The 105,302-nt window shown below is 46.3% G+C and overlaps 4 protein-coding genes and 2 long non-coding RNA genes across 20 annotated transcripts; 4 read left to right on the top strand and 2 right to left on the bottom strand.

The window, feature by feature from the left end:
- Nucleotides 1–31,335: 31,335 nt before the first annotated feature.
- Nucleotides 31,336–61,729, top strand: MSANTD2 (Myb/SANT DNA binding domain containing 2). Of its 8 annotated transcripts, none has more exons than XR_011251655.1 (5): nucleotides 31,351–32,260; nucleotides 50,294–50,383; nucleotides 54,274–54,373; nucleotides 56,100–56,160; nucleotides 60,190–61,729. XR_011251655.1 is itself a non-coding variant. In XM_069565087.1 (4 exons), exons 1-4 carry the CDS (start codon nucleotides 31,496–31,498, stop codon nucleotides 61,040–61,042), a joined length of 1,779 nt encoding a protein of 592 aa, XP_069421188.1. In that variant the 5' UTR covers nucleotides 31,336–31,495; the 3' UTR covers nucleotides 61,043–61,729. The 8 variants fall into 8 exon arrangements, 5 of the variants coding, with proteins under 5 accessions (XP_069421188.1, XP_069421187.1, XP_069421191.1 ...); XR_011251653.1 differs by having other exon boundaries at nucleotides 31,471–32,260; nucleotides 54,118–54,373; XR_011251654.1 differs by having other exon boundaries at nucleotides 31,471–32,260; nucleotides 50,294–50,429; nucleotides 54,118–54,373.
- LOC138426505 (uncharacterized) lies at nucleotides 50,593–68,802 on the bottom strand. 4 transcript variants are annotated; one of them, XR_011251660.1, is made up of 6 exons: nucleotides 68,529–68,799; nucleotides 66,418–66,647; nucleotides 63,323–63,406; nucleotides 62,010–62,074; nucleotides 51,965–52,223; nucleotides 50,593–50,939 (listed from the first exon to the last, which is right to left on the bottom strand). It is a non-coding gene; the product is annotated as an uncharacterized lncRNA (long non-coding RNA). The 4 variants fall into 4 exon arrangements; XR_011251658.1 differs by lacking the exon at nucleotides 63,323–63,406 and having other exon boundaries at nucleotides 68,529–68,802; XR_011251659.1 differs by lacking the exons at nucleotides 63,323–63,406; nucleotides 68,529–68,799 and adding an exon at nucleotides 67,450–67,660.
- On the top strand, nucleotides 65,808–75,025 carry ESAM (endothelial cell adhesion molecule). 3 transcript variants are annotated; one of them, XM_069565094.1, is made up of 8 exons: nucleotides 66,377–66,629; nucleotides 70,083–70,279; nucleotides 71,550–71,751; nucleotides 71,912–72,067; nucleotides 73,443–73,565; nucleotides 73,855–73,981; nucleotides 74,186–74,313; nucleotides 74,553–75,025. In XM_069565094.1, the coding sequence occupies exons 1-8, from the start codon at nucleotides 66,560–66,562 to the stop codon at nucleotides 74,579–74,581; spliced, it is 1,032 nt and encodes a 343-aa protein (XP_069421195.1). In that variant the 5' UTR covers nucleotides 66,377–66,559; the 3' UTR covers nucleotides 74,582–75,025. The 3 variants fall into 3 exon arrangements, with proteins under 3 accessions (XP_069421192.1, XP_069421195.1, XP_069421194.1); XM_069565091.1 differs by lacking the exon at nucleotides 74,186–74,313 and having other exon boundaries at nucleotides 65,808–66,629; XM_069565093.1 differs by having other exon boundaries at nucleotides 66,398–66,629; nucleotides 74,186–74,595.
- Nucleotides 75,026–75,898: 873 nt separating this feature from the next.
- On the top strand, nucleotides 75,899–81,269 carry VSIG2 (V-set and immunoglobulin domain containing 2). Its single transcript, XM_069565095.1, has 7 exons — nucleotides 75,899–76,177; nucleotides 76,523–76,686; nucleotides 77,473–77,680; nucleotides 78,450–78,608; nucleotides 79,536–79,655; nucleotides 79,999–80,143; nucleotides 81,084–81,269. Exons 1-7 carry the CDS (start codon nucleotides 76,117–76,119, stop codon nucleotides 81,211–81,213), a joined length of 987 nt encoding a protein of 328 aa, XP_069421196.1. The 5' UTR covers nucleotides 75,899–76,116; the 3' UTR covers nucleotides 81,214–81,269.
- A 223-nt stretch (nucleotides 81,270–81,492) lies between these two features.
- On the bottom strand, nucleotides 81,493–89,950 carry NRGN (neurogranin). Of its 3 annotated transcripts, XR_011251656.1 has the most exons (5): nucleotides 89,857–89,950; nucleotides 88,751–88,936; nucleotides 82,936–83,162; nucleotides 82,704–82,750; nucleotides 81,493–82,318 (listed from the first exon to the last, which is right to left on the bottom strand). XR_011251656.1 is itself a non-coding variant. In XM_069565100.1 (4 exons), exons 2-3 carry the CDS (start codon nucleotides 88,763–88,765, stop codon nucleotides 82,941–82,943), a joined length of 237 nt encoding a protein of 78 aa, XP_069421201.1. In that variant the 5' UTR covers nucleotides 88,766–88,936; nucleotides 89,857–89,943; the 3' UTR covers nucleotides 81,493–82,343; nucleotides 82,936–82,940. The 3 variants fall into 3 exon arrangements, 2 of the variants coding, with proteins under 2 accessions (XP_069421201.1, XP_069421200.1); XM_069565100.1 differs by lacking the exon at nucleotides 82,704–82,750 and having other exon boundaries at nucleotides 81,493–82,343; nucleotides 89,857–89,943; XM_069565099.1 differs by lacking the exon at nucleotides 89,857–89,950 and having other exon boundaries at nucleotides 82,704–82,721.
- A 49-nt stretch (nucleotides 89,951–89,999) lies between these two features.
- On the top strand, nucleotides 90,000–92,749 carry LOC138426506 (uncharacterized). The gene is made up of 2 exons (XR_011251661.1): nucleotides 90,000–90,175; nucleotides 92,608–92,749. It is a non-coding gene; the product is annotated as an uncharacterized lncRNA (long non-coding RNA).
- The last annotated feature ends 12,553 nt before the right edge of the window (nucleotides 92,750–105,302 follow it).

Below are 105,302 nucleotides of genomic sequence, written 5' to 3'. Positions count from 1 at the left end.
TTATGGTGTCTCCTAATTTAAAAATACTCATGTAATAAAAAAACATACTTGCTGTAAAATCCATCAAATATATTTAAAGTTTTGAATTTATAGTGATTTTTAAAATCTTGCTTACCTTAGAGGATGCTAAGGAATTGGCTCATTATTTTGAGAAATAATAGGCAAAGAAAAAGAATCGAGAATTTTTCCTACGTTTTCTATTTGGATGTACCCCAACATAAAGAAATAGTTGATGACACGTTTTCTTTAGAGAAGTATTCCAGCTAATAAATGAAGATGGAATTACAGAATTAGAATGTCACAATTTGGCAACCCCTAATCAAATAGTGGATCCAGGCAATTATCCTTACTGGATGGTGATATATCACAACAACAAACAAAACAAGACAAGCAGACATGACTGCTGTCACAATTACACAATGTTGCCTATGAAGTATTCTAATGAAAAAAATATCAAGCATTAATTGATCAAGCCTCTATATCTAACAACCAATTTACAGGAAATATAGGGGCATAAGAACATGTTAAATGACACCATGGGGATACATTCAACAAAATTCAGAGTGTGGAAAGATTTTCAGGAGAAATGACCCAGTTTTGTCAACAGATAAATTTCAAAGAAAAAAAGATAAAGAGGTGAAACATCCAGTTAAAAGAGACATGGCACTGTAGAGTCTCATCTGGATCCTAATTTGAACAACAACAATGAACAAACATAAACGGCTGGGGAAGTCTCAATATTGATTACACATTGGATGATATATTACAGGTGTGCCAGTGTTATTATGATGGTATTTAATGAGACCTTGCCTTTTAAGACTACACTGAAATATTTACAGAAGAAATATGATTTCTCACATTTGCTTCAAAATTATGAAGGGAGAGAGATGGGGCCAGATAAAGGAAGACTGTCTTCAAATGGACAAGCGCTGAAGCTGGGTAGTGGGTTCATGGAGTCTCATTCTACTTTTCTCTCTAATTTTGTGTGTGTTTACTATACAGAATATGCAATTTATCCATAATAGGATGCTGAAGAATACTTAAAGGGTCAACATGTGTCTGTCCTCTCGATTTGGCCCAGCATCTGCCAGACTGTGGCCTCTATATCAAATGAGCTTCAGTCTCCACTCAACCCTGCCTTCACCCCCGAAGCCTAAGTGGTAAGGCCCTTTATCAGCAAACCTGGCTGTCCCAACCTTTCTCTGGTCCCTTTCTTTTCAGGTCCTTTCCCAGAGATGCCCATCTCCCAGCGACGGTGACATCGTGGCAAAGAGGAGCATGACACAAAGCCACAAAGACCAGGGTGGGTTCCCTGAGACGGAAAACACCCAGGATTAGGGAGCTGGGTGTCAGGGGCCGTCACCACCTAGCGCCCTTCGTTTAGTTCCCAACTCCTCTGTCCAATTCCTTAACCTCTAGGTCAAAGATACACACACACCTGTCCAGATCGCCCACCTTTTCTTTCCTTCAGCATTCCAGAGCCCAGACAAAGGTATCGACCGAGCAGGAAAATAAAAAGAGGGCATCTCTTCCCGAACAGTTCGGATTAGAGAAGAGAGTCATAATCTGGGGAGATGGAGCTTTGAAGCGCGGGAGGGGAGCGGGTCCCCTGACCCGCAGGCCCGAGTGAGAGACCGCGTTGGAGACAGGCCGGTATATTTTTGTGCAGCCTCAGCTAGGTGCATCCCCTCGCCACCCCCTCCCAGGCCGCCTCCTTGAAAGACCCTTCCCCCGGCGCGCCCCACGGCTCTAGCTGCTCATTTCGAATCCACGAGGCCGGCAGGGAGAAGGCTGTTACTCCGACAGAGCGCGGGGGGCGCGGAGCGGACGCGGACAATGGGCAATCTGCGAACCCGCTGGGCGCGCTCTACCCGGGAACGCCCGTCTCTGCCCAGCCCCGGAGGGCCTGGGGGTTCCCTGGCTCCTCCTTCCGCCAGGCCTTGGGGGCCAAGATTGGCGCAGGCGTCGGGGGTTTGGCTGGGGTCGGAGATCTGCTGTAACTGGACGGGGGTCCACCGTGCAGGCCTCTTCCCTCCACCCTCGCGCGCTCCGTCCGGCCCGGGGCTCTGGCGGCCGGCCCTCCCCCGAACCCCCCTCTTCCCCCCCCCCCCCCCGCTCCCCGGCCGATCAGGGTAATGAGCCGCCCTCGGCCTGGCCCCCGCCCCATTGTGTACACTGTGGGGGTGAAGCCGGGTCTCCGCGTGCGATGGAGGGTGACCGCGCGCGCGGCTGCGACCCCCGCTTCACACCTGCTCCCCGCCCCCAGCCCGGGGCCGGCGGGGGTGTGTCTTCTCCCTCCCCGCGGGAGGGGCCTCAGCTGGGGCTGCCCTCGGTAAAGAGGCCGTGGAGAGGCCGGCGGCGCCCGAGGAGGGGCTATAAATTTGAAACAGATGCGACCTGACAGGCCCCCAGCCTGGGGAGGGAGAGAGGGTTGTCCCCCTCCCAGGTCCCATCTTGTCGTCTGCTGCTGAGTTAGACTGCAGATGAGGTAACCCGGGAATTTGGACGAAGGGAGGCCTTCTCCCCCTCCCTCCCTAATCCCCCACCTCGTCAGTGTCACCCCTCTTCCGCTCTTTGTGCCCACGTGTGGGGAGGAGGAATGGAAAGCAGGGAGGTGCCTGAATCACCATTGCTTTCCCCTTTAAAAGAGTGATTTCTTCTTAAGAGACTGACAAAGTCTGGCTCTGGCCTGGCACGTTTTGGCAGCAGCTGGAGAAGGCAATGGCACCCCACTCCAGTACTCTTGCCTGGAAAATCCCATGGGCGGAGGAGCCTGGTAGGCTGCAGTCCATGGGGTCGCTAAGAGTCAGCACGACTGAGCAGCTTCACATTCAGTTTTCACTTTCATGCATTGGAGAAGGAAATGGCAACCCACTCCAGTGTTCTTGCCTGGAGAATCCCAGGGACAGGGAAGCCTGGTAGGCTGCCGTCTACGGGGTCACACAGAGGTGCACACGACTGAAGCAACTTAGCAGCAGAGAAAAATATGGCAGACAGCAGAACATGCTTCGCCTGTTCATTCCACACCATTTGAATGCCCGTTTTGGCTTCCCTGATGGCTCAGCTGGTAAAGAATCCCGCTGCAATGCGGGTGACCTGGGTTCCACCCCTCCGTTGGGAAGATCGCCTGGAGAAGGGAGCCGCTATCCACTCCAGTATTCTGGCCTGGAGAATCCCATGGACACGACTGAGCGACTTTCACTTTTACTTTGTACTAAAAGCAACGTAGGGAGGCACAGGCAGCTGGGGTGCAGGGAGAGTAGGAACCAAGGGCAGGAAAATGCTAAGGAATAATGCCTGCCCTGAGGGCTTCCCAGGTGGCTCAGTGGTAAGGAATCCTCTGGCATTGTCAGGAGATGTGGATTCCATCCCTGAGTGGGGAAGATCCCCTGGGGAAGGAAATGGCAACCGACTCCAGCATTCTTTCTTGGGAAATCCCAAGGACAGAGGGGCCTGGCAGGCTTCAGCCCATGGGGTCACAAAAGAGTCAGACAGGACTGAACAGCTAAAGAGCAACAATGCCTGCCCTGCTCTAGGGACTTCAGGTGCTTCGATTGTGTACATTTAAATAGCATTTCCCTTTGGTGAGTACGGTCCTCCCTGGATATCCTCTGGGGATTGGCTCCAGTACCCCCATATCAAAAATCTGACACTCAAGTCCCTTATATAAAATGTCCTAGTATTTGCATATCACCTATGCACACCCTCTTATATACTTTAAATCATCACTAGACTACAACTAATACAACTCCTGTATGCGTGCCTGCTAAGTCACTTCAGTCGTGTCAGAGTCTTTGGACTGTAGCCACTCCCCTCCCCCAGGCTCCTCTGTCCATGGGATTCTCCAGGCAAGAATACTGGAGTGGGTTGCCATGCCCTCCTCCAGGGGATCTTCCTGACCCAGGGATCCAACCTACATCTCTTCTGTCTCCTGCACTGGCAGGCAGGTTCTTTACCAATAGTATCACTTGGGAAGCCCACAACAACCCCTACTACAGGGTAGATGCTATGTAAGTATACAGTTGCTTTCCTGAAGCAAGTCAAGGTTTGGTTTCTAGAAATTTCTTTTTCTGAATATTTTCGATCCAGGATTGATGGAATCTGCGACTGCAGAACCAGGCAATCCAGAGGACCCGCTGTAGTATTCTCCCCACGCAAGGAGGGAGCAAGCTGCTGATGCTGCCTGGGGTTTCATGGAGTTAGTTTTCAATCCAGGTATCCCGGCCCCAAGTGAGGGAGGTGAGGGGGGTGCTGCCGGGGGCCTGCTGGTGCACCACACTGCCCAGGAGGTGAGTTGCACCTGTTGCGGATCTGGACGGAAGTGGAGAGAGTTGAAACAGTGTCGGCTGGCACAGCCCTTGCTTATCTTATCAGTCCTGAACACTGCAGCTACTGTTCTGGAGTAGCATGATTCGAAGGCTGAGCCCGCGTCTAAAGATGGTGGTATAGTCACCAATGTATCCTAGGGTAAATTCGGGGGCTAGTGTCTTAGCTTGGTGCCAAGGTGAGCTGGCAAAAGGCCCTGTGGTGCAGTGTCATCTCCCTTTAGAGATGTTCTCTGCTTCCTCTCCTCTTGCAGGAACCATCACTTCTTCTCTTCCACCCCACCAGTCTCCCTGGTCCATACCCGCATAGTTTCATAGACTCATGGTTCTCAAACTTTGGCATGTATCAGAATCACCTGGAGAGCTTGTTAAAAACACGCCAAGGGGGAAAAAAAAAAACCCACTCCCAGAGGGACTTCCCTGGTGGTCCAGTGGTTGAGAGTCTACTTGCCAATGCAGGGAACATAGGTTTGATTTCTGGTCTGGAAAGATCCCACATGCCTGAGAACAACTAAGCCCATGAGCCTCAACTACTGAGCCCCTGCCCTAGAGCCCTGGGGCTGTAACCACTGAGCCTGTGTGCTCTAGAACCCATGCTCAGCAGCAAGAGAAGTCACTGCAAGAAGAAGCCTGCGCACCACATCTAGACAGTAGCCCCGGCTTGCCACAGCCAGAGAAAGCCCCCATAGAGCAATGATACAGGGCAGCTGAAAATAATAAACAGTTTTAAAAACATTGCCAGAGATTATGATGTATTTAGTCTGGGAAGTCACAGGGCCTGGGAATTTGCATTTCTAAAAGTTTCCCAGGTGATGGTGGTGGGGATGCCTGGGGCTACAATCTGAGACCACTGGCCTGGAAGGAAGGAAAAGTAAGGGCTGGTGAAAGAGGAAAGAAGTGATCGTGTGCAGTGCTGGAAGACATTATTGGAAGTTCAAGGTCCCCAGAGTCCTGGGGTATCTACTTTCTGTGAGGGATAGATAGACTGAAATCCCCAAGCAATCCTGGGCATATTCCAGAATTAACCTAGGGCATGTGTTTTTTGTCTGGAGATTTAGCACTCCCCCTAATGGACTCAAACAACTCTGCACCCTCCAGTGAAAACCAGAATTACCTATTTTCCCAACCTAGCTTGGCCATCTGTTCATCTCTTTGGCACTAAAGGTGCAGGGATGTGATCTTACACATTTTTGTTTGCAAACTGATTTGCATGTTTTTTTTTTCATGGGAAGGCATTTTATTTTGATGAGCATGGTTTTTCGTGCTCAGTGGTGCTCAACTCCATGGATGATGGTGAATGAATGAATGAATGCTTTCTTCTTTAGGAGAATCCTAACACCTACCAGTCCCTTCCTTCTTACCTTTGCTTCTTCTCCCAGCTGTTCTAAAATAATATGAAAGTGATTTAAGATCCAGATATTTGCTGAAAAATTCTGTTCAATATGTCAGCATCATTATCAAATTAGGAGAATTTGGCTGGTGGCTAAGGAAGCAAGCCCAAGTTAGAGGCTGAGAATGGGTTCTGTAAAATATGTGTTGAGTCACCTCAGCTGCGTCTGACTCTGTGACCCCATGAACTAAAGAGTCCACAAAATTTTCCAGGCCAGAATACTGGAGTGGGTAGCCTTTCACCTTTTCCAGGAGATCTTCCCAACCCAGGGATTGAACCCAGGTCTTCTGAACTGCAGACGGATTCTTCATCAGCTGAGCCACAAGGGAAGCCCTTGTAAAATATATGATTGTATATGATTTTTTATATATATGATTTTTTTTAAAGCAGTAGAGCAAGAAATTAGATGAGAAAAGCAGGTGACATTTTGTTTCTTGCCACCAGGTGGCAGACCTTGCCCAATCAATGAGAATTAACCCTGGACTTGGAGCCTGGCCTATATACTCTACATTTTTCCACTCAGAACCAGGACAAAGGGCTGTTTCTCTACTTAAATGACTTGGGAACTGAAGCAGGAAGAGCAGTTACTGGAAAATACCTCTGTGACAGCTGCCGAGGTACTTGAGTGATCCCTTGAGTTTCCTCAAGGGCTCTCTGAGACTTCTTAGTTTTTCCTTCTGGGAAAGAGGTCCACCCTGCTCTAGATGTAAGAAAATGGGTTACTTAACTAAGAAAAATGGAAAGAATGTAACTTCAGACCAGAGGTTTCTACATAGGAGGCAGCTCTGACCCACTTCAAGGCCCAGGGCTTGGCTTCTTCCTCCCAGGACCCTCTGGCAGTCAACCTCTATTTCCTACCACCCAAGAGTTCTTTTTCTCTTGCTGGTAGTGAATCTTCCTCAAATTATTAAAATGACCACTTTATTTTAACTCTAAAGTCCACTCTGGAATTTTCTTACTAAATTCCAGTTTTCCGTCTAATGGACACAGGATGGTCTCTCCCAGGTGATCATGACCCTCCCTCAGATGATACTCAACATGTTACAAAACCTAAATCACACAGTAACTTTAGCAAATTACATGCTCATAGCAAGAATATACATTGTTGTTGTTGTTCAGTCACTAAGTTGTATCCGACTCTTTGAGATCTCAAGGACTATAGCCCACCAGGCTCCTCTGTCCATGGGATTTCCCAGGCAAGAATACTGGAGTGGGTTGCCTTATCTCCTCTAAGGGATCGTCTTGACCCAAGGATCGAACCCCACGTCTCCTACATTGACAGGTGGATTCTTTACCACTCAGCCACCAGGGAAGCCCAAGAATATTCATATGTGTGTTAAAATAGATACACAGTGTCTTACAGGAGAGCTCAATGAATGTTTTGGGAGAAGAGCAGGTGAAGATTCTGTTTCATGCACTGTTTTAATCTCAGTTGTATGTACAACAGATACTGAGAATATAATAGTACCCACCTCAGGGCTGGAGTCAGAGCAGATCTGTACCTACACAGGAAACAGGAAGTTGTGAGATTGGGATTGACACATATATAGTATTGATACTATGTATAAAATGAATAACTGATGAGAACCTACTGTCTGACACAGGGAACTCTACTTAATGCTCTGTGGTGACCTGAATGGGAAGGAAATTCAAAAGGGAGGGGATGTATGTACATGTATGATTGATTGATCTTGCTGTACAGTAGAAATAAACACAACATCGTACTCCAATAAAAATTAGTTTAAAAAAGAAAGAAAACAGGAAGTTGCTATACCATTGTCATGTTCTCAAACGCAGGTGGGACATCACCCTCAGCTCATCAGCTTGAGCACTGTTGTTCAATCGCCAAGTCATGTCTGACTCTCTGTGACCTCATGAATTGCAGCACCCCAGGCTTCCCTGTCCTTCACTATCTCCCTGAGCTTGCTCAAGCTCGTGTCCATTGGGTCAGTGATGCCACCTGACCATCTCATCCTTTCGTCCCCTTCTCCATTTGCCCTCAGTCTTTCCCAGCATCAGGGTCTTTTCTAATGAGTCAACTCTCCTCATCTTGTGGCCAAAGTATTGGAGCTTCAGCTTCAGCATCAGTCTTTCCAATGAATATTCAGAGTTGATTTCCTTTAGGATTGACTGGTTTGATCTCCTGGAAGTCCAAGGCCTGGGGATGTGTAAATCCCAGCTAATAATGACCACTTTAACTAAACTCATAGCCCAGAAAGCTTCAGTGGGCAGTTCCCTGACTCTGCAGCAGCTACCCTGGTCATCTTAAATGTTTATAGAAATCTTGCACTAAAGACAGAGACTGTGAGGGAAGAAATTAGATAATTGAAATAGCGCACATTTGGGGGTTTTTCTCTGTGGATTGTTAACAGAGTCAGTCAAACCCATGTTTATGGAATACCCACAGGGCACATAGCAGGATACTTCACCTCTCATTGAAAATCCATTAGAACAATTAATAGACCATGCTTAGAAACTTTTTTTCCACAGAGAAATTTGCTTTAGTTGCGGGGGTAGCAGGAACTAATTTGAGATGTAAAACTAACAACCCCCCTTTGCGCTAGAAGGCTTTATGTAAACTGTCACATATATGTGAATTTATTTGTACCTGTGTCTGTGTTTATGGACTTAAAAGCTACAAACGTAATAGGAGATTGATATAAGGGGAAAATAATGTTAAAAGTTAGTGAGTCATCTACTAATGCTCCAAAGTTAAATATTTACCTGGGAGGTTATGCCCTGGTTATAGGCCATTAATGACCATCAATAAATAAAATTGTGTTCACATCTACACTTATGGAATGTCATATTGTCTTGACTCTCACACAAAAATGAGGCTCAAAGAAAACGCACTTTGGGGCTTCCCTGGTGGTCTGTCTAGTGGTTGAGAATCCACCTCCCAATTCAGAGGGCACAGGTTCGATCCCTGGTCTGGGAAGATCCCACGTGCCTCAGAGCAACTAAGCCTGGGAACCACAACTACTGAGCCCACGTGTTGCGACTACTAAAGCCCACATGCCCTAAAGCCATGGTCCCCAACAGTAGAAGCCACCACAAAGAGAAGCCTGTGCACCGTAACCTAGAGAGTAGCCCCTGCTTGCTACAACTAAGTCCGCGCAACAAGGAAAACCCAGCACAGCCAAAAATAAATAAATAAATATTCTTTCAAAAATCCACTTTTACTGAGATACTGTTAATCAATGTGAATGGCTAGACTCATCCAAACCAACATTTTACCTGCCCCCCGAACAGGCGGCAGTGGGCGCAACTGAGGGACTCTGGAGAGGGTCCTCTTTGGCATGTCCCAAAGGCACTATCTGCTGGGCCTCAGTAGCTGTTACCCAAGCCGGTGGGAGTTCTTCTGTCCTTACTCTTCTCTGTGCCAAGGATCAGGCCAATGAAAACTGTGAGCACAGGTCAGGTGAAGTGAAGTGAAGTAGCTCAGTGGTGTCCAACTCCTTGCGGCCCCGTGGACTGTAGCCTACCAGGCTCCTCCTTAGCAGATTTTCCGGCAGGTTATGAAGAGGATCCCTTGGCACATTTTTCCCACTGCTTTTTTCCTCCTGTCTTTTAGCTCTCTTCTGGGACTCGAGCCCGGCCAAAACCCAGGAGGCCTGGCTTCAAGACCTAATGAAGCTCAGGCTCTGACGTCTCATTGCAAAAATTCAGTGAGAGACAAAGCGATAAGAGGTGGATTTGTTAGGATTCACAGAGAAGCACACTCTTCTGGATGCGGGCCATAGCTGAGGGCAAGGGCTTGGGCCAAGGAATGTGGCCTGGCTAGGTTTTGCTCAGTTCAGTTCAGTTCAGTTCAGTCACTCAGTCATGTCTGACTCTTTGCGATCCCATTAATCGCAGCATGCCAGGCCTCCCTGTCCATCACCATCTCCCGGAGTTCACTCAGACTCAGGTCCATCGAGTCTGTGATGCCATCCAGCCATCTCATCCTGGGTCGCCCCCTTCTCCCCCTGCCCCCAATCCCTCCCAGCATCAGAATCTTTTCCAATGAGTCAACTCTTCACATGAGGTGTCCAAAGTACTGGAGCTTCAGCTTTAGCATCATTCCTTCCAAAGAAATCCCAGGATTGATCTCCTTCAGAATGGACTGTTTGGATCTCCTTGCAGTCCAAGGGACCGTCAAGAGTCTTCTCCAACACCACAGTTCAAACGCATCAATTCTTCGGCACTCAGCCTTCTTCACAGTCCAACTCTCACATCCATACATGACCACAGGAAAAACCATAGCCTTGACTAGGCGGACCTTAGTCGGCAAAATAATGTCTCTGCTTTTGAATATACTGTCTAGGTTGGTCATAACTTTTCTACCAAGGAGTAAGTGTCTTTTAATTTCATGGCTGCAGTCACCATCTGCAGTGATTTTGGAGCCCCCCAAAATAAAGTCTAACACTGTTTCCACTGTTTCTCCATCTATTTCCCATGAAGTGATGGGACCGGATGCCATGATCTTCATTTTCTGAATGTTGAGTTTTAAGCCAACTTTTTCACTCGAGGTGAATTCATATGCTGATGAGGGGAAGATCATCCTAACCATTGGGGAACCAGTCACTCCTCTGTCTTTTGACATTGCCTTAGAGCTGTCCTGCTACCTCTGGGTGTGTCTTTTGGTTTACAAATTGGAGATTAAGGTTCACTTGAATCGGTTTACATTACGCCCCTGTGCTCTGCCCGCTTCCCTCCGGTTTCGTGCTCTTTTCCTGAGCCCCATCCGGCCCACAATGTTGCCTCTACAGTCTTCTGGAGGAACAACCAGAAAACAGCTGGCCCTTGGGAGGGAAATACCGTATAATATCCAACCCCTCTAGATATTCGGCCCTGCGTCTTCCATGATTCCTACGACATGTGCAGTACCAGCATCTCCCAGTAAACTCACTAGGGCGGGCGCCAGGCACACAGTGCCTGCTAGAAGTCCATCTGCTGGCCTCCCTTCAAAGGCAATTGGGCTTCCAGGGATAATGTTTGCCACTTTGGGAGTTAGCCCTGCAGGCCGTTTGGGCCCAAACCCTTACCACCCTTCTCCTAAAGTTAGAAACATACCCCTGGATCAAATCTCCACTCCACTTTTATGGAACATTTAGTCTGTTGCCTCTAAACAAATTTGTTCTTAAGCCAATTACTAACTCCTACAATCAGGACACTGCCCCCTTGTAGGCAACGTTGCTCCACCCAGCCTATTATTAAAATACCTTAATGTCCCTAACAGGGCCAGATAACTCACCCCTTTGTCACTACTTCTGTTATTACCTAAAGTGGGTCTATGACAATGAAGGGCCTCCCTGGTGGTGCAGAGGGTAAAGCGTCTGCCTGCAATGTGGGAGATCTGGGTTCGATCCCTGGGTCGGGAAGATCCCCTGGAGAAGGAAATCGCAACCCACTCCAGTATTCTTGCCTGGAGAATCCCATGGACGGAGGAGCTTGGTGGGCTAGAGTCCACGGGTCGCAAAGAGTCCACGGGTCGCAAAGAGTCCACGGGTCGCAAAGAGTCCACGGGTCGCAAAGACTCCGTCCGCAAAGACTCCGTCCGCAAAGACTCCGTCCGCAAAGACTCCGTCCGCAAAGAGTCGGACAAGACTGAGCAACTTCACTTTCACTTTTCATGACAATGAAATGCTTACCAGGAGAGACACCCTAACCTGCTCTTAAGGAGGACTAGGGGAGGAAATCAGTGATTTACAATCCCTTAGAGTAAGAGGACAAGGCTTATGACTGTTTCACTGTTTCCCAGGCTCAGGGCACAGGCTTGGATTGCTTTACGTCATGATATCTATTCCCCTCTGTGGTAAACAAACTGGCGATAAGTTAAAATTACAACCCCTTAATCCTACCCAGCACTGGTCACGCTGAAGACCTTGGGGATGCCCAACTCCACTCCGGAGGTCCCAGGAGTCAACCTGCCTTGACCTGTCTAAGAATCTGGTCCTCGAAAGGTTGTCACACCTTAACCTGCTTGGGGATCCGCCAGTCCAGGGGTCCCAGGAGGCCATCACGCCTCAACCTGCCAGGGGATTCGATCTCTAGGAGGCTGTCACGCTTCAGCCTGCCTGGGGAGCTGCACCCTGACCCGGGGATGCCTGGCTCTCAGGTTGCAACAGTACTGGGTAGAATAATCTTCAGAAAGACTCGCCCCTAAGGAAGTCCACCCATGAAATTTGAAGGAGGCCAAGGCCCAGGAGAGGGAGAGAAGGAAAGAGACAAGGCATGCCCAGATGCTGGCCGCCCTCCAGGGAAGCCCTTTGGCAAACCCCGAGTCCTTGAAGGACAAGGCATGAGATAAATGCCTAATCTATAGACAGGCGGAGCATTGGGACAAAGAGTGTCCAAACCAAGTCTCCTAAAATGGCTTGCTACAAATGCCATCAACTGGGACATTGGGCGGCACTCTGCCCTCGGGACCCAGGAGCCTCAAGGTCAAGCGCCAAGCCTTCCCTCAGGGGTTCAACAGGACTGAAGCAGCCTGCTCCAGCCAGCCCACCTGTCACAGATAACCATCACGGGGCTGGAGCCAAGGGTGCAAATGGATGTGGCAGGTAGGTCTGAGAATTTCTTGGTTGACGCAAGGACTACCTACTCTGTCTTGATCTCCTACTCTGGAGCCTTCTCCTCCCAAACCTGTACCATTTTTGGGTGCTACAGGAAAAGCAACTACTAAAAGATTCACTGAGGACTTCTTTGTTGCTGGGATGGACAATATTTTCCCAACAGTTTCTGGTGGTCCCTGAGTGTCCTACTCCTTTATTGAGAGGAGATATACTCACTAAACTGGGGACCACCCTTGTGATGGGAAGTTTCTCTGCCCCTAGAGCTCTACAGCTCCTGGTTACTACTGAAGAACCCATTACGCCTTCAATAGAACCCCCAGGTGTGGGACCAGGGAATTCCAAATTGAGCCCACCAAGCTGAATCGGTCATCATTGTCCTCTGAGATCCCACTCGGTTTCCTAACCGGAAACAATATCCTCTCAAAAGAGAGGCTCGGGAGGGACTACAGCCTTTAATAAATAAATTCCTTGCTTGTGGGCTATTGGTCCCCACCACTTCACCATGTAACACCCCAATCCTCTCAGTAAAGAGAAAGGATGGAGACTGGAGAATGGTTCAAGATCTCTGGATCATAAATGAAGCTGTAGTCCCCCTCCATCCCACAGTACCCAATCCCTGTGTAATCTTGGGAGAAATCCCACCCAGGGCCAAGTGGTTTACAGTCTTGGATCTCAAAGGTGCATTTTTTTGCATACCACTGGCTAAAGAATCCCAGTATCTTTTTGCCTTTGAGTGGGAGGCCCCAGGAGAAAAATGCCAACAGATGACTTGGACAGTATTACCTCAGGGGTTCAGAGATAGCCCCCACCTGTTTGGACAGGCCCTTAGCCAGGATCTCCTAGATCTGGACCTGGGACCTAATAGGAAAATATTACAATACGTAGATGACCTACTAATCTGCTCTCCAGACGAGAAAAGTGCCCAACAACATGCAATTCAGGTTGTAAACTTCTTGGCAGAAAGGGAATATAAAGTCTCCCGTGCTAAGGCACAGAGGGTCAGGACAAAAGTCACTTACCTGGGATTTCAAATTACACACGGGTCCAGGAGGCTGTCCTCTGATCGGGTACAAGGAATCCTCCAGTCGCCCTCCCCCATGACTCGAAAACAATTGCGAGCTTTCCTGGGGCTAACTGGGTATTGTAGAATTTGGATACCCAACTATGGTCTAATTGCCCAGCCCTTATATGAAAGCTTAAAGGGACGGGATGATTCAATCCCACTGATGTGAGGAACTCCTCAAAAGAAGGCAGAGGCTACGCTAAAACAAGCCTTAACTCAGGCACCTGCCTTGAGGTTGCCAGACCCAGAAAAAGCATTCTAACTCTATGTCCATGAAAGAGAGGGACTAGCCTTGGGAGTGTTAACTTAAAGGTTGGGATCTGAACACCAGCCTATAAGCTTACTTATCCAAGAGGCTTGATCCAACCGCCCGAGGCTGGCCCGCCTGCCTTGGAAATCTTGCAGCTATTGCAATCATGATAGAAGATGCTTTAAAACTCTCCTTTGGGAGAAGGAAATGGCAACCCACTCCATTATTCTTGCCTGGAGAATCCCATGGACGGAGGAGCTTGGTGGGCTACAGTCCACGGGTCGCAAAGAGTCGGACACGACTGAGCAACTTCACTTCACTCACTATAGTAACTTTAGCATAAACAAGAAAATAAATTGATTAAAAAAAAAAAAAAACTCTCCTTTGGGGGCAAACTAACTATTTTTACCAGCCACCAAGTGAAACAACTCCTAAATGGGCCATTTATGGATGTCTGATCAAAGAATCCTCAGATATCAAGGAGTACTGATGGAAAATCCAGGCCTCATTATATCTCCTGGTGAGGTTCTAAACCAGCCACCCTCCTGCCTACCCCCGAGGGCTCTCTCCCCTTTCACTCTTGCCTAGAAACCTTGGACCACTGGACAAAACCCTGAGAGGGGTTGTCGGAAGATCCTCTGACCAATCCTGAGAAAATCTGGTACTCTGACGGAAGCAGCTTTGTCTTGGATGGAAAAGGAAGAGCCGGGTATGCAGTAGTTTCCAATTTTGAGACCATAGAGGCCAAGCCTCTGCCACCAGGTCGACAAGCTACGACATGCAGTGCCAGTTCAACAAAGATATAAAACTACAGCCGACCATGGAAAATATCACTCACCCTTAGATGGACCCGCTATAAGGACTCTGAGGCCTGAGACTAACAAGACGAGGAGGCCCAGTACCCCTCGCCATCCCAGTTCAGCAGGAAGTAGCCAGAAAGACCTCGGCGCCCCATTCCCAAAGAATTGGGCCTCCCATCTCTTGACGGGGGAATGTTACGTAGTTAGAATAGGAAACAGGAGTCCAAAATGGCAGTGGCTGAAAGACAAGGAAGGGAAAAGCCCGCGAAAATGGAACAAAGGAAGGTCAAAGGAAGGTCGGAGGACTGAGTGAGGACCTCAGGTAGAACAAACAGAACTCCTAGCTAGCCCAATTTACACAGGCAGGCCCAAGGGGAGTAAAAATCATATATAAAGAGGAGCCAAAGGGCCAGGTCTCTCTCTCTCTCTCCTGCGCGCTGGCGTGCTCCCCCACGCTCTTCTCTTTGCGTCTTTGAGTCGACATGCCCTCACGCCTCGAGGATGGATTCTCCTGCTATTTTCTAAATAAAATAGGCTATTACAGGGTCTGTTCAAGATCTGAGAGCTATAACATGGTCTGTCCAAGACCCAGGAGCTGTGACTCGCCGAGGGCTTTAATGTCCGTCATTCCAAATATTTGTTGTGACCAGACCTAACTGAGAATACACTCACCTGACAATTTGATCTCTGAAATTAATTTATAAACATAAGGAGATTTCATAAGTTTGTTTGTTGCTTTTTCCCACTGCTAACTTTACACAGTTTGTTCTGCCTTTTTTCAATTATTAGTTCAACAAGGAATTTTCATCACATACTTAGGGCACTGAAACAGAACTTGTTGCAGGGAGGAAGCCAATTCTGACTCCACTTGGAACTGTTTCCTTGACTTGCTTTTCGTTGCTTTTGTTATTATAATCATACAGAATGGTTTGCCTCAGAGAATCCTGCCCCTTTGCCTAACTGTTAAACTAAAGTGCCTTTGTTCAGAACCTTGTCCACCTGTGGGTGGCAGGAAGGAAGAAATTAACACATCCCCTGTCTGAGGCTTGCCACTCTAGGAGATGTCTGCAAGATTAATGGTCTTTTGCTTTGCTTCCTCACCTCCCCCCATCTCTAATCCATAAAAGAACCTGGCATCCAGACCCCATAAGATGGTCATTTTGAGGTGCTACCCTACCATCTTGGTCTGCCAGCTCTCTTCCTTGCCTCAACACCTGTCTCTTGGATTCACTGGCCTGTCGTGCAGCGAGCAGAGCAAGCTTGGACTCGGTAAAAAACTTACCCCCATATCCTGCAGAGCCCGAGTTATCTAGTAGAGAGCTTTGGTTTGAGGGAGATGTGGGGTCTTGTTGATGCTGCCTGGTCATAGTAGGGCCCCTCCATTGCTACTCCTGTCCCATGTTCTAGTCCCAAATCTTCTCTGCAAACAGCATCTGACCCAAGATTCTCTACAGAATCCCCTAGGTTCTTTAGGGCAGAAGGAGAAAGAAAGCAGACTTGGGCAGAGGGCCTTAGAATTTATTTGAAAAATGTATCCATATGTTAGTGTAAGGATATCTGCTGTCTATATTGAAAACATTGTCACGATATAACCCTTTCCATTAAGAGATGAGTCTCTTTTTTAATATTTTTATTTGTTTATTTTTGGCTGCGCTGGGTCTTCATTGCTGTGTGGGCTTTTCTCTAGCTGTGGTGAGTAGGGGCTACTGTCTAGTTGTGGTGCTTGGAGTTCTCATCGTGGTGGATTCTGTTATTTCGGAGCACAGGCTCTTGGGCATGCGGGCTTCAACAGCTGTGGCATGTAGGCTCAGTACTTGGGGCTCCCAGGCTCTAGAGCACAGGCCCGGTAGTTGTAGCACACTGAATTAGTTGTTCCTCAGTATGTGAGATCCTCTAGGACCAGGGATCAAACCCATCTCTCCTGCATTGGCAGGTGGGATGAGTCTTAAAAGTGAAAAAAATACACTTTCCATCAAGTGGTAGAACTGTGGTGACGGACATACGGAAAAGAATATAGGTTGAGAGCATAAGCTGAGGTCGCACAGCCCCAGAATCAAAGCTGAGATTCATCACTTACGAGTGATCTGGTTTTGGAACAGTAACAACTTCTCTGACTTAAGGCTAAACTTCTCACTTGTAACATAAGGCTTCAATTAGATAAATATGTAAAATGGGTAGTATAGTGTCCACCAGAAGGCATCAGTGAGTGGAAGTTCTTGGCATCCTGCAAAGATCTATGAGAGTTGAAGCCTACTTCACCTCTGACACTTCAAGTGGCTTCTGGTTGACCTTCACCTCTGATCAAGAAACTATTGGGTTGGCCAAAAAGTTTGGCCATAAGATATTATGGAAAACCCAGACGAACTTTTTGGTTCGATTGGATCTCCCAGGGATAGATGCTGAGATAAGGATTAGAGTGCAAGCAGTTTATCTGGGGAAGTCACCAGCAGGGAAATGGAGGTGTGTGAAAGAAAGGAAGAAGGCAATAAAGGGTGAGTGTGGACAACTGGGGTTTAATCCCAGCAGGGAGCCCTGGGAGACAGTGTAGGGCACACTTTGGAGCTGCTCCACCAGGAAGAGCAAGGAAGTTTGTTTATTTACCAACTTCTCATCATCAGTTAAGATCTGCTTTCAGAAGCATTAACTTGCAGCAGAGCCATGCAGCAGAATCCTGGAGGTCTACACTACAGTTTTCCCAGTGGAGCTTGCAAAAGACTCTCCATGGCGTACAACTACAACTAACACCACTAGCACCAGGGAATCTACTGGTCACAGGGCCAGGTAGCAAGACCACTTAAACTGCTCTCAGAACCTGCTGAAGGTCTGCTCTCGCTCGGGCCCCCTCATAATGTGTGGTCTTCAAAGTCACCTAATACCTGGATTGGAGCAGTATTTCCAAATGTGGTACGTGTTGTCTTCAAGATCGGAAGAAGCCTACCATTACTGCACTGCCATGTGGTATAAGGAGCAGGATGCAGGAACTTGTCCTTAAGCTTGGAGCAGACCTCTTAGGGATGCCCAAGACAACTGAACTTTAGAAACTTTACTGACATGGCAGGCCTGCCAATCATTTTAGGGCTTATTTCCTCCCTGCTGGTATTCAAGTGATCCAATTAACGCGCTGCTATCAAAATAGGGGAACTTAGGACTTCCCTGCTGGCCCAGTGGTTAAGAACCCACCTGCCAATGCAAGGGACACAGGTTCAATCCCTTGTCTGGGAGCTAGGATCCCACATGCCATGGGGCAACTAAGCCTGCAAGCCAAAACTGCTGAAGCCTGTGGACCCTAGAGCGCGTGCTCTGCAACAAGAGAAGCCACTGTAATCAGAAGCCCAATCGCCACAGTTCCTGCTCACCACATCTAGAGAAAGCCCTCATGCAGCAGCAAAGATGCAGTGCGGTCAAAAATAAATAACTTAAAAAAACATATAGGGGAATTTGGTAATGTTTCGTGTCATATGTACCAACACAATCAAGGTCTCTGGAGTAATAATTTGGAGGTGCTATGGGAAAACATCCTTAGGATTCTCAGAAGCCCTCTATGAGAGGGCATTTATCTTAAATCATTCAGTAGTCTTCACAGAGGTCCTTCCAGTCATACCCTTGATTTGATATTTGGCCTTGGACTACTTCAATGCTGAGAAATATTTACCAGCTGGGAGAACTGGGAATAAAAGTCAGTTCTATCAGCCAAACCAGCCAGTCCTGGTGCTTCTGTGTCTCCTCCAGATTCTGCTTACAAATTGCACGATGCCTTCTCTCGCTCATCCCTCTCTTACTGCACGTTATCAGACTCCGTTAGAAGAGACTAAATGGCACTTTCAGCATTCTGTCTGGAAATCTCCTTATCATCTATTTTAAAGTTTACTAGGTACATTTTCTATCTTCCAAGTTGCCACATGCAACATTTCTCCAATTATTCCGTCACACTTAACACGTGTTGTCCTTCTCCAGCCTCTAATAACTTTTCTCACTGCTTTCTCAGCCTCCAGCAACTGTTTGTTCACCATCCCTCCAGGCTTTGCTAACAGCCTCTTTGGTATTTTTCCAGCTTCTAACCACCAACTGGTCCAAGGGCAGAATTCCAAGAGCACTAGAGTGGATGATACAAGGCTCTTGAGGTTAGGCTCTGGAACACTTCTGCTACATTTTATTGCAAGCAAGCCATGGGGCCATTCCAGATTCAAGGAGTGGGGGAAACAGACTCATCTAGTAATGGAAAGAGTTATAAAATATTGTGACAATGTTTTTCTATATACAGCAGACATCATTACACTAACATGTGGATACAGCTTTGGGATACATTCCCAAGAGTAAACTTGCTGAGTCAAAGGCAAGTATGCATTTGTGAAATATTGCCTAGCTACCCTTCATAGACGTTATACCAATTTTGAATTTCACCAGCAAACTAGAAGGATGCCAGATAAGGTTTCCTCAGATTTCACAAGACAATGGATTATCCAACTTTTTTTCCCCTGCCATTATAACAGGTAAAAATGACATCTTTGGACTTCCCTGGAGGTAGTACAGTGGATAGTGCCTGCCAATGCAGGGGATACCGGTTCAATCCCTGGCCCAAGAAGATTCCACATGCCGCCGAGCAACTAGGCCCATGGGCGTCAACTACTGAATCCTGGAACCTGTGCTCTGCAACAAGAGAAGTCACTGTAATGAGAAACCTGTGAACCACAACAGAGAGTAGTTCCCTCTTGCTGCAACTAGAGAGAGCCCCCACGCAGCAATGAAAGACCCAGTGCCACCAAAAATAAAAATTAAAAATAAATAATTTTAAATGACCTCTTGTAGTTTCAATTTCTATTTGCATATTAATATTTTATAAATTTGCTTAAGAGCCAATTGCATTTCCTCCTTGAAACTGGCTACGTTTGGATTTTCCATTTGGTTTGTAGGCTTGGCTTATCATCGTTCAATGCACTCAAGAATTCGCATATGTTAGTAGTAAAATACAATGGAACAGGCTCTCTTGAGTCTCTAAACGGTTTTCTTACATGCCTGGTTTTGGTCTTTCTAAGGGTAACACATTCTCTCCTTCCTGGGAAAAGCTAATAGTATGAGACCATGATGAGCTCTCGGAGAAGGCAATGGCACCCCACTCCAGTGCTCTTGCCTGGAAAATCCCATGGACGGAGGAGCCTGGTAGGCTGCAGTCCATGTAGTCGCAAAGAGTCAGACACGACTGAGCAACTTCACTTTCACTTTTCACTTTCATGCATTGGAGAAGGAAATGGCAACCCACTCCAGAGTTCTTGCCTGGAGAATCCCAGGGACGGGGGAGCCTTGTGGGCTGCCATCTATGGGGTCGCACAGAGTCGGACACAACTGAAGCGACTTAGCAGCAGCATAATGAGCTCTAAGGGAATATGTGGTTCTCTAACTGGAGAAGACCTGGGTTTCTAGATATTTTTCCCCAAATTTCACGTTCCCAAAAGAGAAAGTCACATAGGTGGAAGAGAATCCTAAGTTTGGAGGGACCTAATTGCCTTCAATTTCCTAACGGAGGCTTAGGGAGAAGTGATCATAAAGATATGTGTGTATATGTGTTATAACTGACTTCTGTACTTCATGAACACTGCTATAAAGAGTTCTGCACTGGGCTTCCCAGGTAGCCCTAGTGGTAAAGAACCCACCTGCCAGTGCAGGAGACAAAAGAAATGTGTGTTCTGTCCCTGGATCAGGAAGATTCCTTGGAGGAGGGCAGGGCACTCCAGTATTCTTGCCCGGAGAATCCCATGGGCAGAGGAGCGTGGCGGGCTACAAAGAATCAGACACATCTGAAGCAAAGCATGCAGACTAGTGGATGAAAATAGAAATGCCTTAAAGAGTTCTACATTGAAGTAGAACGTGCGTGTTTGAGTCTAGTGACCTTGGACAAGCGTCCCCCCTTCACTTCCGTTTCTTTGCTTGTAAAAGGAGGATGATGTTATCTGTCTAGAAACTCAAAATTGCAATTTGCAAAGGTAAATTTTACAAATATATGGTGTTAAGATGTTCACCTAAAGGTACTGGGGACCACCCAGGATCTAATGCGGGCTATAGAAACTCAGTAGTTCTAAACTATCACTGCCTGAGGGACACCACTATTTCTCATAACCTAAGATACTAGATGTTGTTGCCTGACCTCTTCTAATGCCACCATTACAGCCAACCAAGGTTAAGAGCGCAGACCCCCTGCCTGAGACTTGAGGCACCAACTGCAAGTTCAGAGATCCCTAGGGCCACCCTCACTTCAGACCAGCTGGCTACAAATTAGGAAGTGCCTATGACCACCTTCAGGTTCCATCCTTTGTTAAAATGACTCAGAGAACTCAGGACTCATGGTTATAGTTTTGTTATAATAAAAGGATACAAATTAGAACCAGCCAAGGGAAGAGATACATATGGCAGAATGTAGAATGGAGCGGGTTCCAAATGTGAAGTTGTGTGTCCTCAAGAATGTGTTTCCCTCCTGGCATCAGTGTATGGTAATATGCAGATTATTGCCAACCCAAGAAGCTCATCCGCATGCTTCATATATTCAAGAAACAGCAAGAAGGCCAATGTGACTGTCTAGGGAATGGCAATATGAGATGAGGTCAGAGAGGCAACTGGTTGGGAGCAGAACTTAAGCAGCTCTTCAATCTAGGCAAGAAATAATGGTGACTTGGAACTAATACTACTGAAATATTAATATTCATTGATGTCTGTAGTTTACATTAGCACTGACTTTTTGCGTTGTAGAGTTGTATGGGTTTTGACAAATGTATAACGCCATGTATCCTTGTGTGTATGTCAGTATCACAGAGAATAGGTTCAGAGCCCTAAAAATCTGCCGTGCTCCACCCATTCATCCCTCCCTCCCTTCCTGCCCCACCTGGCTACCACTGATCCTTTTTTAACTGTCTCCATAGTTTTGATTTTTCCAAAACATCATATAGTTGGAGTCACACTGTATGTAGCTTTTTAGATTGGCTTTCCTCACTTAGCAGTATGCATTCCTCCGTGCCTGTTCATGGCTTGATAACTCATTTCCTTTATTTGTTAAATAATATTCCATCGTGTGGATGTACCAGTTTGTTTTTCCATTAACCTATTGAAGGACATTCTGGTTGCTTCCTGTTTTTGGCAATTGTAAGTAAAGCTGTTACAAACATTCATATCTGAGCGACTAAGCACGCACGCACGCACGCAGGTTTCTGTGTGGACGTAAGCACCATTGTTGGACCAGGCAGCAAAAGTATGTTTAGCTTTGTAAGTGGCTGAATCAATTTGCATTCCCACAAAAAATGAATCAGAGTGCATGTTGCTCCATAACCCTGTCAGCATTTGGCACTGTCAGTGTTTTAGAGTTCAACTATTTTAGCAGGTGTCTGGAGGTATGTTGTCATTGTTTCAATTTGCAGTTCCTCAAAATATATGACATTAAGGATATTTTAATGTGCATTTCCATTCATATATATTTTGTAGTGAGGTGTCCATTCAGATCATTTGCCCATTTTTTAATTGGGTTATTTTCTTGTTAAGTTTTAAGTGATCATTGTATATTTTAGATGAATCCTTTATTAAATATTAGATTTATAAATATTTCCTCTCAGCCTTTGGCTTGTCATTTCATTTTCTAAAGCCTATTACTCTTGATTAACAAGATGTACTGTGAACATCTCTCTAAGTTAACTTACTTACTACAGTATTTTTCTTGTCAGGATAGTATTTCATGGAATGATTATAGCAGTGTTCATGTAGCCAGTATCTTACTGCTGGGTTTATACATCCATTCTAACTGTTGGTATTGCGCACCAAGTAGTGGCAGACCATCTTGTAACTAAATCTTCGTGTACAATCTTATTTTCTCACTATACATATCTCGAAGTGGAATAGCTAGCTGGATTAAGGAGTTCTTATTTTTTTCGAGCTTTTGTAATTCATTTATTTATTGGCTGCTCCATGCAGTATGTGGGATCTTGGTTCCCTGATCAGGGACGGAACTCAGGCCCCCCTTGCATTGGAAGCAGGAGTTTTAACCACTGCACCACCAGGAAAGTACATATTTATTACAATTGCCCAACAGAAAATTTCTCCCAGTGTACATGTTATCAGCAGTACAGAGAAAGCATCTATTTCCCCAGGCTCTTAAGGAGGTATTACAAAATGCTTCAGAATTTGAAATAGCTTTCTTTTTCCTTCTGGATACAAAAATAACTCATACTTATGCTACCATTTAAAACTATTTGCAAATTAAAAAGTTAAAACTAGTATTTCATGCCTTTAATTCGTATTTCTTTGATAATTAAACATTTTGTCAAGCAAAACATCTTTAGTCCCACTTAAATGACATTAATATAATGGGTATGTAATAAATGTGCTATGATAATATTTATAAAGCATCATTTGATTACTTGGTATTCAACATGGTACTTTGCTGGTTATTACTAAACATGTATAGAAGAATGAATCCCTAATCACTGTGGTGCTGGGAAAATTAGACAATTATATGTAAAAGAATGAAATTAGAACATAACCTGACACCATACACAAAAATAAAATAAAAACGGATTAAATACCTGAATGTAAGGCCAAACACTCTAAAACTCCTAGAGGAAAATACAGGTAGAACATTCTTTGACATAAATCACAGGAAGATCCTTTTTTGACCTACCTCCTAGAGTAATGAAAATTAACACAAAAAATAAACAAATGGGACCTCAGTTCGGTTCAGTTCAGTTGCTCAGTCATGTCCGACTCTCTGCAACCTCATGAATCGCAGCACACCAGGCCTCCCTGTCCATCACCAACTCCTGGAGTTTACCGAAACTCATGTCCATCGAGTTGGTGATGCCATCCAGCCATCTCATCCTCTGTCGTCCCTTTCTCCTCCTGCCCCCAATCACTCCCAGCATGAGGGTCTTTTCCAGTGAGTCAGCTCTTCCCATGAGGTGGCCAAAGTATTGGAGTTTCAGCTTTAGCATCAGTCCTTCCAATGAACACCCAGGACTGATCTCCTTTAAGATGGACTGGTTGGATCTCCTTGCAGTCCAAGGGACTCTCAAGAGTCTTCTCCAACACCACAGTTCAAAAGCATCAATTCTTCAGTGCCCAGTTTTCTTTACAGTCCAACTCTCACATCCATACATGACCACTGGAAAAGCCATAGCCTTGGGACCTAATTAAGCTTAAAAACTTTTGAACAGTAAAGGAAACCATAAATAAAATGCAGAATGGGAGAAAATAATTGCAAAGAAAGCAACTAACAAAGGATTAATCTCCAAAACATATAAGCAGCTCATGAAGCTCAATATCAAAAAAGTGAAGAACCCAATCAAAAAATGGGCAGAAGACCTAAATAGATATTTCTCCAAAGAAGACATGCAAATGCCCAACAAACACATGAGTAGATGCTCAACATCGCTAATTATTAGAGAAATGCAAATCAAAACTATTATGAGTTATCACCTCACACCAGACAGAATGGCCATCATCAAAAATCTACAAACAATAAGTGCCGGAGAGGGTGTGGAGAAACGGGAACCATTATACACTGTTTCTAGGAATGTTGATACAGCCATTATGGAGAACAGTATGGCGGTTCCTTAAAAACTAAAAATAGAACTGCCATATGACTCAGCAACTCCACTCCTTGGCATAGATACATGCACTCCAAGGTTCATGGCAGCACTGTTTACAACAGCCAGGACATGGAAGCAACCTAGATGTCCATCAACAGAGGAGTGGGTACGGAAGATGTGGTGCATCCACGCAATGGAATATCACTCAGCTGTTAAGAGAAAGGAAATTGAGTTATTCGTAGAGACATGGATGGACCTAGAGTATCATACAGAGTGAAGTAAGTCAGAAAGAGAAAAACAAACATCATATATTAATGCCTGTATGTGGAATCTAGAAAAATGGTACAGATGATCCTATTTGCAGAGCAAAAGAAGAGACATAGACATAGAGAACGAATGTATGGACACTAAGGGGGGAAGGGGGTGGGAAGAACTGGGAGCTTGGGATTGACACCTGTACATTATTGATACTGGGTATAAAATAGATAACCAATGAGAAGATACTGTATAGCACAAGGAACTCCACTTAATTCTCTGTGATGACCTGAATGCTAAGGGAGTCCAAAAGAGAGGGGACATATGTACAAGTATGACTGATTTTTGTTTTGCTGAACAGTAGAAACTAACACAACTCTGTAAAGCAACTCTACTCCAATAAAAATTAATTAAAAAAAAAAATCCCTAACCACTGAGAAATCACAGTCTGAGAAAACCAACAGTCACTCAGTAAATATCTCTCATTTTTCTGGGACTATATTTTCATAACAACTTTACTGAGATATAATCAACATACAATGAACTGTGCACAATTAAGTGAACAATTCGATAATCACTGACATATGCATGCTCCAGTATCCTTGCCTGGAAAATTCCACGGACAGAGGAGCCTGGTGGCTTACAGTCCGTGGGGCTACAAAGAGTCGTATACGACTGAGTGGCTAGGCACACGCACCCAACGAATGCACGCGCCTGTGAAACCATCCCCACAGTCACCTTGTTTGTTTCCCATCTCTTAGGTTCACTGTCATTTGTTTTTTGATGTCTTTTGTCTCGAAAGCCCTTGTTTCATACGTTTTGTCTGATTTTCTAGTGATTCGAGGGAGGAGGGTGTATCTGGTTCCTGCTGCTCATCTTGGTTGACTATGAAAGCTTGCCTGGACTCTTTTAAGTGCTGGACCCAGTAGGAGGGAACAAAATGGACAAAATCCTTGGTTTCAAACAGCCTACATTCCAGACCAGAGTGACAGTAAATATATGAAAGAAGAGTGAATTTGCCTAAATAAATGATTTCAGAAAATGTGTGTTGATAAAATAAGATGGTAATGTGATAGAGATGCAGGAAAGGTTTCTCTGGGGAGGCAACATTTGAGGAGATGACTTATGAGAAACAGGCTGTTACTTGAAGAGCTAAGAGTGTGTTCTAAGATAAGGAGATATGACAAGTCCAAACAGAAATAAGCTTGGCTTATTTTATAGGGCAAACACAAGGCCAGTGTGGCTGGGGTGTATTTGAGATGGGAGACAAAGTTGGAGCCGCAGGTAGACGGTTGTTCAGTCACTCCGTTGTGTCCGACTCTTTGCAATCCCATGGACTGCAGCATGCCAGGCTTTCCTGTTCTTCACCATTTCCTGGAGCTTGCTCAAAGTCTTGTCTATTGAGTCAGTGATACCATCCAACCATCTCGTTCTCTGTCGTCCCCTTCTCCTCCTGCCTTTAATCTTTCCCAGCAACAGGGTCTTGAGCTTAGAGGAAGAGAGTCTTGTAGATCAGTGTTCCAGCTACCAACTGATGCATAACATAGAACAACAATCATGAACTTTACTCATGAATCTAGGGGTGCTTGAGGTCAGCTAAGTGACTTTTGCTACAGGTCTCTTGTGTGGTTGCAATCAGGTGATGGGTGGGACTGGAGTCATCTCAAAGATTCCTCATCCCCCTATTTAAAGCCTGGGCTACTTAGACAAATAACTTAAGGATAGAACATTTCTAGTTCCTTGGCTCTCTCTCTCTTTCCACTTAGGGTAGCCCAATTTTTTACATGGTGGCTAAAGGTTTTCAGAGCAGAAACTGGTAAAAGCTTCAGGGTATTTCCAAACCTAGCCTTGAAGTCACACAATGTCACTCCCACCACATTTGGTTTGTCAAGGTAGTCACAAAGATTCACCCAGGTCCAAGGGGAAGGAACAAAAATTCAGCTTCTTATTGGAAGAACATCAAATAATATCTGGATATGTTTTAAAACTGGGATTCCCAGGTGGTGCTAGTGGCGAAGAACATGCCTGCCAATGCCTGAGACATAAGAGACACAGGTTCAATTCCTGGGTCGGGAAGATCCCCTGGAGGAGGACATGGCAACCCACTCCAGTATTTTTACCTGGAGAATCCCATGGACAGAGGAGCCTGGTGGGCTACGGTTCATAGGGTTGCACAGAGTTGGGACACAACTGAAGCGACTTAGCATGCATGCATGTTTTAAAACCACCATACTCATGGCAAAGATTTTGGGTCAGATTTTTACAACAGGAAGTCATTGGTGGGTTTTTAACAAGGGAATGATACGAAATGATTTGCAATTTTAAAAGGTCAGTCTGTCAGGATTACTAAGGTGCAAAATCAACAGGCAAGCATCAATTGCGTTATTATATAACAGTAAAACCAATTAGCAAATGAAGTGTTTCAAGTGATACCATTTACAAGAGTGTTTTAAAAATACCAACTACCTAGAAATAAATCCAACAAAAATACGTGTAAGACTTTTATGCAGAAAACTACAAACCTCTGTTGAGAGAACCTAGAGACTGAATAAATGGATTTACTATTTTCCAGGATTGTACGACCAATTATTATAAAGATGTCAGTTTTTCCTAAATTGGTCCATAGTTTCTGTGCAATGCCAATCAAAATATCCACAGCTTTTTTCTGTAGAACTTGACAAGCTAATTCTAACAATGTATATGGAAATGTGAAGGATCAATAATAGTAAGCCACTCTTGAAGAAGGAGGAAGAAGAAAAGTGGAAGAGGGATTTTCTATCCTTGATATCAGACTTACCATAAAGCCAGTGTCATCCACTATTAAGGCAGTGTGATATTGACGTGAGGAACACCGATAGAAAAATAAATAGACCAACGTAATAGAACCCAGAAATAGACTCATGCACATATGGACACTTGATTTATGTCAAAGATAGCATTATAAAAGAAGGAAAGGATGGTCTTTCAGTAAATGGAGTTGGAGTAATTATGTATCCACATGGAAAGAAAGAAGGAAAGAAGGGAGGGGGAGGTATATAGGCTGCAGAAATACTTGCGCATATGCACTGGGAGACATGTACAAGAATGTTTGCAGCGGCATTATTCATAATATCCTAATTTAGAGACAACCCAAAGATTCAGCAGTAGGATGGATAAATAAAATGTGATATATTCATAAAACAGAGTATTTTACAGCAACAAAAATGAATAAACTGCAGCCTCATACAGACTAGATGAATCTTAAATTGAAAACATAATATTGAATGAAAGAAACCAGACACAGAATACATGTGATTTCATTTCCAAAAAATTCAAAACTGGGGAAAACTTTTAGAGATGCATAACCATGGACAGAGGAGCCTGGTGGGCTAAGTCCATGGGTTGCAAAGAGTCAGACACAACTGAGCGACTAACACTTTCACTTTTTTCAATCATTCGATAAAACTGTAAAGAAGGGCAAGCCTGCATAATGGTTATTTTTATGAGGAAGATAGAGTTTAACATTGGGAAGGAGTTGTAGGGTAGGGCTTCTAGAGTGCTGGCTATATTTTATTTTTACTGTCTTGGGTGTGGTCATATCAGTTCAGTTCAGTTGCTCAGTTGTGTCCGCCTCTTTGCAACCCCATGAATTCCAGCACGCCAGGCCTCCCTGTCCATCACCAACTCCTGGAGTTCACTCAGACTCACGTCCATTGAGTTGGTGATGCCATCCAGCCATCTCATCCTCTGTCATCCCCTTCTCCTCCTGCCCCCAATCCCTCCCAGCATCAGGCATATCTGTTTTATAAAAATTCATTTAGTAGTTGTGAGCATGCTTTATGTACATTGTATTTCACAAGAAAAAAGTTTTATAATACCAAGTTCACCCTGGCTACTGCATAAGCATGCAAGTATGTAAGCAGGAAGTCCAGTTGTCCAGGAATGACAAGATAGAGGCTTGGATGAGGGTTGAGAAGTAGTCAGATATAGGAAATAGTTTAGAATTAGAGGTAACAGGACTTGATGTGGAATATGAAGGGCAAAAAATACAGCAACAAACACAGTCATAAAACACAGTGAGAGTACGCAACAGAATTAACTAAGCTTCTGAAATAGAAAATGTTAATGTGAAGTGCTAAGCTGTGTGAATGGGTATCAGATGGAGGACTTCTGTCTGACACACCAGGGAAGGCTTCATAGAACTGGGAAGGAATTTCCCTGGTGGTTCAGTGGCTAAGAGATGCTCCAAAGATGTTAGCCCGGGTTTCATCCCTGGTCAGGGAACTAGAAGCCGCATGCCACACCCGAGAGTTCACATGCTGCAACTAAGATCCGGCCCGGACAAATAATTAAAAATAGATGAAACAAGTATTTTTTAAAAGCTGGGAAAACAGTTGGCACAGATTATGGAGGAAATGGATGAGGGGTGATACAGTTAAAGGAGATTGGTGGATTGCTTACAGGCAGAAGCTTTGTATTGTCCTGTACTCTTTGGCACATTATTTTATTTTTGAGACATTTCATGCATTCTCTCTCAAATAAGTTTTATCTACTTATGACTACCATCTAGATCCACAATAAAAGGTGTTAGCAAATTACTTCAAACGCAGCAGCCATTCCGCAAGTCCTGATTGGACCATGAAGTCTTGAACAAGTATATCACACAACTCCTAGAAGCCAACACCACGGTCACATGATCCTGGTGGCCTAGATGGCAGGGCTTCTACACTATAGAATGGAACACGTATTAATAGCTTTTACATTATTGACTTCATTTTACCTTCAAAATGTTACTGGAAGTTTTATCTTTGATACAAGCTTTTCTCATTGGATAGACTGATGGGTGTGGGAATAAAGGGGGGATATATAGAAATAATGTCTAAAACAGAAGTTAGTGGGAAGGGAGACTTCTCAGTCAACCCACTTTATCTAGGAAGGTTTCCTGCATGAGTCAGAGTGATTTGAGGATCATCCAGAATTAACAATAGAAGGAGGCAACTTTTTTTTTCAGGCTTGTGGAAAAATAAGAGTGGGAGAAGCAATGATTTTATCTCTGTGGCGTTTCTGATTTCATGTATGATTTTAGGCACATCTCTCTCTTTCACAGGGCTTCCTTGGTGGCTCAGCTGGTGAAGAATCTGCCTGCAATGAGGGAGACCTGGGTTTGATCCCTAGGTTGGGACGATCCCCTGGAGAAGGAAACAGCTACCCACTCCAGAATTCTGGCCTGGAGAATTCTGTGGACTGTATAGTCCATGCGGTCGCAAAGAGTCGGGCATGACTGAGCAACTTTCACTCACTCTCTTTCATACACACTATACACCTTGTCATTAAAAAAAATTACTGTTGGCCTAAATGAGAGTGAGTTTTGCTTTCATAGGTGTCTAAGATTCCACTAGAGCCCGTGAGAGAGTTGGAAATGAGAACACTGAAAACCAGAAGTATAGAGAAAGTGAAGGGGGAAGATTAGATTAACTAGAGTACAAGCAAAGTGATGTGATTGCTAGTGCTCACACATGCTTGTGAGAACCAGGAACCGTTGGAAGAGTTTTATCTATGTTAATGCATTTACTCTCATGACAATGCTGTGAGGTCATCCTCATTTCACAGCTGACGATACCATGACACGGAAAGGTTGGGTAAATAAATTGGTTGAGCTTACAGAACTGGAATTTGAAGCCAGGCTTTCTGGTGCTAGACTATATACATATATAAAGATGTGAAAGATTTATTGCTTTGAATTTTTGAATTGGAGGATAATTGCTTTACATCGTGTTGGTTTCTGTCCTATAACAACAGGAATCAGCCAGAAGTATACATACCTCCCCTTCCTCTTGAGCCTCCCTCTCACCCACCCCAGTTTTGAATTTTTATTGGAAGATAGTTGAAGACAGTTGAAACTAACACAGTGTTGTTAGTTTCAGGTGTAGAGCAAAGGAAATCGGTTATACATCTACTAGACTATAGCTTTTTCTTAGAAAAAAAGGAAGAGATAGCATAAATGTTGGAATTTGTGCTTCTTCATTCATATTCCTATCTTATAAAGTATGGCGACATTTTAAAATGGCATACAGAGACAACTATCTCCTCTACTTTGTCCCTGGTGCTTATTCCTTTGGCTTTCCAATGACAACCATGTCATTCTCTGGGGTGACTCTGAGTTTATTCTTGGCTGTGCTTGGTCTTCCTTGCTGTACTAGCTTTTCTCTAGTTGCCAGGATCCCAGCAAGTCTACTTGGCCGTGTGTGGCCTTTTCATTCCGGTGGCTTCTCTTGTGGCACACAGGATCTAGAGGCCCTGGCTTCAGTAACAGTGGCATGATGGCCTAGTTGCTCCACAGCATGTGGGATCGTCCCCCATCAGGGATTGAACCCACGTCTCCTGTACTGCCAGGTGGATTCTTTACCATTGAGCCACAAGGGAAGCCCTGATTTTGAGTTTAAAGTGCAGCTGACCTCAGCTTTTTTTTTTTTTTTTTAAACCTAAGATATATTTGCCATTAAAAGAAAAAAAAAATTTCATAGCTTATTTATATTTGAAAAACAACAACAACAAGCAGCTGGGGCCTTCAAGTTTAGCAACCAAGATTAGATGTTTGGCTTTGAAGAATATTGAAATAGTTTACAGCGATGTATCGGACTTGGGGTGTTTAACGTCCATTAAACTGCAGCACTTTATGGAACGATTATCACTAATTACTGGAGGTCACAAGAGCCGTGATAATTGACAGTCTTTTTTTCGTCGCCTTACACTGGAGAGTATGAAAACTGTGGGAAAAACGATGTAACTTCCCAATTAGGGAGGATGCAGAGCGGTATGGGAAAGTAACTTTTCTGCTGAGGCTGGGAGTTCATACTCATTTAAGCTGTAGACAGATCGTGCAAGCGCAATAAAGACGTCTAACTGTTCTACAAACCATCACCCCCGTCCAAACTGGAAAATAGATCAGAACTGGAATAGGAGTTGCTCTTCGAATACTGCGCTTGGGAGTCTCGAAAAGCTACATAGCACAAACCAAGCCTGGTTCCCAGATGCTTTTTAAAGTCTTCCCCAGGAATGCTCTCCCTGCAGCCTCGGCGCCTTCCTGGCTGGGCCCGGCGCGGGGCTCCCCAGCCACCGCCCGGGACGTCAGCCCCTGTACCCCGAGGCCAGTTCCGAAGAGGGGAGCGGCAGAGCCGAGGGAGGAGAGCGAGAGAGCGAAATGGTCAAGTCCTCCTTAACTCCGGGCCCCCTCGCGGGCCTCACCCCTCCTCCCGGGGGCTGAGATTGGAAAGGAAGTGGGAAGGTTTCAATCTGTTCCTCACACCGGCGCCCTCATGCCCCAACCCTTCTCCTCCGCTCGGGGCTCCGGCGAGCCTCATTCCCGCCCCTCGCCCCGGGAGAGGAGCGCGCGCCGCGGCCGGGTGCGCGGAGAAAGACCAGGGGCTGCGGGCGGCCTCCACGCGGCCGCCGGGGCCCGCAGCCGCCCGCCCGCCAGCAAGCCAGGCCCGAGGGCAGCCCCGGAGTCCGGGGCGGCCGGATGTGAGGGCGCGTCACTTCCGGGCGGTGCAGCGGCGGCCGCTTGGAAGATGGCTGCGCCCTGTGGCTCGGAGCTGCCCGCCAACTCGCCGCTAAAAATCCCGAAGATGGAGGTGCTCTCCCCGGCTTCTCCTGGTGGCCTGAGCGACGGAAACCCATCGCTGTCCGACCCTTCTACGCCTCGGGGTGCCTCCCCGCTCGGGCCGGGCAGTGCGGCGGGCTCGGGGGCAGCGGCGTCCGGGGGTCTCGGGCTGGGGCTGGGGGGCCGCAGCGCCGCCTCGTCCTCGGTCTCCTTCTCCCCTGGTGGCGGCGGTGGTGGCGGGGCTGCGGCAGCCGCCGCCGCCGCCTGCCGGGGCATGTCGTGGACGCCGGCAGAGACGAACGCGCTCATCGCAGTGTGGGGCAACGAGCGGCTGGTGGAGGCACGGTACCAGCAGCTGGAGGGAGCCGGCACGGTGTTCGGCAGCAAGGCCCCCGGGCCGGCCATGTACGAGCGCGTGTCCCGGGCCCTGGCCGAGCTGGGCTACGAGCGGACCCCGTCCCAGTGCCGGGAGCGCATCAAGGTAACCGGCCGCCCGGCCTGGGGCAGCAAACCAGAGGCAGAGAGAAGGCGGGGAAGCGGGCCTCGGGGGCGGGGGCCGGTCTGAGCGCAGGGCTCCCCTCCGGGGCCCGGTGGGCCATTCGCATCTCCTCCGCCTTTTTTCTTCTCTCCCTGGGAAGGAGGGGGGGGGAGGCTTTTTTTCCAGATGGCCGCCAGCCCGTAGGTTTTCTGAGTTTGAAGTTGGGCGTGCCTGCCGCCGCCCCTCTTTCTTGCCAATCGAGGATGTTCTTGCGCTCTGAAGTTGGTAGTTTCTCATTGTGCTCCCGGCGACGGTCCCGTGCAGCCGGCGCCTCTCGCCCCCACCGCCGGGGCCCCTCGCTTTGTTCCAGGCCTGGGGGCTCCCAGGCAGAGGCTTACCGGCCGGGGCGGGATGGAGCAGGGATAGACCGGGGGAGGACGGGGAGATGCTGAGCTCCCCCACCTCACCCCCCAGTTTAGGAATTTTCAAGTGAGTGGCAGGGGCAGAGCCGTACGAAAGGCGCCTTCAGACGATGGCCTTTGTGTCAGTTGTCTTGCGTCTGCCTTGAGCTTGCTTCTAACTCGAAGGGCGATCAAGAGTTGAAATGCTTTGGAGAATTGGGAAGGCTCGGTTGTAGCCAGATACTGTATTGCTTTTGCGGAGTTAGGACACAGTTGAAGTTAGCCTGGCTGATAGTTGGTCCGAAATTTGAGTGTGATGTCTCCAGAGTTAGGTTGGCTTGAGGCCCTGCAGTGTTTCTGACGAAGCTCCTTCTTGAAAGCTTGTGTTCCCCTGCTTTAGCTGTTGTGCCGGATGTGGTGACAAGTGAAGCTCTCACTGTGCCTCTGGCCATCCTTGTGTACCTGAAGGTTCAGTACAGAGACTTAATTTGGGCTAGAAATGTTACCTCCAGTTGGGTTACTGTTTTCTGTTCCTGCTGACTTTTAATCTGGGACTTCAGATTTGTAGTATTGGCAGATACGGAGTTGTTTTTTAGGTAAGTTGGTTGGTGTCCTTCTCGCAGGGTCTGCTAAAAGATTCTGGTAGAAGACTTTCCCCCTAGTTCACTTGTTCAGAGTTATAGTATCAGTGTGCTTCGTTTCTGGCAGGGCTAACACTTTTTTGGAACTCCAAGGTGGGGTAAAAATCCAGTAGGAACTGTCATACTCACACTGGAGAAGGATATGGCTCCAAAATTCCAGAGATCTTGTCTCAAGTGTTCATTTGAGGACATTGTGGCTTAGAAAATTTGGTCCAGAAACCAAGATATTTCAAACCTCCTATTTTTAGGAAATCTGACACCCATTTCTCAATTAGAAAATTAGATTGGTTTACCTGATAACATGTTATGTTTGGGTCCCCCTCCCTCTCTGTTTTAAACAAGGATGTCATGAAAGTAAATAGTTTATAGATAGGATAAATAGTAGCGAATAGTAGCCACTGTTCTCTGAATCTCATTCCTTGTTCTATTCAAGGTTGTTAAGGTTAAGTTCTGGGGAGTTTTTGCATTGTGCTGTTTAGCCTCTATCCATAAACTTTTTTGAGTTTAGCAGTACCCTTTAGGCTTTTGTAATTGTTTTAGCTTTATCGATTTTTTCTTTGTCCATAGAAATTTCCCAATCAGAAGGACAAAGGGTGTTATCCAAAGTTGCTTATGAATCTCACTGATTATAAAATTGTTTCTCAAAAAGCCAGGAAATCTCTAGTTGGGTTGCATCTTTGTCCAGTTATGAGAAGCATAACCTAAAGCAAAGAAAGGAAACTGGGCTTCTCTGAAGAATTTTCAAGAGGATCGTTTTCTCTGTCTCCAAGCAGATAAGATCAGATTGACCTCAAGTTCTTAGACTATTTGGAGACTATATGGATGTTGATGTACTCTAATCCACAGTAGCAGTTGATGGGGTGACCAGATCACTGTTTTTTGTTTTCTTTTTTACGTAAACAATTCCTTAAGTGTGATTTCAACCAAGGAACCAGACTTCTTCATTAATAGCATTGGTCTTTCCTATTGGAATTATAAGCTTCATAAAGACGAGTTCTGATCTCTTATTCCCAACAGTATTTCCAGTGCCTAGGACATAAGTAGGCACTGGATACATATTTATTAAATTCACCAAGTAAACAAAGCCTTGAAGGAGAATGTTGGAAAGCATAAAAATCTAGAGCAGTGTCCAGATTTTAACCCCAAAACATAGACTTTGAAACTCAATTTGAGAAATACTTCCTTAAAAACTAAACTCTGTCCCTCTTGGAGACTTAAGATGAATGTAATCTTAAACATAGATGCACACGTGGTCACTGAAATCATAGCCTTACACAATTATGAGGTGGATCTCCAAGTACTCCAGATTATGTTTGTGAAAATCAAAAGGCAACCTTAGGAAATTCCCAGGGAATCATCACAAACCACTGAAACAAATCTTTCAATCCCAGTTTCAGAAATGCCGATTTAGAACAAGTAATTCAGAAATCTCTTTCACTTGATTCTGTTAATGAGAACTACAAAAAGAAATTCGACAGTTCCTTTTGCTTTGGAATTTGCAAAATAGAAACAAAGTAGTGCAGTGAGATCTGGACATGGAGGTATATCTTATCCAGAATAATGCAGCTCATTTAAGTGTGAACTCATGTCAGAGGCTCCCGGGGAAGGAGCACCGTGTGCATCAGTTACATTTCTAGTCCAATGTATTTATTTAAATATCTATCAAGATTCAGCTATGAAGTAAATAATTTCTTCTAAGTTTGAAAGGAAGGATGATATATAGTAACTTCAGTTTTTCCCTGAAACTTTCCCTGAATCATAGTTTCAATATATTGATGTAACAACCTTGTCATATGATGACCCTTAGATTTTGCTACCAAAGGACTATTTTTAAATACTATCCAAGCGAATATGTGTATTTCTAAGTGCACAGGTTTTTAACTTAAAGTCAGATATAAACATTTTTTTTTTTAATTGCTGCAAAGTCTGACATGTCCTGTTACTGGTATTTGTTCTGTTTTTTTAGATAAAATGGGTGTGTTTGAGACTGGCTTGCTACACGTGTTTGGTATCGTTTGGTTCTGAAGTTTTGTTGCTTTCTGTTTGTTTGCCAGAAGAAAATAAATCTGCTAACAATTCCAGCCTACTTTTGGAGTCAGATAAATAAATGGGTGATTTACTATCCTTTCCTATAAGCCTTGTTGTCATATCTCCATTTTCTAAATGCTTGCGTGTTTACTGTCTGCTTGGTGTTAGGTGAAGAGAAGAACTGTAGTACAGAGTCCAAGAGCTAACTTACAGTGTAGTTAATGTTTGTATACCCACACCTAAGAGTTAAAAAGCTGTACCAGACAACGCAGGGGATGGTATGCAGTGCAGTACTTAGTATCGGATGACGAAAGCAGACCCTAAGTGTGATGACTGACTTCAAGGGAGGAGGAGGGCTCAGCACAGCCTGTGCTGTAGTAGTTGAGAGACCTATCTAGACTTGGAATTCAGAGCCAGATGCCGGATTCACACTTAAGTCGGTTAATCCGATGCCCTGCAAAACTCATTCTCAAGTCCCATATTTTCAGGTGTTCTCCAAAAATTTGGCTCTTGAGAGTTGGCTTTTTGTCTCTCAAACAGATGCTTTACTCTGGCTCTGCCTGAAGATGAAATGCAAGGTGATCATATGACCTAAAGAACTTGTTTTTGCTCTGTCAATGCTGATTGTTTATCAGATAAACTTATAAGTGGTGGGGAGTCTTCTGCCTAACAAGCAAGACAATTGACTTTTTAGGGACATTGTCTTGATCTATATTCTTCAGTAATTCATCATAATCTTTGGAACAAATATGGTACTTTAGCAGACAAATCACAGTGTGGTATATTTGATCTTTCATTGTAACTATCAAGACTTGTCATTATCTGTCCTGTGAGAACAAATAGGACAAAGATAACTCGGAGCCCACAAATACTGTTGTCCCTGTATGAACTTTTTAAGACTCTGCCTATCTCTAAGGACTTTTCTGATGTTAGCGCACTAGACTTTATGCATTATCATTGAAAGATTTTTCAGAAATATGGTCTGCCACTCAAAAGTGTTCATACGAAAGATTTAGTCAGATTTATCTCCTTCCATTTCTTTTGTTCCCAAGCCACTGCTGCCAGAAAACTTATGTGTTCCAGTTTTTTTGTCTGCTTTTGAATCTGATGGAGATTTGATATATATACTGAAAGAGTAGACTCCCAGCCATACACACGTATATTTAGGCTTTTGGTTTTGGAGGTAAGGACTCTAGTAAGCACACCTTAAAACTGTGCATGAATAGGCACCTGAGTTTATTTCCTTGCATTTTGGGAAATCTGCTGGAAAGTGGAGTGAAATATTCTGGATCCTTCATTAAGAGGATATGTAAAAAAAAGGAAAAAAAAAGAGAGGAAACCCATAGTATAAAGCAGTGCTGTTCAATAAAACTTTCTGTAATGATGGAAGTGTTCTGTATCTGCTGCAGTTCAGGGCAAGAGCCACCAGCCAAAGGCTGTTAGGCTTTTGAATGTGGTTAGTGTGCTTGAGGAACTGAATTTTTAATTATGTTTCATTTTAATTAATTACATTTTAAATTATAAATAGCAACATGTGGCTAGTGGCTACGGTAGTGAACAATATAGGTGAAAAGTTGTTATTCAGAATATTAAAGAAGGCTTTATTTTATGAAAGGACTGTCTTGGCTACACCCTCAGACCTCTGAGGGGGCAGGAGTTGTGTTGGAAGTTCTTTCTTCGTGCCCTCCCTGTTGCTTTACCCCTGAGTAGGAGGAACCTTGACAAGTCAAGAGAGATGGTTCGCCATTATAGGAAGAGGAGCTTTTCCTGTAAGGAATAAAGTATTATGATCTCAGTTGACTGGGGCAAAACATGTCTACACTGTCTAGCAGACTGTGCAGTAGCTGCTGGCCACAGGCAGTAATTGAACACTTGAAAAGTGGCCAGTATGACTGTGCCACTGGAGTTTTAATCTCGTTTAATTTATTTATATTACTAATACAACATTGTAAAGCAACTATAAAATTAACTTAAAAAATAAGTTAATTTAGTGGCTATTATATTGACCAGAACCGCTTTGGAATTATAGTGTTCAGATTTTTTTTGCTGTGTACTGCCAAAAGAGTTTTGAAATCCATGCCGCTCTCTTGAATGTTTGAAAGCTGACATTAATATTTTTTCATCATATGTTTTAAAATTTATGGGGCATTAACAGGATATTGTGGGCAGGAGGAGAAGGGGACGACAGAGGATGAGATGGCTGCATGGCATCACTGACTTGATGGATGTGAGTCTGAGTGAACTCCGGGAGTTGGTGATGGACAGGGAGGCCTGGCGTGCTGCGATTCATGGGGTCGCAAAGAGTCGGACACGACTAAGCAACTGAACTGAATTGAACAGGATATAGGACATATTAAATCTAATATGAGTAAGATGAGATTGATGTAAAACTTACTGAATAATGTGCTCTGAATCTGAAAGAGTCACCCCAAATTCTTATCTATAGGTTTTATCAAATATATCAATGTTGATGATCCCACAATATTCCACTTACACTTAAAATAAACAATATGATTAACCTATATTCCTTTGACTATTCTAAATTCAGTAGCCAAGCTTCGTGCCTAAAAAATATATACAAGACTGAGAATGACAGGGTCCCTAAGGTTTAAGGTGCCTTGATCAATCATTAAAGAAGCATATAGGCACTACAGTTAAAGACCCCTAATTTAGAACTTTGAGCATCTTTTCTGTTTCTTTCTTGGCTGATATAGAGCTCCCAGGCCCTTGGAATTCCACTGCCTGGAGGAGCCACGAGAGATTGAAACTTAACTCTTGGCTAAAGGCCAGGCATCTGGGGAGGACTTGGAAATCTTACCCATTCCCTTTCATCACACTCATCTGACAGATGCATCACAGGGTTTCTTTAAATACTAAGGTCTGAAATAAGGACTTTTTTTCCCCCATTATTCATCAACAGATACGTGAGGGCTTTCTGTGGGAGGCCCTTGACATACAGCAGTGTATCGTTTACTGTCAAAGAGTCTCCTTTCCAGGGAAGCAGGAGTCAGGATGCTAGAGCACCACCTCCAGTATTCTGAGCGTGGTCTGTGGATTGTGTGGACATTAAGCTCCTGGTGCCATAGCCTGTTTAAAAGCCATGCCTTTCAGTTGGAGAACCGTTTGCTGTAGTGCATGAGGGTATGCCCTAGACACCACACGCGACTGGTGGGGCTGTCATCCAGGGTCAGGTCAAAGGGCGGAGTCACTGGTTTTGGGACAACCGCAGATGTACCAGTTCTAGGACTTTCTGTTTCCGTAAGTAACTTTTTCATAGTTTGAATTGCAGTTACATCCATTACCTATCTCATTCCTTAATTCATACACTAGAAAGAAGACCAAAGCCATGCATCTTCTTGAACATCCAGGAAGAAACGTATTTTACCCTGTGGCCTGGCACTCGCATGACACACTCATGTGCATAAGTAGATGACGGTGTATGTGTAGCCAAAGCAGATCTCACAGAGCAGCAGTGCTTACATTGCATTTGCAGTGTGTCATGCACTGTTCCAGGTGCTTTACAAACCTAACTTAATTAACTCACATAGTGACGCTATACTTACCTGTGCAACACCGTCTGGTTTGTTCTTTTCTACCTGAACCCAGATCCTCCAGCCCCAGTGTCTCTTGAGTGTCATGGTCTTCAGCGCCTGTCTGCACCTGGCAGGCCTCTTTCTTCAGCCCCCTCCCCACATCCTCCTTCCCCTGCCCCCCACCACAGGGCTTTTCAGCATTGCCGCCCCTTGCCCCCCAGTCCGTCTGTCCCTCATCTTTCCTCTACCCCAGCCACATTCTCGTTTGTCTCCAGAAATTCCCTCACCTAAAAGAGATGCAAAAAAACACCTGGGAGGATGGGGGTGACCGCACCCACTGGTACTGGGTAGCATGCTTACTCCTTGGGGACTGGCAGCTCAGGGTCACATTGGCCCCCCCGTGGGCCACACCGCGGAGATGGCAGGATGGAGGAGCTGGGGGAACTAGGGGAGGGGAGACAGGTTAAAAACTCCTATCAGGGGACCAAGAGCTCACAGAACAGAGGAAGGGCCTGGAGTCTTTCCCCTGCAGGTCCCGCAGCCACAGTGATACACTCCAGGAGGGCATGGGGTGGACCAGGGATGTTCTAGGTTTGTTGACATGACCTCAGTGAGGTTCGCCAACACTTGTTGGGGGCAGCAACACCTCCCCATCACCATGTGCCTACTCTGTGCCCAGGGCTCAGCTCGTCCCCCTCCCCCAAACTGGGGGTCCTCAAATACCCCTTACCTGCACCGTCCCCTCTAACCGGTAGCGGCCCTCCATCCACCCTTGTCTCCCTAGCCACCCTCTCACCACCCCAGATCCTCTGCACCAGCACAGATCCTGTTCCCCTGGATGGTTATCCCTTCATCTCCTGTGTGGGGTGTTGAGAAAGCTGCCCACAAATCATTAAAATTGATTACCAACCTGCTGATGGGCCAGAACCTGCAGGTAGATGGAAGAGAATAGAAGAGAATGAGGTGACATTCAGTTTTTTCAGTCATTGTGCTACTTTAGAAACATTCATTTGGGACAGGTCATGTCCCAGATATTCTCATGAAATGTTTTCTCCTGTGTAGTTCTAGAGACCTAGAACCTATGGCTTAAGGGGAACATGAAAGGAGGTGGGAAGTGGTAAGAAATCAGACTGGAGACAAACAAGAGGTCAGAGGATGGGCTAAGGAGTTTGGACTTTGTTCTGACTTATTAGTTTTCAGCTGGAGAGTGGCATGGTTCCTCTTAGGTTCTCGAACTGGCTGTCAGGTGGAAAATGAATTGGCAAGGCTAAGACTGAAAGTACTAAGATCTTTTAGAGGCTCCTTGCAGAAATCTACAGAGGAGATGAAATAGTGGCAGTGAAAAGGGAGAGAACAGAACAGATTTCAGAATAATCAAAAGTAGTGAAGCTGTTTTGGAGAATCTGAAAATTTAGATTTGCTAGATCTTAACCTGGCTACACAACTCACTGTGTACTTCTCTACCAGTGTACACAGAGGATTGTAATTGCAGTCCTTAGAGGTCATCGTAGTACTTCATTGCTTAAGTTTTAAGCTTTAAGTTGGTTCTTTTTTTTTTTTTTTTTTTAAAGCTGTGCTATGTGGCAGGGGGTCTTAGTCCTCCCTACAGGGGGAGCGCAGAGTCCTAATCACTGGATCACCAAGGAATTCCCTAGGTTTGGTTCTCAAACCCAATGGAAGTGTTAGTCATTCAGTCATATCTGACTCTTTGGTGAGTCAATGGTCTGTAGCCTGCCAGGCTCCTGTCTACAGGATTCTCCAGGCAAGACTTTTGGACTGGGTTGTCATTTCCTTCTTCAGGGGATCTTCCTGACCCAGGGACTGAACTCAGGTCTCCTGCACTGCAGGCAGATTCATTATTGTCTGAGACACTAGGGGAGCCCAGAACCCAGTGAGATCCAGCTAAATAAAACAATGCTTTAGGGCAGTCTTGTCTGTTATACAGACTCCCTTGGGTTCTGATCTGCTCCCCAGGCTTCTTAAGTGATGGTCCTGCCTTCTTTTTTCCTAACATTACCAGAGGGCAAGAACTAAAATCAGATCTAAAATTTCAATGTAAATTTTCATGCATTCTCTCAGAAATATGCTCATGTCTCTAGGACGAGGTAGAATAGCAGGGCCGCCCCCCCACCCCGACACACACGTACACTTTGGATGGTTGTGTCTGTGTGGTGTTTGCAAATTTTTTTTTTAAAGGGAGAAAAAACTTCTTGAGTTTCAAAAACGAATACCAGTACCATTTTTTAGATAGTTGATTGTTAGGATTGCCCATTGATTGTTAGGTACTGTGTAATTGTATTCCTGTTGTGGGGTTTATGCAGTGTGTCCTGCCTGGTATTTACCATTGCAGAAAGTTCCTTCAGTGTCGAAAATGCATGCTCAGTGAATCTGCGCCTCCTATGCTGCATATGTTACAGATTATCTGGGGTTTGTAATCTCTGCGGAGTCTTCCCCACTATTGTTCTAAAGAACTGAAAAATGTCTGCATACTGGAATAAGGTGTATATTTAAATCTGTGTAATTCTTAACCTATTTGTAGTTGAGAGAGTCCTTGAGAGCCAATGGAAATACTTTTTTTCTTGGCACTAATCAAATGAGTGTTACTTTGTCACTTAGTGGGTGGGGTGTGATGTTATTTCCCGATAGAATACAGACCTGTGTTTATTCTCAGACATTTTAGGAATAACAGCCATCATCTTATTTTTATATGTGTGTTCTTGGCTGTATTCATAAATTACATTTCTTGAGCTACCAAATAATAACTTCATTCGTTATAAAGTGATGAAATAGAATGGAAGTTATTTACCTAGATTTGTTTTCTAGTAGCATTTTCTCAGCCTGTGTAAGATGACTCTGTTGTAACAGCCTGAATTTTTGAAACTCACAATGTTGTTTCTCTACTATCTACCTGCAGATTAGTACATTTATCCAAATAAGTCAATTATGTTTGTACTTGATATTAATAAAACCAGAATAAAGTTCATATCTAACAAAACCTGCTCTTATCATTATTATTTAAAATTTACAAATACTTTTCTCTAAATGGATAGAGCTGCTTAATGATTTAGAAAAAAAGAGTGTGATAGGCCAGAAAGTACCTTGATCTTATAACTCTCAACTGCCACATACAATCTTAAGGAGTTTTCGTCATTCACTCATCCCTTTAGCAAAAATATATTGAGCTGCTTCTGTGTGCCAAATATTTGATGGAGGTTCTAAGAATACGTCAAAGAATAAAACTGGGGAAAAAACACAAAAACAAATCCGCTTGCCTTCGAAGAGGTTATATTCCAGTAGAAAACAATATGAATATTTTAAATATGTTAATTCAAAACTATTAACACAATCAGAAAACCCCTCAAATAAGAAATTCTTTTATATTAGCCTTATTGACCTTAGAAGGTTTGTGCTCTCAACCTTCCATTATGCATAGGAAATAGAAATCCATTTGCTTTGGCTTTATTAAGAATGATTTACATGATTTTTTATATTATGACTTCTTATTGTGATATGTCCAGTTGTCCCTGAGTTTTGCCCCTCCAAGCAGCAGAGTGCCATGCTGCTGGTATTCATGCTACCATTAGATAATGAGCACATCTGTGCTGGTCCTGGTGGCACAGCCTTCAGCAGAAATATATAATGTTCCTTCTGTCTTGTTGTATAAATCAGGAAATATGGTTAATAGTTGGATTTGAGAAGTCAGAGTTTTGCCAGTTTTAGAGCAGTATAAAATAATTTTTGACATAAGTTATATAAACCACATTACAAAACTAAGAGGAAAAAGCAAGGGAAAGTGTTTAACTTCTTCACGATGGCATATCTACAAGTCCGTGAGATGTTATTTTTCAAGAAGTGGTGGTGAAGCAAATTTCCATTGGAGAAGGAAGTGGCAGCCCACTCCAGTATTCTTGCCTGGAAAATCCCATGGACAGAGGAGCCTGGTGGGTTACAGTCCATGGGGTTGCAAAGAGTCGGACATGACTGAGCACACAGGCAAAATTTCCATGCACCAAAGAAGAAATGAGAAACCTGGATGCTCTTTGCTTTGTTGAACTCTGCGAGAGTGTATGTAGGCCATTCATGCCTCTTACTTGATTCGTGCCTGCCTCCTGCTTCTTGCAAACAGGTTGCCCAGTGAGGCTAAGTCCTCACTCCGGGTGGGTAGCAAGGATTCCTTTTTCCTCCCTTGTTTATATGTCACTGTGTTAGTCACCATATTCTTGCTCAGACTATAAACCTTTGAAAATGGCTAAATGATTAGCTTTTAGCCATAGAAGAATGAATATGAGTGAAAAGTTGAAGTTATGATGACACAGCCAGGTGTTGGTGAAACTTGAATAATGTATGGGCAATAACATACTCATTTAACAATGTTACCTAAATATGTAACAAACCTAAATCTAGGTATAAACTCCTTTTATTAATACTTAAAGATTTCACATGTTGTCAAACAAAACTTGATACAACACTTTAAGTGCTAATAAAGAAGTGAGCATTCTTTTATATTGGGTAATGTTTAGCTGAAAGTTACTTGCTTTTCTAAACAAGGTTCTGACACTGATCGCTATAGTAAGGTTCTTCTGAGTTTGTTGTTATCATGTGCTTAATGATAAAGCTTCACTGCTACTTTTTCTCTGCTTGAACTAACCTTCACATAAGGCACCTTGATTTCCAGGTGGTGTGACTATTCTTGTTGTAATAATAACAAATATTTAACATTTACTGAGTACAAGCTACTAAGCAAACACTGTTTTAAATGCTCTACTTGAATTTTTTTTATTTAATACAAATCTATGATGGAGGTAATGGCAACACACTCCAGTATTCTTGCGTGGGAATTCCCATGGACAGAGAAGCCTGTCGGGATACAGTCCATGGGGTCACAAAGAGTTGGACACGACTGAACAACTATCACTTTCACTTCATGATGGAGAGACTGTTACCAGCTCCACCTTACAGATAGAGAAATTGAGGTACAGAGCGATTAATTTTTCTAATGTCACAGAGCTAGTAGGTGGTGAAGCTAGACTGACTCTCCACTTTTAACCACTTGATTATATTGCCCCATTGTGAATTATCAGTCCACCTTTATTAAAATTTAACAGTTGAAACAGTATTTTGGCAACAATGAAATCATAAATTCAGAAATGCCAAAATCACACAGCAACACACAGATGGACCTCATAGGGCTCATATATGTTTCTTGTCATAGAAATGGAAACACAAATTTTAAAAATCCTTGCAGATAATTCATGGTATCCTAAGATTATAAACATAATGAGAAACATTGATTTGAAAGTCCCAAGAATTTAAAACAGAGTGTTGAAACATAAATAAGACTTCCACTGTAGACAGCTCATTCAGTCATTCATTCAGGCCTTTATATGTGTGATGGTATTTATTGGACTACCAACTCTTCTTAAAGAAATTAAGTTTGAGGTTAAAGAAGGAGAAACATTTACAGGGTAGAATGAGCTTTTTGACAGTAAAAGTGGATGAGGATGTGGCTTACTGAAGGAGACCGCAGAGTGAGCACTGCTTTATGCCTGCCCTTGTTCACCTAACGTGTGAATGGCTGGGTGCTCTCCTCAGAGGTGAGGAGGGTGGGATGGACTGTTCGTAATGTGTGATATAAATATACAAAAAGGAGACTACGCAGATGAAGAAAGCTCAAAATAGACTCAAGAAGTGAGAAATCAAGCGAGTGCAGGGAGTATAGCAGTAACCCAGGTAAATGTGGTCACTTCATCTAAATATGAAAATGAGCTGTGAACTTCCCGACAACTATGGCAAAAAGGTAACTACAGTGATTTTCTGTACTTTTCATTGTCTGCAGAAGGGAAGCACACAAGGTCCTCGCTCTAAAACCTAAGATGAATTTTCATTAAGGACACTCTGATAGCGGCCTTGGATAAGCTCTTACCTTTCTCTTCGTTCTCTTTTCTGTTAAATAGGGCAGCATGACGTGTCTTCTGTGTATAGTAAGTAATACACTGCCCGGATCCCTCCCCCGGGGAGTGAGCCGCTGGCGCGTCCCCACCAGCTGCCTGAGTGGTGATGGCTTCAGGAACCCTCCTGAAGGAACCCTCCTGAAGGAACTCTCCCAGGAATGTCTGATTGCCCATGGCTAGGCTTCCTCTCCACTGGCAGCCTGGACTCAGTGACTGGTCAGTGCTGAAATTCAAAAGCCCAGCCGCCTTGCCTTAAGGGAGCTCTAAAGTATTACTCACATTCCATACTTCACTTTAGGATTAACCAAGACCTCTGCGGCAGCCGTGAGTTACTTCACCTCTCTCTTCCCCGTCCTGTACTCACAAATGCTGTTCTGAAGAGCTCTCCGCTGTAAACGTCCTGCACAGCCTCCTCAGTGTCGCTTTCCTGGGACCCTCTCTTTTAGCATCATTGTAAAAATTAGAAATAATAAATGTAACCTGCTGACTCCCAACTCTCAGCACATGGTAGAAACTGAGAAAATGTTAGTTATGGTTTCCTTTCATTGCGTGGGACATTGAGCCACCTATGGACAATGTCTGATTTTTGTAGAAGGTACAGACATTTTTTTCATATGGTAATTCCTTTTAGCTGTCCTCATAAAGGTAAGAATAAAATATAAAAATGCTACCCACTGAGCTATAAAGTGTTACAGTAGATTTTCTGAGTTTGCAACAAGTTTCTCAGTAAGTTCAGGTTGCTCAAAGGTGCACAAACTTAAAGCAGGCTTATTTTCAGATTTTTCATAGAAAGTTTATGTGTCAAGATATGAAAATATATTATTTTCATGCATTTGGGACCTATAGCTTATACCCTGTAAACGCAGAAAGAAAAAACCCTTTTGAAATAATATTTACCAGGTTTTAATAGTCAACTGAACCTTAACCTAATGCTTGTACCTAGGTATCTCTGGAGGATTTCTAATGTTACTGTTTAGGTAATTTTATCTCGATGTCCAAATTATTATTTTTTTCACAACCAAATACCTAAAATTTACTAATGGGGAAAAAAAAAACACAACTATTGTAAGTTATCTTTGCATCATAGATGGTAGTTTTCAGCAAGAAGATAACTGCAAAACTGAGAATCACATGATCACCCTATGAAACAGATCAAGTGGCCTTTTTCAGAGGGGAGCCTGGTCTGCCTGAACATTGGTCTCATGAATCGAAGAAAGTACCTCTGTGTTTGGGAAGCAGTACACTGTTGTAAGGATGATGCTTTGAGGATGTTCCGAACATGTGTACACATGTGCGTGTGTCATGCTTAACTTTTAGACACTGTTGATTATGGAGCTGTCAGCGTTTAATGCAGGATGTTTGTATGAGAGAGGACTTTAAAGATGAATGGCTCTCACAGCTATCCTAGACAGATTTTAGATAATTCTCTGGAATGTGTTTTTTAGTTATCACATACTAATAAAAGCTACCATTTTAACATCATCCAAATACTACTTTTAGGTGGTGCCCTGGGATGTGAAGTACTGAGAAAAGATTCAACAAAGAGAGATGCTAATGTAGCAACGTCAGCGCTGATATAGGAGGTCAGATGAAAATAACCTCTCCTCCAAGTCAGTGCTTTTTGAAACAACTGATTTTTTTTCCCTTTCAAGTGGGGGGTGGGGTGGGGGAAGTTCTAGATACATAGTGTTATCTGACTGGGTTTGATGACTGCCTGCCTGTTGCCTACGTCTGAAATAATTAAGTAGTTCAGTAAACTCTAGTTTGTTTTTTTTTTTTTTTTTTACTTGTCTTAAATAGAGAAACCCTTGAGGATTCCATATCTAGAAAGACTTTTGTATCCCAAAGACGCCCTTAAAACTGACCATGCAGATAGGTATGGTTTATCTAGTATTGCGGCCAAGATGAGATTTTGTATGAGTATCCGTATGATTTATAGACAGTGTAGAGTTAAAAGCTTTATAGCCATATGAGTTTAGTTTCTTGAGCAATGGAAGATGTTTAATTTTGACAATTAGTATTATCCTCCTCGAGGGATTTTTCTTCTTACTCAGCTGCTAGCATGGAGGAAGCTAGAAAGCTTAGAATACTCACTGAGAAAGTTTCCTGAATGATTTGTTCTATGTAAGAATTTCTCCCTCATAAAGACACACTGATCAGATATAGATACAAAAGTGAGTCACTGATAGCCAAGTTTGGGATGAAGTGCAGCTGATAGAACTCGATCCTGGACAGTTCTCCACAAAGACTGAGGCACTAGAGGTAAGAGCTCTTGCTTTCTGGTGGTCATTCTTGGGTTTGGCCCTGTTAAAATCCAGGAAGCAATCAAGTCTTATTTCCCTTTTGTCTCTTTAACTGAACTACTGTCAAAGAATATTCTTCACTATTTAATTTGTAAGGCATGAGAAATAATAAAATTTGGACAGGGTTTACAGAGCTCTATTTGGCAGGCAATCCATCCTGCCCCACCACCCCACATCCCCCATCAAAGAAAAGTGTAATAGGAATGGTAGATATTTTAAAATAGCCTTGCCCTCTGCAGTTAGTCCTCCTGTATTACAAAGAAATTAATTTGCTCTGCTAATTATAGCAGTATCTGTGTTGTATACTTTTTGCCACTCCTGCTCTTTTCAAAAGGTTTTAGGACTCCTACCTACCTTGGATTTATTGACTTTAATACATTTAATGCATTGTATGTTTATACAGTGAATTTCCCCATTTTCTTTGCTAAGAAGATTTTCACCTTCTCATACTTTAAAATTACCTTAATTTGTTTAATAAACATATATTGAACAATCCTTACGTGGCAGGCACTATTCTGGGCTCCAGGAAACAGGGAACAATTCACACAGCCTTTGCCCCTTTGAATTTACAATCTAGTGAAATAGCTTTTTTAGGATACAGTAACATTTTAGAGTGTCATTTGGTAATTTTTACATGCCAGATCCCTTCTGAAGGAACACTTGTCTTGGGGCCTTGGCTCCTCATTTGTTAAATGAGGAAGTTGGACCAGATGATCTTGAGTTCTTTTCCATTCAAAACTTCTGTAAGGTTTTGGAAGTTGGACCTGGTTTCCTCTCAGAGCCTTGGGCAGCCCTACCCTCTCTCTGTCAATCATTACATTACGGGCAATTTTACAAAAGAGGCACTTGGCAAGCATAGTGACAGGGATAGGTAACAAATAGTATCAAGCACCGCAAGAAAGTTGGATGAGTTAAGGACAAAGTTTGAGGACCATTGTTCTCAGTAATTAGGAAGGCATTGCTGACCTTGATGGTTTCAGTGGAATAACAGATCAACTTTGACCCCATGGAGTTGAGGATTGAGTTCCTGTAGACATTACCTATTCCTTGGAGTCCCTTTAGGCTGTTAAAGTGGAGAGATGTTAAGGCTTAGCCGTTGTCCTCTAAGGAAGGCAGTCAAGACTTAATGTTCCTATACTTGTTTCTAGGTGTGTGAATTTCCCTGGTCTAAGTGGTTACCTTAGGTGATTTACTTAGAATCTCAATTGATAAGTTAATCAGATAATGAATGATCAAGTACTTTGTGATAGGGCTGGAACAGATAACATAACTTATGAATCATTTATTACTGTTTCATTGCCACCACAGAAAAACATTTCTTTCCCAGTAGGTAGAAAAAGAGTCCTATATTTTTGTGAAGAGTAAGTTGATACCTTTGTATGCTTTTACCTATAGAAATTGTTTCTTTCAAGAAATGGGAATTTTGCTAATTTACGTCTTAAAGAAAATAGTAAGGCTGCTTTATCTAAATGAGTAGGATTCTGAGGAAGCTGGAGAAATTGTATTTGAATTGGCCCCAGTCTTCAGCCTCTCTTGTAAAACATAAAACACAGACCAAGTCTGCCTTATTTTAGGATTTCTGACTAATATGTTATATATTCTTTTGTGGAAGAAAAAAACCCATGTGGCATAGAGCAGAGTTTCTTAACCCAGGGTTCTTGTGTGAGCTCTTCAGGGAGTCCATGAGCCCCTTGATATTGTATAGAACAGTTTTGTACAGGTATTCTTCTGAGGAGGGGATCCAGGACCCAAAAAAGCACCTCTGCTGTAGAGAGGAAAAGGGCATCTTGAGAATAAAGATTTCTCACTTGTCAGATCTTCTATAGTGCTAAGAACCGGGCAGTGTGAAACAAGTGCTGTTGTATTTTTTGGTTTTCTTTTGTTGGGGTGTTTGGTTGATTGCTTTGGTTTTAAATGACTTAGTTTGATTTGAAGGATTAGGTGATTGGCAAGTCAATTTGCCAAATTTTAACATACAGAAAATCTAAGAAAATAGGTAGTAAAAATTACACTGACCTTAGATGGGTTTTGCTTTAACTGATTTCCTCGTCATTAGTTACAACACTGTCTATGTATACATACATATATATATATATATAAATTTATGCTATATTCTTAATATTCCTTTTACTGTGTGCAGAAATGTTTTTGCAGTTGTCTGCCATTTCAAACTTCCCCCCGCTGCCTTTGTGCTCACAGTAGGAAAATCAAACTAATTAAAGAAATTCTGAGTCTCTCTTAGAAATATTGAAATAAACTCAGTATTGTTCTGTTGCCTCAATTAACTAAGAGCAACTAATTATAACACAGTAAAGCAGCAGCTTTAGTTTAAAAGATCATAGATCTGTTTCTTTTGCTTTCCAGTACACATCAGCTTAGGCTGAAGTATTGTTTTTAGCACTTTTTATAAACAATCGCTAGAGATTTGCACCTAGTGTCATTTCCTCTATTGCTTGTGGAAATATAGTATGTGATTTTTAAGACTTTGTTTCCAAATAAGTGTATCCTTTATTTAATCATTTGGGTTAAAGAGTCTTAAATTTATCATATTAGTTGGCAGAGGGTTAAGATAAACTGTAAGCCATTTCTAGTATGGCTAATTTGACAACCACATTTGAAAATCTGTTTCACTGCTTGTTTTTTTCTTATAACATTGTTTCCTACTGTTATAACTAAGCTGTCCTCCCTGCAATTTGACTATTTTTTCATCTGACATCTTAGACTGATCATGCCAGTGTTTTCTAAACAAAACATTATATGGCGGTATGCCTTATCTCTATTCCTCCCTGTTATAGACCCTGTTCCAGTTACAGACAGTTGTTAGATCAGTGATTTTGTCATGGTGACGATTTTATGATTGTATGAAATGGGGCACGTTTTGAAAAAATGATGGAGCCAGTAGCAGAATTAGGTGGCGTATGCCCATGTAATTTTTTGAGCTTGCTTCCTGCTCTGCCATACCGGGGAGGAATTCTATTCTGCCCTCTTCCTGAAAGCCAAAGGGGAGTTGGAGGACACTGAAATAAAAAGAAGCCTTATTTTTTGACCCCCAGAGTAGCTTATATAATGTCAGGAAGGGCTTTGATGAAACCACTGGCCCTACTTAAAGATCTTATTTTCCAAGCCTTTCATTATTTTATTTGCCCTTTTCTGAACTCTGCAATTTCCCTCTCTTGTAGCTGGTTCGATGCCCAGAACTGAATGCTGTGTTCCAGCTGTGGCCTCACCGGTGCTGAATAGAGAGGAAGAGCCACCTCCATAGCTTACATGTGATTCCTCTGCTTATACAACCCAATACTGGATTTACTTACTTTGGCAAGATAGCTGCATCGTGCACTGTATTTAATGTTACGTGTACTGTAACCCTGGGTCTCTCTCTGCATTGCTGCCGTTAAACCCCCAATCCTGCCAATCTTAAAGCTCCTGCCTTTGTTTACCTGCCCCGCTCCCCACCCCCCAGACTCCCCTTACATTCATCCACAATGAATGTCATCTTTTATTCTCTCATTTCCTCTCACTGTAATCTTAAACTTTGGCAAAACCTTCCCTCTGTCTATGAATTGTCAGTTGTCAGCCATCTGATTTTTTCTTCATGCTTTGGTAATGGGACATCTCTTACTTCTCTCTGGTTCTTTTTCTTTTGGAGTCGCTGAACACTTGGCACGGTGGATTTATCATGCATTCACTTGGCAGTTCTTCTGAATCAGATACCTTTGGATTTCTCTGATCTGACCACTTGGTCAAGTTGTTTGAGTTCTTCTATCCAGGTTTTCTTGATTTCTATCCATGTGACTTAACTCAGGATATAGTATTATCTCATAACTCCTGGGGGAGACAATAATAGAGATTTACTATGGATGTTTCTAACTGAATAGAATAGTCTTTAATAATTTTAAGCAAATTCTTTTCTCTCTGAGGTCTTAATTTTTTGAAAAATGCTAGAGCCAAGTGACTCTAAATTTGTAAGGTGGGTGAGATAAAGGAAGAAAGGAAGGGAAACAAGGTTTCTGTGTAGAACAGGAAATGGTTCTCAAAGGGAGCTGAATTGAGGTTCTTGTTGGGCTTGGTACAGCTTTCCAAAATGGGAGGCAAGACTTCGTTTTTCCTTGATACCATAGCATTATCTAATCTAAGATGTACAGTAGATGTTCAGTTGGTTTATTGAGGACTGTTGACACAGACATGCAATCGCTTAATTTTGTGCTTTGGTTAATCATTTAGAGTGTGGAAAGTGTAACCTCTTCTGGTTTATTATGGATGATAAGAATTGGAAGGCCTCTGCATGTCCTTTCTGTCCATTTCTAAAGTCCCTCGAGCTTATCTAAATCCCAATGTTGTTAGAGTAGCAGTCAAGCTGATGTTTCTTGCTTTGTTTTCTATCTCAGTTGATACATGGCTATTTAAACAGCCTCTGGTTGGATCTGTGTTCTTCACTGAACCCAGAAGGTACCTCTTTTGTGTATTTATGTCTCCAGAGAGTTGGAAATCTTTTTAACATTGTTTCAATACATCAAATTCTCATCTTATGGATCTAGATGTCACCAAACATTTTTCATTCAGACGCCTAATAGATATTTTACCTTTCAGCATGTTACACTACTAAAGTGTATTTCAAAATTACACTGCAAAGTAAGAGGTGACAGGATCTGTTAGACTTTTTGGGGGGGATAGAATATAAAATATATCATCTGACTGTTCTTCCATATCTGGAACCCTTAAATACTGCTGGTTTGCTTATTCATACACAGAAGAAGTGAAATGTTAAGCTCTATTTGATGGTTTCAAAGAAAGTAAATCCTCTCTGTAGTTTCCCACTGAATGTAGTGTCAAAGATTGGTCGCTTTACTCACGCCTTGGTCGCGTCTAAGTGTGGCACATTCCTTCAGAGGAGTGTTAATTTCACTCCCTGACTTCTGAAATGACCCTCAGTGGCAGATCCATCGGGGTTCTTTGTGTGAGGAGCGCCGTGCTCCAGGCAGCCAGCAAGTAGTGAGCACTGAGTGGTGTGGTTTCCATCTCCATTTATGGCCTTGAAAGGGTGAGAGGGACAAGGCTGGGACTCTCCATTTACGGTCCTTGAAGGAGCTGAAAAGTGCGGTTGGGGTGTTCCTGGAGGCAGAAAGTAGACATTGTGAGATAAAAATAAATTGGCAGGAGATGTTTGCAATTCAAATTCCAGTCCTGGCAAGGAGGGCAGAGGGTGCCGGGTAATGGGGTATAGAAAGTCACGTGAAGTCAGCTGGAGGCATTTGTCCCCTCCCATTTGAAGAGTTGCCTATGACACATTTCCCAGGTTCATTTCCGATTTGTTCCAGAAAGTTATGTGTTATGTACTTGTGAATATCCTTTACAAAGAGGAAGAAGAAACACTTTTAAAGAGTGTATGATCAGAAACCTCACTTCTTTAAGGCATCCTTTTGAGCACCAAAAGAAATCTCCAGAAAGGGAGTGTGAGGCAGGTGCTTTTGCAGGGGGTAGGCTGGCTGGTTTCAGGATGGACGACTCTTAATCGCTGCTCTGTGTCGGAGGAAGATCGTCATGTGTGTTTTGTGTTTATTATTCCCTTTGCCTGTCTGGATTTCTGGCCTCAAGGGAGAGATCTGCAGTGTTTGACAGAGTGTCTTCCAGTAGTTTGTCAACTGAGATTTAACAGTACTGAACTTTCGAGGAGGCTCCATGAAGATTTTTCAGAGTTGTTTGATTTTGGCGAGAGTAGGTGAGGTATTGGCTTATGGAAAGTCATCTCACATTCAATTTACAGAAATTTACAGTCTGGCTGACGTGTGTAAATTAAGTCTAAGGTAAGCTGCTTTGGCACAGTTGAGTTCAAAAGCACTTGGAGAAAAAGAGTCTTGTTTGCCGTGAAAATTCTCAAGAGTAAAACCCAGTAAAGTAGAAAGGAGATTAGAAGGAACAAAAGGAGGCAGAGATGGGACAGAGAATGAATATAATTAAACTAAATTTGGAACTGAGGCGAAAGGCCTGGGACTAAATCCTTGATTTATCTTTTGAAATATCATGTAAGCTAGCATAAGATATACCATTAAGGAAACTGGGTTAATTATCAGAAATATGCATTAGAAGACCATGAAGCAGGTTGAAGGGTTGTGCAAGGTAATAAAATTATACAGGTTTTATCTGTGGACTTGCATAAGGATATGTTATTCGCTGTGTACCATGAAGCAGAAAAAGGAGTGAAATAACACCCTTCTACCTCACTTTCTGTGACCCCACCCCAAAGAAACGATGGGCTTCGTTTGCTGGTGTTGGGCTGGCAGTTTGAGTTGGTAGAATAGGCTAGTATTATCATTGGCTAATTGTTAGATGTTGGTATTAGTGTCTTGTTGTTTCTTGATGATTAATGTTTGAGACTGAGCATCTGTAGGGTTATTGATTTGATCTCTTTTAAATTCGATTCTAGCAACTGCCCCAAAGACAGAGTGAGTTAGTAAGGAGTATGGACTATGTAAGTAATTTGTTTCACTAGCTAATTCGTTTAGGCAATTTACCCTATATTCCTTCTTAATCAAGAATAAGGAAGGGTACATTCTTTGCTTTGGGAAATTCTTCTTTCTGTCCTCCTTCCCCTCACTTTTTCCAAATTCTGGGCACAACAGCAGCTCTTTCTTTTCTGTGGCAGGTGTGCATCCTATTGGCTGGCTGGTATTTCTTGTTTTCTTTTTTTTTTTTTCTTTATTCTTTTAAAATGGGGGTGGGGGTATAAAAATATGTGTATGGGATACATGCAATAATGTTGTAATGTTTCTTGTTGTTTAATGGATAATTAATTGCAAAATAATTGTTTAAATTATAACATGTTTGAGTAAATGCTAAATTAGTCATTTTTTTTCTAATATAATAATGAATTTAAAATCTAGCATTCCTGTAACAATGTGTCTGTGTTTGTCTGTCCGTGTCTGTCTAATAGTAATTAATATCTGTGGTCCGTACCTGGAAGAGGAAGTTCAGCTTTAAAGGAATAACAAAAGACTTTGTGTCTTAGACCCTTCGCAGGTGTTACAGTCGGGTGAAAGAACATGGTGTTGGGAAAAGAAAGAGCAGTTACACATTTGAACAGTTGGAACAGGTGTTTGGTCAGGGAGGATGGGATGCTCAGCCCTGCCAGCCTGTACTTATTAACAGTAGTGGCTTGTACCAGGAGCTGGAGTCAGATGGCAGCACTATGGAGGAGTATTCACAGGAGGACTGGGGAAACCACAGTCAGGATCTCCACGGCTACCCCACAGATCAGGAATTGGGTAAGAAAGCCAGTGTCTGTGATACTTGCAGTGTGTATGTGTGTGTGTCTGTACATATCTTCACTTGTGCTCAGGTGTTTCATATCTGTAACACCTTTTTTTTTTTACAATTCCCATTGGTAGCACAACACATAGAGCCAGTGTCTGTTTGGGGCAATTTGGGTATCCTTCAGTTAGCCTTAAACTGCCGGCTGGGGCTTGGTGCCTTGAGTTCCACAAAGTCCCTAAAGACACACAAGAATTCTTAATTCTGGGCTGCACAGGGAAGCTCAGTGACAGGCTATGCAGTTAAAAATATCCTGCACCTCTTTGTTCTAAGGTGACTGCTAAGAGTATTGACTCCTGGCTCAACTCCCAGTATAGATATAACTGTCATTTCCTTCTTTTATCCCCAAAACTTTCCCCCACCCGTTTGTAATTTGCCAAAGGTCCCTTTCCAGGCTTCAGTCTAAACCATAAATGAAGGAAAGCCTTGGTTTGAAAGGAGCTGATAATTGAACTTCATCAGGGATCATACTCCTTCCGACTTCATAAAGGCTCCCATCCCAACAATAGCTGGAATGATTTATTCAGTATCTTTACATTAAAAATGGAAAATAGAACTCTTGGCCATGAAATGTAAATTTGTATGGACTAATTAAGAGGGTGTGTGTGTGTGTGTGTGTGTGTGTATATATATATGTAGTTGGGTTGTTTTGTTTTTTGCAATAAATGTTCTGGTTTTAGTTTTCATAATTTGCCAGTGCTAATCAAGTGTCTGCTGCAGGCTTTGTACATTCATAGCAAGTTGTGTAATGAGTGCTCACTTGTAAGTGAATGTTCTTACTCTCTAGTGAAGCGCTCGGGCAGCCCCCAGGAAGGATAAGTAGAATTGGCTCTATAAATGTGCCTCCCCAGCTTAAGACAAAAGTCCACGGGCACTGTTTTACAGATCCTCCTATGACAAAGAAATGCTAATTCAAAAGAAAAAGGATTAAATACTAATATTGAGTTGGCCAAAACATGCATTTGGATTATTTCATAAAATGGTGTGGAAAACCTGAAAGAACTTTTTGACCAACCCACTATTTCTTTCAAATGCTGTTCCTAAAAAAAAAAAAAAAAAAATCTTAAATATTAAAAGAGAGAAGGAGTAAAGAAAGTGGTTATAAAACTGTAAGACTGACACTATGTAAGAGAATTGATTACTGGAAGGAAAAAAGGGCAGATGCTAAGTGATCACTGCCTCTTAATTTCAAAACAGTTCTAAGGTCTAAATTACTTTGGCATCCTATAACTCTGGTTTTGCTGGAGAGAGTTAAGCCACCCAAACCTTTGGGACAAAAATAACATGTAGAGCATATTGATCCTGATATTGGGCTGGGGAAGAATAATTGCTCTATAATACCTACATAGAAAATCTAAATAAAACAATTATTTTCATTCTCATTCCTTTAAAAATCATGTTTGCCATGAAATTAAGCTTTAAGCTCCTAGCTAGAAATCCACTAGTGACCTTAAAGAACTTTATACTCATAGAGCTGGTTTCTGATCTTGTATATAAATGTATGCATCTCATTATATATGAGTTAAATCTATAAATCTGGCATTGGACCGTGTTTGACACTAGAATTAAGTTCTCGCATTGGAAAGTATGGTACAAACAGTAAACTTACAGCTACTCATCTACATAAATACATGTCACCACTTAGGAAAATATAATGTTTGCAAAACCTCTGTTTTTCAGATGAAATACCTGTCACAAAGAGAACATTAAAAATAAAACAAGAGTCTTCTGAAGAAGCACAGTAAGTAGATGTTCCCCCTTTCTAAAAAGTGTAAATACCTTAGTTTAATGACAAAAGTCTTGCTGTAATTAGACGTGCTATGGAAGTTAGGGGTTTCTCTGGTGGCTCAGACAGTAAAGAACCTGCCATGCCACTGAGGGAGCATGTCTCGTTGTTCTTCATCTTCTTAGCCTAAGTTTTCCAGTGGTTAATCTAAAAATGCTGAGAATTTTGTATATGACAAGAAGAAATAGATACATGAAAATAAGTGTGTCTGTGGTATTTGTGTGGATATGGCATTTGGATGTTTAAATATGATACAGAGATGAAGTGCAGGGCCCAGAGATTGTCTGGGGTTAAGTGAAATGATAGGAGGGCCAGAGGAACACTTAAATTATAGCTGTCCCCAACCTTTTTGGCACCAGGGACCAGTCTTGTGGAAGATAATTTTTCCACTGGCCAGGATGTATGGGATGGTTTGGGGATGATTCAAGCACATTACATTTACTGTGCACTTTATTTCTACTATTATTACATCAGCTCTACCTTACATCATCAGGCACTAGCTCCCAGAAGTTAGGGACCCCAGGTTATAATATTCCAATTTGGGAATCAAAAAGTAAATTCTTAGGAACTACAGGGTAGGCCAACTAATGTAACTGGAGATGAACTCAAGCTTCACAGAATTGGTGTCACCAGTCTCAGACCCCCCTGAACTTTTCCTAGTTGGAACTTCAGAAATACAGCAGACAGTTCTCAGGAACTGTTTAAATAACTGGGTCTAGTTCTCGCTGTGTTCCACAGCTGTCAAAAGCTGGTCTGAGGCTTAAGCCCAGGGAACTTCCAGGCTGAGATCAGATCAGTGGGGCAGGAAACTGGCAGACTCTGCAGAAATGTCCAGCATGGCTGCTTCTCCAGGATTCAGCCCATAGGGTGAGTGGGTCCTAAGAGGCGACTCATTTCCCGGCCTACCAGTTTCCTAAGAACTCTTCCTTATTGCTGACTTAGGGCTGTGACAGTACCAAATATGACAACTTCATTTGGGCACTGGATTTTTTCACTCTTAAGTTCAGGTGGAACTAACTGATCCATTCTTTTACACCAGTCAATTACACCATCCTTCACCCATGAAGAAGAGTCACCCCTTATTTATCAAATACCTACTGTATGTCAGGCATTGGGATACGGCAGTGAACAGAACAGACAAAAGTCTCTGGCCTCCGTCCCACCTCCTTAGCCCAGTCTTCGTTGAGATCAGGACAATATTTTAAGAGAGGACAAGGAGGAATGGTAGCCTTGAACAGTGATTTCTTTTTTACAGCATCGACTCATGCAGAAACATGGTCCTCTATCTTAGCCTCACAGACACCACATCCTCAACATTAGCAAAGTGACCGAGTGCCTTTGTGCACTCTGAGAAGAGGAACAGTCCCCAGAAATGCAGTGATTTCATCTGCATGGCCACCAAAGTACTTGAGTAGCTTTCTAGACAAACTGAAGTGCAGAGGGTGAGTCCAGGACAGTCACTGGACCAAGAAAACTGATAACAAAACATTCACTCTTTGTCATCTTGGAAAGAAAGTAAAGGAAAGTAAGAGAGAATGGCTATGTGGAAGATCCCCTAGTTTGTTCCAAAAGCTCTTCTAGAAGATTCGAGAGTATAAGAGGAAAGTGTACAGTCTGTCTTCTACCAAGAAGCTGTTCACAAACCACCATTACCCCCTCTTTTCTTGCCTGCGTTTAATTATATGTGAATGTGGTAGTTGAGTATTTTTGCGATTGATGTAGAGTGTGATTATTTGCTGCCAAGTTACCCTTTAACAAACTTCAGTCTTCCGATATCAGAGTTGTGCCCTGAGAAACAAATATCCTCATATTTATATAAGTCATTATGAGTGTCAGTTGGAATTACTTGAATTAAGCAGCATTTGAAACAAGAATTTCCCTGCACTTTGTCTTATTCTGTTAACTGTCCAAATCAAAATTGAAATAATTTTCATGCTTTTGCTTCCCTTTATAAAAATACATTTTAGGACGATCTCAATTCATTATCTGGAATTTTTCTCTCTTAAAACGGAAGCTTAGTAATGGGGCTTTTCCATCTGAATTTTCAGATCTTAATTCTGTGCTAAACTGTTCTTTTAAATTTGGGAGTAGTAATGTATTTTAGACAAATAGAGGAAAATATCCTTTTCTCATGTTTTTGAATCAGATCAGTTCAGTTGCTCAGTCGTGTCCAACTCTTTGCGACCCCCATGGACTGCAGCACACCAGGCTTCCCTGTCCATCACTAGCTCCCGGAGCTTACTCAAACTCATGTCCATTGCGTCGGTGATGCCATCTAACCATCTCATCCTCTGTCATCCCCTTCTCCTCCTCCCTTCAATCTTTCCCAGCATCAGGGTCTTTTCCGATGAGCTGGTTCTTCACGTCAGGTGGCCAAAGTATTGGAGTTTCACCTTCAGCATCAGTCCTTCCAATGAACACTCAGGCCTGATCTCCTTTAGGATGGACTGGTTGGATCTCCTTGCAGTCCAAGGGACTCTCAAGAGTCTTCTCCAACACCACAGTTCAAAAGCATCAATTCTTCAGTGCTTAGCTTTCTTTATAGTCCAACTCTCACATCCATACATGACTGCTGGAAAAACCATAGCTTTGACTAGATGGACCTTTGTTGGTAATGTAATGTCTCTGCTGTTTAATATGCTGTCTAGGTTGGTCATAGCTTTTCTTTCAAGCAGCAAGTGTCTTTTAATTTCATGGCTGCAGTCACCGTCTGCAGTGATTTTGGAGACCAAAAAAATAGAGTCTGTCACTGTTTCCATTGTTTCCCCATCTATTTCCCATGAAGTGATGGGACCAGATGCCATGATCTTAGTTTTCTGAATGTTGAGCTTTAAGCCAACTTTTTCACTCTCCTCTTTCACTTTCATCAAGAGGCTCTTTAGTTCTTCTTCACTTTCTGCCATAAGGGTGGTGTCATCTGCATATCTGAGATTATTGGTATTTCTCCCAGAAATCTTAATTCCAGCTTGTGCTTCATCCAGCCTGGCATTTCTCATGATGTACTCTGCATATAAGTTAAATAAGCAGGGTGATAATATGCAGCGTTGACGTATTCCTTTCCCTATTTGGAACCAGTCTGTAGTTCTGTGTCCAGTTCTAACTGTTGCTTCTTGACCTGCATACAGATTTCTCAGGAGGCAGCTCAGGTGGTCTGGTGTTTCCATCCCTTGAAGAATTTTCTACAGTTTGTTGTGATGCACACGGTCAAAGGCTTTGGCATAGTCAATAATGCAAATGTAGATGTTTTTCTGGAACTCTCTTGCTTTTTTGATGATGCAGTGGATGTTGGCAATTTGATCTGTGGTTCCTCTGGCTTTTCTAAATCCAGCTTGAACATCGGAAGTTCATGGTTCACATACTGCTGAAGCCTGGTTTGGAAAATTCAGATCAATAGTCGTAATCAATTTCATGTTTTCCTATGGCCAGCATGTATGGGTCAGACTTCCTTAACTTCCAGAATTTCTGAGTTAGAAATTAATCTGTTCATTCTTTTAAGTGATTCTGTTTACCTTTCTGAATGCAGCATTCTTCACCTACTTTTGATAGGTCCGAAGGCGATCATATGCACTATTATATACATACACACTATTATATACATACACACATTATTCTTGAGTTTCTGAAATCCTAGGGTCTTATGTGTCAATAGTTACTAAGTGTAATACAACTAGACTATAGAATAATGGAAAGCAGTTTATCACTGGTTCTAGAAACTTCATCGGGGTAAGCATGCCTCAGATTTTAATACTATGATTATCTTGACCTGCACAGTCCAATATGGTAGCCACTAGCTATCTGTGGCGATTTAAATGTAAGTTTTAGCTAATTAAGAACTTAATACCTCACTCACAGTAGCCACATTTCTGTGCAATGGCTAACATACTGGACAGCACAGACATAGAACATTTCCACCATTGCAGAAAGTTCTGTTGGACAGTGCTCATCTAGACACCTGAGGAATCTGACTTTTATCTCTCTTTCTAGGAAAAGAGACATCATGCAGAATATTGTACAAATTTTGGAATCAGTACAGTTGAAATGGGAACTGTTTCAGAGCTGGACAGACTTTTCAAGGCTTCACCTTTCTAATAAACTGGCCATTTTTGGAATCGGTTACAACACCCGTTGGAAAGAGGACATCCGTTACCATTACGCTGAAATCAGCTCCCAGGTGCCCCTTGGCAAGCGACTCCGGGAGTACTTCAATTCTGAGAAGCCCGAGGGCCGGATCATCATGACCCGAGTGCAGAAAATGAACTGGAAGAATGTATACTACAAATTTCTGGAGATCACTATCAGCGAAGCTAGGTGCCTGGAGCTGCACATGGAAATTGACTGGATCCCCATCGCCCACTCCAAACCAACTGGTGGGAATGTGGTTCAGTATTTATTGCCAGGAGGCATTCCCAAAAGCCCCGGTCTCTATGCCATTGGCTACGAGGAGTGTATTGAGAGGCCTCCCTCCCCCCATGTGGAGCGACGTACCCTGGACCCCGGAAAGGAGGGCCGGGTTGACTTGGAAACCCTTTCAGCACAAGCCTCACTGCAGGTGGAGATAGAACCCACTCGAATTATCTATTGCTACCTCGGAATCGCTGAGGTCAGGACTCTGCAGCAATGCTTGTTTTTACATTTCCAAGCAAATACCAAAACCTTCAGCAAGGATTGGGTTGGTATAAATGGGTTTTTGTCTCAGAACTGTATTGTGGATCCCGGTGTGTCCCCCAAATCCATCTACATCAAATTTGTAGAAGTTGAGAGGGATTTTCTTTCTGCTGGCTCATTAGTTGAGTGCCTGGAAAAAGCCATCGGGTACCCCTTAAAATATAACAACTGAATGTCATCCTTCATAAGGATCTGGGCTCTTACCTCTCTCTTCTCTACCCCTGTCCCGTGACCCAGACTGTCCCTCATCCAGATGCTGCCATCGACTCTTCATGGAAACTCTTTCCACGATCGGGCCAGTACAACTAAGAAACCATAGTAGACCTTGGGCAGAGAACACAGACCTCACCTGAAAAATGCTCATTTTGAGCAAACAAGCTACACAGCGGACTTGCGTGGTGGGTCAGCTGTTTCTTTTTTAAAAACAACAAAAAAACAATTTTTAAATGAATTTTAGAGCCCTAATGTAAACAAATGTAGGTACATTCCATATTGGACAAAACTTATACTTTGAGTTTCATATGAAATTGAAAAATTGTATTTTTTTCACGATGTTTCATTTTTACACATCTCTATGTCTCTATATAAGTATTATTTACAATCTTGAATAAATAAGCAATAGATAATGGCAAGTAAAATCTTGAGTCACAGTGAATAAGACTGTTTTTCAATATTACCCTTTAGCTACTATTGTATATAATTTAGAGTTTCACTTTTTTTCACCAACCAAGTGTTTTGCTATTCCCAATCAGTGTTGCCTGCAAAGCCCTCTGTTTCTGTGATGTACCAATTTTTGGTTGTGTTACCATTTAAAACTTAAAAAAAAAAAAAAAATTAAAGGAATTCCTGGCCTCTTGGCGTTGTAGTAGTGGAGCTTTTTGTAGCAGAGTGTGGTCTCACTGGCAGTGGGACTGTTCTCTGACTTTACTGCAAGGGATGAACAAAACAGAGCAGGGTAGTGGCTTCACTTCTTTACTCATCTTCACTCTCTACACCCCACTGGCCAATGTCATTATCTGTTTTCAGAGCCCCAAAGGTCACTGGGACATTTCGTTTTGTGCTACTTTTTAAAAAGCTACAAAAGGATATTCCTTTTGGCCCTCGGTACATAATATTTGCAAGAGACTTTCATTCCTCACCTTTATACTGAGTAATCAGGGGCAGCTGTCTCAAGAGCACGGGTGGAGGACTGACATCGTACTGCCTAGAAAAGGAGAGAAGATCTAAGAGAAATGTCCAAACAAAGATTTTAAGTGGTCCGTAGGATAGGAAATGGTAAAGTGGTGATTCATTAGGAGGGTAGCTGTCATGTTCAGATCTTTCAGAGATGTCTGTGCACTCCACATAGAGGTTAGTACTCAGCTAAGAACTAGCTTACCAGTAGTGTTGTGAAGGGATACTTTAGTCTCTAGGCAGGGATTTGTTAGATTTATTTGCCTTTAATGAGTCCCCCAACATCTCTCAGGTTTTCTACTTTAAGTGGTCTACATGTCCAAGTAGTAGCTATAATTCTCCCCATTTTTCTTGAAGATAAACTTGCATATTGATTTTTTAAAAAAGTTTATTTCTTATAGCCTGAGTGGCCTTATATTTTTCTCATTCTGATTGTGAAACTTGCTCAGTCGTGTCCAAGTCTTTGTGACCCCTGTTGGCTATACAAACCATGGAATTCTCCTGGCCAGAATACTGGAGTAGGTAGCCGTTCCTTTCTCCAGGGGATCTGCCCAACCCAGGGATCAAACCCAGGTCTCCCACACTGCAGATGTATTCTTTACCAACTGAGCCACCTGGGAAGCCCTCATTCTGGTTGGTCAGTGCTTATTTATTTGTCTAATGAGAGCTTATGATCAATGAGATGACTCTTATTAATGTCATTTGAGGCTAGCTTTATGGAGTTGACTGTTTCCTGACATGAGATGCTAAAGTGGGTGCTAGTTCAGGGAGTGTATAAATAGTCTGGAATGTTTGACTGCAGCACATCTTGCCGGGCACAGGCTGTAGGAATGGGCCTTAGGAAATTCTCATGAGTTAGCTCTTCTTTGGAACTTGGAATTATTATCCTGAAGACCAAGGCTACATTGACCATTTTGAAGCAATGATCTCATAATATCAGTGCCAAGTGCTGCAGGAAAAAGCATTATTGCCAGGAGTAGTACATGGCATTCCCCAAACTGCCACTGGTCAACCCTAAAACTAACACATTTTCTCCCCATCCCAATTCTCACTGCTGTTGGTTACTTAGCAGGGGCAGAACATTTGGGAACATTTAGAGAGGATGTTTGAGATCTACCTACTGTTACTGAGAATAGGGCACTGCTAGACAACTATGAGCAGCATGGAGAATATGGCAAAGACTGATCGTGTTTGTGTTTTCACCATGTGGCTTGGGATGGATGAGGAGGTGGGGCAAGAGGACAAAGCTGAGCATTGGGAAATGGAGACTCGAAAGTACCTTGCTGATTCTGAATATCTATTCTTTTTGGCTGGAACAATCCAGAAAAAGGGATAGCCGGGTGTCACATAACTATGAGTTTTCCTAAAAACAAAAAGTGGACTATTTAGACCTTAATGAAGCCTTATAACTGATTCCAGGGGAATGGAGACACTACATTCAAATATAAAAATCAGCATTAAAAATAAAGTACTGTAGAGACTTTCCAGGTGGTCCAGGGTTTAAGATTTTGTCTTCCAATGCAGGGGATGTGGGTTTGATCCTTGGTGGGGGAGCTAAGGTCTCACATGCTTTGGGGCCAAAAAAAATCAAAATAGAAGCAATACTGTAACAAATTCAATAAAGACAAAATGGTCCACATTAAAAAAAAAATCTTAAAATACTGAAGGGGTAAAAGATGATGTATGACTGGGAGAAACACTGCTGCTGCTACTGCTGCTGCTAAGTCGCTTCGGTCGTGTCCGACTCTGTGCGACCTCGTAGATGGCAGCCCACCAGGTTCCCCCGTCCCTGGGATTCTCCAGGCAAGAACGCTAGAGTGGGTTGCCATTTCCTTCTCCAGTGCATCAAAGTGAAAAGTGAAAGTGAAGTTGCTCAGTTGTGTCCAACTCTTCACGACCCCATGGATTGCAGCCTACCAGGCTCCTCCATCCATGGGATTTTCAAGGCAAGAGTACTGGAGTGGAGTGCCATCACCTTCTCTGGGGAGAAACACTAGTGAACTGCAAATCTCTTTAACATACAAACTTAGCTCATGCAGATAACCTGTTGTGCAAGCAGCTCCCAGATCACTCAGATCATCTAATATTCCCATTTTACACAAGGGTAAAGAGAAATATTCACCCCAAATTACTGCATCTCAGCAAAAACTTTCAGGAAGCAATAGAACTGCTCTGCTAACTTCTACACTTGACCCCCTCAGGGTCAGCAGGAAAAAAAAAAAGTGGTTGGAATAGGAGATAGTTTAGAAAATTCTTCTATTGGGTGAGAACAGTGAAAGAGTCCTGAAAGCACTGTTTCTGTGTCACTTGGAGAGAGTTGCTGCCTACGAATCTTTATTTGTATTTTTACCTCTTTTTTTCCCTTAAACTTTTAATTGAAACAATTTGAGATTTATAAAATACTGTAAAAAGAGTACAAAGTATTCCCCTATATATTCACTTGTTCCCATAATATTAATATTCTTGCCTGCAACAGTGATTACTGTGGTGGTTACCAGGCAAGTAATATTTGTGTCTTTACTTCTGGTGTAAATTACTTGGGGTGCAAATTCTGAAAAGTTGGCTACTGAGAGTGAATGTTGAGGTTCTAGGTTATGTAGCACTTGATTACAGCCTATAATCAGATGGTTTAGTGCACCTGAGACAACCAAGAGCTCACTGCTCTTCTTAGAAGGGGTAACCTAGCCTGACCTGGAAGCAAAGGAGGGATGCTTATCAAAGGTGCTTTGCAATGAAGACTAAAGTTAAAAAAATGACTGTGATAGACTAGAAAAACCCAACCAACAGCACCCCACCATACACACACATAAGACGTAGTCGACAGTTTCAAGCCTGTAGCCCTGCATAAAGGTATGAGACCAGCAGTTACCTATTACTGCTCCCTTTGCAGTCACTAAGCTGCCGAGCACTAGATTCCAGGGATTGCATGAGCAGTCTAGTGTTTGCATGGCCGCTTCTCAACGCCACTGCATGGCAGGTATTTAAAGAGCAGTCACGCAGGTCATACGAGGAAGAAGGAGCTGAGAGGGTCAGTGGGGCACCGTGTATTCAAAACAAAACCTTGGAGAGCGCTGGCTCAAAGACCACACTGAGAACCATGTGGAGTAAATGAAATCCAGGAGACCTGGCATCTTTTCTGCCCAGTCGACTATCACCTGTAGCAGGCAGCGCCAGGGATTCGTTGTTATGGTTTCTGTCCTCGGTGACCTTAACTCGGTGGTTGAGCTGTGCCCGGACCTTTGAAGCATCTTTATTTTGGTTGTCCGACAGAAGCCAGAACAGGTGCGCGCCCTTCTCTAAGAGAACTGCGGCCGCCAGAGGGTGCAGAGGAGCTTTTGACCGACCAGCGTGGGGAAGTGGGGGCGGGGTGGGGTGGGGGAGGGACGGTTAAATTAAATTTCACTAGAACATGATCTAGTCCGGGGAATTAAAAGATCAGAACGCGCCGGGGGCGGGATGGGAGGCAGCGAAGACATAGGCAGAAATAAACCGAGGGACTCAGTCCAGTCTACCTTCCCGCAGCTGCCTCCTCCTCCCCGGTCTGCCTAAGGCTTTTCAGAGTTGAGAGGGAGAACCTGGCTCCTTTCTCCTGTTTCCCGCTCAGAACCTGGGGTTCCTTGTGCCAATCGTTTCCCTGCTTGGGTTTGCGGCACAAGCTCCGAGTGACCCTCGGGTCTGCCTTTTAGGGAGGCTCGGGGAACCTGCGGAGAGGTCCGATCTCCGCCCGCAGGTCCTCGCATCCTGCCCCGCAGCCTAGGGATCCCGCGGCACCTGCAGGGATGGGCAGGGGCGGCCGCGGCCGCATCCTTTCGCCGTTCTCCCGGCCGGCTCCCGCGGCCAGCCCGCCGCTGGCCTTGGAAAACTGGTCGTTTCAGGCAGCAGAACCGGGCCCGCGTGGCCGGCGCTCTGGCCCCTTCCTGCCGCCCCGACCCCCACACTGCGAGCCCCAGTGGCCCAGGGGACGCGCGGCTGAGGACGCTGTACCCGCAAGCTCCCCCAGTCGGTTGGTGGGCCGGGACCTCCGGACGCTTAGGGTGGCCCCTGGACGTCGGACAGTCCCCAAACCTCCCTTCCTTCCTGGCCCTCCTTCCTAGCCCACGCAGCGGACGAGGAAGGGTATGGCGTGGTCTGAGAGGTCAGGACCCTCTCCTCTGCCCTGGACCTCCGCCGGCTGCGAGCGCCCCACGACTCACCCGACCCCACCCTGCGTCCTGACTGGGTGGAGGCCGCGGGATCCGGCCGTCGGAGCGCGAGGATCGCCCCCCTGCTGCGGGTCACCCTGGAGCCCCGCCCGGGAGGACGGCGACCTCTCCGCCCCCTCGAGTGCCCCGCCCCCCAGTCCCTGGCGGTCCCCACCCCGCCACCAGCACACACTTGCAGAGACTCTGGCCAGAGCCGCCCTTGGTATCAGTGGCCCGATTCCCGCGTCCGTTCCAGCTGCCGGGCAGCCTGAACACCTGTCGGTCGGTGTGTCTCCGAGCCGGCGCCCCTCACTCCGTCGGGGCCAGGGAAGGCCATGATTTCCATGCCCGGGCCTCCTGCGACCAGCTTGCTGCGGGTTTTGCTTCTGGGGCTGACTACTCTGGGTGAGTGAAAGCCTGGACCTGGAGAGGACATGAGATGGGAGATGGGGTGAATCCCACCCTGAGGGGGTGGTTTGGGGCGCTGATGAGGAGCTGGGTGGGACAGGATCCGGACTCTGGCTCTTTCCCTCCCAGCACTTATACTTTCCCCTAGGTTGGGTGTCACTGGTTGGTGCTGATTTCTGTTGCCTGTGTTGGGGAACAGCCACCACTTTGGGCGCAGTATGTTTGTGGCAGGAGAGACCGTTTGTTGGAAACATTCCTCACCCTCACTCCCCACCTCCACCCGGCAGAGCCAGATGAGCTGAGCTGCTAGAGGAGACACTGGCTAAAGAGCTTAAGGACTTAACTCCAGCCCCCCTCCCAGCCCCCTGCCCCACACACAAGCTGATGTGCAAGAGCCCCTGGGGAATTCCCTGGTACCCCAGCTTGACTCATGCACCGACTTCACCTCAATTCCCAAGCCTGGATCCTCCCTCTGGCCCCCTCCTTCTGCTTCCTGCCCTGGGAATCAAGGGAGGTGCCCCCAAAGCTTGACCGTGAGGTCATGTAGGACACAGGAAGTGGAGGAGGGGTTCGAATGCCTAGAGGAGCAGAATTGTGACACCCCCCCCCAAGAGGTCCATCACCCCTCGTTGGTTCCCTGAGCCAAAGGGACAAAGGAAATAGAGAGAAGGGCCTCAGAGAGTCAGAGAGGAAGGCCACCTCCTTGGGGCAAGTGCTTGAGGCCTGTGTGAAGACCTCCAGGAGCACCCAGAAGCTGGGGTGGCCCAGTCCAACATCTGGGAGAAAAGGACCCACAGAAAAGAAGCTCATTATAAACCATTTCACATGCTGCCTCCCAGGCTTTCTTGCCGTCTTTCAAGGATCCCGAATGAGGGTGAAGGGTGGGTTTGTCCGGCTCAGCTTTAACTCCTCATTTCTCTCAGGCTGGAAGTCTCCAGGGCAAATAAGGCTTGGAAAGAACCGTAGTGATGGAGACTGAGATGGGGACCATCAAAATCTCACCCGGGTGCTCTTTAGCCCAATCTGTGCTGCAAGGGTGTCAGGGCAGGAAGTATTAGGGTCCCCAGACAAAGTGGGGCTCAAGACCAGACTGCCAGCCCCTCTAGGCTTGGTGGCCTGCTGTAGGATCCCTCCGCTTCTCAGTCCCCCCTTTCCCAACTTCAGCTGTCTCTTTTCCTGCATTCTATCCTCAATTTCCCCATCCCCCTTCCTGCTGGGGATCTCTGAAGCAAGGCAGAAAAATTCAAGTCAGTGTCCAGGGCGTCATCTGATCATCTGTGTCTTTCCTGCAACCCATCCTTTTTCTGTCCGAGCTCTGATAACTCTGAGCCTCAGTTTTCACACTGAAGGTCCAGGCTTCAGCATCCCTACCTCTCCCCACCCCCCCACCCCACCCCGCTGGGGATTGCCAAACTCTGGCTGGCCACTTGAGGGTTAAATGGTCCTCTGGATGGTCAGCACTTTGGGAGATACCGGCTCCACTGGGCTCTGCCCGACCGGGTTCTACCCGGAGGCCCTTATGCTCCCTCGCGGCTCAGCGATACTGCCCCTGGGGCGTGAGAAGCCCGCGGGGGGAGTTTCTCAGAGAAAGAGGGAGACTAAAAATAGTAGCCCTGGGGAGCCAGCCCAGAGCCCATTTTCGCTCTCCTTCGCTCTTGCCTGCTCCACAAGTTGGTCTGGAGAGGCCCAGAAGGGTCCCTTCCCTGCCCTGGGTTCCTTCACTCAGATCCGCCCGCCCCTCTTTCCTCTCCCTGTGGCACCTGGGAGCAAAAAGGGCTGAAGAATTGAGGGGTTTCTGGTCCGGGGATCAGAGCAGTGAGGCCTGGGGCCCTCTCCAGCTCCTAGCTGACCTGTGTCCAGGCCCCAGTGTATTCAGCTTACTACTTACTGACTTACCCTGCCCCCTTCCCCTTTGTAAAGTGACATTATAAATGCAGGACCTGAGCGAGAGGCGCCTAGGGCGAGGCGGCTCACTCTTCTCCTGGGACCCGGGCAGGTTTCCGGCGGGAACTGTGTCTGGCCGCTGGGAGTGAGCTGCAGGAAGGCCCGGCTAGGGCCTGCGCCCCCCGTAGGCCTCTCTGGTGTCCCGGCCAGCCGGTCGGTCCTCAGCGGGCGGCAGGCTCCTTGAGTCGGAGGTTGTTTTCGCCTGCAGCGCCTCCGGTCCAGCGGCGCCCTCCGCATTGTCTCCTGGCTTATCACCGGGCACAAGTTTCCTGCTCAGCCCTCAGGGACCCTGCCAGGAAATGGGGAGGGGGGTGCTAAGAAGGCCAAGGAATTGGGGTGAGGGTTCTGTAAAGACGCGCAACCAGGAAGCGGAGGGGGTGGCGCGCATCCTGGCCGGATCCGCTCCTGGGCCCTCAGAGGCCTTCAGCCGGCCTCTAGGAGGGTGGACAGCCTGGCCTGTGCGCCGCCTCTGTCTACTCGTCGGCCCCTGACCACCAAGCAGAGATGGCATCTCAGACTCCAGTGCAGACTGTTGAGGCCGAGGACTCAAAAGCTTCAGCAAGAGCCGGTTAAGGTCCAGAGCCACCAGCATCCTCAGGCCTGGCTTCGGACAAGTCCAAGGTTTTTCCCCTAAAGGACTTTTGATTGGGCCTCTCCTCTGCCTCTCCAAAGGGCAGTAAGGAAGTGCCTCTGGACGCCATGAGGCAAGCTCTGATTCGACAGTCCCCTCCCTGAAACCCATACCCCCGGCCACGTCCTGAAGGACAGCCACAGGCAGATGGAAGCTCTGTGCTTGATCAGTTTTGTACCTGATGGTCAGGGGACTTTCCTTCTCCTCCTAGCTCTGCCAAGGTTCCCAGAGACCTCAGAGTATCCCCCCATCTCCCCTGGGCCCCCAAAGGGCCTTTGAGAGGTTTCCTGTGGGGAGCCCACTTGTGGGGACCCAGCAGGAAGTCGTGGAGCCCAGCAGTCACTGGGCCGCACTGGGCCCTGGCCGCTCCAGTCTCTCTGGCTCGGAGTAGTTCTGAAGGAGCCGCGGGGTTAATCGGTAAATGATTAACCTTCCCGCTCCCCTTTGCCCATCTGGTGGAGAACTGCAGGAGATGGGAACGCTCTTGATCCTGACCCTGTCTTTCCTTCTTGGCTCATGCCCTGGGGAAATTGCAGGAGCAAGTGGCTTAAGTAGAGTGTAGATTAAAGGTATTAAATCTGCCCTTCCTCTTGGGTGTCTTCCCCTTCTCGTTGGAAATCTTCCCCCTCCACTTGGTGCTCTGAAATCTGTGCCTCTGAATACAAATAAATGTACAGACACGGTCCTATCCTTGCTACAAGCCAGCGGGGCTGAGGCTGGGGAGAAGATGCAGTGATGGACTCGACCATCGCAGGATCACAGCCCAGCGGGCCCTGGGCAGTCTTGGGAGAGACCCCTGAGAGGTTTGTCCTCTGCTGCCACCGCGCTGGGCAGGGTCCCAGGCTCCGCGCTCACCCTCCTTCTCTCCTCCCCAGCGTCCCCCTCGCGGGCCCAGATGGAGGTGCACGTGTCCACCAGCCTCACGAAGCTACAGGCGGTGGAGGGAGCGGAAGTGGTGCTCCCAGCGTGGTACAGCCTGCATGGGGAACTGTCTCCGACCAAGCCCAAGCCTTGGGAGGTGCCCACCGTGATGTGGTTCTTCCTAGAAGGGAAGGATAAGAATATGACCCAGGTGAGGGAACTTCTGGGCAGGAGGCTAGCTACCTACTAGAGGCGGGTCTGGGGGCTGCGGAGTGGGAGGGGGTTGGGGGAGGGAGGGGAGAGGAGTGGGGGAGTGGATTGGGAAGAGCTGGTGACCATGGGAGGGGTCGCCAGGGATGTCAGGGAAATGCAAGGTCCGTGTCAAGTTTTGTTTTGATCTTGGAGGCTTCCCCCCAACCCACCCATTTCTCCTTTTCCTAGGGTTCCCTAGAAACCCAGTACTTTGCTGGGTGAGGGGGAAAGTGGGGACTGAGGATACAGGAAACAGGAAGTTTCGGGCAGGTGTCACACAACTTTTAAAAGTTGAGTATCTTCCTGCTTTCACATTATCTGTCCTTTGGATGTGGTCATAGGCCACAGGTCACAGTAAGCCCACTCCCCGGATGATTATCTGCCCCCGCCCCCTGCACTCCTTTATAAACTCCTTTCGAGGCAAGGGTGGGTCTCCTCCTACAGTCTCTCACCTGTCCTCCTTTCCTGACATCAGAGGTAGATTTACCCAGAAGCCAGGGAAATGTCATTTTCAGAGCACCTTTTTTACATGGGCTCCCTGCAAGGTCCTAGGAAGAGTGTTGAGGGGGGAGTCATTTGATAAATAGGGGAAGAAAGCATATGAAATATGAAAGCAACTTAGATTGCAGGAGTGGGGCTGGGATTTATACACTGAAGGGGAGGGTCTTCAAGAAAAAGAAAATTTTATAAGATACTTTTTCTTTTTGGCTCTCCCCCTGCAGCCTGTTTCTTTCATATGTTCTCCCCTTGTTTATATGATCCCCTCCTGGTGGCTCAGATGGTAAAGAACCTGCATGCGATGCAGGAGACTCAGGTTCGATCCCTGGGTCAAGAAGATCCCTTGGAGAAGGGAGAATGTTTAACCACTCCAGGATTCTTGTCTGGAGAAGTCCGTGGACAGAGGAGCCTGACAGGCTACAGTCCAGGGGGTCTCAAAGAGTCGGACATGACTGAGCAACTAACACACATCCATTTTTGCATCTTTCTAAACACCCAAGTGGGAGATGAAGAAACAGCATCCAGGAAAGAGGACCTGTTCTGATGCAGAGGATTTGGGGCAGTGAGAGGGTGGCTAGGGAGACAGAGGTGGATGGAGAGCTGATACAGGTTAGAGAGGATGGGGCAAGTAAGGGGTATCTGAGGACCCCCAGTTTGGGGGAGGGGGACGAGCTGAGCCCTGGGCACAGAGCAGGCATGTGGTGATGGGGAGGTGTTGTTGCCCCCACCAGGTGTTGACATACATCGGTCAGGTCACAATGAGTGAGCCTCGAGCATCCCTGGTCTACTCCATGCCCTCCCGGAACGTGTCACTGCGGCTGCGGGACCTGCAGGAGAAAGACTCTGGGTCCTACCTCTGTTTTGTGAACTTGCAAGACAATCAAGGCACTGTTAAAGGTCAAAGCAGCAAACATTTAGAGCTGGATGTGCTGGGTGAGCAAGAGGCTCCCATGGGAGGTCGGGCAGGCCTCTCCCCCAAATGACTGAAGGGGAAGGTTGGGGGAGGGACAAACGGAGTGACAGAGGGTCCATGTGTGGGAAGGGGAGCTCTTGGTCCCCTGATAGGAGTTTTAACCTGTCTCCCCTCTCCCAGTCCCTCCGGCTCCTCCATCCTGCCATCTCCGCGGCGTGGCCCACGTGGGGACCAACGTGACCCTGAGCTGCCAGTCCCCAAGGAGTAAGCCCACTGCCCAGTACCAGTGGGTGCGGTCACCCCCATCCTCCCAGGTTTTCTTTGCACCTGTTTTAGGTGAGGGAATTTCTGAAGACAAATGAGAGTGTGGCTGGGGTAGAGGAATGATGAGGGACAGACGGACTGGGGGGCAAGGGGCGGCAATGCTGAAAAGCACTGTGGTGGGGACGGGGGAAGGAGGGTGTGGGGAGGGGGCTGAAGAAAGAGGCCTGCCAGGAGCAGACAGGTGCTGAAGACCATGCCACTCAAGGGACGCTGGGGCTGGAGGCTCCGCCATTCACTGCATGTGTGACTTGGTGGCTGTTTCCTTGTCTGTAAAATGGGAGTATCAATAGCCCTGACTTGAGCACACCAGCTGGCTCAGTGGTAAAGAATCTGCTGGCCAACACAGGAGACACAGGAGAATGGGGGCTTGCTCCCTGTCTGGAAGATCCTCTGGAGGACCCACTCCAGCAGTCTTGCCCAGAGAATCCCATGGACAGAGGAGCCTGGCAGGCTGCAGTCCATGGGGTTGCAAACAGTCGAGCATGCATGCCTGAATGCCACTATAAAAAACACTTGGACGCCGCTAGAACTTTTTTTTTCAATTTATTAAGATTATTGATGGAACAATTTTAATATTGTATACCAGATGCTTTGGAAGAATTATTCTTAATTTATCAGCTGTGGTAAAGGTATTGCAGTAATGTGGGACAGTATCCTTATGTTTTGGAGTTTCATGCTGAAATGTTCATTTTAAAAGATCTTGAGAAAAAGAGAAAAAATGGAATAAGTGTAGCAAAATGTTAGCAAGTATGGGTATATGGGTTTTCATTTTGTTCTTCCTTCTACTTTTTATTTGACCATTTTTATAATAAAACGTTTTAAATTTTTTTTTTTATGTAGGCTTACATAATAGGTTTGTTGTAAGACTTTTATATAAATTAGTACATGTAAAGAAATTAGTCTTTGGTGAAGAGTAAGCAGCCAGTAAACTTTAACTGTTAGAATCATTAGATTATTTCATACATTCCTTTCAGCACCATCAGTTAGGTCATATCACCCCATGTTATAGATGAATAAATTGGGGACCAGAAATAGCAAATAACTTTCTTAAAGTCCCATGGCCTGTTCTGGATGCCACGTTTTCTAATTCCTCGCTCAGTGTTTTTTCTCTCTCACTACTCAGAAATAAAAGTAAAAATCGGGTTTTGGCCTTTCTGGGCATCACTTCCTCTTTAGCCTTCTTTCAGATATCGCTTGGGAACACTGAGTGGTGGAAATGGAAAAGGGTATTGAGCTAGCAGTTTGGCAACTGACCATCACACCTTTACCTTTCATTAGGGATTCAGATAGCCAGAGAGTCAAACTAGACGTTCCAGAGGAAGGGCAGGGTGATTTTTTATGGGAAAGGGGATCGATCCTTGGACTGATGGCCAAATTGTGTCCACAGATGCCATCCACGGGTCTTTAAGCCTCAAAAACCTGTCCACTTCCATGTCTGGAGTGTATGTCTGCAAGGCCCACAATGAGGTGGGCAGTGCCCAGTGCAATGTGACCCTGACTGTGAGCACAGGTCAGTGAGGGGTAAGTGTGGTTAAGGAGATTGATCAGTGGTGGGGTGGGTCAGCAAGAGAGGGGAGGAGGGCTGTCTGCGGAGGCCTCTCGTTGTAACAGGACGAGGTGCTTGTCCTGGTTACATGTTTGTGCAGGTGTTTGGTCAGTGACCACTTCCTGCTCGACAATCACCTTCCTTTTAACAAAGAGAGAAACTAGGTATGGTGGCAGTGGGGCAGAGGGGCAGTGGGATTGGGAAGGGCCAGGGAATGGCTGAGAGTCCGCCTCTGACAGTAAGGTTTTTCCAGGGCCCAGGGCTACGGTGGTTGCCGGAGCTGTCGTGGGCACCATGGTCGGACTGGGGCTGCTGGCAGGACTGGTGCTCTTGTACCAACACCGAGGCAAGGCCCTAGAGGAGCCGGCCAATGATATCAAGTAAGTGTCCCTCGTCTCTGCCAAGAAGAGGGCTCTCCTTGGGGATTCAGGGAGCTCCTATCTAAGGTAGGAATGGGCAGTGGCTGAGACATCACTTCTGTGGGCAGATTTTAAGGGAGGAGAGGTGAGAATAAGACAAAGCATATGGAAACTCTCCTCTCCTCCTTCCACCTTCTGACCTCTTATCACTTCTCTGATGACTAGGGAGGACGCCATCGCTCCCCGGACGCTGCCCTGGCCCAAGGGCTCAGACACAATTTCCAAGAATGGGACCCTTTCCTCCGTTACCTCGGCGCGAGCCCTCCGGCCACCCCAGGGCCCTTCCAGGCTTGGTGCATTGACCCCCACACCCAGCCTCTCCAGTCAGGTCCTGCCCTCGCCAAGGCTGCCCAGGACAGAGGGGGCCCACCCTCAGCCAATATCTCCCGGCCCTGGGGGGATCTCTTCCTCTGCTCTGAGCCGCATGGGTGCTGTCCCCGTGATGGTTCCTGCCCAGAGTCAGGCTGGGTCTCTGGTGTGATGGCCCAGCCACTCGCTGGCTAAGCCATTTGGTTTTTCTCCTTCCTGCAAGGTTCGGACACTCCTGGCACAGAGGCCTGAGATTGGGAGGGTGGCCGCCTTCCAGACCGCTGGTCCTCCACCCTCACCTTTCTGAGGCTCAGTTGAAACCCAAGTTTCCAGGAAGTAGGAGAAGAGGAAGTGGACCTGGGATTAAGAAGCGCTCCCACCCCTGGCTGTCTCTAAGTCTGCAGTGGGATGCTGCTGAAATTGTTACCACTGCCTCCCCCCCAACCCCCAGGCCTGGTGGGGACCACCAGTCAACCAGTCCTCCAGGCCTCCTTGGTCTGTACCCCACCCCACCTAACCTCATCCTTCACTCCCCGCTCCAGCTCCTTGCATTAATATAACCTACCCTGCTGGCTTGGTTGGGTTTTGCTGGGGCAGGGGATAAGGAAGATATTTTTTTTTTCAACTAACTTGAAATGCATGGTTTTGTTTTTATTTCGCCAACTTCAATAAAGATATATTGTGTTTGTATGGAAAGTGAGAGTCTAGTCGCCTTTTCAACTTGGAATTCCCAGGGAGAAGCTGACTCTCGGGATGATGCTAAGAGGATGGTACCCAGACTGTGGACCCAGCAGGGCTTCTGCACACAGCCGACTTGGCTTACTGGCTCAGGATAGCTTTTCTAGAGTCTTTACAAGGGTTGTGTGCTGTCAGGTGGTGCTGGAGAGGCACAGAGAACCTGGGGAGCGGGGGTGTGGGGGGGTGGGGTGGGGGGAGGTCCTAGCTCACTTTGAGCAGCAAGAGGATGAAATTGGTGACTTTCTGCTGGAGCTCACAGCTTGGGTGCCTGTGCACTTAATCTTCTGAATCTGACCCCTCCTACCCTTTCCCAGACCACTGAATCCTTCCTGTCCATCCAGCAGTGACCGCCGGTACTGAGGCAGAGCCAGACACAGGATGTGGGGCTGGAGTGTCCACACCAATCCTGCCACACCCTTTCCTACACAGGGCGGGGGCTTCTCTAGACCTCAGTTTCTCTGCCCATGTAATGGTTTGGCTCTGGGGCGGGGGCGGGGTTGTAGTTTCCATGGAGACTCCTGTCTCAACAAGGGATGCCAAAAGGGCCAAAGAAGGGGTCTCAGGGGAGGAAAGGATCTCCGAGGGCCTCAGAAGGAACAAGACTCTATAAAGGGAGTGGAAGGGGGTGATGGGGTCTTAGCCTGGGGTTCAGGCTCACAATAGGAGACCCTGACATGGTGACATCATCTCAGGTTATCAGGATGCATCTCTTTTCCTCCAGGGTCTCTTTCCCTTCAGAGCTCCCATTCTGATCCCTCCCCTTCCCTGGAGTGCCCACCCAATCCCAAACCTGGCACTCCCCACCCCTCACGCCTGACAGCTTCAGAAATTGGGGAAAAGGGGACAACAGAAGGGGGTAGGGTGAGAATGAGTCCCTTATTGGGCCTGGAGGAGGGAGGAGCCCTTCCTTACCTGAGGGCCCGGCCTCTCCCCTTGTTTGCTCTGAGATAGCCAGTCTCGCTCGGCCCAGCACCAGCAGGCTGCTCGGTGGGCACTCCCTTCCTTCTCCCAGACCCAGACACTCAGACAGACCAAGAGTTGGCAGGACGATGGCCTGGCTCCCAGGGTGCTTCCTCTGCAGGTTCCTGCTGGGCTGGGTCGGCTGGAGTGGTGAGGAGGGCGCTGGAGGATGGGGATGAGAGCGGCTGGACCGGGGAGGGGACATGGAAGGCTGCTGGGAGGGTCGAGGACAGAGGCTGGAGGACAAGTTGGGCCTCTTTTGGGAGGGTTTAACCAGCACCCAACTTCTGTTTTTCTTTTCCTAACAAACACACCCTGGGACCTGGCCCAGTCTTGGTCCTTTCACCCACCAACCTGGCGGGATGTGGGCTCCTCCCTCCCGGAAACCTCAGGTTTCGGAAAGGGAGGCATAGAGAGGAGGGAGCTGAGCCCTGGCGGAGGGAGGACAGGCAGAGTCATCTGAGCCCTACCCCCGCCGGTCTCTGGCACCCCCAGCCCCCGGGTTGGCCGTGGAGGTGAAGGTGCCCTCCGAGCCCCTGAGCGCACCGGTGGGCAAGACTGCGGAGCTGACCTGCAGCTATAGCACCTCGGTGGGAGACAACTTTGCCCTGGAGTGGAGCTTCGTGCAGCCTGGGAAGCCCGTTTCCATGTCGCAACCGGTGAGTTGGGGGCACCTGCGCAAGTGGGGGGCCTTCCTGCCTTTGGTGGACTTGACAAAGAGAGGCAGGACCAGGGGACCCACCTAGGATGAGGGCAGGGGATTAGAGAGAGTGCATTCATCAGAGGGGATGAAAATACTTGGAGGAAAAAAAATCAGTGGACTCTTTCTAGATCTTATTAGGAACACAGTCTGCATGACCCTGTATCACAAACACAGTCCTGCAGTTTGTAACTTCCTCCCCCATAGTTGGACTTCCCTGGTGGCTCAGTGATGAAGAATCTGCCCCGCTAAGGCAGGAGACCAGGGTTTGATCCCTGGGCTAGGAAGATCACCTGTAGGAGGAAATAGTGCCCACTCCAGTATTCTTGCCTGGGAAATCCCATGGACAGAGGAGCCTGGTGGGCTATAATTCATGGGGTCATAAAGAGTCAGACAGTACTTAGCCACTTCCCTATGTGAGTGCAGCTCCAGTGTCAGTTCATAAACTCACAGAGGCTAAGCTGTTGTGATTAAAAGCAAGATAAAATGCTGCCCCTTCCAGGAATATTTGCTCTCCCTCCCCACCTCCACCCCTGGATTGCATAGCTGAAAGCAATGAATCTAGTTCATTCCACACCTGGGAAGGGATGATATCTGGGGACAGATAGGCCTTTACGGTTCTGCTACAGAGTATCAGCTTCCCTGGCTGCTTTAAGGGAAGGTCTCTTATACCTGCTTTGAAGGACTGTAGAGTTGACACCAGGTGGCAAAAGGCACATACCACTTGTCTTCTGCTTCTCCCCAGATCCTGTACTTCACCAATGGCCAGCTGTATCCAACGGGTTCTAAGGCAGAGAGGGCCAGCCTGCTTCAGAACCCCCCCACAGGAGGAGTGGCCACCCTGAAACTGACCGATGTCCGCCCCTCAGACGCTGGAACCTACCTCTGCCATGTTAACAACCCGCCAGATTTCTACACCAATGGGTTGGGGCTAATCAACCTTACTGTGCTGGGTAAGGCAGGATAGGGACCCTCCAGCCACCCACATTACCTCAAAGATTGCACCGGCCTTGCTGCGTCTCCCCTATCCTGCTTTCTAGCCCAAGCCCCTAACTGCACTAGAGAACTTGAAGAAAAATACCCCTTCCTAAAGTTGTCTAATCTTACCCCTGCTCCACCCTCCTCCTTCAGTCCCTAGTAAATCTCTCCCACAGATGGGGATTTGAGTCATCCCCCAACAGCTCCATCTTTAGGGGAACCTCCTATTTGCAGCTAGATTCTGTTCCTCTAGGTTAGCAGCAGAGAAAAGGTATGGCCAATTAAAGGAAGAAGGCACTCCATCACTAAGCAATAACTTCCTGTTCAGAGTATCCATCTCACCTCAAACTAGAGCCTGATTGGAGATGAGCAAACAGAAGAAACTATTAAAGGGGCTGGGGATGTTGAGATAGAAAAGAGAAGACTTAGGTGGTGGTGTGTAACAGCTGCAATCAAATATCTGAAGAGCTGTCTTATGGAGGAGTTTTTTTTTTTCTTTTTTCTTTGTGGGCCCAGAGAGCAGGAAATGGGACCAATGGGAGGATATCCATTAACACAGATTTGGCTTGACATGAGGAAGAATTTTCTAACAATCAGAATTTCCAGTAGTGGAAATTCCTGGAGATGAGGTGGTGCGTGAACAGAGGTGGACCGCTAGGTAGTAGGAGTATTAAAGCAGGAAGCCTAGCACTTTGTGGAGGTGGAGCTAGAAGAAAGCTAAGGTACTTGTTGTGATTTTTGCAGTGCCCCCCAGTAGACCCTCATGCAGTCAGAATGGTCAGACCTCCGTGGGGGGCTCTGCCGCACTCAGATGCAGCTCTTCTACGGGAGCCCCCAAGCCTGTGTACAACTGGATCCGCCTTGGAGCTTCTCCTACACCTTCCCCTGGCAGCATGGTGCAAGGTAAGGGTCCAGGCCACCAAGGAAGGTGGGACTCAGAGCCTGGGCAGATCTGGCCTCTAAACTCCACACAGTCACAGTACAAGTTCCATGTCTGCAGCTATGAGACACGTGGCTACATCTTTCCCTTACTTCTTCCTTGGCTGCCTTTACTGTTCCCTCCTGTCTTCCTGTATCATCTGCAGCTGTGTGGTCCTGGGAGCATTTCTCAAGCTAGACATATTTCTGATATCCTGGAAGACAGTGGAAGGCAGGGGGTATTCTGTGACTCCCACTTGTCTGTTTTGGGGCTTTGGGTTCCTTGTAGATATCTTAATGGTCATGACTCATTTCCAGACTTCCTAGAGAGGAAGCCAAGGCAGAGTAGCAAGGACTGGCTAGACTCTCCTTCAGGGGATCACATAGCTAGCTAAGAGCCTTGGCTTCTCAGCCTCCTCATGCTGGCTCCAGTGCCCTGGCTCCCCTCCCAACCCCAGCAAACCCCTTTACCCATGCACAAGGCCCCCAGGTCACCTCCCGATGTATACTCTTCCTTGTAAAGGGAAGGTAAGCAGCTTAGAAGAGCATTTGGGTCAGCTTAGAGCCCACTCCAGAGGACACAATTTCTAGCAATCAAACCCTTTCCACCAACCAAGAACCTGACATCAGCCAGTAGGCAGCCCACCCCAGTTCATGTGTGCCATTTCCCCTTCCCTGAAAAGGCAGCTGTGTAGAGTGAAAAGAGTGCAGAAGTTACGGTGGTTTTGATACTTCCTCTCTGGGTCACCTTGGACAATTACTTTCCTTCTCTGAGCCAGTTTGCCCACTTATAGAACGAGGTTAGTTCCTTCCTGATGGGACTGTGGTAAGGATGAAGTGAGATATGCTTTTGTCACAGTGCACCTCACTGTGAGTTGAATAAGTGATGGACACTTCTTCCTTACTCTCTAGATGAGGTGTCTGGCCAGCTCATTCTCACCAATCTCTCCCTGGCTTCCTCGGGCACCTACCGCTGTGTGGCCACCAACCAGATGGGCAGTGCGTCCTGTGAGCTGACCCTCTCTGTGACTGGTAGGGGATGCTGGGCAAAGGCTGGGTTGGTCTGCCTGGGTAGGGGGTCAGTGTGAAGCCATCTGGGGCATCAAGGAAGGTCTGCTGCTATGACGATCATGTGTCTCCTTGTATGTGTGCTAAGTCACTTCAGTCGTGTCTGACTCTTTGCGACCCTATGGACTGTAGCCCCCAGGCTCCTCTGTCCATGGGATTCTCCAGGCCAGAATACTTGAGTAGATTGCCATGCTCTCCTCTAGGGGGGTCTTCCCGACCCAGGGATTGAACCCAGGTCTCCTGCACTGCAGGCAGATTCTTTACCATCTGAGCCACCAGGCATTTATCTCCTTACGTGTCTCCTTAGACCCTTCCAAAGGCCGAGTGGCTGGGACTGTGATTGGGGTACTGCTGGGTGTGCTGTTCCTTGCCGTGGCTGTGTTCTGCCTGATAAGGTTCCAGAAAGAAAGGAGGAAGAGGCCCAAGGAGACATTCGGGGGGAGTGACCTACGGTGAGCAGGAGGGCTGAGGGCTGGTCAGGGTGGGAGGAAAGGGCTTGGGTTGAGTTGGTGACTGCAGTTCTCACACTCTGACACCTTCAGGGGTGTTTCAGGGTGAGGGGCATGGCTCAGCCCCGGGCTTTGGTTGTGCTGTGGGTGCAGTGCTGCGTGTGAGTGAAGTGTGCAGGGTGGAGGGCTTGGTTCATGAGCTACCCTCTCGCTCCTAACACTCAGAAGAATGTTTTGCTTTTCACCTTTAAGGAAGTTTTACATCAACAGGCTGCGGAGGCTGGGAGTTGTTTGTCCTGAGCTCTCAGCCGAGTCTAGTTCTTCTGTGTGGGGCAGAGAGAGGTAGTAAGGAAAGGAGAGGCAAAAGCTGCCTGTCATCACCTTCAGCTGTCAGCTGTGGGGTCCAGAATCAGGCATCATTTCTCCAAGTGTGGTCCTCACACTGGGAGAGTGCCTATGTGCTAAGCTGCTTCAGTCCTGTCCAACTCTTTGTGACCCAATGGACTGTAGCCTGCTGGTCTGTCCTCTCCAATCCCTCCTCTGTCCATGGGAATCTCCAGGCAAGAATACTGGAGTGGGTTGCCATGCCCTCCTCCAGGGGATCTTCTCAACCCAGGAATGGAACCTGTGTCTCTTATGTCTCCTGCATTGGCAGGTGGGTTTTTTTACCACTAGCACCTGGGAAGCCCAGTCCTCAGATTACCTGAACTAGGAGCTTATTAAACATTCAGATTCAAGCCACTTCCTATTCCTCCTGAAACAGAATCTGTGTGTGTGTGTGTGTGTGTGTTGAGGGGAGCGATGGGGCCTGGAATCGTCATTTCAACCAAAATTCCAGGAGGATTCCTACGCACAGTAAAAATGAGAAGTCTCTGGGATAGAGGATGGGTGTGCTCTGAGGGATGCACCCAGCTTTCACTGAGAATTGCCTGTATCCCATCAGGGAGGACGCGGTGGCACCTGGGGTTTCTGAGCAACCTTTGGAAAGCGAAGATTCTAGCAATGGGCTCCTGGAGAGGCCCTCCTCTGCCAGCACGGTGACGACCAAGTCCAAGCTCCCTATGGTTGTCTGATTTCTCTCCTGATCCCTGAGGGGGAATATCAGAAATTAAAGTTTTTGGGTACCATACTGTCTCTCTCTTCGTTCTGCTGGTTTAGCAAATTCCTCTAGGCGGCCCAAAGAGTATTCCCAGAAGGGATGCTGTAGGCGGGAAGTTTGGTTCCCAAGGTACCTTCTAAGCTTGGTTCCCCTTCACCGTTCCACCTCCACTTTTTGGTTTGGTCAAAGGAGACTTGTTCAGATTTCCAGCGGTGGCCTCATATACCCAAACTCCCTCCCTTCTGGCACCCTCTGAACACTTGGACATTCCTCTTTATTGTTCACATTCCAACCCAGCACAGTCACATGCACACACGGAGATAAAAACCCTCCCGGCCACAGCCCCAGGAGCCCGTAGGGGCAGGGCCAGCAGGAGCAGGGGCGGGGCCGCGGGAGACTCCTCCTACCGAGCCGCCCCCGCGCTCCGCGTTCGCGTAAACAAGCTGAGAGCTGGAGAGGTGGCTCTCGGGGTACGCTGGGGAGAGGGGAGGGCTGAGTACAGGCAGGCGTGGGGTTGGGGCGTGACACGGCAACTTCCCTTCTGATCACCGCCAGGGGCATCCGACATCATGAAAACCCTCCTCCCCTCTCTCCTCGCCCCGAAGTTCTGGACTAGGCTGGGGCGTGAGCGGCGCAGCAGAGACGCAGGGGCGCCCCCTTTAGCTGCGCGTGGAACTAAAGGATTTCTTTTCTTTTTTTTTTTTTGGAGTGTTCTTGGGCCACGCTTAGGGCGCCCTCCGCAGTGCGCGAAGGGAAGCACGCGGAGGCTGCGGAGAGAGAGCTGCATGCTGGGTGCGGGGAGAGGTGGGCGAGAAGCTAAAGAAGGAAGATTTGGGGGCGCGAGGATGGGGGGGTCAGGGTGGGGAGGAAGGGCGAACGGGGACCATACTAGACTGGAGAGCTAACTAAAAGGGCACGGCCTTAGCGACTGATGGACGGTGTTCCTGGGAGAGGGAGTCTCTGGGGGAAGCAGAGAGGGCTCCTGAAGCTGGCAGGTTGGTGGAAAGGAGAGAATCACAGACACGGCAGGGAAGTCTCGTCACTGCGAAGGGGACGCGGCATCCATCTGTCTCGGGAAACTGAGCAGAAAGAAGGGGTGAGCACCTGCCCGCTCCCAGTACTTTCTTCTCTACCCTCCGTCCTGAATCGGGGCACCCAGGGCGGGGAGCGGGGATCACCCGGGACTGCCCGCTAGGAGTCACTGAGCTGAAATGAGCCCTCGGCCGGTAGGTGTGCGAGCCGCGGGGTGTTTGTGATCCCTGGGCCCGACTTATGCAGTCCAGTGCGGGTGACAGGTGTGTCAGTCCAGCTGCGTCCCGTCGCAGCGTCAGGTGTCACCAAGGGTCAGAAAGCCCGTGGGCTCAGGGGCATTTTCCCTGGGAGGCGGAGGAGGGAAGGGGTGGGTCTGGGGCTTTTCTGTCGCTCAGGGGTCCCACCCCACTGCTTCGGAGTTGCATTCATTACCTTCGAAAATGCTCAGTCCTTCGGTCCGGGGCGAGGCAGAACGGAGGCTGGAGATAGAAACAGGTGAGCTCTCGAGCCCGCAGCCTCCTCCCCACCACGCGCCCCCACCCCACATCGCCAATTTCCTTGGCTCCCTCCACACCCTTCTCCATCCCCCAGTGCCCTTAGCCATCCTTGCACCTTCGGAGGAAGGGGCCCAGTGTTGGGAAGGAGAGCCTGCGGCCCGCCTCACCTGGCCTAGTCTCCGCTGGGGCCGCCGCCCGCGCCTCCCCGGGCGCCCCCAGCTCCGCCTGGTCCCCCGGGGCCCGGGCCCTTCCGGCCGCGCTCTCCGCTCTTTATCTTCTTCCTTGCCATGTGGCCCCGGAAACTCGCCTGTATTTTGGCAGCGGCCGCGTTGGCACCCGGATCATCCAGAGGGATGTCTAGAATGTCGTCGTCCGGCTTGGAGCAGGCGCTCTCCTGGGGATGGGGTAGCGGGGAGGGGGTGTTTCTTGTGGGGTGACCCGGCCGAGATCCCCGAGAGGGTGGGGTAGGAGGAGAGACTTGCGGGACTGAGACCAGGACGACGCGGGAGTGGGAAGCGCAGAGAAGGGGCCAAGGCAGGGCCCGCACTGGGGCAGGGGGAGGGATGGTGTATGTGTGTGCGTGTGTGTCTTGGGCAGTGGCACACAAAAAGGAACGTTCAGGGTCAGGTGGACACAGTTGTGTTCCCAACTCAAGAAAAAGAAGCGCACAGTAGATGTGCTACAAGACAGCCAGGTAGCCGTGAGTGAGCCACGGCCCAAGCCAGCAGCCCAGTGAGGGGAGCCGTCTAGCTGTCTGGAGGGTGCACGTAATTACTGGAGAAGGGCAAAGTAAACCACGGCGGGACGCCTGGACACGGCTGCTTTTCCCCCATCCTCAGAGGGTGCCTCTGGCTCAGAAGGGTCCCTGCTGAGTCCAGGATTCCCTGGGGGAGGGTTTAGAAGAATCAACCCTTCTCTGAGTAAAATCACCCCAGAGCTCAAAGCTGGGATGAATGTGAAGATGGGGCTTACGCTGCAGTGGGGCAGCCTTCCCCGACTCAGGGCTAGAGGTCAGAGACTGTTTCCCTATTCACGCTCCATTCTGCACTGCTCTAAATACAGGAGAGAGGGGATGGTCTGCAAGAAGCTACAGAGAAAAGGCTTCACTTCAAAAAAAGACAAGGAAAAGATAAGCAGGAACAAGAAGTTCTTTCCGTGAGGTGCGCAAGGGGAAGAAGAGAATAATGACAATAGTTCCTAATACCACTGAAGCACTGCCCTTGTTCCACGCATGGCAACACAAGGTTTTACAGATGTTATTTTATTTAGCCCTGGCAACAACGCTATGTCGTACCGTTTATTGTTATCCCAGTTGACCCCTAATCAAACTGAGTTAAGTCTTGAAAACCTACCTGAGGTTGTACAGGTAGTTATCAGGACCAAAGAGTCAAGCCTTTGTATATCAGATTCCAGAGTCTGTTTTTCACCCCTGCCTGTGTATGTGCTAAGTTGCTTCGGTCGTATCCGACTCTTTGTGACCCAGTGGACCACAAGCTCTTCTGTTCATGGGGACTCTCCAGGCAAGAATACTGGAGTGGATTGCCCTGCCCTCCTCCAGGGGATCTTCCTGACCCAGGGATCGAACCTGTGTCTCACATGTCTCCCGGTTCTTTACCACTAGTGCCACCTGGGAAGCCCGTTTTAACCTCTACTTTGCAGATAAGCAAAGGCAGTCAAGAGAATGAACCATGCTCTACCACTTGCTAATTGAGTGGTCTTGGGCAAGTCTTCTAATCTTTTCCTATCTCCATTCCTTCATCTGAAATCAGGTTCCTCTGGGTCATGGGGAAGAATAAACACTGTGATATGCAGAAAGTTTCTGGCACAATCTAGTTGCTCAATTAATGGTAGCTATTATGATTCTTTTAAATAATGGTAAGTTGGTGCAAGATAGTTGTTTCTGTAGGTTGAAGCAGTCTTGTAAAAACAATTTCATAGGGAGCAACTAAAAAATAAGGAGACCCAACCCAACAGCTATGAGGTGAGGTGGGAAGCTTAAGGTTAACTATGGAGTTAAAAGGGCATTTCTCCTTTGAACTGACTTTTTTTTTTTTTTTTTGCCTGAGGACTTCCACTACTTTCCCTGTGTTTTTATTTCTCTGGCAGGAGATGACCAAGGTCTCACATACTAAGAGTAATTCAGTTCCATTCCTTTCTCTTCCCTCCATCACCCATCCAGTTCATGGAATTGAGATGAATGTGAGTGGGGCCTCAGTGACCACTGCCCCAACCAGATCCCACCCCAGGACCTGCAAAGGTTTCAATCCCAGATGCTTAAGTCCAGGTTTACAAATGGCTTCCTCTCATCATGGTCCCCAAGGTTGTCTGCATTTTCTGGGCTTCAGAGATTTTTGGTTTGCACTCAAGATGTCCACAGTTGAGCTAAGTGCAGGTAAAAGGTGTTATCAAGGGCTGGGGTGGCTGTGGAGGGGCCTGACACACTCTTTTTGTCTTTCCTGGGTCTATCCCTCTCTCCCTGACATCTCATTCCCCACTTATAAACAGAAATCACTCTTTTTTTGGATCCTCGATTCTCAGAACTCAAACCTTTCTTGGGGGTATTCTTAGGGAACGGTGAAAGTTTCTTCTCCAAAGAGGACAATGATCAAAAACGCATGCCCAACGCCCTCCCCTGAGCCAGCAGCTGTAGCGGTTGAGCGGAGGAAGGGGTATCTTCCCCCAGAAATGCTCAGACCCACCTGCTGCCACCATCCACCCCAGCTGCATCCAGAATGGAACAACAGGCAGAGCCACCCCCAACTCACTGCTTCTCCCCAGAGCCCACTCCCTCTCCCTTCAGCTGAGTTCTTAGGGCAGAGCTGGAGGGACAGAAAAAAGACCCAGGAGGTGTGCCTACGTTGGTGCCTTCCAAAACCAAGATCTGATGGTGTGTGCCTGAGAGCTCTGCATAACTAGGGGGCTTCTGGGAGGGGGAAGTGGACAGTTGTGGGCAAAACACGAGTCATGGCTCTTGATCCCAAATATCGCTTCAGCTCTGAGGGTCTCAATATCTTCAGCCACATCTAGAAGTTGGCCCCAATTAAGGCAGTCTCCTTCAGCTCCCTTGTCCTAAAGGCTTTAAGAATTATCCCTGCCTACTGCTTGTCATATGCTGGGCCCTGTGCTAAGCACTTTGTACCCATTGGTGGTGGTGGTGGTTTAGTTGATCAGTTGTGTCCGACTCTTGCGACCCCATTGAGCCCACCAGGCTTCTCTGTCCATGGGATTTCCCAGGCAAGAATACTGGAGTGGGCTGCTGTTTCTTGCTCCAGGGGATTTTCCTGACTCAGGGATTGAACCCGCATCATCTGCATTGCAGGCAGATTCCTTACTGCTGAGCCAGCAGGGACATCTTCATTTAAGCTCTATTTTACAGGTAAAGAAACATCTGAGACATCTTGCAAATTACCCAAGGTCACAGAGCCGACACATAGAGATGGGATTCAAAAATCTGTGCTGCGAACTACTTCCTCAGGGCAGGTAATTATTTCTATGAGTTGGATCATCAACTAGACTAACTAAGAAAAAAAAAAAAGTCCAAAACTGTTTCTTTGCCTTTTTATATTAGGTGATTCAGGAAAAGCCTGATATTTGTGACTATGTAAATTGGCAACTGATGCATCTGCATCAACAGCTCTTGCTCTTAAAAAAAAAGCAGGACTTTTTTCTTCCCTTTTCTGACTGAGCCTCTTTACCAAGGAGAAAGAAGGGAATAAGGGAGAACTAGGTATTGCCCAAACACCAGGTTAGACAGTCAGCAGGTAGAGCCCAGGATGGAAGGTGAAGAGGGACTGGTTCCCAGCCTCCCAGATGCGCTCTGTCCACTATGCATGTCCTAGCTTCCTCCCAGCACAGAGCTCAGCCCTCCACAGAATGGAGATGGGTAGGAAGATGCTTAGCCCCAGCCCTACCCCAAACCCCAGCCCTGTCACCTCTTCTTGGACCCCCTGCACAGGCTGACAGTGGTGCTCTCTCTTGCCCAGCCCTTTAGCCCTGCACACCTAGGACACGGCCTGAAAGGGGGAGGGCGCCTGTGTACAGAATGCACTGGAGGGGGTGACCCAGAATACAGGGCAAGTGGGGCAATTGTGTGTCTGCCTCTGCTGCATTATTTGAGTGAGCAGCTGCTTCTTTTTTAGGGGACACTTATTCCAACCATGCCCACCAGCCCCTCAGTATGGCTTTCTGGGCACTCAGGAACATGGTCCAGGGCAGACCAGAGCCCACAGGCAGGCACCTGACATCCTACTCTAATTAGTCCTGCAGGTGCCAGTGGGGACAAGTTGCTGTCCTTCTCATGGCTTTTTGGAGTCTTTGCTCTCGCATTTCTTTCCATTGACCATGATTCCTGACTTATCTTCCCCACCATTCTTACCATCTGGGCAATATTTTCTCTCCCCCACAGGCATACGCAGAACCATCCATTTATTTTCTCTGTTTTGTAAGACACCACTGAGGGGTGAGGAGCCCAGGAACCTCCATTAAGAGCCCAGTTCTCCTTTCACAACCAAAAACTGCTTCCAGGAGCACAACAGGGAGGAAAGGTTGGAAGAAAATATGTTATTGGGGCTTTCTTTAGGGGTGGGATTGTAGATGCTTGACATGTTTCTTTTGTATACTTTTCTTCAGTTTAAAATTTTTTTTTCTGTTAGAGCATATTACCTTTACAATGAGGAAATATTGGAAATGTTTATAGGAGAGGTTAAATTACAGCTGTTGGAATCAGACAGGTCTAGTGTTCCACTTCCACACTTAGAAGCTGTGCTTCCTTGGGCAAATCATTAATCTTTCTAAACCTCACTTTGCACATCTGTAAAATGGAAAAAATATCTACCTCACAGGGTTGTCATGATGGTTAAATATAAAGTGTTAGGTACATGGTAAGCATTCACAAATTGACAACAATTATTTGTATTAATAAGAGCTAAACATCATAACAACAGCCACAACCACTTGCCCCTTTTTCTACCTCTTGGTACTCAGACACAGGGAACCTTCACCTCTTCTAAATTGGGCTATTCCTTCCATCCAAACCTCATTTTCCCCCTTTTTTAAGCCATACGGTGGAGGGTGGGGAGTAGGCAAAGTTATAACTTCTTGTGTCATTAGCTGGGTTGACCAAATGGCTGAGAATACAAGGACTTTGGAGTCGGACTTTCTCCATATGTAAGGACTAAAAATAAATAAAAGTAATTAAATAAACAAATACAAACATATCGCATACACGTATGATCACCACTCCTCGGATGTGCCAGGAGCCTGATCCTGTGCGAGGCGCTTTCATGCCCGCACCTTAACAGCAACCTGCTTTGGCGTCAGGTCTCCTTGTGGGCGCTGACACATTGCAGACACTTCCTTCCCTCGCCAGCAGGGCCCTCTCCCCGGTCACTTCACCCAGCCCCCTCCAGAGCTAGAAAGCGTTGGAGGCCAGGCCAATCCCTCCCCAGGACCACACGGACTAGGCTCTTCGCTGCCCATCATCAGTACTAAGGTAACCAACATGAATTGACTATTTCACCGGGCGCTGCACAGGACCCGAGGGTCACCAAGGTCATCCCGTCCGCCCACCGACGGCGGCAGTAGTGGGATGGGGATTGGGGTGGGGGCCGAAAGCCAGGGGAAAGGAGTCCCGGTTGCTTCGCTAGGCGACGGTTTCCAGCGTCTCCCTGGGGAAGTTCCTCTTCTCGTCTAACCTGCAGCTTTCCTGTTGCAGAGCTTTGTCGAGCTCCGGGTCCAACCGAGACTGCTTAGCGGATGGGCACCCAGACGCCCCCGCGAGTTGGGGAGCATTTTTCCTAGGGCTTCCAAGTCAGGCGGGCACCTTTCACCACCCACCATTTGCTTCTCAGCAGGCACCCTTATGGCTCCTAGGTCTTCTGCACCCACTTCCATCCCTCACTCCCCACTCCCCCTCCAGGAGCTTCTTGGTAGCCCTTTCCCCAGACGAAGCTGAGTGCCCGTCCCCCAGGCCCGCTCACTTACGGTGCAGCAGTCCATGTTTGATGTCAGGAGTCCTTGGCTGGGATGGAGGTTGGCGCAGAGGGTCTGCGTGGTGACGGGTGGGGACCCTGGGGCGGTGGCGAGGCAGCCGATCCGCGCCGAACCAGCCGCTCAGCTCTCGGGTCCTCTCTCCCGCGCTCCGCACTGCTGGAGAAAGTATCCTGAGCCCTGCGGAAGAGAAGCCAATCAGAAGAAGCCCTCGGCAGAGTGGGCGGGGGGAATGGAGGCAGGGCCACGCCCCCTCGCGGCTCCCTCCTCCTCGCCCCGCCTCCTGCCCCAACCCTCTGCCTACACACTTCCATCCATTCCTCCTACACACCCCATCCTCCCAAACTCACCACCAACAACCCCCCACCCCACGCCCGTTGCTGCCGAGGCGGCAGACTGCCAAGCAGATGTATGCCGGCGCACGCAGGAGGACCCCGACATCCCGGGCACAAAAACACTCGCATCTGGGCACAACACTCCTCCCACCCACAGAGAGAAAACCGTGCACCCCTCACCCACGCTTCCACAAACTAGCTAGAGTCCCAAATATGGTTCCCTCTACCTTCCCTCCCCGCTCAGGCCTCAAAGAAATAAATGACCCCCTAGGACGTGCTGTTTAAAGGAATCGTCATCAGTCTGCGGTGGAATGGGGAAGGTGTGGGTATGTAACCTGGGGGTGGGCACAAGGGAACACAAAAGCTCACACCAGAGCCCCCCACGCCCATATATGATACTCCCCAGGCTCACTAAAACGTGCACTTCGACACGCAGACCCAGCCTGCAAAAACAACTACACAGGCCTTGTACACACGCTGTGCTGATACACGCAGACTCCCTGTTACGTGCACACACCAGCACACGTGTACACGGCAATCACCCTACTGGAAATGTCTGCATTACCTATCTATCTATCCACCCATCCATCTATACTAACAAGACAAAATCATATATGCATGACACCCATTTGGTGTGTGTATATACATATATAGAGAGATAGATAGATACAGATATACACACCCTTCCTTCCCACTCCCCAAACCACACCTCCCCAACCTCTTGTTCCATTGCTTCTGTATAAGACAAATACTGGCTCCTCTCACCCTTGCCCCTGGGAGGGGAAGAAAATACTCTCAACCCCAGTGTAAGGAAATATCCGAAGGCATCAGTTCTCTGGGTCCATGGTGGAGGAAGGATGTGGGCTTTGTGAGAGGCTTGAGAAGGGAGATATGGGAGGAGGAGCCTCGTAGGAGAACAGGCTGGTGGGGGAACAGCTTGCCAACCTCCCCCAACCGGTCAGGGTACCAGAGCTAGCAGCGTGGCATGCTAGTGAAGAGATTGGGCCACCTCTGAGAAAACTGGGAGGTCCTTCTCAGCTGAGGTCCCAGAGGAGGGAAGGAAGCAAGGATGCCTGCTCTTCAGGTGTGTGGACTGGAGCTGAGGGGAGGAGGGGGGCAATGCCCTGTGGCTCTGGCTGCGACAGGGGATGCTGAAGCAGCATGCTGAGATGACTCGCCCGTCCTGGCACGGCTGTCACATGCTTTCTTCCTACCTGAACATTTGGGCTTTCCTTGCCAAAGGGAAAATGCGTGGGAGGGAAATTCTGGTGGCCACTCAGGTTGGGGACAGGGTTAGCCAGTTTGTCTCCCAAGCTGAGCTGGATGCCAGCTGGGATTCCAGGCCTTGGGGTGTAGGGGTGTCTCTCTCAGCAGGTTTGGGACCCACCCACCCTTGTAACTGAAAATCTGTTTCCCAGTCTGTCTCTGGCACATCCTTCATCTCCCACCCCCCCACCTCCACCAAATGGCAGAAAGTCCTGGGAACTCAGGCCCTTGCCTACATGAGGGCCTTGGGTTTGTGTCAGTTCCCACTAGTTTTCAACTCTGGGTTCCAGAGGAGAGAGGGCAGGAGGACCTGAGGGGCACACTGGATATCAGGCCTGGACTCCGTGCTTATCTCTTCCCAAATTAGAGCTGAGGAATTCGGGATTGAGTGAGTTTGCAGTAAAGTCTCCCAAGTTGCTAGGCAACATCACTCTGCAGGCTGCATTGCCTCTAGGCCCTTCTTCCTGCTGGTCAGAGCTGAAGAGGGGGTATCTTATTAATGCACCGGCCCCCTGCAGACCCCCGCACAGGCAGCACAGCCCTTTCCTCCGCCTAAAGGACAACTTTGTGTGGAGGTGAGGGTGTCTCTGAACAACCGCAGGCCCAAGGGACAATGGATATGCGACTGTGGTTCTACCTGGAAAACAACGATTTCAGCAACAGCCCACTTGAGGCGCCTACGCAGAACTGGCCACAGCACTTGTCAGGGGGATGGGCAGGCGCAGAGGTGAGGAAAAGGTAGACAGACAGGAAGGCAGAGACAGAAATAGGAAGACAGACACCCACAGACTCAAGTATCCAGAGGGGAGCAGCACCACGGATGTCCCCATGTAATGTCACCTACACACACACACGTCACACATCTTCAGAGACACGTACTGTGGGCTCTTCGCCACACAGTCACATCCAAAGACACTCACAGAAGTGGACCCCTCCACCAGCACGCATCAAGGGCACGCACATCCTCTGGTGAGGGGTTCCTCTTCCGGACTATGTGACTAAGGTTGTCGGCAAGTCTGGCTGGGTGGATCTGTGAGCCTCTGATTCTCAAATCAATGAGAAGGAAAGGAGACAGGAGCAGTGAGAACTGAGGGGTCCCAGGACTTTGAGGAACTGGCGAGACCAGATGACACTCCCCAAAGAGAATTGCCTGGCCTGGGGCCAAGGTCAGCCTTTGGAGTGTTACTTGTTAACCTGCTGGGCTTGGGCCCTGCATTTATCGTCCGTGACTCTTCACATTTCAAAAACTCCCGTCTCCCACTGCTATTGAAGGAGAAGGACTGCAGGCCTAGAAAGGAGAGGAACTCTGGAAGGGCCTGGTTTGAGGGTGAGCTGGGGCCCGTGGGTGCAGAGGGGAGGCTGGACTCAGCAGGGAGTAGGGAGGTGGAGGGCACAGCTGGAAGGCAAAGCTGGCAGAGGAGGAGATGGCTCAAGAGAGGATAAAAGATGGATTAGTTGGAAGCTTCTAGGGTCCAGTACAGATTCTTGGGACAGATGGAGGGGGATTTGGAGAGAGCTGGTCCTCATAAGCGGAGACAAACGCCAAGGCATATGGCAAGCTATTTGCCAAGACTTGTGGCTTCCCCACCTTGGAGTAGGCACTTTCTGAACATAACATCCTAGCTCTAACCCACAGCGGGACTCCATGATAAGACGAGGGTGGGACGTGGGAGGCTGCACCTTTGGTGAAGCCAGGCTGGGGGCTTCTTAGGTCAGGATTTTGAGTGGAAGGGGTAAAGGTAGCAGGAAATTCAGTTTTCTCTGCAAATATTTCAGCTTTTGCTGTGGTAGTATTTTTAGCAACTTGGTTGGCAGAGGAGGAGCCCGGGTACATTTTTAAAGGGGCCTCTACCAGACTGGAGGTCTCCTCCCACCCTCCCCCCACATGTCAGAAAGGGATGGGGGAGAAAGCACACAGCATTCAAATCTAAAAGTCGGTTTTGCTAGGCGTCAGGCCGCTGTGAAGTCATCTTCGCGGGTAGTCGCTGTCTGTTTTCATCAACATAATTCTCGTAAGCATCCTTATCAAGAGTAAATATTTCTCGAACTTCTGCCGTGTGCAGGGTGCTGCTCTGGGCAGGATGGAAAATAGAAAAAGCTAACCAGGACACACTTGGTGAGACAGAGAAGGGAGCAAACTTCCGAGTGAGTGCTGGGTGCTGTGTGTCGTGCTAGCCACATTGTAAATGTGATTTCTTTTAATTCTGATAACAACCCTGCAAGTGAGGCCTTATCTTTCCTATTTTACAGATGAGGATGCGAAGACTTTCAGGGGTTGAAGAATTTACCCAAGCTTCCACCGTCATGAAATGCAAGAGCCTGGATTAAAACCTAGAAGAGAATGATAATATTATCCGAAACCTGAATAATGATTTACAAGGTGTTTCCACAATCGTGATTTAATTTGGTGCTTTTGAGAACTGTGTGAGGAGGTATTAGTATTTTTAACGAATTTGGGGAGGAAGTGAGGCTTGGAGAGATTCAGGGACTCGGGTCTTGTTGATACGAGTCTGGTGCCCTGCAGGACTAAGACTGAAAGGCGGGAATTCTATTACAGCTCTGAATTCTGTGAGTGTTCGCCTCTACAACTCCCAGTGCTTACTGGGCGTGAAAGGATGGGATACAGTGGGTAACAAATCGTGAGCTGTCTCTCTTCTCTTGGCTCTTACAGTCTTACAGATAAAAGTACATATGTATGTGTGTGTATATATATCTATGTGCACATATAGCTTATGTATATATAGATGTATATAAATATATGAATCTACATGTACATGTATGAGATATATGTATATTTCCTAAAGTAATAATTGATAGATGCCGAATGAACGATGCAGACAGTAAGTATTAAGAGAATTGAGATGGGGGAGAAATAATTGAAAATTTGGATGATCCAGGAAGGCTTCCTGGAGGAGGATGGTTTGGAGGAAGAATAGGACTCAAAGAAATAAATGTCAGGGGACTTCCCTGGTGGTCCAGTGGTTAAGACTTCACCTTCCAGTGTAGGGAGTGTGGGTTCAATCCCTGGTCTGGGAGCTAAGATTCTACATGCCTCCTGGCCAAAAAACCAAAACAGAAACAATGTTATAACAAATTCAGTAAAGATTTTTTCAAAAAAGAAGTGAATAGGGCTGGAAGGAGGCAGGACACTTCAGGCATGCCCTGCATTTAGTGTTGCTGTTGGCTCAATGCAGTCTCCCCGCCTGGAAAGACTGCGAGCACAGCAATTCCATCGCCTGCCCCTCGCGCAGGGTTTATGTCTAAATCAGTGCCCTGACCACACACTGGGGCACAGCCAGGCCTCGAGGTCACGTCGGCTGTGTGCTCTTGCCTGCTCAGCAGCCCCGCTGCTCCTCAGAGCTCTAACACACACCTGCCCCCTTGCCCCTGTGCCAGGGGCCTGCCTCCTCCCCGTCCATGCCCTGTTACTCTGGGTCTCAGCGTAATTCTGAGTCCTGGATGTAGTTTGCTCCTTGTTCCTATATTGCCCCAAACATTTACTTATTCTCTAGCCCTCCATTTCCCTTTCCTCAGTTTGCTTCCCCGCGTTTCCTGATGAATAAAAGCCAGTGATGGCCTAGCAACGTGTGTACCTGCTGAGCCTCACATCCCACCTGCAAACACTGAACCAACAAAGTTATTCTTATAACAAGCAAACAACCATTCTGATAATATTTTAAACTCCCACACAAACCTAAGAACCACTTCAATTTTGGTCCAGATAATGCCTGTTTTAATTGTTTGTTTGTTTTTATAAAAACACTTATATGAGGTATGACTTTTACCTTAGTCTGTTTGAAAACCCTTTCTCCTTTTGTGGTTCAGGTGGACAATGGATAAAAGAGATTCCTGGGCCTTCGGTAATAGTCCGGGGTTAGGACTCTGAGCTTCCAAGGCAGGGGGTGAAGGTTCGATCCCTGATCAGGGAACTAAGATCCCGCATGCCTCATGGCATGGCCAAAAACTTAAAAAAAAATTTTTTTTAAGTAAAAGAGATCCCTTGTTCTTTCAGTAATATGTGTCAGGTGAGGTGCAGGCCATTCTTCCTGCCATTGTCTACCTTAGGGAAGAAGGGGAAACATCCAGAAGATAGCAACCCTTGAAGTCATACAGAATGGGCATCTCTTGAAATGCATGTGTAGCCAGCATTCCACGTTTCAGTTGCTCCATGCTTCACTCTGCAGATGGTGATTGCAGCCATGAAAATAAGAGACGCTTATGCCTTGGAAGGAAAGTTATGACCAATCTAGATAGCATATTGAAAAGCAGAGGCATTACTTTGCCAACTAAGGTCTGTCTAGTCAAGGCTATGATTTTTCCAATGGTCATGTATGGATGTGAGAGTTGGACTGTGAAGAAGGCTGAGTGCCAAAGAATTGATGCTTTTGAAGTGTGGTGTTGGAGAAGACTCTTGAGAGTCCCTTGGACTGCAAGGAGATCCAACCAGTCCATTCTGAAGGAGATCAGCCCTGGGATTTCTTTGGAAGGAATGATGCTAAAGCTGAAACTCCAGTACTTTGGCCACCTCATGTGAAGAGTTGACTCATTGTAAAAGACCCTGATGCTGGGAGGGATTGGGGGCAGGAGGAGAAGGGGACGACCGAGGATGAGAAGGCTGGATGGCATCACCAACTCGATGGACGTGAGTTTGAGTGAACTCCGGGAGTTGGTGATGGACAGGGAGGCCTGGCGTGCTGCGATTCATGGGGTCGCAAAGAGTCAGACACGACTGAGCGACTGAACTGAACACTCTCTAGTCTGAGAGCTTGGGTGGAGTGGTGGTTTTCATCTGGATCCAGAGGCCATAGATGTCATCCATTTAACATCTAGCCACTATTGCCTTGTATTAACACTTTAAAAAAATAACCCTTTGTTTTACTTAAAAAAAAAAAAACACATGCAAAAGTAAACAGAGTTAATACATAAAGGAACTCCAGGTACCCGTCACTCACTTTCAATAAATCTCAGGTCATCACCAAACTTACCGATATTCCTCATGACTCACCCATTATCACTTTATTTATAAATGTTCAAGTATATGGGCTTCCCTGGTGGCTCAGATGGTAAAGAATCCGCCTGCAATGTGGGATACCTGGGTTCGATCCCTGAGCTGGGAAGATCCCCTGGAGGAGGGCATGGCAACCCACTCCAGTATTCTTGCCTGGAGAATTCCATGGACAGAGGAGCCTGGTGGGCTACAAAGAGTTGGACACGACTGAGCGACTAAGCACACATGTCCCTGAAATATCAATGCAATCAGTTCAGTCGCTCAGTCGTTGTCTGACTCTTTGGGACCCTACGGACTGCAACACACCAGGCTCCCTTGTCCATCACCAACTCCTGGAGTTTGCTCAAACTCATGTCCATCTCATTCTCTGTCGTCCCCTTCTCCTCTTGCCTTCAATCTTTCCCAGCATTAGGGTCTTTTCAAATGAGTCAGTTCTTTGCATCAGGTGGCCTAAGTATTGGAGTTTCAGCTTCAGCATCAGTCCTTCCAATGAATATTGAGGACTGATCTCCTTTAGGATGGACTGGCTGGATCTCCTTGCAGTCCAAGAGACTCTCAAGAATCTTCTCCAACACCACAGTTCGAAAGCATCAATTCTTTGGCATTCAGCTTTCTTTATAGTCCAACTCCTACATCCATATATGACTACTGGAAAAACCATAGTTTTGACTAGATGGACCTTTGTTGGTAAGGTAATGTCTCTGCTTTTTAATATGTTGTCTAGGTTGGTCATAGCTTTTCTTCCAAGGAGCAAGCGTCTTTTAATTTCATAGCTGCAGTCACCATCTGCAGTGATTTTGGAGTCCAAAAGAAAAATAAAGTCTGCCACTGTTTCCATTGTTTCCCCATCTATTTGCCATGAAGTGATGGGACCAGTTGCCATGATCTTAGTTTTTTCAATGTTGAGTTTTAAGCCATTTTTTTTCACTCTCTTCTTTCACTTTCATCAAGAGGCTCTTTAGTTCTTCTTCACTTTCTGGCATAAGCGTGGTGTCATCTGCATATCTGAGGTGATTGATATTTCTCCCGGCAATCTTGATTCCAGCTTGTGATTCATCCAGCCCAGCATTTTACATAATGTACTCTGCATATAAGTTAAATAAGCAGGGTGATAAAATACAGCCTTGATGTACTCCTTTCCCAATTTGGAACCAGTCTGTTGTTCCGTGTTCAGTTCTAACTGTTGCTTCTTGACCTGCATACAGATTTCTCAGGAGGCAGGTCAGGTGGTCTGGTATTCCCATCTCTTTAAGAATTTTCCACAGTTTGTTGTGATCCACACTGTCCAAAGCTTTGGCGTAGTCAAAGCAGAAGTAGATGGTTTTCTGGAACTCTCTTGCTTTTTTGATGATCCAATTTGATCTCTGGTTGCTCTGCTTTTTCTAAATCCAGCTTGAACAATTGGAAGTTCATGGTTCATGTATTGTTGAAACCTGGCTTGGAGAATTTTGAGTATTACTTTGCTGGCATGTGAGATGAGTACAATTGTGTGGTAGTCTGAACAGTCTTTGGCATTGCCTTTTTTGGGACTGGAATGAAAACTGACCTTTTCCAGTCCTGTGGCCACTGCTGAGTTTTCCAAATTTGCTGGCATATTGAGTGCAGCACTTTCACAGCATCATCTTTCAGGATTTGAAATAGCTCAGCTGGAATTCCATCACCTCCACTAGCTTTGTTCGTAGTGATGCTTCCTAAGGCCCACTTGACTTCACATTCCAGGATGTCTGGCCCTAAGTGAGTGATCACACCATCGTGGTTATCTCCATCATTAAGATCTCTTTTGTATAGTTCATCTTTGTATTCTTGCCACCTCTTCTTAACGTCTTCTGCTTCTGTTAGGTCCATACCATTTCTGTCCTTTATTGTGCCCATCTTTGCATGAAATGTTCCCTTGGTATCTCTAATTTCCTTGAAGAGATCTCTAGTCTTTCCCATTCTGTTGTTTTCTTCTATTTCTTTGCGTTGATCACCAAGGAAGCCTTTCTTATCTTTCCTTGTTGTTCTTTGGAACTCTAAATTTAGATGGGTATATCTTTCCTTTTCTCTTTTGCCTTTAGCTTCTCAGAAAAATAGGGACCCTTTAATCCTTATGTTTAAAGAGTATGTTCTTTAGACTGAAAGCTCCATAAAGAAAGAAAATAGCTTTTTAAACCACTCTAACCTTATCTCGATGTATGGGACATAGTGGATCCTTCACAAATTCTCTTTTCTGAATGATTGAAAAAGGGGTGAAAGAATAATATTATCCACATGAAGTAAGGGGTAAAGGAAAGTGCGTATTTCTGTGGTCAAGCATGATCTAATTTGCAGTGGGCGTAGATTCTGTTGTGTGTAACGTGTGACAAACCTGCTCATGTGTTACAAACCTGCTCATGTGTGACAAACCTGCCTGCCAATACAGGAGACGCAGGTTCCATCCCTGGGTTGGGAAGATCCCCTGGAGAAAGAAATGGTAACCCACTCTAGTATTCTTGCCTGGGAAATCCCATGGACATAGGAGCCTGGGGGCTATAGTCCATGGAGTCGCAAAGAGTTGGACACGACTGAGAGACTCAGCATACACACACACACACACACATGATTCTGGAGGAGGCCCAGGTATGTCTTCAGCAAGAATGTAGTAGGTGGGCCTTAAATAGGGAGGCGACTCCTCCACTCTCTGAGATTCAGCCTCAGGGCTTCCATTCTGAGGAGCCGAGACCTGAGACATTCGGGTCTGTGTTCCTTGGAAACCCTTGCTGAGATCCCCGCTCCCCACCCCCTCATGGGAGGAGCATGGGAGACAGAACATGACAGGGCCTGAGAGCCTGAGAAGGAGCTTTGTCTACAACGAGTTTATCTAGTTTCATGATTCTCTAGCTGTTTTATGGTTTCCTTCCTTTAGCTTGGTCGAGCATTTCAGCTTTGTCTTAACTATGCAAAAGGACATGAAAGGAAGAATGACACAACCCAGGGCTCGAGGTCCAAAGGCCAGCTGGGTGGCAGCATCCGTTAGTAAGACAGCTTAAGAGGAAATTGGCTGTCAGGACATCAGAGCCTGACTTTGTGGCCTTGCTGTCCTTTTTTTCTAAAACAAACAAACAAAAACTTTTTGGCCACACCCCTCCACCTGTGGGATCTTAATTCATTGACCAGGAGTCAAAAACACACCGTCTGCATTGAAAAGCAAAGTTTTAACCTTGGGAATGTGAGGGAAGTCTGCTGTCCTTTTTTAATTTGGAGGTTTTCTTTACAGGGATAAGCTTAGAGGGTTTTATTTTCATTTTAAAAAGTGGGATTTTTCTTTCATTTGGTGGTCTGATGCAGTTGATCCCTATTCCCTTAAATAATTTTCTATGCTAATGATTTCTGCCTACCAGGCCAAACCAATGGCCGGTTGGGTAGATGAAGATCAGCCTGCCACTGCCATTTATAGGAAAGCAAGGATCTACCTGGTGGCTTTACCTTGTGGCTCAAACGGTAAAGAATCAGACTGTAATACAGGAGACCTGGGTTCGATTGTTGGGTTGGGATGATCCCTTGGAGAAGGAAAATGGCAACCCATTCCAGCATTCTTGCCTGGAGAATTCCAGGACAGAGCAGGCTGGTGGGCTACAGTCCATGGGGTTGCAAAGAGTTGGACATGACTTAGTGACTAACACTTTCACTTTTCAAGGGCCTACCACGGTCACTTTTGTTGAACCAATACAGATCCGCCATCTGGCTGGAGATGGTGTTAGTAACAATCATCTACTGAATTTTCACACGAACTTGTGCGAGGACAGTTAGTGTTGGTATGGAAAGGTTTCTTAACCAGACTTCACAAGGAAGGGGACACGGGCAAATGTGTCCTCACAGACTGCCATCCCATTGGATGGCATATTTGACCCAGACATAGGAGAACAGATATTAGAATTCAGCCATTGTAGGGTCTAGATGGCAGGCCTCGTATGAGAAAAAGCTTCCTCACGGGCTTCCCTGGTGGCTCAGTGGTAAAGAGATCGCCTGCCAATGCAGGAGACACTGGTTCGATCCCTGGTCTGAGAAGATCCCACATGCCGTGGAGCAGCTAAGCCTGTGAGCCACAACTATTGAGCCTGTGCTGTAGAGCCGGCGAGCCGCAAATACTGAGCCCATGCGCCGCAACTGCTGAAGCCCATGCACCCTAGAGCTGTGCTCTGCAAGAGGAACCACCTCATTGAGAAGCGCACCTCAAGTAGAGAGCAGCCCTCTCTCGCCTCAACTAGAGAAAAAAGACCTGTGCAGCAACAAAGACCCAGCACAGCCGAAAATAAATACATTTTTAAAATTAGTAAAAAGAAAAAAAACTTCCTGAAGTGCACCACCCAATATGAAAGGCATGTCACACACCCCTCAGATTAGACCATGACGCAGGAGTTTGATCGTTTGGTCAAGCGCCTTTCCCTATGTAAAGGTGACAGGAGTTCTACCCAGAGTAACCCTGACTCTAACTTTGGTGATGTTTCTTTGGTTTGACTTTTTTCTTTTTCACTCTTTTTGGTCAGACTGAAGCGTTGGAAAGTGAAGGATTATTAACTACAACCTTTTGTTATTCTGCAGTTTGGGTGGAGTGTTTGCATTTAACGAGGCATGAACTGATCGTTATTTGGGTTGATATACTTTTTTATTTTTGCTTTGCCTGCCGTGGGATCGTGTGTTGGAGTGGTATGAGGGTGGGGAGTGCTGGAACATGAGCTGTTTTGGGGTTGGGTTGTTAGTGGAAATGTTCCTACTGCTTAGCGGAGAAGGCACGTTAGGTAAAACCACTCTGTCCCTTTGACCCTGAAATCTTAAGGTATTTAAATAGCCTTTCCAGAGGTGTTCAGTGTTCACACATGCCTGGGAGACCGAGTCAACAGTCTGTACAGTAGACACAATCCTGTAACAGATGTTCCTCATAAGTGAGACTACAAAGCTTTGTTCTTTAAAAAAATAAAAATTTTATTGTAGTTGATTTACAATTTTGTGTTAGCTTCCAGTGTACAGCAAACTGATTTAGTTATAAGTATACATATACACACACATGCATAAACACACATACATGTATATGTACTTGTATGTATATGTACACATATATGTACACACGCATATGTATATACATATATACAACATGTATATACACATATGTGTACATCTACACGCATGTATATACACATGTACATGTATATGTATATGTATGTGCTTAGTTACTCAGTCGTGTTCGACACAATCTTTTTCATACTTTTTTCCAATATAATTTACTACAGAATATTGAATATAGCTCCCTGTGCTATACAGTAGGACCTTGTTGTCTATCCAACCTATATATACTAGTTTGCATCTGTTAATCCCCAACTCCCAACCCCTCCCTCCCTGCCAACCTCTCCCGTGGCAACCACAAGTCTGTTCTCTGTCTGTGAGTCTGCTTCTGTTTTGTAGATAAGCTCATTTGTGTCAATTTTAAATTCCACGTATATGTGACATCATATGATACTTGCCTTTCTCTTTCTGTCTCACTTCACTTGGTATGATAATCTCTAGGCCCATCCATGTTGCTGGAAATGGCATTATTTCATTCTTTTTTATCGCTGAGCAGTATTCCATGGCATACATATGTGTATAGATTTATGTCACATCTTCTTCATTCATTCGTTTGTTGATGGACGTTTAGGTTGCTTACTTACCTTGGCTATTGTGGGTCGTGTTGCTGTGAATATAGGGGTGCATGTATTTTTTTGAATTATAGTTTTGTCCAGATATAGTCTTAGGAGTGGGATTGCTGGATCACAATGGTAACTCGATTTTTAGTTTTTTTTTTTTAACAATTTTTTAAAAAGTCTTTATTGAATTCGTTACAATATCGTTTCTGCTTTACATGTTTTTTGTTTGTTAGTTTGTTTGTTGTTTCATTGGCCCTGAGGCAAGTGGTATCCTAGACCCCGACCGGAGACTGAACAGGCACCCCCTGCATTGGAGATGAAGCTTAACCATTGGACCACCAGGGAAGTTCTCTATTTTCAGCTTTTTGAGGAAATTCCATACTGTTATCCATAGTGGCTGCACCAATTTACCTTCCTCCCAACAGTGTACAAAGGTTTCCTTTTCTCCACACCTTCTCCAGCATTTATTGTTTTTGGGCTTTTTAATGATGGGCTTTCTGACTGGTGTGAGGAGATACCTCATGGTGGTTTTGACTGCATTTCTCTAATAATTTAATGTGCTTAGTCATTCAGTCAGGTCCAACTCTTTGCAACCCCATGGACTGTAACCCGCCAGACTCCTCTGTCCGTGGAATTCTCCAGGCAAGAATACTGGAGTGGGTTGCCATGCCCTTCTCCAGGGAATCTTCCTGACCCAGGGGTCAAACTTGGGTCTCCTGCATTGCAGGCAGATTCTTTACCAATGGAGCCACCAGGAAAGCTCAGTACTTTAAAGCCTGGTTCTTAGAGAATAGAGAGCACCATCTGTCCTACTGGGAACAGAACGGCAGAATTGAGCTATGTTATGATTTGCTAAACATACGTCAGATCATTACAACAGGAAAGGGACCCTCCCCCCACCCCCCACCCCGATAGCCCAGTGGCTGGGACTTCACCTTCCAATGCAGAGGGTGCAGGTTTGAACCCTGGTTGGGGAGCTAGTATCCCACATACCTCATGGCCCGAAAACTGAAACATAAAAGAGAAGCAATGTTGTAACACATTCCAATAAAGACTTTAAAAATGGTTCACATCAAAAATGTCTTAAGAAAAAAATAACAACAGGAAAGTTCCACATTTGGGATATTATGTGAGGATGTGTAGATCTTAATCAAACCATCATGGCAGAAGCTATTGGTTACCTAGCCAACAACCATGCATTTCCCCCTGCTTGCTTCCTAACAGAACAGCAGTTTTGTTGGAGCCTGTCATGGGTCCGGACCTGACAATGCGTCATAATCAGTCTAAGCCTATTTCCACTTTCACAGCTTTTATGACAGCTAAGGCTGATCACACAGCCCAGATATGGCCAATGAGATATGAGCAGATTTCTGCTGAGAAATCTTCTGGGAAAGCTCTTGCTCTCCAGATAGGAGGAGGCAGAGGCAGCTGGCATCACCAGTTCCTCTTCTTCCTGCCTTGAATACAGACCTGAAGTTCAGAGCTGCATCAGCTGTCTTTTGACCATAAAGCAACATGCTAAAATCATGAGGAAACAACTTCTTATATAGTTAAGCCACTATCAATTCAGGCTTTCTATAAGATATATACAAATGACTCTCTAATATGCTGTAATAATACAAGAGATGTTTGAGTGCCTCACATTAACGTACCCAACGTTCTGACAGGACAGGGGCAGCAAGTGCGAGTTATTTCCAGGGTTTCTTTGATGACAGACCCTGAAGATTCTAAGTCAAAACAGCTAACATTTCAGACATGAGTTTATTCGATCTTGTACAGCTGGGCTTTCTTGTGTGTTGTCCTAGATTGGCTCTGCTTGGTTAAGGAACCATTGTAGGATTCTGGGTGACCATTTATAGTTCCTCTAGTCACGCTCAAAGCCTTTGTCCCCTGGTCTGTCTCAGCACCTCTCTCCCTTGTCCCAAGTCTGTTGTGTGGGCTTGCTATACTTAGACTTACTGGAGAGTCGGGAAAATTCCTTTAAGACAGAGACAAGAACCCAAAGATAGATGAGGACTTGATGGGTTCAGGCATTTTTTCTCTAGTCAGATGGCTGATCTTTATTGGTTTTTAAAAATCGACAGGTCAGAGACCCTTTGCATGCTCAGTCACATCCAATCCTTTGCGACCCCATGGCCTGCAGCATGCCAGGCTTCCTTGTCCTTCACTGCCTTCAAGAGTTTGCTCAGATTCATGTCCGATGAGTTGATTATGCCATCCAATCATCTCATCCTCTGTTGTCGCCTTCCCCTTCTGCCCTCAGTCTTTTCCAGGATCAGGGTCTTTGCCAGTGAGTCAGCTCTTCACATCAGGTAGGCAAAGCATTGGAGCTTCAACTTCAGCTTCTGTCCTTTTAATGAATATTCAGTGTTGATTTCCTTTAGGATGGACTGGTTTGATCTCCCTTCTGTCTAAGGGACTCTCAAGAGTCTTCTCCAGTGCCACAAGTTGAAAGCATCAGTTCTACAGTACTCAGCCTTCTTTATGGCTCAGCTCTCGCATCTGTACATGACTATAGTGCAATGAAGCAAATACAGTTATCCACGTTTTACCAGCAAGGAACTTGTGGGGAAAAAGAGAAGTTAGGTAACTTGAATAAATCACACAAGCTGTAGGCAGCAGAACTGGGATTCCACTCAAATGTGTCTCACCGCAAAGCTCTTCCTTATGGTGCCACCTCTCCTGTCTTTGGGGCTTCCCTGGTAGCTCAGCTGGTAAAGAATCCACTTGCAATGTGGGAGACCTGGGTTTAATCCCTGGGTTGGGATGATCCCTTGGAGAAGGAAACAGCTGGCTACCCACTCCAGTATTCTGGCCTGGAGAATTCTGTGGACTGTATAGGCCATGGGGTCACAAAGAGTCGGACACAACTGAGCGGCTTTCACTCACTCTCCTATCTAGATGAATTTCTCCCCTACCTGTGTATCTTTCAGTCTTGGAGCCACGTGACCAAATTGCTCTATGTTCACACATTAGGCAACCACCTTCTGCTCCTCTCTAGGAGAAGATCTTGGTTCTGAGGACTCTTGTCAGGCTTCTGTTTCCTTTTGGAGTTACTAGTTTAAACAAAATCAAGAATTTTATTGGACCACTTTCCTGGGTTGGCATGGGTGGGCCCAGGGCTCAGAATGGTGCTATCAAGTCTGTTTCCCTTGCCATTGTTCCGCAGTGCTTCTCTCAGAGTCTCTCTGTGTTAGACTGACCCTCACATTGGTGAAGAGGCTGCAGACAGGCACCAAACTGCAAAATTAAAAAAAAGAGAGAGAAAGAGAGAGGGAAAGACCATTCTCTGTATGAATCCATATACCAAATTTTGAAAGGGTTCTGTGCAGTCCTTCTAGGGTATTTCTCCACAATACTGACAAGCACTCCAGTAAAACGCAGACTGGACCAAGCCTAGGATGAGATGCTGGCAGCCATAAACACATCCATATCAATGCCTAGCAAGGTGGAATCATAGAGTGGAGAGCTGTGGTCTGTTTCCTCCTCTTCAATATTAATTACACCAGCACTTTATTAGCAGTTATCACTCTGTCTAGAAGCCTCAGGGGTTCCCAGGTGGTGCAGTGGTAAAGAATCTGTCTGCCAGTGAAGGAGACTCAGGAGACTTGGGTTCCATCCCTGGGTTGGGAAGATCCCCTGGAGGAGGGAATGGAAACCCACTCTAGTATTCTTGCCTGGAGAATCCCATGGACAGAGGAGCCTGGCGGGCTACAGTCCATGGGGTCGCAAAGAGTCAGACACGACGGAGCACAGCACACAAGCCCTGCCTAGTAATTGTTTACATCTTACCTTCCTCACTCGGCTGTGAATACCTGTGGAACCAGGATTCCATCTTTCATTTTGACATCTGAGCATATTGCCTCAGATAGAGGAACTCAAAACATATTTACCAAACAGATGAATATAATACAGAATAATGCTATGGTTTGCAATGCTGTGGTTAAGAAAACATTCTCCAGAGTTCTGGGAGGCACCACATGAATAAAAGCCACTCCTTAGAGGCCTCTGTATAATTTACAAAGTAAATGATAGCTACTTTCCTGAAAACTTTTATATATGCGTCTCATTTAAACCTGAACGCAATGAGAATGCATGTACCAGTACTTAGAAGCCTTGCACTTCACGGGTGTAGAGGAGGGTGAGAGAGGTGGTAGAGGCGGAGGATGTGATCTGTAAGGAGACTATGGTCCTGAGGATAACTAAGGCGATGAGAAAAATCACTCCAAGACTAACTCCTTCATTCAAATGGATGCTCAGGTGCTCCCTGGCAAAGGCCCAGCGTCAGCTCAGGTTCC

This window comes from Ovis canadensis, chromosome 21 (assembly GCF_042477335.2).
Source record: "Ovis canadensis isolate MfBH-ARS-UI-01 breed Bighorn chromosome 21, ARS-UI_OviCan_v2, whole genome shotgun sequence".
NCBI lineage: Eukaryota > Metazoa > Chordata > Mammalia > Artiodactyla > Bovidae > Ovis > Ovis canadensis.
The sequence above is the reverse complement of the archived record's forward strand: the minus strand, read 5'-3'. Positions and strand labels throughout refer to the sequence as shown.

Bases quoted from the DNA above. Each gene is read 5' to 3' on its own strand.
- MSANTD2 (XM_069565086.1), top strand. From the start codon at position 31,496: ATGCCCCAACCCTTCTCCTCCGCTCGGGGCTCCGGCGAGCCTCATTCC. The intron at 32,261-54,117 runs GTAACCGGCCGC...TTTGTGTCTTAG, and splicing joins AGTGCCGGGAGCGCATCAAG to ACCCTTCGCAGGTGTTACAG. The intron at 54,374-56,099 runs GTAAGAAAGCCA...TCTGTTTTTCAG, and splicing joins CCCCACAGATCAGGAATTGG to ATGAAATACCTGTCACAAAG.
- ESAM (XM_069565091.1), top strand. From the start codon at position 66,560: ATGATTTCCATGCCCGGGCCTCCTGCGACCAGCTTGCTGCGGGTTTTG. The intron at 66,630-70,082 runs GTGAGTGAAAGC...TCTCCTCCCCAG, and splicing joins TCTGGGGCTGACTACTCTGG to CGTCCCCCTCGCGGGCCCAG. The intron at 72,068-73,442 runs GTGAGGGAATTT...TTGTGTCCACAG, and splicing joins TTTCTTTGCACCTGTTTTAG to ATGCCATCCACGGGTCTTTA.
- VSIG2 (XM_069565095.1), top strand. From the start codon at position 76,117: ATGGCCTGGCTCCCAGGGTGCTTCCTCTGCAGGTTCCTGCTGGGCTGG. The intron at 76,178-76,522 runs GTGAGGAGGGCG...TGGCACCCCCAG, and splicing joins GGGCTGGGTCGGCTGGAGTG to CCCCCGGGTTGGCCGTGGAG. The intron at 76,687-77,472 runs GTGAGTTGGGGG...GCTTCTCCCCAG, and splicing joins CCGTTTCCATGTCGCAACCG to ATCCTGTACTTCACCAATGG.